The following is a 142,238-nucleotide window of genomic DNA, read 5'->3' on the forward strand; positions in this document are numbered from 1 at the left end:
TGAAAAACAATAAATTTGTTTATGTTAAAAACTAGAGCAAGACAAAAAGATCAGATGTTTTCTGTAGCTTCTGAAGGTGCCTTCTAACCTTTCTTGCCATCTAACCTTTCTGGCTTTCATGCTTTCTTGTCTAGAGGATTTTTCTGCTGAACAGCAAAGCAGAAACAGACCCCCCCAGGCCCATGCAGAAGGCAGCCTTCCCCTTGCTTCTCCCTTCCAGAGCAGGAGAGGCACACGCTTCTATTAGCAACACCATGGGAAAAAGGCAAGCGGTTGTTGAAATGGACACACTCCTCTAGGAATGATCTGGTCTCTCCTCACAGACTGCACCGGTGCCTCACCCAGCTCCTCGAGTGGGCAGCAGGAATAAAGGGGCTGGAGTGACCTGCAATGGGTTTGCCCTAAAAGTTTATTGTATTTTCACTTTTCATCTGATTTTTTAGATAAGCTAAACATCCAGGAAGTCATGATGCATCTCCTGTCCTCCCCTCCAAGTAAACAGCAAGTGGAGGAAGCAAGAGGTCTGCTTTTGTCAACCAACACTGACACATCTCCCTACCTCTTTCCTAGTCGCCCTTCCTCCAGCGCCCTTCCCATCCCAGTGCTGAGGACGCACCTCAGAGCCAGGGCCAGGACCGAGCCTCGGTGCAGCGGCACAGGGAGCCAGGCAGCTGCAGGGTAAGGCACCCAGCCAACGAGCTGCTGGACAGGGGAAGGCGGCAGAACTGGCCCCACACAGTCATGTGAGAGAAATTCATGCCCTGGCAAGCAAAATACAGGCACCAGTTCGGTTTTATATCTTGCTGTATTTGTAGGAGGGAATTTCAACTTCCTTCTCCTGTTACCAAACTGGTTGTGTTCAGGGAAACTAGAAACTACCTCCCTCTTGTCTCTTGCTGACAGCCCAGAACAGGGTTTTGCCCACAGCTCTCCTCCTCAATGCACCAAAGTGATATAAGTGATCTGGATGTTTTACAGCCCTGGGCCAGTATTTTTCATGATGCTGATTCCCCAGAAGTCTGGAGGCAAGTCCCTTCAAGTGACTTCTGGCTAGAAAGGAGCTGGAGATGTACAGTTCTTCCCCCATTGGCTCAGCAGCCGACAGTCCCCCACACAAAATGAGGGTAGAAACGAAGTCGTATGCTTAAAAGACAGACGAAGATTCCAGTAATGATATGCTTTGGATCTGCACTCCTGCCACCCAGAAATGTCGTAACAAACAAGAACATTTCAATGTATGCGTAGGAGAAGTGTTTTTAGACAGTGTTTGCCTGTGTGCTCACCAGTACATTGGGGAAAAAATAGATAAAAGCCACACAAATAAATGTATTTGCCCAGATTAATAAAACATGATCCATATATGATGAACACATAAAGCCACACGCTGCCCTCTCTGTCCTTGTGCAGCCATGGAAGAGGATACCGCTCTGCTCACGGGTGATAATGGGCTTTTTAAAAGTAGCTAATTTTCTCCGGCCTTTTCCCATGTCACAGCGTCTGTGCCAGTGCTGCAGTGGAAGGTGGTGGGGTGACCGTCCCTGGCAGTCTTGGCACCCAGCAGCCTGCTGGAGCAGGAGAGAGGTGAACCTCCCTCCCTCGCCCTCCTCTCTGCCTCACTGCAGAGGTGGCCAAAAAGGAGAATTTGTCCTCCTTTCCCAAGTGACCGGTAGAACACTGCAGGGGCGCAGGCTCAAATCGTCCCTAAGATTTTGCGTGTCTGTCTGCACCTTGGCACTGCAACTGGGTAGCTGTGGGTGACTGTCGTCCCCCTCCACAGGGAGAGGGACCATCCCAGGTGAGTGTGGGAGGATGCTCTGCACTGCTCAGGCACGGTGGTCTACCTGGCACAGTTTTACCAAGCGCATGCTGTGGCGTCTCCACAGCAGTATTGCACTTCGCCGGGGAATTGCTCTGAAGCTGTTGGCAGCCAGGCCCGATGCAGCCCCTCAGCAGCAGCCAGCCTTGCTCCATCTGGGCCTGCAGCAGCATGAGGTGTTAGCTGGGACTGCCAGATAGGATGACTAAGTCGTCTCATGGTGAGTGTGCCCAGGGAATGGCTAATAGAGGCAATCAAGGTGTTTACAAGACACGGTTTATGTCGCCAAATACAAAGGCAGGTGTTTTCCCTGTACCTAATACTGGGGACACCCAGCTGTTTTCTGCAACCCCCAGCAGATCCTCCCTGTTGGAGATGGACCTTCCAGAAAGCCGGTGCATTGGATCCCCCAGCTTCTCTCAACAAAGCACCGTAACTCACCGAGGCTTGGCAGAGCCACCACCATTCTGTGGGGCTGGAGGACATGACCCAACCCAGGCAAAGGGGGCTCAGTACAGAGTGGATTTCACATCTGGAGTGCATTGTAATTGTATCTTCTGCACTTCACAGACCAATACCTGAGGCCAGGATAAAGGAAGAAAGAGTGAGAGAAAAGAGAAGACAGGAGAGGGGAGGAGAGAGAAAAAGACAAAAGAGTGAAAAGACAGAAAGAGAAAAGGAAGGCAGGAGGGAGGCGGGAAGGAAGGCAAGAAGGAAGGAAGGAGGGAAAAGAGAGAAAGAAAAGAGACAAACCATACTTAGTGCATTTATTCATTTAAAATGAATGTTTTTACTTGATTGGCTGGAGACAAAGAGACAGAGAGACTTATAAACCTGTAGGAAGGTGCTACATCTATTCATTTGCAAATTTCATTCACAGGCTAGCTCTTGGAGAATGTACAAAGTCCTTCATTTTTATAGAATGTCTGAGCCCCTCAGGAGTAGCATCGTATACATCATCCTTGTGCAAGGGCTGTACAGGTCTTGTGTGGGTTATCATGCATGATAACTGCTATGGCTATGCAAGTGCAGAGACAGACTGATGCTCCCATCTGCCTCAACCACAGGACCCTGCTCCACAGGGCTGGTGGAGATGACCTCTGCTGGCCCCATCATTGCCTGTCCAGGCTGCTTAGGCCTCCTGGGCTGGCGGTCCTGGCAGCACTGCAGGCTGCTGCAAGTAGCCATCCCTCAACCGGCCAGCTGCTCTGTATGGGGCTGTGCTCCTCCAGCTGTTAGCCACCATCAGCTCTGCTTGTTGGGGAGTGGGAGGCAATCAGGCCAGCACCCACTTAGGTTTTCCCCAGAAAAAAACTCTGAATCACAGCAAAGAAAATCTTGCTTGGTCCTGAAACTAGACCCATTGAACCAGACCCTGCCTGTCCCACAGACTCAGTCAGATTTAGCACTAGTGAAACCCATGCTTTTTCTCAGGGTTTAGGTGCCCTGCCCTGGCATAATCTTCCAGGTGGGCCAGATTTATGTTTAGCCTTGTATGGAGGTAACTCCTAGAATAAATGTGGTGAGTGCCTTTTAGCCTATACAAGTTAGTTGCTGGTACTCCAAGCCCCAGAATTTGGCACACGTAGCAGCCAAGCAGAGGGCCACTGCTCTCACTTGACGTTTGAACTGCATTTGAAGATGGAGAGGCTGTGAAATTAAAGCAGCCTGGAGAAGTCTGCATTGCTGACTGACCATGGTTTGTTGATGCTACCAAGCCTTGGTTTCCTACAAGTCTCCAGTCAGTTCTATATATGACAACATTTTTGTCCCAAGCTGTAGAGTTATATGCTTCACTTTTTGCTTTTTGCTATATTTAATACAGAGATGGTCAAAACCTTTTTTTTTTTAAAGTTTTTGCAGAAAATGTCAACATTTGAATACTGGTTTTGTTTCAAAATGTTTGAAACAGACATGTTTTTATTAGAAATATATGTATTTATTTCTGAAAGCAGTATTAAATGAGTGGTTACCTATATGTTATGCATCAGAAGCACTATTTTGCTAAAAAATACACATTTAATAGCATTTTAATCACTTTGAGAAAATGGAAAAAGGCACATTTTTTCCCCAATATTTTTTTTACGCAGCCATTTTTTTTCCATGGGGAAAAATGTTATGTTAAAAAATGAGGATCAGTTCTAACTTTGCACTAAACAGTCACAGCACATAAATTTTGAGATCCCCCCCTTGGGGTTTTAAAGTCTCTCTCTCTCTCTCTCCCCCCTATATTTACATTTAATGCTATAGAGCTAAGTGCATTCCTCTGCCTGCCCTCACTCTACAGCCCCTGTGAGACAAGGCTGAATTCACAACCCTTGGATAGTGGTGTCTGTTCTACATCACAGAACATTTCTGCTCAGCTGCCTGTTTCATTTCGGTGAAGGTGGCTTGTGCCTTTTCTTTGATCGCATCCATGTCCATATTCTGGATGTTCTGCAGCTGTCCCAGGATAGAGTCCTTGTCTTCTTCCTCCACCTGATCTTCTGCCACCATCTTCTGAAGGTCTTCTGGCAAACCCACATCATCTCCAGCCATCTGTATTTGATTCTCATCCAATTCACTCTGATACAAAAAGCAGAAAATTAAAAACAGTGCATGAGAGTATTTCTGCTATCCCAGAATCTACTGATGAGTCTCTTTTTTGTTCATCTGTTAGTTTGTTCTAGGGAGAACTGAAACATATGCACAGGTTCTCCAGTAAAATTTTTTACATGTAACTTGTGAATTCAGGGGCTCATTCAGCCCCCATGTAAGTGCTAAGATTTTTCAGACAACGTCAGTTATACTTCTTTGAAGGGTTTCGGCAGTGTCAGAACTGAAGCCCTCAGTGTTACTTGCCATTTTAGAGATCTTTGCCATATGTCTTAACTGTGGTAACATGCTGATACTGCAGGAAATCCACTACAAGTTATTTGTATCCACCAAAGACATGCTGCAATATACTGCCCAGGCTGTCATCTGTTGTGCGATTTGGTCGATGAGGCAATAGCTTTAGATAAACTGTGTGGCTACCATTCCCCTATTCATTTGTTGGTGGGTATTTTTAGGTATCGGCACTAAACTGAAGCCTTCCTGAAGAAAGATGCATTAAACTCAGGAAAGAATTACTGCAAAAAAGGTCCCCATCTTCCCCAAACCATGTCCAAACTGTATCTAGGTCTTTGGTTGGCATCTCTGAGTTATGGTGAGGAGCAGGGGCTGCCTGGCACGTAACCAGAGCAGTGTTGCACTGTTGGTAAGTGGGGTAATAGGAGGACTGAGACAACAAAAGAGAGGATGGAGGTTGGGTGTAAGTCTGAGAAAGCAAAAGGAGACAGGAGAAGGAACTGGTTAAGCAATTAAAAGGGCTGAGATGCAGTGAGCACTACACATACTTGCTTCCTGCTTGCCCGCTGAAATGTTCTATCGGTGGGGCTATGTCAATTTTTCAAACAATGGTGATTTTGTTCACATTTTATGGTGGATTCTGATGGATCCAGAGCTCAGAAGAACAGGGTATTTTGACACAGTTCACACATCAAAGATAAGCATTAATGCCTCATTACATCTCCAAAATGAAGCATGACAGCAGCAAAGGCCTGATATGAATAAGCAGCAATGCTGTCAGCAGGAGGTGTTTTTGAGAGTGAGAGGGGTCTTGGGTTTGCATGAATGAATGAATGCAAGAATGAATGGAAGGACATATATGAGCAATGTCTGTGTAGTTCAGGCCCTAGCAAGGACAGGCACGGTGCTTGACTGTATAGCCACTGTTTACTGTTACATGTATTTGCAGAGCTTTATATTTGCAATAACTGTACTTCCCTTTAACCTGATTTCTCCCCATATCTCTTATGAAAATATGGAGAGGTGTATCATGATTGTTACTACTATGTGGCTAAAATGGGTGAGGACATCTCTTGACCCCTTTGGGCAAGGTTGCTGCTATCAGATCTGTGTGAGCTAGAAACAATATCGCAATTGGCACGAGTATTCTTTATTGATTGTGTAGCAGGAAAAAATATGTTAAGCTTTTAATCAGCAGGTGCTGGCTATCAGAGGAGTTAGCCCTTTTGAAATTCTCCCAAGTAGCACTAGACGATGATAAAAAAGGATACTGGGTTAATTACTGAAAAAGTTCCCCTAAGCAGACAATCAAACATGTTCTTTCTTTAGAACTATTTATAATTTAAGACATCATCACTGCACACTACTGTATGTTATGTGGAGAGATGCCCATACAGAGCACACAAAGGCCACTTTGGCAATGTGAGCAATTGTTTGGCACGTTCTTGCAACAAAGGCCCTGTCCTACTGAAGTCTGAGATGTGGTGCATAACACAGTTTGGGGGTTCAGAGTGTTCTCTGACCAAAGAAGAACATATTCAGATGTAGTCTAAAGCAGTACAATTCTGCACAAGTCACCTGCCTCTACCCACTTGGCATTTAGCCTGTCCTTGAATAGACCTAGTATGAGCTTCAGCAGGGTAGGGTTGCTCAACAATAAGCCAAGAAGAACAAGATGTGTATGGCCTCTTCGCTTTCTTCTAAAATTTGACAGACCTAGTTCTGTTACTTTGATTTTAAATGGAAATGTAGGATTAAGTTTCTGATTTTACCTGTTGGGTTATTTTAAGTCTGGTGGAAATAAGTTAAAGCTTGTTTTCTCACAAGGAGAGACCAGAAGATTTTCCCACAGTATGTTCTTAAAGTCAGGCTAGTGCTGCAAGTGTCCAAATACACAGTGAGCCTGCAGCTCCAAGTACTCAATTCTGAAAGTCAGGATCAGAAATGTGGTGCTGGAAATGCATCGTGTCTGTCAGTTTCAGACAGCAGCTTATAGAGTGTGAGCAGGGTGTGCAGATCCGTACTGTCCCAGCATGCATGCACATGGGGACTGTTACTTGCCCAAGGCCAGACATGGCTCTGACAGTGACAGAGACTGTACCCTGCATCAGAATACATTCAGCTTGGACTACAGAGAGCACCCAAAAGAAGCAGACCTCATGGACAGGACAGCTGAGGCTGTGGGCTCTAACAAATTCATACAGAAAGCCCCTCTGGACCCTGGCAAGCTTGCACTGGACTGGATGGCCTCTCTCCTGATGACTTTAATCTCCATAGTCTCCAGGTCTCTGCAAGTGTTCAGCCACCCTTTCAGGATCTCTGAGGACACAGAAGCAACGTCTATTCTAGTAAATTAAATATGCCTGGCACTGGTCTCTTGCCCCAAGGCCAGCTGGCCTGGAACAACCCACTGCGATGCTATTGAACTCCCTCGCCTTACCAAACAGGGTGGTCCTATCTAACTGCCTATTGGGAATGCCTGTCCTAACTCCCAAACTGGCCCTGGGAACTGCTTGGGAGAGTGCCAAGGCCAAAACTGGGTCAGACACTATTCCGACAATTCAACAGCATAGGCGATAGAGTCCTAGTGCCTGGTAATATTCTTTGAGCCTGATTATGCACCTGATGTAGTCAGACTCAGATCTATTTTGTTACAGGTGCAATATAATACAGAGTTCTTTATACATACATGATACACAGGTGTAAGCAGAAAACAGTCTAAACACCTGTTTATATGAAGTCTGATTGTAAATGAAAGAGATCAAAGCTCACAGACTAATCCACAGGGGGGCCAAACTGTTTTCCAGCATCACTCTGTGATGTACTGCTTTCCTTACGTCTAACTTATCCTGTCAGAAAATTCACCTATGCCTATGTGCAGAGATCCTTAGGTAGGTGAATCCAGACCTGATCCTGTGATTCACCACCTATAATGCACCAGTTACATACAAAATCAGAGTTCGTCTTGTCTTGACCTGCAAGTGGGATTTTTGGTACGCGATACAGCAGCCCCATATTGACCCATGCCATCCAAGGGCTGCAGGTACCTTACACGTGGGTACGCGGAGCCACAGGTTGGAACCAGCAGCCTTCTCCCCTACAAACACCCTCTTGTGCCATCCCTACACAGGGGTTACACTTTGGAGCACAGGGAAGGTGTGCGGAGGCTGCTTGACATCTCAGCTGTCAGGGCCTCGTAGGCACTGTCACGTCATTGCCCAAACTGGCTCCAGTGAGAACCCCCTTGCCCCCGGGGCCCAGCAGCCCCATTTCAGCTCATGCCAGGCCCCCAGTCCTGCCCTCAGCTACATCACAGCTGTGCCCGTGCCGAGGTGGTCCCCTGCTGAGCGTGGCTTATTGATTGGTTTTCCATGACGGACCATGCTTTGCCCTCCTTGACAATCCCTGGGCTGTCGCTGGACCCTGCTGCTAGCCCCGGCTCTTCCCGCTGTGTTCAGAGCCTGCAGGACTGTGCCTGTGGGTGAGGGCACTGCTTGTGCTGGGGTCCCCCACCGCCCCAGCCTGGACCTTCTCGGGGAGCAATCCTGGTCCCGCTGCCTCCTGACATCCACATGGTGACTCCATTTTAACCCAGTGGATCCACAGCTGTTTCACTCTGGCCTGTTAAAACATTTAGATCAGCAAAAGAATTCTTCAAGCTTAGCAAATACTTGTTTTCAGATACTTATCTAAAGCCTGTATGCACTGATGAGCTGCTGCTGAGACAAGTTTCTTTTTCTGCCTGGTCAATATGCATCCCCCCCCCCCCCCCCCCCCCCCCCCCGGCACAGCTAGAGGTTATGTAATGGCTGCATACAAGTAAAAAATCCTTTAATTCTGGAATGGCACTATTCATTAAATCAAGTCTTAACAATATTCCCATCACAGCACAATAGAGCAAGAGCTGTTTGAGGTTACATGACTACATGTCCCTTTCATGGCCAGAAGCTTTCCTTTTTAATGTCTTTAGCAGCACTTGTTATTGAAAAGACACCTGATTGCATCTGAATAGTCTTTCCCTCTAAATATCGGTGAAGAAAAAACATCCTGCTGTTCAGTGACTGAGAATCTTGTAGAGCAGTGCCCACAGAAGTGCTTTGACTAGGGAAAGAGATCCACCTGCATGGAGCAGATGACATAGTCCCTTCCTGAGGTGCCAGAAATTCATGTATCACAACACATAACCCCCAACACTCGGACAGAAGAACGGCACTGATGCGACAAGACTCTTGACAGAGTAGTGTTATTTGAGGTGACATGGTGGATATATGTGCAGATCAGTGATTTGAGAGGGGTGGTGGGGCCCATGGGGAGAGGTTGCCGCGCTGCAGATGAGGTCTTTGGACAGGTTGGACAAGCCTGTGGTTGGATGTTCCTCTCCTGCATCACAGGCACCATCATATCAAGGTCCTGTGTTTAGACCTTGCAGAAGTTAATTGATTACTGGATCCCAGCTCAGGAGAAAGGCAGTAAGTGAATAAAAGAGTTTGGTGTGGGTTTTTTTAATTAAAATATTCATTTATGTATTTATACAATTTAAAAAAAATGTTTCGTATGCAGGTGATACATTGAATACTCTGAAAATTAAAAAGTTGCCCATAGATCAAATGTCTCATGGCTAAAAACATCCTTCTGATGACAAACCTAAGTTGACAATTCTGTTAATAGGATTAGGTTCATTAAGGGACTGCTTTCTCCTATAAATCTGGCCCAGATAGCATGGAGCTTTAGATTTTGCACTGAAAAGGGGGCCCTGCTTAGTCCTGAATTTCATGCTTTCATTTACAATGTGTGCTAGTGATTGATACTGGTAATATTCAGGGGTTCTATCCCATACTAGGCTACCTGAAATGACTTTCATTTTTCAAAATAATTAATGCATTATCACAGGTCTGAGACCATTTTGCTGCCATAATGTTGTATCATAGAGTTGAATTTTTTTTCAGGGACGTATAGCGTGCACATAATAATTTCATTTTCTTCCTGATATAATATGTGTTTTCATAAGGGCTGACGAAAAGAAAGCAGACCTTCAACCAAGAAATGCTATATAGGTAGGCACAAACGCAGAAAAGCATATCCTGCAACATTTACTTGCAACTGCCACAAATCAGCAAAGCTAAGTACATCCTTAATATCTTCTTTGCTGGCTTAGAGCTCCTGTCCTACCTTGGAGGCAAGCCTTCTACTCTTATTACTGAAATGTGGCCCCAAAGAGCACTCAGCGTATACCAAAGTCAAGACCCTGCTGAAGATGGGGCAGATCACCATTGCATGCTCTTGGGTGCTATGCAGCGGCAGTGCACTCGTTGGAGGCCAGCCAAGGGTGACTGTGGAGACCTGAACACCATCTCAGAACTGAAAAAAGCACCACGGATGGGAGACTCAAAATCACAGACAGACACCCAGCTCCACTGACTTTTAGTTGACAGCTGGGCACATAAGTGTCCTGAAGCCTTTGAAACTAGCCCATCTTGGGATTTAAAGTTGGGGCCTCACAGAGTGTGGTGAGGCCGTGGGCTAATGCTGTTCAGTAGCTGGCTCAGCATATGCCTCCAAAAGGAAAACAAAGCCTAATGATATTTTACTACTCAGCTGCTAATTAAAATGCTGGTGTTTAGAGATTTAGGCCTACAATCCAATCAACCACTTAAAATCTTGTACTTCATTTTTTTGCATAATTAATCTTTCTGTAATTAAACTCGCCCACAGGATATGTTTTCCTCTTTCTTGTCACTGTGCTGAGCACCCACAGCCCAGAACAAATCGTATATTGCAACTGATGAATACAGAAGAGCATAGTGGATAATCTGCCCTTGCTGCTTCTTATATATGACACTGGTCATGCACTAATGTATATCTGTGTTTCTCCAGGCATATCCCTTTCTCTTCCAGATGGATGTTCTGTCTGGAGTGAATCTGAAGACGTGGTGCATTTCTCTAGTCTTTTTGATGCCAGGCTATAGCTGTGAGTGCCAACAATTTCCTAACACATCTGCTGCAGGAACAAATGTCAGCCTTACGCACACGGAGCAGATCCTGCGCTTACACCAGGCCCTGCAATGGCACGGGCCTCGTGCTGCGCGCAGGCAGGACACAGTCTGTCTGGTTCACAGGGGACTGCACTGGTGGACCGAAAGGGCTCAGCACCTTCGATTCATCCCAGACGAGCAGGATGCATTGCAGATGATCTGTGCAGTTTGCAGGTCTGATAATGCCTGGAAACGTTAGACTACACAGCGCAGACACACACATTTCTATAGAGGGACCTGCAGCCGTAATAGCAACACCTCTAGGGAGTGAAAAAGAGATCAAAGTTCAAGTGAGTGTGTGACCTTGATAACCATCTGCAAAAGACTCAGGAGCTAATGATAATTCCATTCAAAGGGGCCATTTGAATGAGAAGCTATAGGTGTAGCAACATGCCTTCACATCTGAAGATGACAAATTGTGCCTTCAGATAATTTTAAAAGTCAAACGTCCTTACAGAGAGTTTGTTGATCTGAAATGAGGTGTTACATAGAACTGTATTCACTTCAAATTTGCTTACGAAAGCTTTGTTCAACACTTACACATTGGGAGGGCAAGTAGAGGTAGCTTAACTGAGGTTTCTCCACAGCAATTTTTCCCTTGCTTCCCCCCCACCCAGTACCTGTCTCAAAACATTCTGCCGTACTTTTTTAAGACAGCACTTCTCTTTCTTGGAAAGTCAGTTAGCTAGGTTTTGGTTGCAAAAACCATGTTTTCAAAATTAGAGAAAAATACATTTTTCATCCCTGATTATGAATAAGGCCTGCCCAACTGGTTAAATACAGATGGTATAATTTTATCGAAGAAGTCATAAGGTTGATTCACTTTTCGTCCAAATTGTAATTTGCCTTTAGCGTTCAAGCAAACGATTGAGAGTGGTGCAATTTCATGAATATGGCACTAGAGGGCCTTTGACGGCTCAGTGTTAGAAACAGCATCAAACTAACACTGTAGAAAAAAAATACAGGATTTACAATATGTGTTTACATTATATAATCACTTTCTGAGCCTAGGTGACTTTGTTAATTTGTAATTGCTTGACTGCTTGGTCCTTTCCTTCTGGCATTTCTGATGTTTCAGTGGGAAATTCTTTAAACTGTTCAGCAGAGATGGTTGCAAATGTTTTGGTATTTAGTTGTGCTTGCCACAGAAAATGCATAAACATTCAATTCCATTGCTTGCAGGTCCTAATACAGGTTTTTAAATTCCTCAGTCATATTTGCCTTTGCTCCCAAGTCGCACCAGGTAATGGAATCTAAAGGGCTAGCTGGCTCAGACCAAAACTGTGTTGGGGGCTGTCGGTTAGTTTAACGATAGCACTAGATAGGCACTCCAGCACTAGAGAGTATGTCCCAGCACTGCCTCATTTAGGAGTTTAGATTTAGCACTAGATTCACAGAGCACCGAGGAAACTGTACAAAACCCCCTTCACTGGCAAATGGTAGACCTTCTTAAAAATGCATCCTCCACAAGGAACACTTCACATCTGGTTCCTCCTGTCAAGCTGGAGGGATTGTGCTAACCTAGGGCCAGAAGCACCACTGAAAGCCCCTGACAGGAAAGGGAACAAGTGGAACCATTAAGGTCACTGCTCACAGACAGCCAAACAACGTAAGTGTCCCCACAGATCTGGATGTGGAGAAAAGCAATTGAATGAACCCCCTATTAATTTATTAATTTACTTTGAGGAGAAGAAAAAGTGATAACTGGAGGAGCTATCTGAAAAGGTTCAGCGCTGTGGGAGAAGGTAGCAGAGATGACGTGTGTAGAGCTGGCTATAAAGTCGAAGATCAGTCCTTGAAGATAGTGGGAATATGTTTAAATAGTCTGCTGGGAAAGCCCCATTGGTTGGCAGACTCTTGAATTTGGTATCTGTGGGCGAGACTCTAGAGAGCTAGGACAGGAAACCTGATAAATCTCGTTTTCAGACCAAGGTTTGATGAATTTGAGCAGTGGTCTGCTCTTGGTCCCAGTCTCAAAACGCCACCTCAACAACATAATATATTTTGGTTCATCTAAAATGCAAATTAGGTACAAGAAAACAAGATAGATCATCTTAATGTGAAGGAAATACTTTTGAACTGAATGCCATTGACCTAAGTTCCACTAAAATACAGACAGAATTTAATGAGGTAAGTTTGGATAGCAAACACAAAGTCACAGAAACCAAATAGCTAAGAAATCTTGACCAACAGTTCCACTCATTTTCTCAAATTCCTTCCAGATCAAGGATAAGAAAGGATGCAAAGTATCTTTGGTATCTTTAATACCTTTGCCCAGGTTGAATCCTTCTCACTCAGTTCAAAAAGGCAAGAACAAATCATTTGTGTGAGGAGGTCTAGTATGGCTAGTTAGGTTTGATAGAAATTTTACATACAAAAACCTGTTTCAGTGTGAAATTTTACCACATCAAAATTTTGACAATATAAAAAAATCTCCAACTATTTTATAATAATATTGGGGGAGGAGTTATTTGTTTGTTTGGTGGGGTTTTTGTGGTGTGGGGTTTTTTTGTTTGTTTGTTTGTTGTTTTTTTTTTTTTTTTACAGTCACCATTGGAAATTTTTGTTTCCAGAAACGAACACCTTTACAAAGTGGTGGGGGTTTTTTTAACAGACCTGTTATAAACTTTTCATTAAAAATATTATGAATAACTTCCCCCAAAAATCCATGAGAAAAAGTGGCTCCTTTTAAACCCTGCAAAATAGTACAATAAAAAGAAATGTTTGCAAAGCTCTTTTCCTCATCTTCAACTACCCCATTGGTAACTTTGGGCCACGGAATTGCTTTTATAGCACAACTTATCTCATCCAATTAGAACCAGTATTCAGGTGAATGCTGAGCAGATAAAAACTGCAGAAAGTTTTCAGGTAATTGAAGGCCAGTGAAGGACATAGCCTGAATCAGGGTAACGGCAGCCTTCAGACGACAGGGCCTATCTGTGCAGCTGTGCAACCTTGCATTTTTCTTCCTCAGTTCAGGATAACACATTCCTCCTGTAGGTGCTGGAAGATGTGATAGGTGTTTCAGACTCGGACAATCCCTTCACGACGCTTGTGCTTTTACAAAGCTAAAATCACAAGACTTGACAGCTCCTGGGAGACTTTTCCCTCAACTTTTCTTTGAGTTGGGTCCTAACAAGGTAGGTGCCTGCAGGCCTCAGGTTGACTCTTGGTTCCCTGCTGTTAGGTAATCTCTGTGACAGTAACCCTAAGCAATTATGAATGAGGTACCCTGGGGCATTATTAATTTGTTAGCTGAGCATATTTTGAATGTGTTGAACTCCCTGTTGATAGTTAATTTCATTACTGCTGCTTAATTAATATAGACTAAAAAGTGGCATGGATAGTTCTCAACCTTGACTAGGGCCATCGTCCCAGGATAGAAGGGTCTGGGAAATGCGAGCCATATACTACTAGAATATTTTAATTGGACTGATATAATAATCAGACTTCTGCCTACCTGGGCTCACACTCACAGGGGCGTATAGGCTCTTAATTTCCTTGAAATCCCTTGGAATCCAGCACCTGAATACCTTTGCAGTTCTGCGCCACAGAACAGGGACCCAGGCCTTTAGTTAAGCGTATCTCAGTTCATCCTATTTGGAAGTTGGGTGATACGAAAAAGGCCACCAAAACACAAAGAAGTCCATATCTTCATGTGACCAATGAACCAGCAAGCCCCGAGCTCTGCTGACTGCAGGAGACAGAATGAAAATCACAGAGAGAGCACAGATCAGATGGTTATAACACTGTCTGCAAAGGGAAAAGCAACCGGAGAACTCCAGATAACAGCCATTGTTTTCAGGAGGCATTTGCTGAAATGATAAATTTTCAGCAAGTCACTGAAGTTGTATTTGACATAACTGTATGTGAAGGACATCTTAATGAAGCTGGAAAAATAAATCTCTTTAGAAATCTTTTATAAGCAATGAAGGAGTGACCAGGCTAAGAGCAGTTTAATAGCATATAAACCACCAGTGTTCTAAGATTAGTTATTCCTGGGAGAACTCACATGACCTTTTAACAATCTATGAATAAGGAGCCTATGCAAACCTGAGACTCCAAATACTTTCCAGAAATAAGCTTTGTTTCACTGCCTACGTACAGACTCAATTTCAGGGATGGATGCAACCCAGGCTTTAGCAGAGGGAAGGCTCTCATTGGTATCATGGGCTATGGGAACACATGGTCCACTTGTCTGTGTCAGGGTGGAAGGAAGCAGCTCTTAAAACTATCCCCCTTTCCTGGTAAATCTACCAAGTCAACAACAGTGACCGGAGAACCTGTGTCATGGTGCCGATGGTGCAGAGTAACATAGCGTATTAGGCTAAACCAAAGAAACCATGAGAGATCAGAACATGAAGTCAATAAATGTTACGCACATACATAGTAGAATAATTCAGTGAGTCCAAGAAACAAAGATGCTGCTCTCTTCTCAGAAGAGTCTGAACCATATTACACGATCTCTGGAAACTATGTATAACTCTGCTCAAGACAGCATTGATTCTAGCAAAGACAACCCTCCAACCTGCAGTTTCTTAATCTCCAGGAGACTTTAGTGCCTTCTGGTACATTCATTTCATTGGTGTAGGGCTCTACAGCAGCTGCTGAACCAGGTCAAACGTTGCAAGGCCACCAAAATCCCCGTCTGTTCACTCTCCCGTCGGTAAGACTGAGATCACACTCTGATCTCTCCTGTTCCTTTGTCCCTCACCAGCAGCTTCCTGTACATCTTTCCTACATTTCTCCAGTTGAGGGCATCCAGCTGGCAACGACTGGGGACCCTATCCAGAAATCCAGGGCCCTCCACGGCCACACTAAGTTCAGATTCAAGCTCGAGTTTGTGAGCACAGAATCAAAGATCAGGTTGTTCTGCTAATTCCAGCTACAGCATGGGAAGAACCAAGGTCTTAGGGGTGGAATACGTCTCACTTGATTTCAGCTGTCGGGTCTAAGGTAGCAACCTGGCCTCCCTCTGAGAGGGAGGCAAGTGCCACTGGAAGGTGACCCAGCTCCACCTTAAACACTTACTGGAAAGTTTGGATAGATGAGGCTAGAAGTGCTGGTCTCTTTCCATTGGTGACAGAGTCCCTAAATGACTTGCTTGGGTTAAGTACTAAGTTTTTTAGCAGCTAAATTTAGACGAGATGGATTCTTTACTTTCCTCCATTTTAATTAAGCAGAAAAGCACTGGAAAGTACTGATCAGAAAACAAATGGTAATGACTCAGAGCTGACAGGTGAGTACTCGTAATATAAACAAGCTCTCAAACTGCTAAGAACCACTAAATGCTTCCTTGTCAGATATAAACAAAATCTTCAAAAACGTTAACATCTTCACAGCAGTAGTAGTTCAAAGCAGATGCATGATCCAAACCCCTACACAGACTACGCTGTCCCATATTACCTCTCTCCTGCCGTGGAAGAAGCTTACAAAATAACACAATAACAACTTTTCCACACACAGAACCCCAAATTACTTTGTGCTGGAGCTAACAGTGCAACCCACTCTGGACAAAACTGAAAAGCACAAGTGGGCTGCAACCACCCACCACAACCAAGTGCCAGAAAGTCATGGACAGACACAAAGTCTTTCAATTCTGTGGCCCAGAGCTGAATCTCAAATTTTAGGGAGCCCCTAAATGCATAGTAGTAAAGGCCCCGACACTAATTTGCACAAACAAGTCTTCAGTCACTTCTTCAAAATGAATGGAAAATAATATTCAATACCTAATGGACCTTCCTTCACACCCTACCACAGTTTGTTTTCTTTAACGAGTCTTTGGGGAAAGAATTTGTCCAACTTTTTTTTTTTTTTTTAACTAGAACTTATCATTTACACCCTTACAATTAGTCATCCCTTCAGAGCATGCTAACAGATTTGAAAGGCTGGGCTGTCTGGCAAAAAAGTCTTGTTTCTCTTCTTCCCATTGTATAATTTTTGCCCATATATCTGCTAGCTATCTTAGGCAGTTTTCCTTCATTTCCATTACAGAAGTCAGTTACCCATTTGTTGTTCCCTGTATATATATCTCTTGGAGCCTTTTTTTGAAAATGTCTTCACTTTTCCCATCTTCTGAGGTTAAATGATAGACTACATGCCTCAGTAAGTTTGGCAATTCATAATTTGAAATCCTTCAGAATTCTTGGGTAAATACAGCAGAGCCAGCGGGTACTTTACACTAACAACCTCCTCCAAGAACACTTAGCTGAGAAAATTCATAAAAGAGACTGTCATAGGGAAACCTATCTAGGGACCTTCATAGCAGTCCTGCAGTTAAAATGAATGCAAAGAATTCACTTAATGTTTCTGCTATGGGCTAATCTTCCCTGATTCTTTTGCAGAATCCTTTTCTGGCTCTCGCTCCCTTAGCTCACTTCAACACCAGCCCACATTCCTGGAAGAGATACCACCTTTCTTCATTATAGAAGCATCACCATCTTGTGACAGGAAATAATATCCAGAATATACAAGTTTCAAAATTTTTTTAACTTTTTTTTTTTTTTTAAATAGGCAAGATCTGTGGATGTTTAGTATAGGCTTAGTGCTAAAGCCTGTACTTGATAAACCTTTGATAAACAAGACTTCTGCAGTTAAATCCCTGAAAATGTAGAAGACGATCAGAAAACAACAGAGGAGCAAGTCTTTCCTTTAAACCAGGAAAACACCTTAAATACAGTAGAGAGCTATCCTTGTTTGTATCCATGTGTTTTTAGATCAGGAAAATACTATCAACCTAAATGTGAACTTTGTTTTCTGTCATGATCCAGAAGCTATTGCAGCTGCTGCCTGCTTTTAACAAACATCCAGATTTCTCTGTTGCTTGAAGCTTCTGTTGTCTATATTTTATCTTTCCTGGGAATATTTGACAGTGTCAGGAGCATTAAAGAAAAAAGAGTGGACAGTTTGCTTGCACTTCTTGAAGAAGATAGTAAAAATGAGCCTTCAGAATTTTAGCAGAACTCAAACATGCAGCTTGTAGAGGAGTTTTCACGGACTTTGCTTATTTGCTTAGAGCTTTTTTTTTCCAACTGTTGCATGTTGCTAAGTTAAGAATGTGTACTAACTGTGAGACACAATCAGACCAGATGCTCAACTTGCCTAGTCACCTGTTTCAGATCTGACAGTATAGACAGGGATTACAAGAATCTTTCCATTAGATTCATCTACTGAGCAGAGAAAAAAGGGTTTAAAAGAAGCAGTCACTAGGGAAAACCATGGCTCTGCCCTCTTCCATTTCTGTACTGAGCTGCAGTGGGATCCCACTAATGAAGGCAATTTGCCATTTTCAGACCTCTGCGTTGGTAGTCAGTTTGTTTTAAAATTGGCCACTGAACTAGATGAGATCATGAATGACAGGCTTACCTTAGGGAGTCTATACTTTTCTCTCAGATGAACCCTCAGACAGGCTCGCTCTGCTTTTTTCTGTGCAAATGCTGCATCTCTTTCCATCCTGGAAATCAGAAAAAATGTTTCTTCAAGATACTAATAAAATACCGTCTTGTACACTGAACCAGTCACTTGGCTGCAAAAAGCTACACGCAGGAGGTACTCCCAAAGTTATCTAAGTTGTCCAAAGGCACAAAAGGAGTGGTATCAATAAAGTGATGCTAAGGGTCCAGACTTCCTGTACCCCAAGCTTGTTCTCAGGACAGTTCCCTAGAGTCCTGTGAAGAATGAAGGATAAGCCAATACTACTTGTCAGGAGTTTGTACCTGTACTAGCTGTTACTGCTCACTATAACAATGAACAATTACAATAAGCGGAACAGAAAAGTTATGCTCGTTCCTTGCTTATTCCACTGCGGCACTTACAGAGACGCAGCTGCCTGCCAACGCTCCTGTTCTACAAACATGACATTTTCATAGTATAACAACACACGCACACAATGGCAGAATGGTCCTTCTGGGTCAGACCAAAAGTTTGCCTATCCTAGAGTCCCATCTCCAGCAGTAGACAGTAGTGGATACTTAAAGAAAGAATTTAAGAAGAGGATAATCATCCTGTATCAAAACTGCCTAGCTTCCAAAAATCAGTGGTGTAGGGTACTGGAGCTGGAAGTTGGCTCTACATCGTTGTCTTTAATAGCCCTGGATGGCCTCTGTCATCTATTAATTTTCCTGGTCTTTTCTGCATCCATTTATTGTTTCAGAACATCCTACGGCAAGGAATTCCAAAGCTTCCCTGTGTGGAAAATTACTTCTTTTATCTGTGATTTTACAAAATACTTTCATTAGATTTAAGAACTCTTCAGCATGACTTTTGGTTAGATTACTTATGTATTTATTTGCAAAATGTGTCTCCTCAAAGATTTTTGGTGACATTTGATAGCATTCACCTTCCCCCGCCTCCCCCGCCCCCGCTCTAATTTTTTTTCCCAGAAGCATTGTCATGGAAGTTCTATGGCAAAATTGATTTTGTTCCAGTATAGGTACTTTGTCGCATAAAAGCTACTTGCAAGATGAAATATTTTTCCTCTGCTTCCACAAATGATTTTTTGGGTTTCTCTCTCTCTCTAAAAACCAACCAACCAACCAACCCCAAGAACAAAACCAAAAAGTTCATATTAACTGGAAGCCATCTTAAACTTCTTTCAGCCAGTCATTGATGGGAAGATTGGAAAGAGATTTTCTGAGCCCTTCTGGCATATTTTCCCTCTCTCTCAACCATCCTCTTCTGTTGCCCACTCCTCCAGAAGAGCTGTTAGCAGCCATAGCCGGTACTGGGATGTGTTCCCACAGGGCAGCGCACGCAGCATTACTACGCATCCCTTTAGGTGTCCTATGAAGCTGAGGGGCAGGAGGGGATTTCCTGCTCAGTCAGATTTGAGCTTTTCACTTGTCCTGGCATCATGGGAAGACCTGGCAAAACTCACTCAGCCAATCTCCCACCATTGCCTAGGCCATAGGGTCTGGCCTCATGTTACATCTTATTATTCTGGAGGATCTAATTATTCCCTGGAACATGAAGCTTTGTAGAAACAGGAGACAGGTATAGGAATAGTTGCATGACAGTCAAGACCCTGGGATGTACAGCAAAAACTGGTGGTCCCCTCTTGCTTAAACTCTTGTGATGCTGGAAGCAAATTCTATGTGACCATGCCAGAGACTGCCAGCACAAGCCACCTGTTTGTTCCTGCGTATTACACATTTTTCTGAGAAACAGCAATCTGTGCATTTTTGTGTGTTTAATCCCACACAACAAACAAACAAACCCAAAACCTGAGAAGAACCCATAGCCAGGATGGTCATGCATCAAAGGCCAAACTCTGCCGGAGTATGACTCCAGCAAGGCACTTCAGCTTCTCTGATCTCCACTCTTGTACAGCTGAAAACTGGGTAAAATCCAGAGAGCCCTGAAACAGATGCTCTGCCCGTGACAAAGATTTCTGACACACATTTACATAACCACACCAGTGTGCACTGTCCTGAGCTAATTTTTTCTCTTTGAAAGTACTTCAAATGTTCCTATTATAGTTCCAAACTGTACTTTCAGAAGTACTCCTGCACCAGTTCCTCAATACAGTTCAGCATGTAACAGACACATGCCACACTTGAAAACTTTATAGAAATAATTCTTTTTCCAAGCATTTTCCCTATCCCAGGAATCCCATTTTGCTTCTCAGTCTCAATAAAGCATCCTCCTGCCAGCAGGTGGTTATTTGTCTTTTAAATATCCCTTGACAAAGTGCATAGCAAAACATTCTGTATTTTATTCCAAACCAAATGATACCTATTTGAGGTTTTATGATAGAAATGGCTGCTGCTAAATACAGACCTGGATACCTCAAATTCCATCAGTCATTAACCTTTCACCTATAATCATCTTACATGAAGGATTTACACAACCATTATGTAATTGACCATTAGAGGAACAGATGCATTTGAGATTTAAAAGTCAATCGTTTTATTTATAATTATGCATGATTTGAACTCCTACATGTTAAGTCCTTTATTTTACTTCTGTTTTGATATTTAAACACAGAAAGTGGTAACGATTCTAATTACAGACAAAAAAATTGAGATTTAATCAGTCGAAAAGTTCTGATTTAGTGGATTTTAGAAGAAATAACTGAAAATGCAACTACAAAAATAACCATCTTAAACCTTTCCTCTAGGTAAATATCATCCATTGAACATAGCACTCATTACTTTTTCATGTCTGCCGTAATAAATGTGGACAAAAAAAAGATTATGTATTGAAAGTGTACTCCACATAGAGTTCTAGGAGAACAAACCATACACATTTTAGAATTAACTCCTGCACTACAAACAGCTTTGCACCTATGGAAAAATTTGATAGCTAAAGTAACATCAGCTAGGAATGAATCCAGCGTATCATGGTGTGGAGACAGCAGTAAAGTGTTAGGAGAGAGTTGCCGGATGAGAGAGGGAAAGGGAGAATGTAATATTTTATCATTTCCAGTTGGTGAACTTTTATTTTTGAAAGCCTCTTTAGCAAAGATTCGTCTGCTTTAAAAAAAAAAAAGGAAGAGAGCCGAATGCTTGGCTTTTCCTTGGGTTATTTTTAGCTGCACAAAGATACCAAGCATTAGCCCCATACTGATAATAAGGGAACAGGTACTCACTTCTCCTCAACCACTTGCTTTTGATATTCCTCATACTCCTCTCTGGTCATTCCTGCAGCTGCTGCTGGATCAGAAGGAGTGCTTTCTTCTTTGTTTTCTTCCCCTCCACCTCCAAGTCCCAAATTCTTTACCTGGTTGCTCAACATACTTTTCATTAGAAAGGCCATCTTCTCAAGAAAAAAGGAGCTATAAGCAAACAACTACAAGAAAGCCAAACCAAAAATGTTTTCAAAACCAACAATTGTAAGCAAGAGAGTTTCTACAGCCACATCAGCTCTTCAAGGGCACAATGCTAGTGAAACGTGAATGCCAAAACCAGTTTGTCAGCCATAATCTGGATTAAAGAGTGAACTCCTTAATATCTAGAGGCAGATGGTTCAGATTACTCCCAAAAAATCATTAGATGCAGCTACCTACTTTTTATATTAATACCTTAAGCTAATTGTATGCACACACACACACAAATCAATTATAGTGTGCAATAGCATTTTGATTTCTTCAGTCTTGAAACTCTCACTTTCGCAGAAATGAAAACATTCCCTGGAACACAACAGATCTGAATTAAAAGCCTGGTTGACTAAATGGCCATAGTAAAATTGTAAAATTTGGGCTACTGAGGAGAAAAGCTTTTTGGATTTACATGATCAAATGAGATTTGAAAACTGGAATTCTTCATTAAGCAAAAAACCCAATCCTTTTTATCCATTAATATTTTATCACATTGGACAGAAAGTACATTGAATGATTTTTCTTCATCCACTTTTCATATGGTTGGTTTGTCTTCTCACGGATGAATGGGGCATTACTGCTATCATTACTTTTTTTTCGAGAAAGTAATCACAAAAAAAGCAAATCACATCTTCCTACTTTTCATTCCTTAGGGTTTATTTCAGCTCTTCCCCAGGCTGTCTCCAACGAGATCACCACTTCGACCAGTGCTGCACAGAATACCTACTGGTTTTAATCTTGACTGTCAGCAGAGAGAAATGAATCTGACTGATTCTGTATGGTATAATACAGCCTTGATATCTCTTGTTTGTGGATTGCTTGTGTAGGCCCTCAACTTTCAAACTTTTATTCACATCATCAGCCTCACCAGGTCTATTCAGGTGAAGATTTGCAGGATCTGCTACCTAGATCATAGACTATTTTGGGAAAGAAAATAATCTGCTAGGTCTCAGAAGTTCATGATTTTGGGGTTTGAGCATTTATCCTACTCTGACTGACTGCGCATGCCTTAATGAAACATTCTGTAATTTTGATTATCTAAATGGTTCTCCCAGCACTCTCATAATTTCACTGAGAGATGGGAGGATTCCAGTTTGCCTAATGCCTTAATCTGTATTAGAGCCTTTCTAATTAAAGCAGACCTGTTACTATTAAAAAAAAAAAAAAAAAGCAGGATGTTCTGTAATCCTGGATTATTAGTGATTAAACAAGAAACTTTAAGTTTCTTTTTGAAATAGAGTATCACTCAGAAACACAAATTCCAAATCACAACAAAACTACTTTGATATACTACAAATACCTAGTAAGCTTTTTTCTTAAATCAAAATTGTTTTTTATAATCACTGTGCACTTTCAGAACTATGCGTAAGTTGCAAGAATTTGTGGGAAGAATCAACTTTTTACATCTGACCAACTCTGACCTTGATTACCAAAACTGTATTGTACTTGCCCAAATGGCTAAGAATTGAGATCATAGACGTTAGATAGCTAATCCCAATTTAAGCAGAGAATGCTAAACTTGAGCACGCATTAGTCTGAAGTTGAATGCATAAAATTAAATAAAATTTGTTATCTGGCAAAATTTAAAAACTAAAAATCCAGCATTAAGTTTATACATAAGGTATGACTGCTCCTACCTCAGACAGTTACTTCAAAATGGGCATGGCAAAACCAGTCTGACTTTGTTATGCTCGAAGACTTCCTTGGCTCAGTTTGCTGCCTCTGTGAGGCATTCAAAGGGTAGAGTGGCTGACAGCATCCCTTACTTCCCATCCTTCTGCATTTTAGAGAAGGCTGTGTTTGTTCAAAAGAGCTGACAACTAGCTAGTGCTGTGGGTCCACTGCAGGTCAGCTGTAGCTGTGCGGGCATGCTAGTTCCAGCAGAATGCGGCACGACCTATGCTATTGCCGTATCGTGTGACTGTATCCTCTGGTAAGTGCTGTCCGACTCTGCTCAATGGTACCTTTATCCCATTTTCCCAGGCTGGAGACAATATGGACAAGCAGGGATGGTTCTAACCTGCAACCCTTCTGCCTTCTGCTAAAACCAAGACCTTGCTCACTTTGCTGGTATTTGAAAAGTCCTGCAAACAGGCCTAATCTAGCATCTCTTTCAGAAGGACGACAGTCTTTGGATGAACACTCTGACTGCGGAGCAGTAGTGGCAACCCTATGACCCAGAACAAGACCACAAGTGCCCCTCTCTTTTATGCGGCCAACCTTAAAAGGAAGAAATTAAAAGAAAAGGTTATTTCTAGAAAACTATCTGAGTTAAATACTGCTCTGAGAGCAAGCCCCTGAAAAAAACCAATCCCTAGTTCCTGAACTACAGCCTGACTCACATTAGTGACTTGCCCCACACTGCTCAGAACACAGTGGAAGAGTCGGAGACAGAAAATCCTAAGTGAAGGGAGAAGACACTTGGTCAATTCAGGCATCTCTAGAAATAGATGGTGGCTAGAGAAAGAGGGCATCACAACTCCGGATAAAAGTTTTGGTCTTGCTGACCTTTGCATCCGCTGCTCACAACACAAAGCTAAGAACAGAATCTGGCAACGTGGACACCAGAAGCTGGAAGATCATCTTCTCAATCTGCTTCAGCTGCACAGCCAAGCTGTATCTTACACAAGTACGCAGCACAAAAGGGGCCAAGAAATACTGCATGAACCACATACAGATCACAAAGAGGTTTTCAGCAGCTTGTAAACACCATCGAACAGGTTAAAGTAATATATTGGCACTATTTATGCACTAATCCTAAAATGCATGAGTTCAGTAACAGCACAGTAGGCATCACAGAAAAGCATGCTACAAGAGAAGTTTAAGATCAGCTAAATATAACTTTTGATTGTTAGCATTTTCTCTGTGCTTTGACAGCCACTCAATTAAATGTTAGAATGCTGACCCACAACATCACTACTTAGTGCCAAATGCCTCTCAAGTCCACTTGCAGTGGTTGGCTCATCTTTATTTAAAATTCTCCTAACCAGAACAGGGAACACCAGTATGTCTGTACTGTGCACTTTGCAAATACGACATGCAGCACTGATTTTTCCAGTATTAGGTCCCATAGTCTTCTCTAAGTGTATGGGAAGTGTATCTGTTAGACTCTGTGCTATTGGTCTTTACCGAAGAGAAGCTTCCCTAACTTTGGGCATAAGTCTTGGCTGTAGACTTTGATCCCTATAGAAATGTTGCTAACACCACCTTTTGCCTAAAAAAGATGCTTTCACAGAATCGACTGAGAAGGCAAGAAAGCTGAAAACTGGCTTGGGAAGGGATTGCTGAGAACCAGAGATCTTGCCCTCCAGATCTTGAGAGAGGACTCATGAACCTACCTAACAGCAAAAGGCTTTCCAATGTTAGATTCAAAATCAAAGACAACAAAAAGTGCTTTAAAAGTTACCTGCCCTACTGGCACTGGAAACCACTGAGAAACACTAAAAGAGACTAGTGACAAAACTTTGGAAGACACTACATAGCTAGCAAATTGCTCACTTCATTGTGGGTTTAGATATTTATCACAAATCTGTGTATAAAAATAATGAATAAACACTCAGAGTGATAAGGAACCAATTGCTTACAGAATACCTAAAGCATCAAGTTTTAAGCACCTACCCTGGGTGTCAACAAGGACCAGTACCTCCAGAATAATTCCTGTTCCTGGCAGGGACTTTAACTACTGCCTATATTGAAGTTACAAAACCACTTACCACTTTTTGTTGATTACAGGGATCACAGGCTTTATGAAAACATATGGACAGCTGCTAATTAAGTACTCATGTTGCCACTTCCTTTGCTTTAAATCAACATCCTTTCCCTCTAGCTTAAGTACAATAAAAATTAAAGGCTCAGTTCCTGTTTTATCTGATGGAAGTGGGCAATATGAAAAAAGCCTGTGTTCCATACCCCAGGAACACAGGCATCTCCAACCCCAGAATAGAATTCAGAGTCTCAAAACAGGCACATCAAAGAGCAAAATCTAAAAGCCTCACAGGGAGGCCAGCACAAAAATGCTATAGGCAGCCATGCATCCAAACTCCCAGCCTTTTCTAGAGAGTATGTTCCCAAAACACAGTCCCAGCAGACAACTCCAACCACATAATTCAGAACTATCTAAATGTTCTTTCAAAGGCCCAAGACTTGCCCCCCCCCCCCCTTCATCCCCCTAGAAGAGGATGTTGCCTTTTATATAAGTTGGAACATTAGATCACTTGCACAGAAAGAGAAATAAATATTTTAGGGCTTTCTCAGCTTGAATAGATTCAATTAAAGATTCCTCTACTCCACCTGTTAAGAGAAATTGCTCCTGGCTGACGGAAAATGATGGTCAATGAGGGAATTCTTACTCCTCCTGTGGGAGGTTACCACAGACACACACAGTTTACTAGGTAGAACAGTAAAAAAACCAAAACAAAACAAAAACCCCAAGGAGACACAGACTGACTTGTTTTGGGTAGGCATGTTGTATTCCAACAAACAGGAGCAGAGCACCTAGGTGACAGCAGTTGGGGGATCTGAGGAAAGAACTTCAGATACAGGCAATCTTCAGCTCAGAAAAATGAGGTACTTTGTATACTCAAAGCAGCCAGCAAGCAACTCGTTTTGCAGTTAGACTTAGAAGTTGACATACGACACTACATTTGACCCCAAGTGTCTGATACTCAAGGGACGTCTGACACTCTTAACACAAGCTTTTGAGCACATCTCTTACTTTTAGGTTAGTCACTCTTGCATTAGACTGCAATACAGAGGATAAAATCCCTTAGCACAGAATGAACTGAGGCTGGATTCAGTGTGTCTTTCTAACCAATGGCAGTCATCTGTCTTTTCAATACAGGCGGAGCACTCAGCCTCTGAATGCCGTTAACTCTCCAGTATCAGGTAGGACTGAACCCAGATCTCAAAGCGTTCAAACTCTCTGAACAACAGAGGGTAAAGAATGCTTCAAATACACTTGCTTGGATTTCATGGACATGCACCAAATTAAAAGAAAAAAGCTTACTAAAAATATGCATCTTTATTCAAATAAGGTTATCTCCAAACTCCAAGTGTCAATTTACATTAGTCAGAAACAAACATGAAAATGTCAGCTGTTTGAATTTAAGAAAACCCCAGTAGACAGTGTTCGATGTTACAGTAATTGATGCATTGATAAATGACAAATTTTCTTCCAACAAGAAGTTAGGTAATTTACAAACCATATTGTGAATTTTACTTTTGAAAGGTTCAGGAGTGGCCATGTATTTAATATACCCTGACCAGTACAATGAGATTCTCTTGTCACTGCCAAATATATGCTACTTATCATCCACACTTCAAATACAAGTATTAGACTTGTTCTCCCCCATATTGTCAAACTGGATTCCAAGGTGTCTTCTCCTCCTAGTCCCAAAAGCTTACTTGGTAAAAATCAAACACACTATAAGTGCTGAAAGAAGCTTCTAGTAGCCAGCCATAACAGGAGGTTACATTGACTGACAAATATTCTTAAAGTCCAAATTTGTTGCTATCATTTCAAGAACACACACGACAAAATTTGAGCTGGGCAACTGGGAGCTTTCCTTTGATCCAGTGAGTGATGAGGCAATTATGGAAGTTCCAAGGAGAGATGACTGTGAAATGAAGCATGAAGCAGTTATCACTTTTTGGATGTTACACTTTAGACCTTCTGCTCCCTAATACAAAAGTTTCCTAGTTGCACGTGGGAGATATGTCAGATCTATTAGCAGCATAAAATACACAAACTGAGCCTCATACTGAAGATACAATTGTAGGTTCAAGTTTTCCCCTCAACACCATCCCCAGCCTTCTCTTTCTAACAAAAGACACAGAAGTATAGACTGCTCCAGCTTTAAAACAAAAGTTATGGTTGGATAAATTCACAGTAACAAAAAATACAGACTTCCTCCAATTGATACATTAGAGCTGTTCCTCATTATGCCAGATACATGCACCTACTTATCAAAATACAATTGCTAGCCTTTCTGTATAAAGGGTTTTGCAAAGCCTGCTGTGGGAGAGGGAGTTCTGTTTAGGTGTTGCAATGATGCAGGAAGGCTTGCAATTGAAAGGAACAACACTGTACAATTTCAGAACAATTTAAGAAAATGTATTAAGTTTAGTTAGAAGAGTCAGGGTTGTAGTAGCTTAGACTCAAGGCACCTGTAAATATTTGCTGGTGTCGACAGAAGAGAATGGATAAATTCCTGTGTTATTCTGGCTTATCTGAAAAGTTTTTTTCATTACTTTAACCTATTTATCCAGCAAGATTAGCTTGAGGCAGTAGTTTCACCAATCAGTACAGCAAAATCTCAAATTTAGAAATGAATCTATAAAGCTATACCACTTACAGTATACTACATACTGTAACTACATAAATAGGTGTGTAGGTAGTATCGTTCTATTGGTATAGCACAGACGTCCACTTTTTGGACACTGTAAATTAAGTAACAAAATATATTGCATAGATTTATCATTTCTCCAAACTGACAGGCACAATACTGAAGTGTTCTTCACTACAGCGAATTTGGCAGCATGTGTTGCACTCCAAGGGAGTAGATTGTAGGAATGCAGTAGTAGTATGCTAGATTCCAGATACTTTTTGCAGATTCAGACAAACAGATTAGTAATTAAAAGTGAAACATCCTGATGCATTTGTGTATTTTATAGAATTTAAAAAAACCCAACCCCCCCTATTCTAACTCTACACACAAACAACTCAAGGACAAAGTTACCACAGATATGTAAACAAGGCAAAATGAATTCATTTCACATTCCTAATTTGGGCTATCTGCTTCGTTTCTTTCCTGAAGCAAATGTTACCTGATAAGCAGTATCGAAAACACACGTTCAGTCTTACACTTGTGATATTAAAAGCAGGAATTGACACACAATACTGGTTCTACAATAGCTGCTGGATTAACAAACATGTCTGAAGCAACAGCTTGTGAAGAAATGGGTTAATGCTAAATACCTGCAGTTTAGAATACTTGCCATGTCAAGATTTAAATCAAAGCATCTGTATTTGATACATGAAAGACACAAGACAGCTTTATAAAAGTAAAGACATACTCATACACTAAACATATCCTTAATAAAATCAGATCTGAAGACGTATAAAGCAATGATATCTTTGCTGAAAAAGTCCACAAATCTCCAAACAAAATTACAGGCAGACTTGAAATTACAAAAAAAGAAATCAGTCCCACAATATACTTGAAGAAACTACTTTATCATGTTTTCTCTCGCTGCCTAAAACCAAAACCCAAAATAAGGAGATAAGCCTTTATTTGCTTGTTCTGTATAGCTTGTTTTCTATATCAGGTATCAACAGTAAGACTGTTAAAGGCCTGCCTTTGCATCCACATATTAAAAAGTGTTTAAACCTGTGTTTCACGAAGAGTTGAACTGTTGAATCCAAGTGGTAAACAAATTAAATGCTTATAACAAATTTTTACACCCAACACCCCCCCCCCCCCAATACAGAGAACAATGGTTGTTTGGGGTTTGTTTTGGGGGGGGGGGGGGGTTCTTTTGTTTGTTTGCCTTTGTGGTTTTTTTTAAACTGATATGTCAGGACACTTAGTGGTAAGCTTTCTGCACAAATCATCCATCTGCAATTCTCATTATGAACAACCACCAAACCTGGGTGTTTCATTTCCCTCCTCTGGAATCTTAACAAAAGAAGAGGAATACAGCATTTGCCTTCCAGTATTTATGAGAAAGTTGGCTGAAAACACAGACCTAGATAGGGTCAGCAGTCTTCCCCTATCTAGCATTTGCTCCACTGCTCCCCAGTCTGTTTTTAACTTTAGCATTAACAGCTTAAATGAGAACTCATTTTGTTTAACAAAATTCAATAATTTACAATATTGTAGTATATCAAACACTAAGATTTCCCTCATTTACAGAAGTGTATAATTTTCTGTGCATACATACTGCTGTTATGTACACACAAAAGGAACAGGTCATCAAAAGAACTTTTTGGCTGCTGCTTCTTGTTGACTCCTGAAAGAAAAAGCAGAAGAGAATTCATTAAGTACTTATAGTATAAAAATAGCTAACCAGTTTAAATGAATAAGTATTTCATTTATTTGGGGATTAAAAGATTCCATTTCTTGTCAAGAGAGACTTAGGGAAATCAAATGTAAGTCATATCACAGAAGTAGGATATTATTTTTTCTACTTACAAAGACATTAGTAGCATCACTATAGTTCCAATTTTGTGTCAGACACAGAAGGAAACAAAACATTCTGGACAGAAGCCAGAAACTGTGAAAGAACATATGAACTGATTTTTAAAATACTTTAACTAAAGTTTTCTAAAGCTTCTCAGTATCTGATTGGCCTAAAGATCATCACAGAAAAGGAAACACATGCAACTAAGCAGTGAAAGAATTTACTTGAAATGGGATTTCCTTCTCCCTCTGGCACAGAACATACTTATTTTCTTAGTGGATACAGATGCTGTGGATCAACCACACACACATACAGTAGAATTACAAGGGCATGAAGAGGAACATGACACTCCTCATTTGTCTTGTAAGCCATCTTTCCAGTTGAAGGCGTAACATGACATACATAAGAAATGCACACTCTCCGCTTTGTAGAGAAGTGGACACACAATAAAAGTTAGTGCTATCGGCAGCATTGGTCTTACATTAATAGTAGTTATCCTTCCGTAGCGGTAGCAAACAGCATTTTCTCTCTGAAGGGCAATGCAGCTATTTTGGTCCCTACTCCTTATCCTGATTAGTGTGTGTGAGAAGCAGTATGGAAGACTACCAAGCAAGTCAGTCCTTACTCTCAATAGGTTTTCCCTTCCATCAATGCAAATTCAATTTGCACATTATGACATTACAAGGAGGAGGAAGAGAACAGAGAAAACATCCCAATTAGTTTGGGGGGGGGGGGAAGTCCATACACTATCAGTATCATATGTAGGAGAGGGATGAAGGGATATGTAATGTAAAAAAAGTTCACTGAGGAATTTGTAAGATGGGATAAGTAGCTTCTAGGTACACATAGCAAAAAAGAAAAAAATCAAATCACGTCAGATTTTCTTAAGATATTAATAAACTTCGGTAAGTCTGGCAGAGGACCACAAGGATGGTGGTCAAGAGCTGAAGCACATGCCTCGAGAAGAGAGGGAGGGAACTGGGCTTGTTCATCCTGGACTGACAAAGGCTTCGAGGGGTCTAACAGCAGCTTTCTAATACCCACAAGATGTTATTGAGGAGACAGGGGCAGTTTCTTTACAGAGATGTACATTAGATGCACATTATAAGAAAGAGACACAACAGTCAAATTGAAACAGGGCAGGCTCCCACTAGATATACCATAGGTGTTGGGGGAGAATACAACAAACTTCATTATGATAATTAAACATTTCCAATGGGGTCTGTAACAGTGGTAAATTTTCCATTCCTGGAGGTTTTTAAAGACCTGACCAGTCTAAGCAACCTGGTCTGAATTCAGTGTTGACCCTGCTTTGAGCAGAAGGTTAAACTAGAGACCTCCCAAGGTCTCTTCCAATGTGAATGATTGCTTGTTTTAAAGAAGATTAACATAATCATACCATTGCAATTGCATTTCCAGTCAGAAGTTATAAAATCATTTGCCCTGCTGTCTTTAAACAAAAACATACTTACCTATACATGATATAACCAATGAATAACACTGTTTGCACCACTACAAATATGAAGAAGTGCATTGTAGATAAGCATGATGGAAACGGTGGCAAATCCGGACACTTTGATTTCTCACTAGATGGCTAAAAAACAAGAAAAATAATATTTGAGGAAAGAGCAAACAAGACATGCCATCAAAAGACCGTTATCTGTAAGAAACAAAACAAGGTCTTTGCAACACAACCTAAAAATCAGAACACAAGCAGAAAACAGACAGAAATGATGCTACTCTGAAAAATCATAACCTTACTCTCTGTCTCACTTTCCCCTTTCATGTTTATGTTTCTCAGATAAACCGACTGATGTTAATTTGAGGGTTATAGGGGAAAAAATAAGTCTTTGATAAATTAACCCAGAAATCAAGAACTTTCGAGAGGATCATAAACTAATTCAGCCTAATTGCTACCTAGGCTAGACTAAGGTGCTCCTGAATGCGAATGCAGTCATCTTTCACACTTGCAGACCTTAAGCAGAGCCTGCCTGAGTTTCCCCTGATTAAAGCTCTCCCTTCTGTCCAGAAGCAATAGAAAATCTCCTCTGTACAGAGCTGTTAAGTAGGGGGACAAACACAAAAAAAAGCACCCAGAAAACCTAATTGCTTGACCTTGTTTCCACAGGAAATTAGAGTAAAAATCATGCTCTTTGTGCAAAACTTCTCATCAAGACACAGATCATGCAGTTAGGTCAAGGCAGTGCAGTTTTAGTGAAGCAGCTTAATGAAGGATTAATTGCTCCGTAAATTGCATGCTGGCTCATCCTAGCTTTTCACTAACAGCCAAATAAAGAAGTATTACAGTCATGCTTTACTCTACCAGCACATAAATTACCATATTTCGTTGTACTAAATGCTCAATGTCCCTCTTTACTACATGAAGGTGTTCTTTGATGTCATTGAAGTGCTGAGTTGTTTCATAGACTCCTGCAGCAGAGCCAGGATGTTGGGCTCCACTGATCAGCCTCAGAGTATCAGCCATGGAATTTCTGAAACAAGACAAACAACAAAACATCTTTCAGCACAGAACAGCTTTCCTATAAACAGCAGTTGTTCTGGACACCTGTTAGTCCATTAAAATTAGTCTGAAATACATAGTTGCCACAAAAGGCAGAAAACACATTTTCTAGCTTCCAAGAATACCTATCAAGAAATAAATCCTTAATCAAACTATTATTTTTTTAAAAAAATATTTAATTCCACAGACAGTTGCAATTTGTACAGTGTACCATCTCCCAAAGCCACGCTGAAAACAAGATCTGGCAAATATTCTATTGTTGGACATCTGCTTTGCCTGACTGATGAAGTCTGAAACAAGTGTTTTATCTGAGGCTCTTGCCAAGGCTTTAGGATAAGCAGAGTTTAATGCAATCTTTGAAGAAAACCAAAAGCTGTTTGAAAAATAAATAAATAAAAGCAGTCATGTAAGAAATAAAAACAAAGAAGAGGCTTTAGGGATAAGAAAAGATTTAGATACATCCTTGTTTCATGATTATCATTTATACGAGAAACTCATTTCCCATATGCGTTGTCATAATACTTAATATTGTCTTCATGTGAACTCGTTTTGCTTCTACAACAAATCAAATTAAATCTGTAAAAAGTTGAGGTTCCATAACTAATTTTGCTTGAGTTAAACTAGTCAATGAGAGAAAAAAAACTTTAATCTCTAATCAATATGTTTATATAATTTTCCCCTACTGTGATTTTTCTTTTCAGTTGCAAAGAGGATTATTCTACAGCTAAAATATTTATCATGTGAATGTTAATCTCTTCATTATTAACAAAATAAACAATCAAAATGTATGTCTTTGGATTTCCTTTTAATTTACTTAAAACTTTACATTTTGTTCAGATGAGAGCTTACTTTGATGCCTTCAAGGTGCAGTCCTAACTCTTTGTACAGTGGTCAGCAATTTATCGTAGTATCATAGAATGGTTTCGGTTGGAAGGGACCTTTAAAGATCATCTGGTCCAACGCCCCTGCTGTGGGCAGGGATGTCTTTTACTAGATCAGGCTGCCCAAAGCCCCCTCCAACCTGGCCTTGAACACTTTCAATTTTAACTTTCACATAAAAGAAAAAAACCAACAAAAACCCAACCTGGCTTGAATACTATTCATTGAGTAAACTGGCAACAACAATGACATATAATCATATTTGTAAGTGTTATACAAAATTTTATTACTGATTTTTAAATGGCTCATATTCATTGTGAAACGGCAAGTTATGCATCAAAACTTAAATGTTTACAAATAATCTTCATAAAGAGGTTGTCCCTCTTTTAGCTTTGCATCAGTTGTTCTTCATGCCATTAAAATTCAAAAAACACAGAACTAAAAGACAGGAGAAAAGAGAAAACTAGTAAGGTACATATCTATTCAAAGGCACTATGACAACTTCCCAGAAGTAAAAATTGCAAGCATAGATAGGCTATATTAACATTATAGCAGCTTTCGCTCCATTATAAGAACAATGCAGCATGTTTAAACTACTTGAAGCAGCAGCATACTAAGTCAAACCCACACACTAAATTAATCTACACAATTATATCAAGTTGCAGAAGCACCACTTCAACAAAGAGGCATTTAGTAATGCTGGATTAACAATATACTTTTCTTCAAACTGAAGACAACCTGTTTTTCTTAAAAATATCACTTCAACACACAAATCAACCTAACATACTAAACTACCAGTATTCTGCATACTTCCCACATAACTGAAAAAAATTCTTTTCATTTTCAGTAACAAAAAGATCCAAGAACTCACCCTTTCCTGTCACCTTTGTAAAAGCTCAATCACACTTCCAGCACATATTAGAAGATCAATCACTTTCCACAGTTACATTTCCAGTTATTCCAGATAACGTTCTGCATTTTAGGCCAGATGGAGTTAGCCATGGATTTCTGCAAAACTCTCAACGTTTACCTCAATAAGATCATTTTTAATGTTGCAAAGGTATCAAAAGGAGTTACCAAAAACCAGCTGTTTGCTTCCGTAAGCCACTGCAAACAAAACTAATCAAAGCAGCTCTCGCCTTCTCTCATTCTACATTTCTGGTTTGGAACTTATACGCACAAAACGAATGCAAAAAAAATCCTCATCTGTCCTAACTTAAATTAGCATATACATTATCCAGAAATTATTTCATATTTTTGGATTGTCATTGTATAGATTATTTAAAGTAAATTCATTAATATTTACCTGTACTTTGAATTAGTGTTATAATAACCTATTTTAGAAGATTTTCACTGGAAGACTTTTTTTCTTAACCCACGCAAACCCATGCAACCACCATCATGACCACTGCACACCCACCTCCCCCCAGACTGATCCACTGTTCGTTAAAAGCAAAGTAACTTCCCTAAATAGACATGGTCTGTATCAAATTTAATTTACATTTACTTTTGCATGAACAATACCATGCTGACAGTTTCTATTGTATGAACATGCAAGATTCTTCTGTAATCAGATGATTAAGAAATCCACAAATCTTGACATGAAAATTACTTAGACAGTAAGTCCTTTTCCTCTGGGATGACCAGCAATGCAACAGCGGGCTGTTCATTTCTATCTATAAATAAAACATTCCTTTAATCTAAGAAAAATATTAAGATGATGTTACGCAAACTCATACCTAATAAGTAGTCACTAAAAGGGCAGGCTGCCAATGTTAACAAGAAAATCTAATTTGCTTGCAAGGTATAAAGATTTGTCAAGAATATTAACATAAAAGCTTTCGTGGAAGAACAAGTGCAAAAATGGAAGCACTCTAATCTTCATTCTACAAAAACTGACCTACTTAGATAAATCACAAGAGCTGCCCTTTAACTAATACAGGAAAAAAACCACAACTGTAGGAATTGTTTTTCTCCTTTTTTTTAAGCCCAAGGTAAGGAATGTTTTAACTACTATAAATGAAGGGTTAAACCAACTTAAAGCCATTCCTGCTAAAGACAGCAACTGTAAAACATCTTAGAAGCAGTACACAGACATCCCTATCAAACATAGGAATTTTCACAAATCCATTTTAGCAGTATAGCACCTTCAAGATAAGATTTTTACTTCATTTGGTAACACAGTTTGAAAAGGTACAGCATACCACTCAATTGATTTTAAAAACTGCATCTTAAAAAGCAAAATTATTAATCACTTGGGAACTTGCAAGTATCCCTACAGATACGTAAGTTTCCTGAAGAATTTCACTGGCAGAAAGCCCTCTGACAAAAGACCAAAGCAAGCAACCAACCAACCAACCAAAACACACCCCCCATTTTCCTCTAACCTACAAGAAATGGGGACAAGATTACTAAAACAGTCTACGCAATACATTGGCACACAAAAGAAACACAACACATTTGTGTCTTCACTGTGCAATGTAAGTGACAGTAATTTAATATTACACTGCTTTTTTTTTTCCTTTCTTTTTTTTTTTTCTCCCCTGAAGTACTGTATGACAATGCCTTAACACCTAACAAACCAAGGAATTTTTAGTCACAGTTGGGTTTCCAGTGTCTCCGAGGGTGAAGACTGCAAAACCTTCCCAGGCAACCAACCTATTCCAGTGTTCAACTACCCTCGCAAGTTTCTTATGTCTACATAAAATGTCCTGTATTTCAGTTTGTGCCCATTGCCTTTCATTCTGTCACTGGATACCAGCGAGAAGAGTCTGGCTCTCAATCGCCCTTATCACCTCCAAAATCAGGTATTTATACCAATTGATAAGATACCCCCAAGTCTTTTCTCCAGGCTACGCACTCCCAGCTCCCTCAGCCTCTCTTTATATCAACCCTTTAATAATTTTCATGATCCATCACTTGACTCCCTCCAGTATGTCCATGTCTTTTTCGTACTGGGGTGCCCAGGACTGGACATCGGAGTCCAGATGTGGTGTGACCAGTGCTGACTGGAGAGGAAGAATCATCTCCCTCGACCCACTGGCAACGCTCTGCATAACAGCCTAGGATGCTGGTGGTGGTCTTTCCCTTAGGTGGTGATCCTTCCTGTAAGGTGGTGCATTGCTTTCCAATGTCCAACTTGCTGTTCACCAGGATTCCCAAGTTCTTTTCTGCAAAACTGCTTTCCAGCTATCAGTCCCCTGGCTGTACGGATGGAGTTACTCCTTCATAGGTGCAGGACTGTAGAAACTGGACTTTTTGTCCCCTTATTTTTCAAAGTTCAGGCCAAGAGAGGACATTAATATTTTCCAGATCTGGCCCTTGTTTCAACTGCCATCAAGAAGCAATGGTCTCCCAAGGCCTAGCCCTACTCCTACTGATAAAAAGAGGTTAATCTACAATGGAAATGGGGAAAAAAAAGAAAAAAAAAAAAAAAAAAGAGGCCTCTCCAAGGCTTGTACACACTGAAATTCTGAGAGACTTGACATAAAACTATAAATACTTTTTATGATACACAAATCAGTAACACTAACAGACCACTATGGAGCAATAATCAACATATGAGCTTTAAGCTGTCATAGCAAAATTAGGGGAAAAAACCCCAAACCAAAATATATGTCTATATTGAAGACAGAAGTGAACTACTTAAAAAAAACCCCCGAAATAATAATCAGAATAACCAATACGTCTCAACAACTCCTATTACACGCACAGACATTTTCATTTGTACAGAACTACTTCTCAGAATTACTTACATACCTTTACAGGTTGTTTACACTAAACAAAACCTCAAATACATCTCATATAATATTATCTAAATATAATATTATAGATTTTATTAATAATAATAATATAGAATGATAAACTCATATAATCATTATATCAGGAGTAGACTAAGTGTATCGACAAGATACACCAATACACCTTTTTTTTTTAGGTTCACTAGCTATAAATTAAAGGCATTTATGCTCATGTTGTTATCATTACTCCAAAATCAGAGCAACAAATTTCCACGAGGTAGCAGGTTATCACATTAGCAGAAATCGATTGTTTTTGGAGGGACTGAACTTAGCTGTTGAAGTGGAATCTCGCAATAAAAAAAAGAGGCAAATTAGGGTGTTTAGCCACCCCAGGGACATGAACTTACTTTATTACAGAAACTAAATGTATGCAGAGAGTCATCACTAAGGAACTGACACAGAGAAATTTTTGTCAATATTCTCTTACTGAAATAATAAATAGGATTTAAGAGGTGGAAAATAATATAAAATTCAAAACACAGCCTTAATATTTAGAAAGCATTTACCTTATTTCATTTACTTGTCTAATGACCTCTTCTTGAGTTTTCACAACTGTCTCAATCTCTTGCTGGGAAACCTGGTGGGGGTAAGGGGGGAGAAAAAGATCAACATATCTTGGAAAAAGTAAATTGATCATGCTGCTCAAATTAGGCTGAGCCATCAATCACGGGGTAGGTTTTTGGGTTGTTTTTTTGTTTTTTTTTTTTTAATTCACCTGTCCTTGTTGACTTGGAAAACCAGCTCCTCTTTTAGCAATCTCATCTGTGACTGCAGAGACGTATCTCCTCTGCTCATCCAAAATCATGTCCAATTGCCTATTAAGCTGTTTGATTTCAAGATGAATTCGATTCTGCCCCTCAAAGATTTGCCTCAGTTCACGATCACTTACAGTTTCAAAAAGATCCTCCGCTGCTAAGAAAAAAGCACAGGTAGTTCTTACATTTATGCATTCCTCATAAGTTGCGTTGCATCATTTTTCTTGCACCCTTAAAGTTTCCACGTGGATATACTTTTTTCCCATAATTTGATATATTTGGTGTTGATTTATCACCATTGCCATGGCAAAGGATACCCAAATGGGATCAGAATGACCGAATAGAGATAACCACACATTCAAACCCAGACTCCATCTTAGAGTTCCTATTTCAATACTTGGGTAATGTGCAACATAAAATGGAAAGAGGATGATGTTCTTATTAGGAGGCAGCTATCTTTACATGAGCCAGCACTGTATTACCAACTATCCTTCACAAGAGATTTGCAGGTATTAAGTAACAGCTACATTTTAGAAAAAGTAAGCTCGAAAAAGTAGCTTGAAATAGAGAAGTGACTGCACATTTTGAGTGAGTTCCTCTACAGCTTCAACATCATCAGAAAGAAGAAAGTCCAAAAGACTCTGTGACAAAAAAGATTATTATTTCTTACCAATGGAAGGCTGGACAATATTTCAAAAACACAGATGAAGATAAAATGGTGTAGGACCTTGAGAACAGTCATAACTTATCACTATGCAAAAAAGGATGACAACCTGAAATTTCAGGTCTAGATGCCTAAAGCACATTCCCAATATGTGTGCAAATACAGTTAACTGAATCCACAAAAGTAAGAAATAGACTGGCTTCCACTGTATTTTCAAATAAGCAGATTCTTTTTTGCCCAGCTTTTTCAAAACAAAACAAAAAAAACCCCCAACCCACGCAAACAAACAAAATCCCCACCATGTTCCGTAGCAGAACAATCAAAGTCAAAGCACTTTGGCTAAACGCTCAAAAAAGTGGGCAACAGTCATTATTGTAATTTTCCTAAATTAAATATAATTCGAAACCAGTGGAAAAATGCTGCTCAGTCCAAAATATCTTTAAACCAATACTTGCTGAGAGCTACCGATGTGTGGTATCAAAAGTGGAAAGGGCAATTCTGCCTTACCCAGCCAAACTTAAATTTTTTATCAATAGCTTAAAATGTAAAAATAAAGGCCACGGTTTTTAAGAACATCAAGCTGGAAATCTGGTTATTAGCCAACCCGAATACCAGCACTGAATGCCAGCTAAGGCTGTGGTGCTGAAGTGTCCAATATTAGGCAAGCATTAAAAAACTTTTCCAAGTAAGCACATGTTCCAGCATATCCACTAGCCCATCTTTAATAACAACCCATAAAACAAGATGGGGTGGGGAAGTGGGGGGGAATAAAAATGTTTGTTATGAACGTGCAAGAACAGACCAAAAAGATGACCTTTCAAATAACCAAAAAGGGCATGCTTCCTTAATTATCACTTTACAGAAGGATGCATGACCTTCTCTCCCTTCTACTGTTCCATACAGATTCTCATCGTTCCCATCATGTTTCCGTTTCTTTATTTTGTTCTCAATCCAGGCATGACAAAAGGGACTTTATATTTCAGAAAACACTTTACAAACAAAAGACCAAAGATCCTTAAATGAAGTAAATAACATCAGTAGGAGCTTAGTAAGATCAATCAGAGTATCAGGCCCTAGTTCTGGACATCCCGGAAAGCAAATGTTTTCCCTGACAACTGAAAAATCACTCAAATAACTTGCCTGGCTGTCCTTGCACATCAGGATGTTCCTTTTGAAATTCTTCTTTCTTTTTATCCAATTCTTGTTGAAAGTGTTCAAACTCTTCTTGATACTTCTCTTTATCTTTTTGAGGAATTTCTGCCTCTGGTGTTGGCTTTAAAACATTATTGGGGCAGGGGGAGGGGTGGGGCGGGAGGGAAGAGTGGCAGGGAAGAGATTTTTTTCATATTCTCCACCACTCCAGCAAGGCTGTTCAGATTTCAGATTTGAGGACATAACACAATTAGTGGAGTACATTAATATATTAAGTTGAAGTGAGAAACTAGACATTCCTATGGAGACCCATAGCTTTTTCCCAACATATGCATACTTTCTGTGATTAAAAAGAAATCAAGTTTTATAAGGATAGATACTGTTTAGCAGTACAGAACTGTTCTAGAGGTACAGGAAGTTGAAAGCAAGAACAGATTATTTGTCCACTTTCCAAACAAAGCAGACTTTTTTGTTTGCTTTCTCTGCATGTTTTGATTTAACATCAGGATCTTTGTTGATTCAGCGTTCCTTCAAGAATTCTGGTCTTGAAAATGTTAATTAAACATTACAGTATTAGTCTCATTTTTCTTAAACAGATGACAGCACAGCTACATGCCAAAATCCTGAAACTGGGATGCCAAGTATGACTTCAGAGGAAATGCCATAACCTGGTGCTACATATAAAACATACAATAACATATTTTACTAATTATGCATAAAGATGCTTACTACTTCCTTCCCAGGCTCAGTCAACTGGAAGGTCAGAAAAGACAGGACATCATGATCATCTGTATTCAACAAACAAAACAAAAAACCACTGTTAATTGCTACTACTACACATTACAAATCCTGGTACTTCCCAAGTCAACCTTGCACTTGCAAAGGATCTTCAGGCAACAGCACCCTCTTGAAGCCCTTGCAAGAGTTTATGCATTGGAGAATGAGACTGCACAATGTCTCTGTCAGGGCAAACCAGAAGACTTTCTGCCCTAGCCAGGAAAAGGCCTAAGCATATCAGTAATTTGGGAATGGAAAGGATTAATTACATCATCATGGTCAAAAACTGGTATAATGGATCTACACTAGCAGTAAAAAAAACCAAACCCTCTCTTGCAAGCCCTGCAAGTCCCCACACCATTTGTCACAATTTTTAACATATGCTACCTGCAAGGCCCCCTGTTGCTGCAGATATTCCAAAATATCCTTGTGATGGCAACGCCATATCTTCCACTTTTGCACAAAATTCATAGTCGTCTTTATCCGGAGTAAAGCCATTGTTAATTAATACCTAAAAGGATAAACACTTAAAATTTTTACCACATAAATCTATTTGTGTTAATTGCTTTGTCAGTTTACAGTAATGGTCACAAATCCAACTTATCAGGTAATTCAGCAGCTGGTACTAGAAACCAAAAACTATTTCTTTTCTGAAAGTCACTTTTTACAAAGAAAATGCATAAGCTTTCTATTTTGAAAAGGAAAAAAAGGCCTGATTCAAGGTTCAGCATGAACAAAACTCAACATTTTCTATTCATCACCTACGAGGAAATACCGCATAGAATTCAGACACATATAAAATGTATTCATTTCAGTTTTAAGAAGCAGCAAGACAAATTAGTGCATGGAAATGAACACATGGGGGAAAGCGATACCATCAGGAGAGGTGAAGGTAAGCCAAGGGACAGCACAGCACTGCCTGAGGGTGCTAGTGGGAGCATTTATGCTGTTCCAGGGAGCGCTGAGGGTTTAGGAGCACATCTGAAATGCTTGTACACCAACACATGCAGTATAAGCAACAAACAGGACAAACTGGAAGGGTTGCTACGTTCCCAGAGCTACAACGTCGTTGGTATTAGTGAGACTTGGTGAAATGAGTCCCACAAATGGAGTGCTGGGATGGAAGGCTATGGGCTGTTCAGGATGGATAGGCAGGGCAGGCAAGGTGGAGGTGTTGCACTGTATGTAATGGAGAGGTTTGACTGTACAGCCCTTACCTACACTTAGAGGTGACGTGGTTGGGAGCCTCTGGGTGAGGATTAGGAGGATGGAAAACAAAGCAGATGTCGTTGTGGGCATCCACTATTGATCACCCAGCCAGGATGATAGCACTGATGAGTTATTTTATAGGCAATTAGGAGAAATCTCTGGATCAGTAGTCCTTGTCCTTATGGGAGATTTCAACTTCCCAGGCATCAGCTGGGAATACCATACTGCTGTGACAAGCAAGTCTGGGAAACTTCTGAAGAGGAAGATAACTTCTCATCACAAGTGCTCAGTGAGCCAACTAGGAAAGATGCCCTCCTAGATTTGTTTGTGAACAGAGGAGGACTCGTGGGAGGTGTGATGGTAGGTGGCTGTTTTGGCCACAGCGATCATGAATTTTTGGTATAATGAGAAAAAAGGTCACCAGAGTTGCTACCCTGGATTTCAACAGAGCAAACTTTAAGCTACCCCAGGAGCTAGTTAGCAGTGTCCCCTGAGAAACTGCTTTTGAGGGCTTAGGGGTCCATAAGTGTTGTCAGGTGGGGGTTTTTTGTTTGTTTGTTTTTGTTTGGGTTTTGTTTGTTTTTCTTTTAAGAACCTTCTACAGAAGCAGGCAATCCAATCATGTCAAAAGTGAAGTGAGCGGGGCAGACAACCAGCTTGGCTGAACAGTGAATCCTCTTGGAACTCAAGAGGAAAAAGAAATTGTATGATCTCTGGAAGCAAGGTCAGGCTTCACAGGAAGATTACAGAGCTGTGGTTTGCATATGCAGGGAGAAGACACAAAGGACCAAAGCTCAACAGGGTTGAAACTGGCCAGTGTTCCGTCAGACAACAAGAAAGGATTTTTAATTATGTTAATATCAAGAGGAGATCCGAGGAAAACATTGGACCAATACTTGTTGAAGATGGTCACCTGACAAATAGGGATGAAGAAAAGATGGAGGCATTAAACTCTTTTTGTGCCTCAGTCTGTACTAATTCTGATAAGACCTTGGGCTGCCTGGTCCTCTGAGTTGAGGACCATGGCTGCATGAGCAGTGCCTTTCCATTTGTGGACACTGAAATTATAAGGGACCAGTTTATCAGCTGAATGTTTTTAAGTCCATGGGGCCAGATGGGATTCATCCCAGAGTACTGAAGGAGCTAGCGGATGTTACAGCAGGACCCTCTCAATCATCTACCAAAGGTCTTGGGAGTCTGGGGAGGTCCCTGCTGACTGGTAACTAGCCAACATTATTCCAATGAACAGGAAGGGTGTGAGGGAAGACCCAGGAAACTACGGACCTGTTAGTCTAACCTCAGTGCCTGGAAAAATTATGGCAAAGATGATACTGAGTGCTATGGAAAGGCATCTAAAGAACAAAGCAATCATCAGGCACAGTCAACATGGGTTCACGAAGAGGAAGTCCTGTCTAATTAATTTGATATCCTATGATAAGGTCATCGAGCTAGTGGATGAAGGGAAGGTGGTAGATGTAGTTGTTCTGGATTTCAGTAAGGCTTTTGATACTGTCCCTCCCAGTATCCTTCTGGACAAGTTGTCCAGCTGTGAGATGAGCAGGTTCATGGTGCGCTGGGTGAAGAACTGGCTGAACAGCGGGGCTCAATTCTAGGGCCAGTACTGTCCAACATTGTTATCAATGATCTGGATGCGGGAGTTGAATGCACCCTTAGTAAGTTTGCTGACAATACTAAACTGGGAAGTGCTGTTGACTCAAGGGACAAGAGGCCTTGCAGAGGTATCTAGATAGATTGAAGCATTGGGCAATCATCAATGGCATGAAATTTACCAAGAACAAATGTTGGATTCTGCACCTCAGACAGAGTAACACCGGACACAATATAAATTGGCAGAGGAGTAGCTGGGGAGCAGCCCTGCAAAAAGGGATCTGGGGGTGCTCGTTGACAGTAGGCTCAACATGAGTCAGCAGTGTGCCCCAGCAGCCAAGAGGGCAAACCACATCCTGGGGTGCATTAAACATAGTATAACCAGCTGGTCAAGAGAGGGGCTTATCCCACCGTATTCAGCACTGGTGCAGCCTCACCTTGAGTACTGTGGGCCTCACAGTTTTAAAAAGGATGTTAAGGTACCTGAATGTGTACTTGAATGCAGAGAAGGTCAACAAAGCTGATGACAAGACTGGAAGGCATGACCTGTAAAGGAGTGGCTGAGGACTCTGGGTTTGTCTAGTTTGGAGAAAAGGAGGCGGAGGGGTGACCTCATTGCTCTCTACAGCCTCCTGAGGAGGGCATGTGGAGAGGGAGGTGCTGAGCTCTTCTCCCTGGGATCCAGTGATAGGACACATGGGAATGGTTCAAAGCTGTGCCAGGGGAGGTTTAGACTGGACATTAGGAAGCATTTCTTTACAGAAAGGGTGGTCAAACACTGAAACAGGCTTCCTAGAGAGGTGGTCGATGCCTCGTGCCTGTCAGCATTTAAGAGCCATTTGGACGATGCCCTTAATAGTACGTTTTAACTTTTGGTCAGCCTGGAAGTGGTCAGGCAGTTGGACTAGAAGATCGTTGTAGGTCCCTTCCAAATGGAATTATTCTGTTCTATTCTAAAACTGATCATAGCATAATAATAGCAACTCTGGTTCAAGAAATCCCTGACTCGGGAATCATTAAAGGCCAGTCTATCAAAAGTATACATCCCAAAAAGGTTCTGGGCAACACAAATTTTTGGTCTGATCTAGAAGAGTCATCCCTTACTGTTGTTAGGTTGATTCTAAGCTTCAGAGATTCTCTCTTCCTCTACGGATACATTTGCAGGACTGCTAAAGTTAGCAACAGCATCTGGGCCAGAGGAGTTCCTAGATAAGGCATCAGGAACCAGCTGCATTCAAAAACAGAGCAGCCTAGGAGTCTGTAATTTAATTTTCATTCGAGAGTAACAGATAGCTTTTACCATTACAACACAGTACAAGGTCCGCTCTCTTTTAGGTGCATTCATGTTTACTTTTAGAGAAACTTTTACTACAAAATGACAGCTGTGCGTTTTATGGCTAATACCTATCAATAGCACCTTTTCAGAAATCAGAAGCCAAGAAACACACACTTCATAGCTGTCATAACCCAGCACCACATTAGTATTTTTTTCTCCTTATCTAAAAGGAATTCACAATCATCTGAATATTAGAGAAATCTTAAAGACTCCGTTATACCAGTGGTTTTCTACCTTCTTTAATCTTCAAAGCCCTACTACTTCTTGGAGGTGGGAAGCCTCAAGTAACAAATTTAAATCTACTGCCAAAGAGTGAGCTTCAGTTTTTTAGTCACATTTCAAGAACCTTTTACAAATCAACTACAAAACCCTCTGCAGCTCTCAGATCAACCTGAGAAATACCATTCAAATTAAGGAGCTGCTCAACCACTTGGAAGCTGAGGAACAGATTCTGGCTTTGGGACACCTCTACAGGCAAGTCAACAGCAACAGAAGGGTCTGAGCACATAGGAGTATGTCAGCATGACTAACTCCTAAGTAACATCAGAAAAATCAGCAGTACCTGCTGAGTCAGCTGAGGAAACTACAGATGCACTAACACAGCTACAAGAACTTGTCTAGCATTTGAACATACTGTACCTCCTTCCAACTTCTGCTACTGAGCTCAACATTTTCAAGAATATTGGAATTAAAATATGGGGTCTTTGGGTTTTCACATAGTTGCAACAATCTCACGCTTAAAAAGCTGAGAAACATGAGTAATTACATTATTTCAGAGTACTTACAGTCAATGTTTTTTGGTAGTATGTTATCCTTACTCGAACAGGATAGGGCTTGTTACGGAAGTCCCTCTGACAGGATGCCAATGCTTGCGTTGAACCATCACTATGCAAGAAGACAACTTGCATAAAACTATATCTTATGATTTATCAGCTAAGACAAAAAAGCATCAATGTATCACTAAGCAACATCATGATAAGTTTTTCAATATGCAAGTTTTTCAAAAGCTGTCCCACAACTGCACTGAGCTTTTCTGAAGTCTGGGATCAACAGTACTAGATGCTTTACACAGGACACAATATAGACAGAATGCAGTAACGGGGAAATCTGTTTGCTTCTAAGATATATTCCCACACCTGTGAACTGAGATGGAAATAAGCTACAGTCTGGACTGCACCAACTAAGCTAGACATCTCTCTTCTCAGAGAATCCAAAGAGATGTCAGTTGTGCTGTTGACAATAAACAATCAGAAATCAAAATTAAGCCAATTAATTTTAGTAACAGGCAATTAGCTTTCAGTTAGTTAGTCACTTCTGTCAGTTATTAGCTGTGTGTGGAGGATACCCATAAGCAACAAAGAGGTAAAAAGTTTGTACCTCCATTTATCTGAGTTCACTCATCCCAAAGAGCATATGCCATTTAAATATCCATCAGTTGTCAATTTCTGTGCTGTTACTGCCAAAACAGTGTTTTAACAAATAGAAAAACTCAAATGTAAAGGCCACAATGAAGTTTCATATGAAAGAAACCTTCATAATGTTTCTCAAAGAGTTTCATGCAACATTTCATCATTCAAAAGCAAATGTTCATCATTAACACTGAAAATAAACTTACTTCTGATGGTCATACAGAAGTTTTCCATTGTTGCCTACAACAATCACTCCAGGATTGTTTTTCTAGAAAAAGAAATAGCAAACAAATGAAATAGTTTAATTTGAAGTGAAATATAAGTAACATCACTGACAGACTTTCTGCGATAAAGCACCTGAAGTCATTACACTACATATACATCACAGATGTTTTCATTCTTTCTGTACTTGAGGATTACATAAGCAAAATGACTGAGTAGCACTGTGCCATGCTGCATGTTTTTCAAGAGACTGCTACATTCTTTGCATAGTTAGGGGTGAAAAAAAACACAAATTAAGTCCCTGGATATACTACCAATTACTATACTTTGAAAAATACAGAAATATTAATTTCTCCTATTTGTGGCTTTTATATGCAGTGAAGATACAGATCTTGAAACTAATAGATGGCTTAACACATCCAACTTTGGCTACATAACACTGGGAAAAACATCCAGACAGACACTACGTTGACATCCTACTGACCTTGTCACAGTCATTAGAAAAACCTCAGGAGCTATCTGTCAGAGACTAAACAAAGTCTGTTGAACACATCCTCAGTTATTTAAATTGTTAGACGATGAGAACAAGCTAAAATGATAATGGCAGAACAGATTTACAGTGCTATTCCAGTTGCCTCCAGGAGTTTATGAAGCAAACTCCAGTTTTTACAAGAGCAGAAGATTTCAGAGTTCACCTCTCTTCCCCCTTCAACATTTCAATTCAACATCTCCTAAAGCATGCTGGTTTTGGCTGGGATTGAGTTACATTTCTTCACACTAGATTGTATGGGGCTATGTTTTGGATTTATGATGAAAACAGTGTTGATAACACAGCAATGTTTTAGTTATTGCTTACACAGCCTTAGGGCCTTTTCTGCTTCTCACAGTCCCCCACCAGCAAGGAGGCTGGGGGTGCACAAGAAGTTGTGAGGGGACACAGCTGGGACAGCTGACCCCAACTGACCAAGGGACATCCCAGATCATATGGCATCACGCTCAGCCATAAAAGCTGGGGGAAGAAGGAGGAAGCAGGGGACACTCAGAGTTATGGCATTTGTCTTCCCAACTTCCCCACTTGTTACACGTGATGGAGCCCTGCTGTCCTGGAGACGGCTGAACACCTGCCTGACAACTGGAAGTAGTGAATGAATTCCTTGTTTTGCTTTGCTTGAGTGCACAGCTTTTGCTTTACCTATTAAACTGTGTTTATCTCAACCCACAAGTTTTCTCACTTTTACCCTTCTGATTTTCTCCCTCATCCCATCAGGGGGTAGCGAGCAAGCAGCTGTGTGGTGCTTAGCTGCCTACTGGGGTTAAACCACGACATAAAGGAATATACTGTCCCACTAGACAGATCACCAGCTCTTAAGAAAAGAAAACAAGACTCAGACTTCAAGAATTCAAGAAATAACATCCTTCTCAATTCACAGCGGTGGGGTAGGGTGGTCCTTTGTCTTCAAAAAAACCAGCACAACCAAACTATCTGTTTCTTTTCCTTCATCACATGGATTGTGACAACAACAGAACAGTACACCAGTATAGAGAAATACACCAGTGTTTCTACTTCTCAGCAATGGAGTTTGGTTAGCTTAATTGCTTCGACATCAGTATTATCTGCTCAGTACCACTGGAATACTTTAATGGCATCTTCTTGCTGTTGATTTCAGTTTAACAACAATAATATTGAATTAGTTCAGAGCGTACTTGCATATATTCTCCACAAAGCATGTACAAATAGTTCCATTTCAAAGCATTCATGAAAGCAACCCAAGCCTAATCTAACTTAGAGCATAGTAGACAGCTGCTAACAAGAGTATTCAATGCTAATGGTCAATGGGCGGTCCAATTTCTGCTGGGGATCATGTCTGCATGCAAGCACATACAAGAACTTGAAAGATAGTAGAGAATCCAAAGTGGGGAATAACTTCTCATTTTTTGCCTCTAAAGGTCACAGGAAAGATGTGCTGTAAACTCTTGTGACATTTAGTGTGGTTTTTACTATTTCAGGTGTTCGAAGCTATGAAATTGTATTTCTCTTTTTAAAAAGCTCTTGTCACTACTTCTACAGAGAAATAAAAATTCAACTCTAGTATAACCTACAGCCTTAGAAGGAAGAGGAAAAAAGGCTTTGCAGTTTTTAGATCAGCATCATAAGCAGGGTGCTATGAGTTGGCAGTACTAGATGGATTCTACTTCTGGATGCTAGCATATTAGGCTAAGGACCAGTTACAGCACCAAACATCTTCCAGTGAACGCACTGAAACAGCAACAAGAAGAATTTCTCCATACTGGGACTGAAGAAAGTAACAGGTTGTCATTAAAAAAAAAGTCTTACAAACTCCAGTATTTAAGACACATCAGACCAATACAGGCACGACGAAGACTCTTGTTTTGACTAGAAGTGACACATCATCAATTTCTGTAAAAGGGTTTCATACCACACTGACTAAACTTGTCATGATCAGAGTCCCAGTGCTATCAAATTCTAGCAGTGTCGTCCACATGCAATTTTTGGTAGATGGCATCTTCAGCCAGCTAAACTACAACAGTGTCCATATTCATGCCAGAAGTCAGAAAAAAAAAAAAAAGGCGGGGGGGAGGATTTAAAAATTCTTAATAAGTTGAACAACACTAATTCTATGTCTTGTCTTTGAAGATCAGAAACATAAACATCACCTTCAGTCTTTTAACTTATATATGATGAAGTTTGCTGTATATCAAAAGCCATCTGTAGGAAAAAAGCTTGTACACCTACAAAAATATATCTAAAACATCTAAAAGCAAGCCAAAGTAGTGCAGGAAAAGCAAAAAAAGCAAAGCAAACCTACTATGTACTGTTAAAGTTTCCCAGGATCATTCTGGACTGAAAAACTAGAATTTCAAAACAGCAACTGTCACCCCCATCTGCTACAGAATTTTTGCTGCTGAAGTACTCAAGGCAGATTTGTTTCAAGAAAAAGAGCATCTGTGAAGACAGACATAGAAATTTGTGCTTTCACAGTGTCATATTTTGGTACAATATGCCTCCTCCAAAGCACAGGTCTTCAGATATATCAACATTTCAAATTGTGCATGGACATTCCAAATTTCAGCTTGTACATAAGTACATGGTATTTTCCCTCCAAACCTTACACATGAACCAATGTTCAGTGGAGGTTCATTATGCGTTCAACTTTCAAGCTTAAAAAAAAAAAAAAGTGTGAAAAAGTCCAGTAAAAATTCTATAAGGGAAACTTGACTATTTTAATTTATCCCTTCGAAGCGAAGGGGGGGGGGAGAGCAAGAAAATAACATCTTATTTTTTTCTACAAAGTTATGTGTACAAAACAGGCAGGAAATTAATTTATAATCTTTGCTAGAAGAGTTTGCTTCTGACTAACCTTTCCATCATTGTCAAAGGAATCAAAGAAAATTCCAACACCATTCCACTTATCAGCTGCCCCGAAAACAGGACCTTCCAAGCCTTGCTCTTCTGTAAACCAGACTGCCTATTACAGAAAGCAAGTAAGAGTCATAAGTCAAGATTCAGTTTTTAAAGCACATCTACTTCTTTTGAGTTAGATCAAGTTCTGAATACCAGTCCATCAGCTCCAATGCGGCCTCTTCCTGTAACTCGAAAGGTCACTTCGACTTCCCAGTATTCAAATATTGACTTGGTTTTTGTCCACACTGACCCTCTTTGGCTTTTCAAAGACGTTGTTATACGAATCTGATCTGCACTTGGTATGGCATCTAGAAAGGAAAGGAACCAACACCAAATATATGACAGTATGGCAAGCGCTTAACCAGCCAATTAACAAATCTTCTAAACTCACAACATTTTCTGGCCTCCTCAACTAGAGCACAGTTTTCAAAATAACTTTTTAGTGGAGTACTCAACCACTTGAGAGACAAAAAAAACCTCAAACCCCCACACCTTTACTTTCAACACCTTGATTATTACTGCTTTACAGAAGATTTAATCACCTTCCACTTGGGACCACAACGTACAACTTAAATAGAACATCGGTCTTGCTGTTAAGATATATATTAAATTAATTTTTAAAAAAATAGATTTAGCTTTCTGCTGTATCCCACATGAGACTTTTTACAAATCACAGTTTTCTGTTTTGCTTTTTAAAAACAGACGTTCTAATTTTCTGTTTAAAAGAATAATAGGCATACATCTAGAACTAGATTCATTCACTTGTATTAAATAACATTTATTTCTGTGATTATCTGCTTAAAAAAGCGGAAAAGAAGCTCATCTATAGACAGTTCCCTTCATGTCACTTGTAGCATAATGTCAAATAAGAGTCAAAAATTAACACTCATGCATTAACCAATATAAACTAAATTAAAGCCTGCCAAGCAATAAAAACACAGAAGAAGTTACTCCAGAGAAACTATGCTAAGGTAGAACCTTATGTACAGCAAATATCAATACATTTTACAAGGGGGGCAACTTACAGAAGACCAGATGCCTTTTGGAGTACTATCAAATTCTTAACCCATACTGCAAAGGAGATATAAACTGCATAAACTACGTTCGGTAAAGTCGTATTTGCCAAGGCACAATTTCCATTTCAAGCTTTTATATTACGAAATTCAACAGGATTTCTAGCCATACAGAAGTATCAGCGGCTTGTCTCAGGTACACCACTGAGGGCTGAGGCCGACTTTCATTTTGACCAAGTGACACATCATCACTTCACAAAGAAGAGCTTCACACCGTCTCGAGTCAACTCCTCACAGCAATGGAGCCACCCCATCGGAAGAAAGGTCACAGGTAACTTCGCGTGTCAAAGAAACAGGGGGAGGGCTGGCAGACATTTTACGGCTGTCACAGCATCTCTGTTCCTCCGGAGCTACGTGGAAACCCGCAGGACAAGGCCCGGGGGGGGGGGGGGGGGGGGGCGCGCGGGGGGCACGGCCGGCGCTCGAGCGTAACGGCGCGCTCGGTCCGCCCCCGCCCGCGGCACGGCTCTGCCGGGGGAGACAGAAGGCGCGGGGGGCGAGCGCGGCTCTCATCCCTTTCGGCAGCTGCAGGACACGAGGGCGCCCGCCGCTTTCACCCGATGCCTTGGCGGCCCCCGGAACCCAACCAAGGCTGACCGGCCCCGCCATCTTCGCCGTGCCCCTCAGCGCCACGGCTACGGCCTGTGGCGGCTCCTTCCCGCACCTTTTTCCTCAAGTAACGGGCATTACATGCCCCCCCGCGGGGCCGGCCACAGCTGCCCGCACGGCAGGAACACTGCGCGGCCCAGCCGGCCCCGCTCACACGCCGCCGCCCCCCGCCCGGCACTTACTGCCCGTGTGCACCCAGAACGGCACCGTCCCATCCGCCTGCACCAGGTGCGGCCCCTTGAAGCTGTACTTATACTCAAAGCGGCGGTGCGGCAGAGCAGCTGCTGCCGCCGCCGCCGCCGCCGCCGCCGAGCCTCCCGCCGCCGCCGCCTGCCCGAGGGCGAACGGCAGGCGGCCAAAGGCGAACAGGGCACCGGCGAGGAGGGCCGCCGCCAAGCCGCCCCACTGCGCGCGCGCCGCCATCTTGGCCCGTGCTGCGGGACGCCGGGCACAGCCAACAGGGCGCCGCCCGATTGGCCGAGCGCGGGGGCCGGGCAAAGGACAAGGCGGCGCGGCGGCCGGGGCGGGGCGGGGTGGGGCGGGCCGGGCCGGGCCGGGCTGGGCCGGGCCCGGCCCAGCCCAGCCCAGCCCCGCCCCCAGCCCGCCGCGCAAGGGAGCGCCAGCACTTCCCGCCTCCCGGCGGCGCCCGGGGAGGCGAGGGGAGGCGGGCAGTGGCGCTTCTGGGTGGAGCGGGCCGGGCCGGGCCGGGCCGGGCCTCCGCCTGCTGCCCCTCCAGCGCGCCGGGGAGGCCGCCGCTCTCCAGCCGGGGCGGGCCGCGCTGCGGAGGTCCGGCGGGAGGGCTCTCCCGTGGGAATGGCGGGGTCCCGGAAAGCCTGAGAGTCGGCGTCTGGGAGGGAGCGGGGCTGCTAGCGGTTCCGAGCAGTCCCGGGTGCGTGTAAGCCACCGGGGGAACGGCGCTGACGAGGCCGTTGCCCGTCCCCTCAGGGCTGCGGCGGTGTGGGAGGCTGTGGGAATGCCCTGCGGGCCGGCGGCATCTCCTCCACTGGCAGCTGGGCCTTCGCAGACCCTGCGGCGGTCGTGCCTTCTCTCTTGTACTGCGGCCTCTTGCACGGTTGCATGCGATTAACAGTCTGCAGAGTGTTTGAAGGGTAAATAATCTGTTCCTTTCCCTCAATATGACTTCCATAGCAAAGATCCCACTTGCACAGGCTCTTATCTGTTCATTTTTAGAATAGTTGGAAATCCTGCAGAAAAAATGATACCGTTTCTCACAACATATGAGACCAACCTTCTTCTGTGGAAGTGAGAAAAGCAAACCTTTGGTGACACTCGTGCCCTTGATTATCCAAGCTGACAGTGGTGAAAAAGAGAGTCATTTATAAAGGTGAGAAGTGTGGATGTTTGTCAGCGTGCAGCATCACAGAGCAGGGGCAGGTGTTAGCTTTGTTTCACTGGAGCGGCAGTCCAGCTGACCAAAGTGTGCCCCTGTTAAGTCGATGACTGAACCAACAGTTAGAACTTCCTTCTTCATTCCTTAATACCATCTATCGCTCTTGTCTTACAGCCTCATTCCAGAAGAAAATAATTATCAGGAGTGGGGGTTTTTTCAGTTTTTTTCCACTCTTGTGTTTGTTCTGTGTTTTCATATCCATTTGTTTCTGATATCCCTTCTTTTCCTCTTACCTAATCTGTGAGTATAAGCAATTTAAGAGTCAGTAAGTAGGTTCAGAGCCTGCTAAAGAAGAGGATGATCTTGGAGTCATTCAGGAGAGCTTTAAGTTCTTTTTTTTTTTAAATGGCACACATCTGCTTCAGCATGGATGAAAGTAAAACCTTGCATATTCACTGGGAAAGTGAATACATTCTCTTTCTCAGTTACACAAAGGATTAAGCAAATATATTGATTGGATGAGACATGCAAGCAAAATATTTCTGAGATAAATTTTAGAAGAACTTATATAAGTGTCTCAAGTATTCTTGATAAGTTAATACTTGTTAACACAGAGAAAGAAGTACTTGATGTTTTGTTTTGTATAGTGTCTTCAATCCAACTATATTCTAAAATATCTCTAAATATTTTAAGAATATCTTTTGGTTTTTTAGAGTACATGTGGGAGATGTTAAGGGAATTGGGAGTCTCTTCTTGGCAGCTAACTAAACACAGAAAACTCAGCTGTTTTTCTGTTCTTTAAAGATCTAGAAAGTAGTGTTTCAGGTAAAATTCTGGAAGACTGGAGCAATACAGTATACTGCAATTACTTCAGGAGCATAAAATGGTGTATGCGTCAGAGATCCAAACAGAGCAGCGTGAAGCCTTATCCTGTCTACTTCATATATTTGGCAGTAATCTTGGAACTTATCATGCCAATAAAATAATTGAACCACACTGAAAGAGACTAGAAAACCGAGAGCAGTAGCCTTGAAACAGATCTCTCTTGCCCACTCACCCACACACATAAGCAGGTCTGAAATTCTGCCACTTAGAGGTACTAGCATAGAAGCAATATATGAGTTAAGAGAACAGACGCTGTACTGCATAACTTTATGTTATATTAAATTGTCTCAACTTACTAGTAGGTAAAATAGAGCATTATGCAGCTACTTTTGCATATATCATACTTTCTATCAACTCTTCTGTCATTTGACTGATTGTGCCCCTTTGTTTTATAGAATGCTTCATAGTTGTTTCATAATTGTCACAGAGCATGCAAAACTCCAGAGTACTTGACAGCAGTCCATAGTCAAGGAACAGGATTTCCCAGATCACCATATGGTTATTTCTTAATTACCATACCATCAAAAAGGAAAACTCCACTTAGTTTGTATAATCACTCGGTACTGAATGGCTCCTCTACACTGTAATAACTCTCAGTTCAGCTACTCATTTCCCTCAGTTGAAGAAGAAGTCATCAAACTGTATGTGCATATGCACACATACAAACTTGCACATGCATAAATATATATTTTAAACGTACATTGGCTAAGTGGCAGGAAGTCTAGGGATATCAAATTTCAAAATATTTGATTTAAAAAGAAGACAGCGAATGACCAGTTTTCTTCATCTCTTCCCTTTGTGGCCCTTGCACTTACACTGTTAAACTCTCATCCCTCTTGGTGCCAAAGAAGTTTGACCCATACATGTGAACGTGTGTGTAACCATGTAGCTATTCTGGGAAGCTCCCCCAGCAGAGCAAACTGCATGAAAAGTCTTCATTAAAGCCCGTGCTGGTTGCAAGGCCTACTGTCAAGATCACTGTGGTCTCACTGAGATAACTTCTATCTCAGAAAATACAATCTCTGCCAGAGATGTCTCTCAGCAGGCTAGTTACACAGGTATACATGGCAGTTTGTATAATGTTCTCTTAACGTGGACCTATTTATCATTGTATCAAGTCTGCAAAGGTGTTGGCACTCCCAATTTTTCTATAGAATGCACAACAGTATGCACGATTTATAGCAGCACAAAGGACTCTTACAAATGCATGTTAGCCATCTTCTTCAACAGCATAAGCTATCAGCAAACTTAGCAAAAGAGGTTTTTGCAGGTTAAGATTGCACACACATGGGAAGGTGGGCCAGTATAACCGTTAGTTGAGGACACGACCCCATCACGTGTCACAGTTCTGGAGTATGGTCATAACCTAAGGTAGGTAGTAAGTGGTTTGTCTATGGTTATACAGTAGATTATTCTCACCTCACTTTTTAGACAGCTACATCTGCAGGGTAGGCATGTACCTTTGCTATGACCATCCTAGGCTCCTTGTATAGCTAGGACAGAGAAGTGAGTACTAAAAAGGGCAAGGGTCAGCTCATCTTCAGTGGATGCCTAAAAAACGTGGAATAAACTACCATAGAAGTACCGGTTTTCTCATACCAGTGGTAAAGCAAACGAGGTCTGAAGCAGGCATCTCTTATCATACGTACCTTCATTTAAGATGAATCTTGCATCAAATGGCTTGGTAGTTGATCGCCCTCCTCTCCTTTTCTCACCATCCTTCAGCAACATCCCCTGTTTCTCTCTGCAGAGTTTCCTGCTTCTTGCAGTCTAGACCCATGGTAAGGAAAGTACTTGTCAGCATTACCTGTATTTGTTCAAACACAAAAAGACTTCATTTTATCCATTAGATGAGCCTTCAGTTCACTTCCAGGCAGCGACGGACACTCCAACAGCCAGGCTTTAATGGTGTACCAGCTTTCTAAAAGGGAATTTTTAATTTGGAGGTGCAAGTACTTGAAGACTTTGCGAAGGAAACACACACGTGTTTCAGTTACTCTCTGTCAGTGGTTATGGTAATGCTTGAAAATAATAGACCAGCGGTCCTGATAAGCTTTTTCTGCATAGCTGTGCAAAGGCAGAACAGAATTCTTCAAAATATTTAGTTTTCTGGAAAAAGGAACATCACAGACTGCTTTTTTTCTATAAGCATTATTCTCATGGCTTTTTCAGACTTTTCTCCTGATTAAAAGTTTTTGTCTATCCAATCCAAGAACAGAAACAAACCTCTATGGATTACACAATCAAAAACGCAACACTCAGCACAGCTAAGGCTTTAAATGTTCAGGATATGGAGTATCACAAACAAGCAAAGTTTCGCTACTTACCCCATACACACTCCCGTTTCCATTCTTAGCCCTATTGCACCTAGAAGAAGAAAGTGGGCCTGTTTCCCGGGCCTGGGTTGCAACAGTCGGTCTGTTTCTAGAAGGACCTGGACAGGCTGGAGAAACGGACCAGCAGGAATCTCGTGAAGTTCAACAAAGAGAAACGCAAAGTCCTGCACCTGGTGAGGAATACTCACATGTAGCAGGAGAGTCTGGGGTGCAACCAGATGGAAAGCAGCTCTGCAGAAAAGGACCTTGGGGTCCTGGTGGACAACACATTGGACATGAAACAGCAATCGCACCCTTGTGGCAAAGGTGTCCAACAGCATCCTGGGCAGTATTAGGAGAGTGTCACTAGCAGGTCGAGGGAGGTGGTCTTTTCTCTCTACCATGTAAATAATTTACATTCTTTCTTCCTAGATTAAACAGGATAGTGCTCTTGCAATCTGTGGCTTGCAGATCCTTATGCTTTAGTTGGATCACTAGCAGACTCCTTAAAACTCAGAGGGAAAGAGTTCTTACGATTAACAACTGGCAAAATGTAGTTCTTAACATTAATTACAGGATTAACCTACTTACTTTTGGATGGAAAGCTCCCAACAACTTTCCAACGTCAATACTTAGCAGCAACATAAAAAATTACCATGGATCAGAGCACGCTTCCACTAAAATCTGTGGAATTTTTGCTATTGACTTGAAGCCAGCAGTGAACCATAGTTGCATGTTTTACAAAACTGAAATATTCCATCATAGAATCATCATAGAAGCATTTAGGTTGGAAAAGACCCTTAAGATCATTGAGTCCAACCGTAAACCTAACACTACCATGTCTACCACTAAACCATGTCCCTAAGCGCCACATCTACACATCTTTTAAACACCTCCAGGGATGGGGACTCAACCATTTCCCTGGGCAGCCTGTTCCAATGCCTGACAACACTTTTGGTGAAGAAATTTTTCCTAATATCCAATCTAGACCTCCCCAACACAACTTGAGGCCGTTTCCTCTCGTCCTATCACTTGTTACTTGGGAAAAGAGACCGACCCCCACCTCGCTACAACCTCCTTTCAGGTAGTTGTAGAGGGCAATAATGTCTCCCTTGAGCCTCCTTTTCTCCAGACTAAACAACCCCAGTTCCCTCAGCCGCTCATCAAAAGACTTGTTCTCTAGACCCTTCACCAGCTTCGTTGCTGTTTGTTGGACGTGCTCCAGCACCAAAATGTCTTTCCTGCAGTGAGGGGCCCGAAACTGAACACAGTACTTGAGGTGTGGCCTCACCAGTGCCGAGTACGGGGGGACAATCACTGCCCTAGTCCTGCTGGCCACACGATTTCTGATACAAGCCAGGATGCTGTTGATCTTCCTGGGCACACTGCTGACTCATATTCAGCCAGCTGACAACCAACACCCCCAGGTCCTTTTCCGCCGGGCAGCTTTCCAGCCCCTCTTCCCCAAGCCTGTAGCGCTGCATGGGGTTGTTGTGACCCAAATGCAGGACCCGTCACTTGGCCTTGTAGAACCTCATACAGCTGGCCTTGGCCCATTGATCCAGCCTGTCCAGATCCCTCTGTAGAGCCTTCTTACCCTCCAGCAGATCAATCCTCCCTCCCAACTCGGTGTTGTCTGCAAACTTACTGAGGGTGCACTTGATCCCCTCGTCCAGACCATTGATAAAGATATTAAACAGAACTGGCCCCGGTACTGAGTGCTGGGGAACACCACTTGTGACCGGCCGCCAACTGGTTTTAACTCCATTCACCACCACTCTTTGGGCCTGGCCATCCAGCCAGTTTTTTAGCCAGCGAAGAGTATGCCTGTCCAAACCATGAGCAGCCAGTTTCTCCAGGAGAATGCTTTGGGAAATGGTGTCAAAGGCTTTACTAAAGTCCAGGTAAACAACATCCACAGCCTTTCCCTCATCCACTAAGTGGGTCATCTTGTCATAGAAGAAGATTAGGTTAGTCAAGCAGGACCTTTACAGGCAGGATCATCACAGCTATGTGATCTGTTTCAGCCTTGAAACAAGGCAAATGCCTCAAACCTCTGGGCAAGCTTGCTCTGGTGTTTGAAGGCGTCATAATGGCTATAGTGGAGCTGACCAAAAGCTCAAGCTTCAGGTAAGTTTCTTAGTGGAAACTGCTGACAAAGACACATTCACAATTATGTGCTGGACTAAGAACTGGAACAGCTTCAGTGCCAGGACACAGCCCTTGCCATTCCCTGCTGGAGCAGCGGTGATCACAAAAGATCTAGAGAAACTCTGTGAAGTAGCTGTGGGTTGAAACACCACAACAAGATTCCCCAGAGCTTATCTGCCATACCCTACAGTCTAGGACACGACATTGGTAGAGAGTCTATTGGTCACTATAAAACCCCTAAAACTCTTTCTGTATGTGAGTTACATGGCTTACTGAGGTAGCTGAAGGATCTTGCTGACTGCCTACCTAGATCCCTCAAGCACTCTATGTTTGTTTTGTTATTCTTTCTTTTCTGAACTATTCTGTTCAGTTTTGCCACAGGAAACTGAGAAGTTTTTCCGTTGCAACCCAGAGTTGAAACTATTCCTATATATCTTCTTATTTACCTTTTGTTAGGATCCTGATGTGGAGCATGCTATAGACTATAAGGCATTATTGTACAACTATTTTTTTGTCTTGTTCCAAGATAGAGATCAAAAGGATATAAAACAAAGAAATAAACCAGGGACAAAGACTGAATAGCTCAAGAGCAGCTGGAGACAAATCTCAAGTGTTTGGGATCTCCAGAATTTGTTTTCAAACTGATTATTTTCCTTCTTCATTCCATGTAACAATGTCAATCTAATGGTACAACAAAGTCAGGTTTTTTGGAAGAGGTCTCTCATTCAGATACCTTCGTTCCCCTGTTGGTTTTGCTATGAGAGAAACTAATCACAGCTTGCTGCAACCTAGTAGCTTAGCATTCTTTTAGACAGTAGAATATTCTCTCTTTCTACTCCTCCTCTCCTCTTGCCTACACAAAGGAAGAGTAGAGGACACATCACTAGACTGATAAAGATAATTGTCTCTTTCCTTTGTCCCCAGGGGAATCTGTGTCAGGCCTCTCTCTGGCCACCAGACTCTGTGATCTCCATTTCTCTCTGTCTTTTCAGCAACCTTCTAATTTTTGCGGGGTCTGATTTCTTATGGTAGTTGTGAGGTTCCCACAATGAATATGAAGATCAGGCCCATGTTTCTGAACTGACCCTTCTCCAAAGTGTACGCTTTGGAAGAAGGAAGCTCATTTCCTTGTTCCTAGTGTTATAGGGGGCTGGAAGGGAGGGAGCACGTGACTGAACATCAGTAATCCTGTTTTCCATCCCTGTAATTCCCCATACCTTGAATGTAGAGACTGAAGTAAAGGAAGGGTGGATATCTGGAGTCGATATCTTAAAATGCTTTCTACATTCTTATGAAAATCAAAACTGTTGGAAAAAAAATTTGAAATGCTTGGAAAGAACCCTCCCACCCCCAAATGTCATAAGGCTCACCAGTCCTGATAATAAGGTGGTTTTTTCAGTGAAGATGAGATGTATGAAGTCTAATAGGGAGGGAGAACGGGTGTATGCATATTTGTGTGTGTATGCTCACATGAAAACCTAGGTGGCTTTCAAGAATTTGGATGGCATCCAAAGATTTTATCATGGTTACTTGGCTGTATTAGCAGTTGTGCATGGAGGATTTTTAAAACCTCGTTTGAAAATGGAAACTCACTCCTTTAAAAGTCTTCTTTCCAGGCATGGAAAGCTGCCCTACAATCCACTGTGACACACAGGAAAACATCGAGAGACTCCTGAATTAAGAAATTAGCGGTTGAGACAGGGAGCTGTCCCTTCAATTTGTTTTGACTACATGAGCTCGCTATAGGAAACAAAAAATGTTTCCTATTTGCAAGAACTTTGTTTAATTCTGTCCTGAAAATTATATTTTAATTCAATTACAGTAACAGGGAAATGATGGTTCAGCAAAGAGAGATCAGAAAATGGCCTATTGGCCTGAAACCTACTTGGATTAGTAGGGACTGACAGCTTTCTCTATTCAAGAAAATATTTGCCACCATCAGTCCAGTTACCAATGGATAGATGCTCACTCAGAAAAGCATAATCATATTTGCTGGAAGTTTCAGCAGAAACACCAAAGAACATGTGATATGTTCTTGCTTAGTGCTTGCTAACCTCTCACACATCTAGGATGCATCTTCACAAGATACTTCCTTGGGCAGGGATCCATTGGCAGGATGATAAATTCTGTATCATCATAATGAATTAAATACCTTAACTGTCTCAAATCCTGCCAAGCAATAGATGGTATTGTTTCTCTGTCATTGTTCTTAGAAAAATGCCATCATATTTTCCAGAGGTCTCAGCAGGGAAGTCAAAGACCGTGTGGGTATACAGTACCTATGAATCTATCCTTCAGCCTTCAACAGTGTGAGCATTTGGGCATGCTAAAGAGACCACATTGGAGGGGGGGCAGGAGAAAGAAAAGGGAGAAAACAAATGAGGCCACGGTGAAGTCTTTCTAAAAAGTGTTGGGAGAATCATGCTTATCATGCTAATAAGCTTCTGAGGTATCTTGTGTTGAACTTAGGAATTCTGAGCAGAAATGCAGGTGACTATATCTGTAACTAAAGTGTAAAATACAAATATGTCTTATACCAAGAGAAGTCTGCAGTACAACTGGTAGACTGCACTTACCTGTCTAGTCTCTTCCCATCTTAATGATTAGTCCGTGAGTTTTATGTATATCCATGAAAGCAAGCATTTGTACACAGACCCAAATTATTTTACGTTTCACAATAGATAGGGGCAAGCTGAAACAGACTGTGATTTTTGCATTGGCTGTGCTTAAATTTATGTGTTGTGAATGAAAGGCCGTGTGGAAAGAAACTGTGACTAGCTAGGAGAAACCCATAATTGCTAAATGAGGTATTAGACTCCTGGTGAAAGTGCAACATCAGTAATGATACAGATGTTGACATCTCCAGAACACAGGACCCAGGGATTCTTATCACTAACGATAATGTTCAGAAGCACGAACTTTTGGAAGGCCTAAAGAAGACGGCTGCTTGTTCCAGGACTGGTGTTTTTGCCAACCTCAAGCTGCCTTTCCTCCTTTTCTGTGACATCTATATGGGAAAATGGATCTGCAAGGCCCCAAGTGTTCTACTGCTCAGTAGAGAGGCAGTATGTATGTCAGATGGGAAAGGACCATTAAATCATGTTGTTCCAGTGAGCTTTGTGAAACTGAGGCATTCCGCTAGCTTACTGACACAGAGCGCTGTTCCCTGGAAACCTGCACAAGAAGGGGTATTTCCGCAAGGCAACTGTGGTAAACAGCTGACCTGGCACATTCACCCAAATACACAGGGTGAAGAGGAACCACAAAGATAGGCGCAGATAGACAGCACAGACTGCATTTGTCTGAAGGGCACATTTCTATTATCGTCACATGGTGATTAAGGATCTTTCTCTGCTGGGGTCTTGCCCGCAGGACCGATTGCAAGCTTAATACAGACTACCTTAAAAGCAGCAAAGTAGACAGTACTGTGTCTTCAGAGCAGACTGAGATTCAGAGCATTTCCCAGAGCACATTGAGAGGTGAGAGATAAAGTACCGACATATCTATAGACTATTTCCAGAAATATGACAGTGCCCCACATGTAAGGTATTAAAGAGAGCAATTATGGATTTAGATAACAGTATAAAACCAATTCAAAATTTACCTCATGTGCTATGTCAATGAAAGATGGTGGACATGTAAGCAACTTGTAAGTGCTGCTTTTGAATGACTCGGTGTTGGTCTGTCAAGATAGATGTATGCCCTGTCAACCGGGTATGTAACACCAGAGTGCCTCCTCTGTGAAAGTCACCCTCAGAGCACCTCTGCAAATAAGATCATGCGGTTAAGTCCAGCTTTGACTGAGGCAGAGGCATTGAGGGCTGGGCCAGCCACAGACAGTAAGGAGAGATAAATTGCAGCAGTCCCATTTTTGGCTCTACCGAGGAGATGCTTCAGCCTGGGCTATGTTCTCCAGCTGGGACACAAGGGGGTTTGGTTTTGTTTTTTTCTGAGACCATGTGATAGCATTTTTGCCTTAGCACAGTTTTATAAAGCCGCTCACGTAAGCAAAAGACTCTCTCTCCTTTAAGTAATGTTCCACTGGAAACAATGGAGAGGAGAACCACTGGGCGTCCTAGAGACCATCACCTTTTCTTACAATTTCCATTTATCAAGTCAGTGAAGGAAAGGTGTATTTTCAGAAATTGTAAGCAATATTTTCACAAACCAATGCCATTTCATCTCTACTCTCTAGACATCTGGAAGTAATAAAGTAATTTTTCGTTTTGACTGAAGAGTTCCTTAAAATGTACCACAATTTTGAAGAGACAATTAATATTTTGACCCCTGTTATTGTTTTCTTAATTTCCCTGTCGCAGCCTTGAGGATTCTCCCTTGTTCGTCCTCCTAGTCCAGAAATCTGTGTATGAAGTGTGTTACTTAATTTCAATTACAATGTTAATTACAGAAGACAAGTGGTTACTGAATCTTGCACCATAATTAATCAACCTGATATTTACTTACTACATTGTTCATACTGGATTAAGCTGTAGCTGGACAAGCAGGGCAAGGAAAGTGAGTGACAGGAGCATTATCATGGCACGCTGCCTCCCATTGGGAAAGTTCATCTTCCTTCTGAAAGAGACGCCTTCAGGGATCATGTAATTTGAATTCCCTGTGAATTTAGTGTCATCTTAGCTTGACCAGCTCTGGAAGAACATATTAACCTCCTCTTGTGATTTTCAGAAAACCATTCTAATTTAGCAAGTAATTAAGGGTCACATGTAGGATAAAGAGCTAGATAAGCTTGGATTACGCACAGGAAGCTTTGTTTCCAAGGCAACGCTAGCAGAGGGGGTGTTAATGCTGAGGTCAGTCAGTTAATGAACTGGGAATGGTTACTGGCTGCAAAAATGTATTAGAACTGGGGAAATAAAACTAACAATTGCATTACCATTTAATGATTTGATGATAGAAAACAAATGCCTACAAAGCTAGTTATCACTGAAAATACTGGAGACAAAGGTTACAGGCAGTGGGACCATTCTGCTATGTGAGGTCATGAGAAGTCCAAAACAATGACGCTTGACAAACCTCATTTTTTTTTTTTAAGCTAAAATTACTTCAGTCATCATTCATGGATTTCACAGCTTCTCAGTGTGAAGCTGTCAATGTTTGCGTAAGCTGCCGTTGCTAACACATGCAACTCTGTGCTGGACGTTCATTTCTTCCTGAGGTTAGTCCTGACGGAGGTTACTACCTGTGTAACACTGTCAGAATGAAATCAGCCTGATGGATTTAGCACACTGAAAAGCAAGACACTAGGCTTCCAAGAGCTCAGGATGTAACACACCCTTTCTCAGGGCTGTAGGCTCTGGGAACTAATCTCATGGAAGATTTGACAGGGCAAACACACAAACATTATGGACACAGCTAAAATGTCCAAGCAGCTCATACGTAGCAAACATAAGCTGATTTATTAAAACATGTTAATATTTTAAAAATGGAACCTTACATGGTTGGGGTTTTTTCTCTGCAAATCTCATAACCTTAATTTTGAGGCTTTACAAACAATGTGTAGGCTCAGTCTCCATGCACTCTTCCTGATAATCAGCAGGCTTTGACAAATAAAAGTTGTGCTCCCGTAACTCCATGACGACATATTGCTGGTGCCAGGAAGAACTTCTTTGTTTTTCTTCCTACTATGTTTAAAAACTCCCAGATGCACACCTCCAAACTGGAGGTCTACACTAACAAGTTTCAGAGCTAATCAAAGGAGGTGCAGCTCTGATTGACTTATCCAGAAGTCATACCTGATTTTTCAGGGGCTTGAATTTATCTCTAAGATGTCTGACTAACTGTAAGCCTGTGCAGCTTGCAGAGTTGGATGTAAATTTTTAATTTGTTTTCAATACTTTTGACTAATCCGTCTCTGAAGATAGCTAAGCCAAGGGAGCAATGACCTATGTACAAACACGGCAATAGACTTAGGGGAAGCAAAATGTTTTCAACTGGAGGTAATCAAAGCATTTCAAAACAGGATTTCTGCGGAAAAAAACGTTATATTGTCAAAATTGAGTATTTTTTTAAGGTGATTTAATTCAGCTGTAGTTTGGATGATGGGAAGAATATTCTGACTTATTTCATTAGATGGCAAAACATCTTTTATCGTAGCACTGGAACATTTCGAAATGGGATATTTTGACTTTTATATGTTTCATTTTGATACAATATTATCTATATGTGTAGGATTTTAATGTCATTTATTAACTAAAGGAACATTCAGTATTTTTAACCTCATGAAAACAAAGCAATTTTTTTCTTTTTAATTCCAGAGAAATTTTCCGATTTCTGTCTAACTTAAAATTAATCCCCCTTATGTCAGAAATTCCTTTTCTCACCAGCTTTTATTCCTATAAAAATATACAAAAATTCCAGTGACAGAGCCTTTTTAACAAGCAAGTAAGTTAAGATTTTCTGTTAATATGCAGGCATTGCATAATGTAAGAAACATTGGGAATCAGATTATTGTGCTATAAAGCAGCATTACAGAAGAGTACAAAGAGTAGGAATGAACCATTAGATATTACATTTTTTCTCAGTTCACTTGTACCATAGCTATCCCTTGTGATCTGAGAGAGAAAGAATTACACAGGTGTTTTTCAAAGCTTTCTTTAAAACAAACAAGCATTCTCTACTTTTTGCTACAATCAGATGACATTAATGTCATACAATATACTATAAGAGTTGGGTCATTCCTGCGTCTGGAATACAAGTACCTCTAACTTCGTGCCATGCTTTTTGGAAATGTATATCCATTGTGGATATATGAATTAGGACAATTTTTTATGCCACCTTATCTCTTTTTTTTTTTTATGTGCAGCTTTGGCATAAAAGCAGGCCATTTTGTGTTAGATCACCTCTCCTTGCGCTGGGGGAATTTAGACACTCTGGTCTCTCAAACATGCACTATAGAACTTTCAATAAAAATAAGACTGTGCTGAAGGTGAGCTGACAACCTGTGACGACAGCTGTTTGGAACAGTTTGAGGCAGCAGCTGGCCTAAATGAGTCTGTAGCACCTTTTGGAATGAGGAGACATCTGGAAAACACAACCTGTCAGGAAAAGCAGACTTCTTACATCAGCAGAGATTAGATGAAGGAAAGCACAGCACAGCCATTCAAAAGTAAAACTTACTGTTACCCACCCCTCTTCCCCCCCCCCCCCCCAAAAAACCCCCAGAAGGTAATTTACCTTCTGTGTCCAGAGGTAGCTGGAAAAAAATGTAATGACCTTAGGTAAGTAATGGGTTTAAACAGTGGTAAGGAGAATTTATGCAAAATATTAGTAGATATTTTGCATTTGTTCCAACTGCTAACTACCTGGAGAGACTGCTGACAAGGCCGTAGCATCTCTGCACAAACTTTTTTAGGAGCAGCTTCTGCGCTGCTGTGTCTGCCTCATGCTGGGCTGGACAGATCATCTCTCAGAATTTCTTCTTTCCTTCCCAGTTGCTTCCCGTGATAGCTGTTGCTCTGCTTTATTCTTCATATTTCACACTTCCAGGCTAAAGAAGTCACAATAGTATTTAATTCCTCAAGTGTTTTTACCACTACAGTTAAAGGACTTGAGCAGTGTTGGAAGTAATAATTTGTCTGCATGTGAAAATGTTGTACGGATAGGGACGGAGAACATCATTTTTCTGGTTATTTTGATTGCAAAGAATCAAAAGTAACTGTAAAAGTCTTAACTAAATCAACAAAAAGTTCATCCGGAGCTTGGAAAACCCAACGATCATGCTAGGTCTGTGGTTCCCCCCGTCTGGACTAACACCAAAGTTTCTAGAACTAAGTATCCTGATTCAAACAGTACAATGAGGCTGTTTTGTCGCAAAAAATATTCTGTGGCGTACCTCTTGGCTGTGAATTGTCTCCAGCACATTGTAGTGGTGTGTGATAATCTATTGCAGATCACTGCTGAGCAATCCCAAGTAAAGCTTTCAGCTGTCCCAGAAATTGCTTGGACGTTCTCTGGTATGAATTTATCTTGGTATGTAACAAATAAAAATAACCTGCCTGACTTAACAGAGCTCGGGCTGGATAGTAATTTTGGTACCTATCTTCTACAAGTCTAATCAGTGTATCTAGGCAGTCTCGGAGTCCTAATACCACTGGAAAATTTAGGTAGTCCTGTGAGGAGCAACAAGTTCGACTCAATGATCCTTATGGGTGCCTTCCAACTTGAGATATTCTATGATTCATCCTCTGTATCATACTTACCTCCTTTTATGCTTTACTCAGCTCTAGGGCTGCGGAGTGACAACATTTGGCCAGCTCTTCCCTGATTTTATTGAGCATTTTAAAAATTGAACATCCTCATTTTCCTTTTTAGTGAGAGACCCCCTCCTAACACGCCCTTCTGTGGCTCTGAATGGTTATTTTTGGGTTGAATTTTATCAAAATGAACAACTGACCTATTCATGTTTATCTCAAGCAGGGATGAGCTGAAGAGATTTAAAAACATCTGAACTTCTTTGAACACTAGAAGTTGTCAAATTTAGAATCTTTTCAATCAAATGACCTGGAAGTGAACCATGAAAAACATGGAAGCATCCCTGGCTTTGAACTTTGGCTTCTTGAGTGCAGCCTTTGGGTGAACTGCTCATGTGATCCTCAGCACAGCGCTGCTTGAACCACCCAATTTTCTCGCTGCTACCTCTCTTCTGTCTGTGTGACGAATCCCTTTCACTTGTCCAATGTCTACCCCAGACTTTGAGCCTCGCCTCTGCTACACTTCTGTTCTCTCATTTGTTTTATCTCACGTCCCTTCTTTTTCTTGTTTTCTTTCTCCGGTATATTTATCTGCCTCCTGACAATAGGCCTTCCCTCAGCAGCTGGACATGTTTTCAGATACTTCATTGTTTCTCTAATGCAATACAACTGCCAGTCTCAATGGGGAGGACAATATAAGGAGTGATCCCTAAAGCATCAGCTGATGGATGGAGAACCATCCAGATCATTTTCAACGCAAGCATGTGCACTGCACACTTTTCCCCTTTAATTTCTGTATGTAAGCAGGAAGGAGTTATCAGTGATTTTGGTACCCAAAGGAATAACTATTCAGCTAAAAGCCCCGTTTAATTTAGTTTTATTGAGAATAGCACTCTGAACTAGAAGGAAGAAATGTGCAGAATTCAGGGGAAAACAAACATTCACACACAGAGACACACTAATGCCATCCTGGTCAACCGACTGGCCAGGTCCAAGGACCTAGGATGTCAGGGCTCCCAACACCGGAAAACACACAGCACGGCCAACTGGGCTGCCCCGGCCTCCGCCGTTGCTACACTGGGTCACCACACGAATCCCCATGGGAGGATTCCAGAGCCCATCCCCAACTGTCCTTGGCCAGCCACACTTGTACACCCTACTCCTGCTCAGCTGAGGCCGCTTGGACTGAGGCTGTATTTTTCCTGATTGCATTCAAAACCCCTATCTTCCATTTGCAGCTGATTCCCACTGACCTTGGCTGTGTCTCCCTCATCTTTCGTCAGTCACACTGAAAGCTACAAAGCCTGTTTCAGCCTACATGGCTACTACTTCAGTGTGGGTCCAAACAGTTTGTATTTTTAGCATCCAGTATTACCTAAAGGGTGGAGAGATTTCTTAGTTCTTTCAGCATTAAAAAAAAGAGGTCATGTGCATTTCCCAACATTGCACTTTTATTCTGTTAGCTAGAATCATCTTAGTGAAGATAACTGATCTTGCATCACAGGAGCCCTTCTCGCCTTTCTCTGAGATACTGCTTGCTTTTTCTAGAGTACTAAGCTTGTGACTAGTGGTGCATGCAGTACCCCAGAGAATCAGATCCCTGAGCTGTCAAGTGTATTCCTCGTTACTAGTATGCCCATTAGTTTCCAGTCATCACAGACCAAAGGAGTAGGCTCTAACAGCAGCACCCTGCCTGATGCTATACTTTAACTCTGGAAAAGGTAGTAGCGCATATGTGAGCACTTCATCAGCTTGTGAGATACAGCCCCAGTGGGCATAGCCAACAAGTACAAACAGAAGATGGAGCCTGAAAAATCAGGTGTCTTTTGCTTTGTGCACTTTACTGACAGTACGCCATTTCTTTTGCTCTCATCAATTTCAGGCAACCCAATTCATATGCCTTCCTTTAAAGCCAGTGAATCCGGCTCACCGTATTACCATTGCCATCAGTCCTGTAGCTTTCCCAATTGCTCGCTGTGCCTGTGGTGTCTCAGGCCACAGCACGCTGCACGCAGCTTGTGGGCCTAACTCACCAACAGCCTCTGTCCTGGGCAACCTACACAGAGGAGGGGTTTGAAAGGACAGGAGTAAAAACCTGCCCACCCTTCCCTAGGAAGGATTGTTTCCAACCTTTGTGTATTTTTGGAGCCTTCTGTGATACTTTTAAGGTACTTCCTTTGGAAACAGCAGTTTTTCACTTTCAAAGATTGCCTGGTATATGTGAGAGTCCTTTGCTGTTACCCCTTGTGCCTTTTCTCTTCACATGAAGTTCGTAAACAGTTTTTACTTCTTTTTGAGAGGACTTAGCTATTAAACATTAGCCCAAGTGAATTTGTGCTGAACTAACATTTCCAGAGTGATCGATATCGAGGAAGAGCTGTTTTCAGACTCTGTGGGACAAAGCAGCAGGAAAGAGGACACGGAAAGGCAGGGAGGTTTCGCTTACCTGCCTCCCCTCTGCTGCTTGCTTTCTCTGGGGACGTTATTGATGGCAGCAGTGGTGGGCAAGTGGCTTCGAAGCTTCCCACTTTCCACACGAGGTGCTGTGCCACTGTACTGAGCGTACGCTGCCATCTGCTACCTCTCATGCGGGGATAGCTGCCAAATTCCCTCCAAGGTCAAAGATGAGCTTTATTGTCCATTGATGGTAGGAGCCACTGGCTCAGGCTCACAGGTGAGATGGCCTGAAAATGCATTCAGGAACGATTCCCAGAAGGAATCAAAAGATGCTTCTGCTCTAGCAGGTGCAACACTAATTACAAATGTGATTTTACCTTTGCCACATGACATCTACTCCATGCACTTTGCAACCAGTAAGCTATTCGCCACTTCTGCAGGAAAAGATAAAAGTTTCCAGATCCAAACCTACCAACAACAGGAGGTGGTTTAAGGCACTCATTAGCAGCAGCTGATGAGATATGCCATCCCATGGGCTCACGTAAGTGGTTCCTACCTTTCCCACCCCTTAGGTGTGGTAGGGCTGCATTCATCCTCTGCATGTGCCCCCAAGCCACAGTTGATGAAGCAGCAGCCAGAGCAATGAAGCTACCACTCAGCGGGACTGGGAACACTAGAAGCTGGGGAAGGACCCCATCCCTCTTGCCTCTTTGTTCCTTAAGAATAGGATCACCTTCACCTTCAGAAAATGAAGGTCATTCCTATTTAAATTGGTGCACAATTGGTCATGCTCATTAGGAAGGGAGGGGGCCTGGGAAGCATCCTTCCCAACAGCAGCAAGGCAAAAAGTAAACTGGAGGAGGAAGCGGAAAGAGGGTAGAACATGTTTAAGGATTACATCTTGGCATGCACAGCATGCAATTTCACAACTCATGTCACACTGGCTTGTGGTAAACCAGGAGCTATTAATCCCATGGGAAACAAAGGAAACCCGAGGGACTACCTCCTGCAAGCATTCTGTGAGAACACAGCAGGCAGCAGTGACGAGAGCGCAGATCTCTGTGGGCACAATCATACCTGCCTTGGAAAACACATGAAGATTTTCAAGTGCATGAATCGCAAAAGAAAAAAAAAAAGATATTTGCTCAATTAGCCTTAAGAGATCCAGGCTTTTTTTCAGCTCTGCATCTTTTGGGACTTCTTAAAGTAAGGAGCTCTGCTTTGTTGCCTATTTTATAGATGGATGGCTCCAGGAACACATGTTTAGAGGAATTAATTGTAACTTTGTTCACTAGGAAGTGTCTTTCTATCAGCCAGCAAGAAATCCCTCGTTTTCATGACAACCGAAAGAAAAGCGAGTGAGCCTGCATTAGAGTGAAAAGAATCCGGTTTAGAATGTGAATAGGGGTACAAATTACCAAGCATAAACACATACCCAAGTAACTGGCTGTTTGCAAACTAATTGGTTTTTCTAACTGCGGTTCTACGCAGGCAAAAAAGAAAAAAAAAAAGAAGTGAGGAAAGGGGAGACCCTGACTGTTTATTTCTCTTCAGCATAAATAGATCATCTGAGTTGTTTTAACAAAAGGTGCATTGTTTTCTTGAGCTGACTGTAGGTTTTATAGTTTCAACTCCACTTTCCTCTTTTTGTCCAGTAGGAAACTGCTCAGCAGAGGAGTTTTGAAGGATTTAGAGAATTGCCTGGTGGTACTGAGCCCATGACAGAGAGGACAAACTTGTCATCGTTGGGCAGCCTCTCCCTGGAGCCACAAAGGTATCACCTACTTGTAAAAAATGCAGCCTCGCAGCTACTGAAAAAGCATTCTATGCCCACATGTCTGTGTAAACTATATATAAACAAATTTGGAAATGGCAGGAGACTGTGTTTAACATAGGCATTTGCAGTGTCATTTTCAAAAAGCTTGCAGGATTGTTTTTGTGTATTGCCAGGCAACATCAGCAATAGACAGGTACTTCTTGTACTCTCCTTTAGGACTCAGAATACTTTCAGTAACGGGGAACTTCAGAATTGGTCTAGAAATGCAAGAGGCAGTATCAACCCACCTACAGAATACGTGTAAACTGCAGAGTACCTAATGTTACTCAAAACGTTTTTTAGGAAATGCATACGGGTATGGCAAAACTAGGACCTCTGGATCCATTTGTAGTAGCAACAGGTTTAACACTATATACTCTAATCACAATTAGAGTAGTATTAGTATATTGCACAATTAGTATATTGCCAGCACAATTTGCATAAAGCTGGCAAAAAAATTTAAAAAAGGTAAACCCCCTCAGAGCCTTTAAAAAAAAAAATCTTTTTTCTTTTCTTCGTGGGGTTCAAAATATTCAGGGTATTTCCGTATCCGAGTTGTTTTTGAAAACGTTGTCAAACTTATTAATTACATACCCAAATTAAGTAACTATATTAAGAATATTTTCAAACCACAAAATTACCAAAAGACTAAGCATTTAAACATTTTTAAAGGTAACACTTTACAGATTTATTTTTTAATACACGCCCATTTGTTGAAAATAAGGTCATTGAGAAGTGTCCCCCAATACCTGTTACTGCTTTCACGTAAATCATGGCAGTACGTTACAGTGAGCAAGGTGACAGGAATTCAGTGACAAAAGGCCTCGTTACTGGTTTCAGTGCTAATTGCAGACAGGGATAGAGGGGCCAGTGAAGCGCTCTGTGCCAGCCTCTCCTGTGGGCCGCAGGGCCAAGGGCCACAATCCAGCCAACAGCTCCTGTCAGAGTGAGGTATGCTGCTCCAGCCGCGGTGTTCAAACCAGCTCCCTTCCAAGGCCCATTTCCGTGCGGTTTGACAAGCTGCAAAGACAGAGCGAAGCCTGCCTGGCCGTGGTGGGAGGGCAGGGTAGACATCTGCTGCCACGGGCACGCTCGCCCCAAAGCAAGGGCGTTTCTCCCGCTAAAGGGGTGGCATTGGCTGCAGGTAACAGCTGTTAAACATGACATGGGTGCTTGGGCTATTGCTAACCTGCTTGTACCTCAATTTCAAAGCAAATATACTAAATTACTTTGAACTAGAAACCTTTCCAGCCTAGTCTGATCTGCAAGGCTGTGGTTTTGCGGGGTGCCGCCGGCAGGGGCAGAGCTGGCACACATTGCCGCCACCTCAGTGTCATCTGTCCCGTGGCTGCCATGCCACATCCACCGCAGCTTGTCAGGGCGTGTGGCGGGCGGCTTAGCGAGGCCCAGCTGTCACACCCAGAAAATGCCGGCATTTCCCTGGGCTGCAAAGGGGGCCATGGCAAGCAGCTCGCCTGTGAGCGGCAAAGTGGGGTGAGATGAATTCAACCCACTAGCCTGCGTTTTTCTGAGGCAGATGTAAACCTCGCCTCAGCAACCTCTATGAGAGGGTAAAAACCACCTCCAGGGCAGTCCTCACTGGATGGCCCTTTGCAGTCACAGGGGCCTGCATCTGGCCACGCCAGCTCTGCACCCCATGCTGGGCACCCGCCACCAGGCTCCACGCCTGCCACTGCCCAGGCGGTGACCAGGCGATTCCCCCACAGGCAGCGTCCCAGCGATGGAGGGTTGGGTTGGCAGCACGGTGTGCAGGCACCGTTTCCCTGCTCAGCTGGGGTGCTGGGGCAGCCAGGGGCAGGGGTCCTGGGGCGCAGGGTGGAGCATCACACTGCACGGTGTGGCACGGCATGGGGCTTGTAAGTAATCCTGCCAGGTACCGGTGTGCTCCGGCACACCTCTGAGGTGCCAGGGATGCCAGCCAAAGTGGTGGGCATTTATTTATTCCTGGTATTACCCCTTTTCTCACAAAACTCACATTCTCACAGCCATTTACCTAAATTCAGTCATTTCCCTTCACGTTTTTGTTTATACCAACAGGAAGGCATGCCTATATATGTGTTTGCGTACACATTCGTATGGGGGGGGGGGTTGGTTTACGTTTGATTTTTTTGGGGGGGTGTTGGTTTTTTGTGTGGGCGGTTTTTTTTTTGGTTTTTTTTTTTTTTTTTTGCTAAGCCCTCATTAACTCCACTCACGCTGTCTTACTCTGTTTGCCAGTGCTTAAGTAGTGCTTTTTTAAAAAAGCAACCAATTAGCACCTCATCAGCTCCAATTAGAGGAGACAAAAGCAGTGTAAAGATAACTCAATGAGAGGGGGTGGCACAACATCATGTAATCACTTAAGACAGCGGTGAGCATTCACTGTGCTGGCTGTGCCGGGCCTATTCACCTTTTTTCCTTCTCTCTGGATGCATTTAAGACTTTTTTTTTTTTTTTTTTTTTTTTTTTTTCTGGGAAGCCGGGCCTCCCAGGAGTCTCAGAGTCTCTCATTCAGGGCTACCTGTTTACAGCTCACAGAACAGAAGGACCTAAACAATCCTATATTGTACGCCTAGTGCTTCCTTAAACTTAGGCCTCCACAATGGCATGTTTTCAGAAGCTGGGCAGAATAAGTTAAAGGCTGGCTTTATACTCATTAAGTGTTCTGCTTGTACTGTCTTCTAATTACATGGCAGGGCAACAATGTATTTTTTTTTTTTCAATGGAGTTCTTTGGAGCAGTTAATTTGGTGCCTGTACTAAATGCCCCAAAACATTAATTAGTGTGGAAGGAACCCTAATTTCCTCAGCGGCTTTCCTCTCCATTTACTTCCCTTGTTTTCACATAGGCTTGGATGAGCCTCTATAATGAAATTACCTCATTAATGCCTTTATTCTTGCAGAGTAACTCATTCAAGATCTACCATTTAGTTTTAATTTAATGCTGTCAAAAGCAAAAGGTGCATTCATGTCTTTGATTAGTGCATTTTTTTCTCTCTAAAGAGTGGACAGATTTAAATTATTAAGATGGCAAGTAGTGAGTTATAATTGGATACAAGCAGCACTTCAGTGAATATTAAATGCTTTCAAAGCCTGGCCTATGTGGTCTGCTGACTATTAACTGTGTCCAGTGAGTTATTCTGTGGGTTTTGAATTAACGGCACCTTAGCTACTGTGAAGCAAATTAAGCTTAATTTTGTTTATAAAAACCGGTGAAGTTGCGTTTATCAACGTGACATTTAGTTGTAGCAGAGTCCAGTTTTCCCCATTATCCTATACCGATCTCATCGCTTGGTTAGTATTGCTGACAAGGTCTCATCCTGTACTTCACAGTCATGTGAAGTCTCGCTGGAGACTTGCCTATATATGGCCAGTAGGATAAGGCCTTTTATTAGCAAGAACTACTGAGTTCTAAATATCGTCAAACAGAAACCACCTTAGCCATGTTTGACCATGCTGATTATTTGCTTGCAGAGTACAGTGGCACAAAGTATGTCTACTGTTAACGGTGAACGCACAGTTACAAACTGTTTTGATACCAGCAACCAAGCAGGCAGGATTTAACATCTGATCCTTGATCTTTAATTCTGTCTCCTCCCTCCTTTAATTTACAACTCATGACACAAAATGTCTGAGATGCATCAGAGAAACATGTATGTCAGCAGACTTAAGCAACCTCTAGTCTGCTCGGCATGTGCATATTATAGTTTATTGTGTGGCTGCAGTGCTACCAGAGGTCAAAAATCAGAGTCACATACATGGGGACAGGACCTCTGGAGGGCTCTAGTGTGGCCACCTGCTCAAAGCAGGCACAGTCACATCAGCTTGCTCACAGACTTGTCCAGTTGTCCAGAGCCTTTAAGTTTTGAGCATCTCCAAGGAGGGAGATCCCACAACCTCTCTGGGCCTCTGTTCCAGTGTTTGCCCAACTCCATAGTGATGTTTTCCTTACATAATTATAAGGAAATTTATTATATTTTTAATGCAAGCATTAAATATGATACGATAACTTGATATGATAATGTTTTATAAATAATATAAAATATAACTTTATTAGAATGCATTACATACTATATTTATTACAAATATATATTTATTGTATGTTATATATGATACTTGTACAATATACTGTAAAATTATTATATTATTATTTTATTTTATTATTTAAATAATACAGTATATTTGTATTATATAAATTTATTATAAGAGCATGTAGGTTACCTTTCTCAGGTTACCTTTCCCTACAGAGTATGTATATTCAGGTCTCACCTTGCATGGAGTGAGGAGGTGGCTGGGATGGCTGTTGGTGGCTGAGGAAAGACCCTTTCAAGGAGAAAGGGGAAGAAATGGTTCTTGCTATCCACTTCTTTCCCTCTGAAACATGGCATTATGCAGAAAAAGAGCCAGAGAGAGCAGACAAGACCCTCAGGCTTGGAGCTAGAGCTGTGTTTGGTCTCTGCTCCAAGAACTGTCCCTGTATTTTATGCTTGTATGTTTATTTAATAAAATAATTTAGTACTAGGAACACAGACAAGGAACCAGGAGTCCTCTCTCCAAGGTGAGTGTCCTTGCCGCAGGGTACCATGATCATAGGAGTCACCTGAAGAGCTCAGCTTCTGCCCCTTCTACTCTGGGGAGTATCAGATACGGAAAGCAACTAGGGAGTATGTTCACCAAAAGAGCAAGTTGTATGTGGTGAACCCAGGGGTAAAACTGAGTAGCTACAGATAGTGGCTCAGTGAAAAACTGGCCTTAGTCTGAGTGCTGATCCCAAGCTTTATTTGCCACAGCCTGAAGACACTGTAGGATGCACGGACGTAACCTCTGATGGGTTCCTGCACCTATGCTCAGGCAGAAGGCTTAGGCAGATGAAAGGAACCACAATGTCTGAGCAACAAGAATCACAACCAAAAAAACACAAGGATCAACTGAAGTGACAGTTCAAAGACATTTTCATTCCTCAGTGAGTATGGAAAAAAAAGAAACAGCAGAATCCGGCTGGGTATATGGGGCGGACATAAGGAGAGAAATGAGGGAAAGGTGTACGTAAGGTTAAAGGCCTGCAGAGCTCTCAGGCAATGGGCTGGGCACAAGGGTCTCAGGGAAAGCTTGTGCTGCCCAAGACAGACCAAAACACAGGAGGGTCGGCCTGGCTCTGTCTTTGGTGGCCCACAGCAGACACACTTTGAGGGAAGAGTGCAGGCAGTGCTTCAGACGTGCTGTGTTTGGCAGCAGTGGCACACTCGTTGACAGTTGCCATTTGCTCCCACCTTTGTGGCATTAAACGGATTGTGGGATCAGGCAATGAGTTAGGTTAAAAATAGCGCCCCTCGCTCCCCGCTTCGTTGACAGGTTAATTTTAAGTTCCTTGTTGGAGTTCATGGCACTGTCCCCCACATCCATCTACTGGCACTGCTGGGCAGGAGGAAGCAGAAATAGCAGCAGAGAAGGATGAGACAGGCTGAACCTGTCTTAGCGATTGATGGAAATGCTAGTCTCTTCTCGAGTAAGAGACAGTTTAAAGCAAATTGTAAGGAAGGACACACACCTGAGGAGCATGTCTTTGCCACCCATTTATCAAAAAGGGTTCTTAACATAGGCAGTCAGTTGCAAATCGGAGAACTAACTACTCGCTGATGAACGATTACTGGTCGGAGCTCTTACCCTCCGGGGAGAGTACTTGTTAAACTAACATAGCCCGTACAGATGAGACCGCAGTGCGAGAGTGCCCCCTTTTGCTTTAATGAGACTTTCAGAGCTGTAAGGGAATCAAACACAGAAGAAAGGCTTCACAGCATTGAAAGGTGACTTTTACAGTGGGAAATGTGGCATGTAATAGGGGAGGCTGAAGAAGCCAGGAGGGTGAGTTACAAAGTACTGTTAGGGGAAGAATAGCACAAGGAAAATCAAGAGACACGTGCAACCGTAGGGCAGAAAAGTGAGCAGGCAGAATCTCTTTCTGCATTACTCTTTCTGGACAGAAAAATGGCCAAAGTGTAGTATCAGCAGGCTTAAGGGTAATGCATCGCTCAGGCATAGCAAAGAGTCTGAGAAAAGATGAAAGATCTCTGTCGCATAGCATAAGCACACAAGAAATACCACTGGGTCTGATGAAGCTAGGCACTGTGTCTGATGGGACTAACTGGCAGTTCTGCCTATGGGAGCACATAGGCCTAGCCTAGCTGCTCTCTACAGCCTGGTCCCCTGTCTTCCCCATCCTCCCCATCCTCTAGATTAAGGTGTCAGGGAGTGGAGAGGGCTGGCTGCTCCCTTTGGGAAGGGAGCAAGGAGCTGTGGGGACAGTGTAGGACAGTGGGGATCCTATCACTGAGATATCCCATCACTGAGGTGGGTACTGGGAGTTAAATACAAGACCAATTTCTCTACAGTCCTCAGGAAAGAGGACAAAAATCAAACATTCAGAATGAATGAATAATGTGTCTGTGTGCAGCCTGCACTTCACTCTCTGGATCACAAGAATCATCTTACTTGGATACACTTACCTACCTCTCTCTGCCTTCCACTTAGATGATGCCCTTAAAGGCTTCTAAAGTCAGCTCAAGTCCTGCCCTGGCAGAATCTTTCCTTCTGTCTGCTGGAACCCTGGATGTGATCTACGCTGCATACTTCATGTGGTCCCTGCACTGGTGAATTCCTTTGTATGACCTGGGGTTATATGCAGAATACCTGGTCAAGTCTTTTATTCAGTTTGATAAAAAGAGCCCTGACACAGCCAAGCATTTAGCTGAATGAGCATTTCATTATGAATAGCACAAATATTTGAATTCAAGTATATGTCAACAGCCATCGATTGAAACCTTCATAATGACTGCCTGTGGAAACTAAAGGTAGATGAAAGAAGAGGAGAAGATTCTTTGTAGGGCTAAGTTAGGGTACCAAGACAACCCTGCTTCCTGTGAGCAGATCAGCTATGTTCTGCAGGAAGCCAGCAATGTGCAGACACTAGTATTCTGCTTAGCCCCTGCATCACAGTAACAGTAAGGTGGTTATGGTGAAAGCAGGCTGAAAATTCACATCACCTACTAAAAGGTGGTCACGTAAAAGAACGTGGTCTAACTGCCCAGAACTGGTGGGCTGAGTGACTGCAGGAGAAGAAAGCTAGTGATTAATGCAATGCTTTGGTGAAAAGGGTTTATGTTCCACTCAGATCTGTGGTTTATGTATTTGCATGTGAAATACAAGGGGGTTAATAGAAGCAGCAAGTAAAATCAGTCATTTTCCTAACAGACAGCAGCAGTGAGACTTCAGGAAACTAGCAAGCTATAGGGTGATAATTCCTGTTTCGAAAATACTCAATGCATATTGGTTTTGAAAATCTTCATCAGGGAGCCAGAGCAACACCAATAAAGAAAAGAAAATGAGCAGAGGAAAGCTACCTGATTCAGCTGTCACATGGGGTTATCACTTTGTGGTAAAAGAACTAAGTGACTTAAAGGAACAGGGAATAAACAGTGTCAGTATCTTAACTGTAAAGTAAAAAAGGTGAATATATATGTAGGCAAAACACCTCTCCCTCACAGATGCATAAGTTAGGCTTCAGTGATGGAAGAAGGCACATTTTTAACAAATTGTCTGCATAAATGTATCTCTCACTTAAGATGCTATTAGCTGTCTGTTGGTGGTAGGAGATGAAGTGTCTGTTGCACTTTTGTTCCCGATACTGTTATTTTAAACACTGAGAAACACTGAAAAGAGCAAGATACAAGATCTAATTTACAGCAGTTGCAGCCACTGAAGTTGTATTCAGCACTTTAACATGAGGGTGGCCCTTGTGCCCCAGAGCAGTGTGTTAAAGCAAAGCACGGTCAGCTATCCCTAAGAGGGTAATGGAAGCCCTCAACCAAAACCTATGGACAAAGACCGTTCAGAAATAAAAAGTGCTTATCTGCATATTGGGAAACTTAACTGTGTTCACATATCTGTCCCTCAGGGACCAGGCCTACATTTCTGAGCAACCTGGTCTAGTGGAAGAAGGTGTCCCTGCCCATGGCATGGGGGTTGGAACTAGATGATCTTTAAGGTCCCTTCCAACCCAAGCCATTCCGTGATTCTATAATGATTCCGATTCCCAGCAATACTGACATCTTAGGACTGTAGCAAACACCCACAAGCATACATTTAAGTGGTTTAGCCCGCACGACCACCTCAAATTTCCTCTGCTCCTCTGCTCATTTAGCTTGGAAACACCACGCGTAAGTTTCCACTTGCCTGCTTTCACCAGCACAACATTGGGCAAAAAGTCTCTGAGCAAAATGATAATCCCAATGAGGTCAGTGCCTTTTGTGGCTCCAGGACTGTGGCCAGCAGCACAAATCTCTTTCCTGGTTAAAGGCCTGGCAGTCCTTTCTACCCCAAGCCATGGGGTGGGGTGCAAATGGCAAACCTTCTGGAGGGAGTCACAAACACCTAGGTTAATTCCCAGGTGTCAGGGAGTTGCTGAACTGTTGCAGCTCCATGACCCTGGGTCCAGCTAGTAGTGGGGCTGGGCATGTGTTCCCAGGCACATGCAAACATGCAAATACAACATATATATGCCAGCCACACAGATCAACACGGGCAGCAACATTGAGCACTCACAAAAACACAAAGAGAACTAATGGCCTCATCCTGTTCCCCTCTGGCTGATCAGGATGCGGGCCCGTTAGCAGGAAATATATAGCATATGTAGAAGGTGAGTCCCTCCAGTGGCTGGGCTTAGACACTCAGTCTGTCCTGTATTTGGACCCTGGGTCTCCAGTCCCCCCCTCACTTGCACACATGCACACGCACTGTCAATCTGCCAGCAGCTGGCCTTAGACACACAGTCTATCCAGTAGCTGGCACTGGATTCTTGCTCTCCCCACTTTCTTCCTGCACAGAGATGCAAACTCATGCAAACAAGTGTCCCGGTCCCTGTGATAGCCAGCTCCTCCAGGTGCCTCACCCTTTTAGACATACACATGTACCTGGCTCCCAAGCCACTCAACCTACACACTGGCTAATCTGGCTTTGTAACATACACACCTTCACTTCCTCCAGTTGTTGGCACCAGCTGGCAAAGGGCCTTATGACCTGTGCTCTGACTATAGTTGCTGGCACTTAATTTTCCTTGTTTGGGTCTCTCCAGTCGCTGGCACCACAGACACATGGGCCCCTATGACCTGTAATATGACTTCAGTTGCGGGCACTCAAACCTACACACACACACGCACACAAAAACAGAGAACCTTTCACTCACGAAAATACCTAGAAATGGAGTTTAATGAGAAGACAGGACAGCCTATGCTGATCCAGCACAGGGCATGACCAGACAATCCTACTGACCAGCAACCTATTTGCATGCCACCAGCCCTTTTTTTATCTCCTTGTCCCTCCATTTTCCCATGCTTGTTCCTCCCCAAACTACTCTGGTACCTCCCCTTCCCCACCTTTTCTTCCTCCAGTAAACATACCATAGCACATCCTGCGCAGTCCCCAAATACTCTTCCCTTGCATCCCATAAGGGGTTGCATATCCTTAGGCAGTAACCTTCCTCAGTCTGTATGGTGCTCCGGAAAGCCTCTCCCAGCTACTCATCGTAATGAGTGTCACCCATACCATGGGGCTGATGGCTCTGCAGGGACAGCTCTGGGAGGAGCCAGGGCAGGGGCTCTGTTTCTCTAACTGGGTCACTGAGGTGCCTTACCTGGCCTAGTGCCTCTGTGCAACTTTGAGTTTACAGAGACAAGCTTTTTATCACATAACCTAGCAGGGAACCACAGTTAAAGATTTGGAAAAATGCTCTAAAACTAGAATTGTCCAATGACCTTAGTAGTTCGATTCGTTTGTAGGATAATCCTCCCAGAGACATCAACTTGAAGAGCAGCTGCTTGACCCATTTTGTTGATTTCAGTCATGTTGTTTTAAGGAAGAATGTACAGAAAGTGCCAAGGAGGTGTAACAACAAGCAAGGAAAGAGCAATTAAGTTTTGAGGGGAAAAACCTAAGTGCTATGAGTGACTGAAGTTGCTAAGGGCTAAGAGATTTTTGGGTTAGGTATGCACATATGAAGGTCTGAGTGGCAATAGAGCACACCAGTAGTAAAATACAACGGAACCCAAGACTGCTTCCCATTCTAGGCCTGCGCATGCACCCTTGCTCTTGCAGATGCAGACATTCTGGAGCTGCAGGGAGGCAGGCACACAAGCCTGCCTGGAAGCAGGCCTTGGCCACAGGGTCCTTAGGCTGAGTCGGTGCAAGTTGGCGGGGGAGAACCCTGTGTGTTGGGCAGGTGAGGGCCAAGTGAGGCCGGAGCATGGCAAGGGCTGTTCTGGGCTGTGTGGTCTGGGGCAAGCATGGACAGGGGATAGCAAGGAGGATCTGAAGGAATACAGGTTGTGAGCTCTTCATTCCCAGCAAGGTCACTGATGCCTTCTCTTCCAGGGTCCCTGAAGGGGGGGAACCACATACAGCATGCAAAATACTGTGAAAGGCTGGGGCCAGCGCAAGCAGTGCTGAGAGAGGGAGTTTCCATAGGGTCTGGTGGTGGCTGCAGGCCACTTCCCATCAGCCACACTAAGCCCCGTGGCATGTGGCACGACCTTTTTGGTGTGCACCAATTTGTATTTGGCTGTGCCCTGGAGCCCTCTGAACTCCTGAATTCGTACTTTAGGTTGCCCCTAAGTCCTTCTGTGTGCCCCAAGGCCCTGTGTTTGTCATACAGTATGCCACGATGCCTCCTGTTTAGCTTTCCTCCCATCCCAGAGTTTTGCCAGTCCTTTTTTGGTGTGCTCTAGGGTCAGCTCTTTTCCTTCCTGTGAGGCCCAGGACTCTCCCCTTCGTCTTTCTGTGCCCCCAGAGTCCTATGTTTTCCTTGTCACCTGCTGATGTTCCCCCCCCCGCCCCGCCATTGCACTCCAGAGCTCGCTCCCTTTGTTCTCATCCCCTTTTCCCTTCCTGTGCATCCCAGGACTCTCCCTTTTAGCTTTTGGCAAGCTGCCCTCAGGAGCTGGGGTACACCTCTGCTGTCCCCTCTGCTGTCCCAGTAGCCACAGCTGCTCCCAATGGGGCTGCTGGCAGTAGCCCATGTTCTCTGTGGGATGCAGCTGTGGGCCAAGGGCCTGGGGATGACCAGCCTCTGGTGTGGCCAGCAGGGCCGACGGCGATGACGCCCGCGTCCCGCGAGGCTGCTAAGCTGTGCTACTGCCACGAGTGTGGTGTTCCCATCACCGCACCAGGCAGGTCCAGGACAACAAAGCCAGTGCTGAGCGTTACATGCTGGGACCAGGACTGAGGCTGCAACCGCAGAACAGGTGAATGGGGCCGGGGGGTCCCTGCGACCGGGAACATCTCAGGGAAGGTGGCACAAAGGGGGAGGGCGGGCTGGGGCGCGCAGCGACAGAATCCAGGAAGACCCATACTGGGGCCGAGGAGGGCAGCGTGTGGCGCCAGGGCCGCGGGTGGCCCAGAACCCGAGGGGCTGGGGGAAAGCTGGCGTGCCGGGACAGTGGGGAGGCCGCACGTAGACACGCGGGGCTGCTTGAGCGCTGGGGCTCGCTGTGGGGCAGGAGCAGTGCTGGGGAAGCACCTGGGCGAGATGGGGGCCCTGCAAAAGCGCTGTCCCGGGGAAAGTCCCGACGAGGGTCGGGTGGGTGGGTGGGGAGGCTGGAGTGCTTGCAGGTCGTGCGGAGGTGTGGGGCAGCTGGGGAAGCGTCGGGCCCGAAGGGGAGCCGGTGGTGGTGCTGGCAGTCCCAGCCCTGTGAGCCGGCCTCCGCAGGAACGGCTGGGTCCCGCGGGTACTGGTAAGGGAAGGAGGGCGTACGAGACGGCGTCCCCGTAGGGTTAAACGCCACAGAAGGCAGCCGCCCGCAGCACGCTGGGCGCGATAGTCTTCAGGGAACCAGCTGCTGGTTGCACTCGGTGATCTTGAAGGTCTTTTCCAACCTATATGATTCTAGGAGTCTATGCTGGTCGGCCACGCCGGTCCGCAGGGCATGCCGGGAGATGTAGTCTTTCGGCACGGAGCTGCCAGTCGCCCGTGTCGGTCTGTGCAGCGAACCGGGATGATGCGTAGTCTCTTCATATCGGCCGTCGCGGACGTGCTGGGAGCTGTAGTCATCAGCCAGCGGGGAATCGGCTCGGCCACATCGCTCGGGGGGCCTCTCGCCCGTGCTCACTGCCGCCGTCTGGCGAACGAAGCGCGGTACTGCAAGCGGGCGCCGCGGGTGTGCGGAGGCATCCCCGCGCTCCACGCTGCCGTCCGCCGGTAACGACAATGCGATGCCGCGGTGCCTGCGGGCTGGTGCCGCCGCGCTCGCTGCTGCCTCCCGGTGAGGAAACGCCGCTGCCGCCCCACGCGCGCAGTGTCGGCCGGCGCTCGGCGCGCAAAGCGCGGAACTGCAGCGCCGGCACCGCACAGGTGCGCAGCAGCGCCGCCGCCTCCGCTGCTGCCGCCTTGTGGCCAAAGTGCAGTACTGCAGCCCGGCGTTCGCGCGCCGCCTCTGGCCCCTCCTGCGCGCCGTCGGCGGCCGGCGCATGCGCGGTCCCCGGGAGCAGCGTGGCGGCGCGCGGGTCTCGGCGGCAGCGGGCGAGCGCCGGGACCGCGGGTGAGGCGAGCGATCCCCTCCGGCGGGGGCGGGGGGTGCCTCCTGCCCGCTGGCCGCCCGGGGCTGGCGGGACGGGAAGCTGCGAAGCGGCCGCCGCGGCAGGCTGCCGGTCCGCCGGAGGCGAGCCGGGCCAGGGCAGCGCCGGGGAGTTCCCCGAGAGCCGGTAGAAGGGAAGAGGGGACGGAGGCGGGCACCCCCCAAGGCGCGGCCAGCGGGCGCCTGCCCGAGTCGCCAGAGCTCCCCCGGCCCCGCTCGGCCCGTGCGGCTGCCCGCAGCTCCAGCCCCTCCCCTGAAGCCTGCGCTGTAGCCGCAGGCAGCCCCCGAGCCCTGTCGCGAGGGCAGCAAGCTGGCCCTGCGGTGGTCTCGAGTCTCCCTTAACGGGGGTGCCGTTAGCAGCGGCGCGGGGAACGAGCGGCGTCTGCGGAAGCCCCTGCGGAAGGAGGGGCTCCGGCCAGGGTCGAGCTGCGGTAATAACGGTCACTGCTGCCTCTTTCCCTCTCCCAGAGGCTACGCTGTGGGTGCGGTTGTCCGTTCATCTGCTGGGGATGCCGTTGACTGCAGCAGCCTCAGGCTTGCGTGGGCTGTCTCTGCCTGGCCTCCCTCTCCTCGCGGCGCGGGAGCGCAGAGGGACAGACGGAGCGCTTACTGGCTGTGGGCGGGAGCTGCGGAAGCTGGAGAGGTCACAGAAAGGTAAAGAAGAAGAAGCGGAAGGCCGTCTGGCTGGCAGCTGCCTCCCGCTGCAGGCAAGAGAGAGCCTGCCTCTCCGGGTGTGGGAGCATCCCTCCTCGTAGTCCACAGCAGGTCAGACCGCCAGGGTCTGTATGCACACGACCAGCAGCGGGGTACGGCCACGTAGCGAGCGAGCGAGGCTACGTGTCTAGGAGGCCTCATCTCGTAAGAGCTGTGAGACGCTCGCGTGTTCCGTTACGTGGAGGACAGCCAAGCAACGGGAGTTCCAGAAGAGGAAGGGAGGAGACAAGGAGAAAGAAGCATCTGAGCTGGCAAGGTCTCCTGGCAGCTCCAAGAGCGAGAGCTGTGGTGAGTCCTGGGCCCTCGAGGCCCTGTCGCTCCTCTTGTGCATCCCGGTCCCTCCCTCCCCCTCTCCTGGCCCCCTCGCTTTCCCATGCTGCTGTGACGTTTGGGGTTTTTTGGGTGGTGTTTGTTTTGGTTTTTTTTTTTTCTTCCCTGTACCTCTCCTCTTCTTCTGTCTATTCTCTTGTCCTGCTCCCTCTTCCTCTCCCCCTTTCTCTCTCTCGTTCGACTGCCCCCCTTCCTTTTTCTCTCTGCGTTCTTGTTCTGCTCCCTCTCCCTCTTCCCCCCCCCGCCGCCCCCCATCTTTGTCCTGCAGCCAGTTGCTGTTTCTTCCTTTTGCATCTCCTTGTCCTGATCTGCATCCGCCTCTTTCCCCGCCTCCCGATTTCTCTGGCCTGTTCCCTGGCGTTCTTTTCCTCTCTGCGCCTGTACGTGCTGCTCTGTGTCCCTGCCTTCCTATCTCTCTTCCTCCTACTTTCTCTTTCTCTCTCTATCCCTTTGTCTTGCTCGCTGTTGCTGTTTATTTTTGTCATTCTGGATCTCACTGTCCCCGTCCTCCTTCCTGTTCATCTCTTCCTCTCTCTGACCCTTTGTGCTGCTTCCTGCCCCTTTTTTATTCACCCTCCCTCTCTGTGCAGGGCTCCTGATACTTCTCTTTCTAAATTCCCCAACGCCCTGTGCTTCTCACGGTCTCTGCCTGTCTTTCTCTCTCTCATTGTCATTGTTCTTGTCTGTAGCTCTGTCTTGCTTCCTGTCCCGTCGTTTCTCGCTGTATCCCTTTGTCCCGCTCCCTGCTCGTGTTCGTATTCCTCTCTGTCCTGAGGACCGTCCCAGTTTATCTCCGTCCTGATTTGTCCTTCTCTGCCATGTTCCCTGTCCCTCTTTCTGTCTCTTTTCCTCTGTCCCTGCTGCTTATTTCTCCATCTCTGTCCAGACCCCTGTCCCTTCCCCCCCGCCCCGCCCTGCTGTCCCTCTGCCTTGCTTTCTTTCGCTACCTTTTCTGTCTGTCTCTCTCTGCCCCGTTCCCTCTCCCATCCTTTCTAACTCTGTCCCCCTGTCCAGCTAGCTGTCTCTTCTTTCTTTTTTCTGTTCCTCAGTATTTTTTTCTTTTTCCGTATCTCTCTCCCACTGCCCATCGCAGTTGGTTTTTTCCCCTCCGATGCTGGCCTGCTCTTTGTCCCTTTTGTCTCTCTCTGTCCTTCTGTCGTGCTCCCTGTGTCTATTTAATCCCTTCATCTCTGTCCTGCAGCCCGTCGCTGTTTTTTTTTTCTCTTCCGTCCCTTTGTCCTGCTCCCCGTCCTTGTCTCTCTTTCCCTTGGTTCTGCCTCCTGTCCTTTTTTACTTGCTTGCTCCATCTCTCTGTCCTGCTCCCTATCCCTCTCGCGCTCTCTCTGTTTCTGTGTCCGTCTCCTTGCCTTTCCCCACGTTCTCTGTCTTGTTCCCTCTTTGGTTTTCTTGTTTTCCGGGTGGCTGGGCCCGGCTACCCGCGGGGGTGCTTCGGCTCGGGGGTTTGGGGTGGGGGCCTGGCCGTGCCGGCCATGGCGGGGAAATAAAGCCTGAAACGGCAATCGTGAAGCGACGCCCTGCCTGTGCTGGGGCTGCCCCGCAGAGGCGTGGGGCCGGGCCCTCCGCCGGTCCCGAGCACTCCCCAAAACTGCGCGTGGGGCCCCGGGGGTGCAGGGCTGTGGGGTGGCTACGCTCGGCGTCGCCCGTGGGCGCTGCAGGGTCAGAAATGGAGAACAAGTTTTCTGTTCCTGGGGCTTGACAACAGGCTCGCCTGGCTGATTTTGGGGCTCGGAAACAGACCGAGCTGCTGCGTGGCTTTGGGCCCAGAAACAGAGGTCCGGCCCTGCGTTTTTGGGCCTTGAGAACAGGCTCGGCAGCCGGGTTTTTTGGCTCCCAAATGGGCCCCGAGTCAGCCGGCGTGGGGGCCAAAAGCGGGAGCCGGCTTGGCTGGTTTGGCAGGCGGGTGGGAGGGTGTGGGGAGCTGCGGGGGGAAGCAGGGGGTGGGCAGGGTGCGTGGACCCTCCCCGGAGATGGGTGTCTGGTTGTGTCGGACGCTGAAGTTCGGGAGGCCGGCACGCAGCCAGCCGAACTCAACATCTGCGATGGTCTGTTGGGGGGAAAGGCACTTTTCAGACCCCACATGCCCTCTTTGAGTGCAGCTCTTCTTTCTGCGCTGCTCAGAATAGTTGTTCAGTAATTAATCGCCCAAACTAACGCATATTTATACGGCGTGTAACTCTGATGTTTAATCCTAATGCTCTGGTTTTGACAGCAGTTGATATACAACCTTATGGAAAGCCCAGGCCGTTGCACATAGCTGGAGCTTGTAAGGAGAAGCAGCTGAAATCAGCCGGAGCTTCAGTGCGGAGCTGGGGCTTCAGTGAGCCAGAACTGTAGCAAGCGGGAGCTGGAACGAGGCGGGGTGTCCGCTGTCTGGAGCGTGCGTTAGCCAGAGGCAAAATTACCTGCGGCTGTGACGAGCAGGAGCCGCGATGAGCTGGAGCGTCTTTTCGCTGGAGCGTCCGTCGGCCGGACCGCGCTCCCAGCACGGCCGAAGAGCGGCCGGGCGCAGGCAGGGCTGTCCGCAGCGAGCGGCTCCGAGCAGCAGGGAGGTGAGTTGTCCTTCTGCCAGCGGGGAGCCCGGCCTCTTCCCTCGGGGATGCGATCCACGCCACGCTCCTCTCTCTGCGTGGAGGGTCTCGCCCGGTCCGTTCCCGCGGGCGGAAGCGAGGTGGGGGTCCCCTGGTTCTCCTGGGGCAGCCCCCCCCCGCGAGGGGGCGCGGGCGAGGTGTCGTCGTCCCCTCGGTACTGGGCAAAGGGGAGAGAAACCGGCTGGTGGGAGCTCCTGGGGTGCAGAGCCCTTCCGGCAGAATCCTCCCCTGTCTTTTCACCGTTGGCTGGGTGTGACAAGCAGGTTCATTTCTTTGTCTCCTCTTTTCCCAGTGTCACCTTCCGCGTCACACGAAGAAAATCCTGCGTGGTTAATTCCGCTTGCTGCTCAGGTAATCGCACGTGTCGGGCTGGGGGAGCGGAGAGAAACACTTGCGAGTTCGAGGGCACTACAGATGCTCCACGTTAAACCCACAGAAAAGGCAAATTTGCTGCTAGTGCAGAAGAGCTGATGGAAAAATTGCTGTTAACAGATCGTGCCCTGTTCCTGAACTGGTCCCTTGATATGTTTGTGTTTCAGGTGAAAGAACGAAAATTCATGTCTGGTAAATTCAGAGCTGCCTGTTAGCTTCTTTAGGGTCGAGTGTTTCTCTTTTCTCTGTTCATACTGATTTTATGGGCAAGTTGGAAAAAATCATTCCTTTTTTGCAACGAGGCAATTCACAAGGACAGATGTGTTGCTGTGCTCTTTAGCAAAAATACTCGACTTGGGACATATAGGGTGATGAAGTCTTGGCTATACTAAGGCTTGAGAAAATGTATGTAGGTCTCTATGTCTGTCACCTGCGTGTATCTAGGAAAGTGAGTTCTAGTGAAACTAAAGTTACCTATGAGTCAAAAAAAAAAAAAAAAAAAAAAAGGCACAGTTGTCTGAAAAATGCAAAAGCTTTAGTGGCCTGTGTCAACAGCTGTACTGAAGATGATGCAAAAATACTTTTTGCTCTGCTCAGTCGTACTGTCTTCACAAACCTTCACAAAAAAAGGCAGCTTTGGATTCCTACCCAGTTTTATGCTAAAGTTTTGTTTTGTTTTGTTTTTTTGTTTGTTGGGGTTTTTTTTCCCCCTCTCTCAGGTGGATGTCAGCTGCCACCATTTCACCGTGGTTGCCCTTTCTTCTGCCGTGAAAGTACAAGACAGATGGAAAGATTCCGTAGTGGTCTGCAAGTACAAGGTACGCCTGCGATGTGTGTCTGCATTTTTCCAAAGGTACTTGTAGTATGGACTTTAAAGTTAACATTAAGAATGTGCCAACTCTCCTTCCACATTTTTTCTGTGAAATATTTTAATACGAATACTAAAACTAAGGTCTGTTCTGGAGCACGTTACGCCTACGCCAAGTTGACTTCCCTCTGTCTATTTCCTCTTCCTGAAAGCATGTAATCTTCTGTTTCCGTGCGCTTACTAGTAAATGATACCGTGAAAATAATTTTGTACTAAAAGAGGGGAGAAACTGTTCGTAAGAGTTCAGCTGTTCAGAAGAAACGGGCTTTGTTTTCACGATAAAAGCTTTATGCTTCTGCAGTCAATGAGTTTTTTTAAATATCTTATAGGAGTACTCGACAACCTTACTGAGATAACTAGCACCTGTACTAAAAGCAATCAAGGTCAAAGAAGAGACGCGGACAAAACAGGACAAACTGGCGTCGCTTCCGTGTGTTTTCCAGGTTTTCCCAGGAAGCATCAGCAGCCTTGTAACTAGTGACAGTGAATTCTGAGGTGGTTTTGGTGAGTTACTGCTTCAATACTGTATTTTTATTGGATGTATATAAACATGGGCACACCCTTTTAGTGTAAAGTGAATTATTGAGATTTATTCTTTATTTTTCATTTTGCTTTTTGAAGTTTTCCACTTCACTTTCAGCTTTATTCACCAAACGAGCAAGATGCAAAGCAGCAGCAGCAGCGCAAGGGCTGTAGCTGTTGCGGTGGATCCGTAAGCGTAGATTCTGATTGCGTACGACCTCGTCCCGCAGCCTCCCAGGGTTATCTCCCTGCAGCAGTGCTGTAAGGAAGGGAGGAGACGTTTTCCAACACCGGCAAGAGTGTTTACTTGTATGCTAAGAAGGTGTTCAAAGTGGTATCGATTAGCCTAAATGCTGATTTTAAGCGTTCAAATCGCTCTTAACTTTTAAAGGAGGTGGTGTATTTCGAGCTGACCTGTTTACCTGGAATCCTCCTTTAGCTCAGCGACTCTTCTTGTGCACCCCCAGCCTCCGCTGGCAGGGCGGTATGAGAAGCTGGAAGGTCCTTGACTTAATATAAACACTGCTTAGCAACAACTAAAGCGTCGGTGTGTTGTCAACATTGTTCTCATCCTAAATCCAAAATGGCCCTGTACCAGCTACTCAGAAGAAAATAAACTTTATTCCAGCCGAAACCAGGACAACCCCAAACCCCCTGATTCTGGGTCTGCAACGGAAAAAACCGAACGAATTTGGGACTCCTGGGAAAGCCAAATCCGCCTGGATTTGTGCAGCTGGAAAGCAAAAAACCCCACCCCATTTTCATGCACAAAACCACAACCAAAAGATCTCCCCTTTTTATGTTGTGGAAAAGCACTGAAACACACCCCAAACTGAGTATTTTGAGAAAGCAGAAAACTCCCCAGTTTGGGGAAGATTGGGGGTGAAGCACAGGCAGTTTGAGGGGCATTGCTGGGGGTCCTCCCGGTGTGGATTCTCTGTTGCGGGTTATCCCAGGTGAGTTACCTGCTGTGGATCATCCCGGGTGGACTCCCTGGGGTAGGTCATCCCCACCCGTGTCCCCCCGTGCACCTTTGTAACCTCCCCTACCCTCCCGCCGTGTGTGTTTCTCCCCCATATGCCCCCCTGTTGCTCCGGCCCGCCCCCTTCACCCACGCGAGTTGTTTCCCCCCGCATCCCCTGCTCTCCTATCTCCTGCCCCCCCCCCTTTCCCTCCTCCGTATTCCACCCCCCCCCCCCCCCATCATCCGTCAGGCTTCACCCCATTCTCTGTCATTTTTTTTCTTCTTTTCCTTACAAGTTGTTGTTTCTTTTTAATGATTCAACTGTTTTTGTTTCAAGCCACGAGTTTTCCCACTTCTGCCCTTCCGATTGTCTCCCCGTCCCACTGGGGGCGGGGGAGCGAGTGAGCGGTCGCGTGGGGCTTCGTTGCCGGCTGGCATTAAACCACGACACGAGGTGAGTTGGAAGCCCTGCCTGGCTAATGCTGGAGGCTCTCTGTGTTCCTCCTGCCGTCTTGACGGGCCGTCCTTGTTCTTCATTGCTGCTTTATAGCGAGCGCCTCTTGCTCCGTAAGCAGCAGTACTCGGGCCGTGCAGGTACTGCGCGTTGCAGGCAGCAAAGGGCAATTGTGACGCTTGCTGGCGGGAGCGGCAAGGAGTGCGGAGCCACGCTCCTGTAGGGAGCAAAGGTGGAACCTCGAGGGCTCTACGGTCATCTGCTGAGGACATCTAATATCCCGACACGCCTCTTTTGCTTTCCCTGCTTCCCGTCTAATTACTTTGCACGCCGGAGGGCAGGGCGGTAAGTAACACCGTGCAGCATCTCTTCGATAAGAGACAAGCCCCGCACAAGAAGCCTTGCGTGCGTGCAGGATTAGGAGAGCAGAGTTGTGATAGCACAGAGGTGAGGAAAGGTGCGCCCACCCCAACAGAGCCCCAGGATCGCCAGGGTATCGCTCACTTGCAGGTCAGCCGCTCGCATCTGGTCCGCTGGGACGCGCCGTTTCCTGCTGAACAGAGCTGCCCCTCTGGCACGAAGCAGCTTTGGGTCTCTCGTGGCCTGCCTTCAGGCTGTCACCTGAACCAGGCGTTATTTTTTTTTTTTTTTTTTAAATCTCTCGCCAGCATCTGTTGAGTGGCTGCTGTCCCTCCCACAACCCTGAAGCCACGTGCAGACGAATACAGCAGTCCCTGGGGCTTGGTCCAGGGCAACCCCCCCTGCTGTTTGCAGGTTCCCTGTGCTGCTTCTCCTCTCTAGAGAATGGGGTGGGGGGGCAGGGACAGAAGCGACCGCCTGCATTGTCTGTTGTTTGTGCTTGACTGCTGTAAAGGCTCCAGCCACTCGGGTGCTTTTTGGAACGGAGGCAATGAAGAGGACTGCCCGGGCTGCGAGTGGGGAAAGGGCAGGGCAATGTAAGCCCTGTGCCCCCAGTAAGTAGTTGCCACCTGTGGCTGGTCTCTACTGGGCTGAGCTGTCAGTGGTGTCTCATCCAGCTGATGCTCAGAAGAGGATCGTTGCGGGGGTGCTGCTGCCCGGCGAGCGCAGGTGGGAACTGGCGTTGGGGAGGCGCGCATGCGCGGTGGTGCGTGTGGCTGGGACCCCGCTGTTGCCTGGTAAAGGAGAGGCTGTACGGCAGCTGAGGAGGCGCGCATGCGCGGTGCGCCTTTTACGGCGCTCGCCGCTGTTGCCTAGCAACCGTAGCGCGACACGACGCCTCGGCAAACGCGCATGCGCGGTGGCGCGGTTTACGGCGCTCGTGCTGTTGCCTAGCAACCGAGATGCTGTACGGCAGCTCGGAGGCGCGCATGCGCGGTGCGCCTTTTACGGCGCTCGCCGCTGTTGCCTAGCAACCGTAGCGCGACACGACGCCTCGGCAACCGCGCATGAGCGATGGCGCGGTTTACGGCGCTCGTGCTGTTGCCTAGCAACGAGGATGCTGTAAGGCAGGTCGGAGGCGCGCATGCGCGGTGCGCCTTTTACGGCGCTCGCCGCTGTTGCCTAGCAACCGTAGCGCGACACGACGCCTCGGCAACCGCGCATGCGCGGTGGCGCGGTTTACGGCGCTCGTGCTGTTGCCTAGCAACGAGGATGCTGTAAGGCAGGTCGGAAACCGCGCATGCGCGGTGCGCCTTTTACGGCGCTCGCCGCTGTTGCCTAGCAACCGTAGCGCGACACGACGCCTCGGCAAACGCGCATGCGCGGTGGTGCGGTTTACGGCGCTCCTGCTGTTGCCTAGCAACCAGAAGGCGGTCCTGGCGTTCGGGAGCCGCGCATGCGCGGTGGCGCGTTTTGCCGCCCTCCTGCTGTTGCCTGGCAACCAGAACGCGGCACAGGAGCTCGGGATCCGCGCATGCGCGCTGGCGGCGCCTTTCGCCGCCGCTCTCTTCCGCCACCTCGTGACCAATGTTCGGTACTGCCGCTGGGGAGCCGCGCTGGCGCCTCGTGCCAAGCGCTCGCCGCTGCCACCCTGCGACCAATGTTCGGTACTGCAGCTCGGAGGCTGCGAGTGCGCGGGGCTGCCCCCGTCCCGCACGTGCCGTCCGACGGTACCGGCAATGCGGTGCCGGCGGGAGGTGCCGCCGCGCCCGTTGCTTCCTCCCGGTAAGGAAACGCCGCTGGAAAGGAAAGCTTGCATGGGCTGCCTCTGCCTGGCCTCCCTTTCCGCGCGGCGTGGCGTGGGAGCACAAAGGGACAGGCGGGGCACTTACCGGCTGTGGGCAGGAGCTGCTGCGGCTGAAGCTGGAGAGGCCAGAGAAAGGTAGAGAAGAAGAAATGGAAGGCCGGCCGGCCGCCCGGCCAGCAGCTGCCTCCCGCTGCAGGCAAGAGAGAGCCTGCCTCTCCGCGTGTGGAAGGATCCCTCTTCGTAGTCCACAGCAGGTCACACCGCCAGGGTGCACCGCAGGGTCCGTGTGCAGCACCGTCGGTGCGGTACGGCCGCTTGGCGTGCGGGCGAGCGAGGCTCCGTGCCCAGGAAGCCTCGTCTTGCAAGACCTGTGAGACGCGTGTTCTCCTAGGGGGAGGACGGCCGTGCAGCCGGAGTTACGGAAGAGGAGGGGAGCGGGAGAGGAGCCGAAAGAAGCGTCTGAACTGGCAAAGTCTGCTGGCAGCGCCAAGAAAGAGAGCTGTGGTGAGCCCCGGGCCCTCGGGGCCCTGTCTCTCTCTCCCCTCTTCTGCGTTCTGGTCCCTCCCTGACCCTCCCCTGGCCCCCTCTCTTTCCCACACCGCTGCTTTTTTTTTTTTCCTTTCCTCCCTTGTACCTCTGATACTGAAAAGCCGGTCCAAGAAACTCTCGAAGGCTCGTTTTGGAGTTTTAGAAAGCAGGCATTCTTCATTGCAGCGCTGGATGCACGGGGGATAGTTCCACCTAGCGTGCGTGCCACAGCTTTAGCACAAATAGGTCATATAGACTAACTAATTGCATATGAATCAGATTAGTATACGTATACATAAAAATGATGGCAACTGATTATCATAGCACTGCCTACATCCGATCACGCGCAATGAAGGATCCATTTGAGACGAAGGGCTGCTTTTGCGACCACCGGCCCATTTGAAGGTCTTGCTGGCTGTCCTTGAAGTCTTTATTCTTGTCCTTGGTTCTTTGATCTTGAAGCTTAACGCAGTTTCAATCGCATGCGGTCAGTTTCAGCATTGTTCTCATCTAGTCATAAGAGCAAAGAACTGCAAAACTTAGGAGTACCTACCTCTGCTAGTTAATTGCTTGGCTATACTTTTGTCTATTGTTTCAATCATCGTGTTAGTGTAAGATTTCTAATAATTATTTACTAAATCTCACTTTTACAGTCACCTAGCAGCAAACCAGTTTCCACGGCTGGTACAAAATATTAAAACCATCCAAAACTATTTAGACGTGCCATACAGAATGTATGGAAATATGCTATCAGAGGTGTCCCAGGGGCAGGGGGAGCGTCGGGGGGGGCCCCGAGCCCCGGAGCGGACTCGCTGGCAGGACTCGTTAGGCGCGCGACTGACCGAACGGACACCGGCCGGGCTGCGTTTGCGCTCCCTTTGCACGGGGCGAGGGGCCGTGAGGGAGCCCAGGGGAGGAGGAGGTGAGGCGCTGGGGGGCGTCGGGCCATGCCCCCCCTGTTCCTGCTGGGCTCCAGCTGTTGCAAATATTCTGGTAAAGAAATCAAAATTTAATCACATAGAAGAGTTAGGTTTGATTAAGAAGTAAAATTGTGAAGCGTAATGTATAGGATTGTTACGTTTGAAACGTAGCCATAGAAACTTTAGGAACTGCGTTACGTGTGACTATCGGAGCCTTAATATTGTTAAAGTTGGAAATAGCTAACCCTAGAAACCTCACCAGGAAGTTACAGGTTTTTCTATGTTCCGTTTCAAGAAACGAAGGAAACCGTCGTGGACGCCAGTTTGCTGCTTGGAAACCCCCTTACCCTTCCCATCTTGATTTGAGTATCGAAGATTCCAGGCAGTAGAGCTAAGTGTAACTGACCAATGATTGTTTTTAAATAAGAATATTGATAAGGTTATATAATCAAAGGACCAATCCTTAGAAAGGTTAAATTTAAGAACGAGCATAGTATGCCTTTTTATGGAAAGAGCTTACGTAACAATGACCTGACAGAAAAAGTCTGTAAAAACTGACGGATTTTGATACTAAGTGGGACACGCCTTTGGAGGAGCGATCCCCCGTGTCCCCAGCGCTGCGATAAACGAAGTGCCCGCTTCTTAACTTCACGTTGGTGTTAAGGAGTTCTATTCCGGATTTCGGTAACGGTTTTGGCGACCCAGACGGGACCTTGCGAGTGAGACTGGACGAGATCGAGTGTCGATCAAACTCCGGCCGGCGCCGAGGTATTCTCGGGGAGAACCATCGCCCTCAACTCACAAAGCTCCTCGCACCGTTCCCTGGAAAAAAGGTAAGGCGCTGCTTCTTTGGAATTTGTTTGGAAAGCCTGCCCGTGAGGCGCGGCGAAAGCTTCGCAGGGTTGGGGCTTGGAGGGTACCCGTTTGCAGTGGAAGCCTAGGCGTCTGCCCCCAAGTCGTAAGTGAAAGCTATTGCTGGGTTGGACTTTGTGTATTATTTGGGACAACTGTCATTTGCATTTGTTTGGTATTTGGGATTTGAATGTATATAAGTATAATGGCATTAGCAAAATTGTTTAAGAATAAGAGTGCAGGAAATAGAACTGCTGATGAAAAGACACCAAAAACATCACCGTTGGGATGTTTATTGGCACACTGGGGTGAATTGCAGGAAAAATGGGAAACAAACAGAACTTTGAGTTATAATACTATATTGCAATTACTGTTGTTTTGTAGGAGAGAGAGTAAATGGAATGAAGTGCCATAGGTAGAGTTGTTCTTTTTAAGTGAACGCAGCTGACGGGGACCGGAGGGGACTCTCCCAGCAGAAGCTCTGGTTACAGCTAAACTGGGAGAACAGAAAATTGAATATGAATTGACGCTAGAGTCACCTTTTCAGTTTTAAATACCTTAGAGGGAGAGTTAAGTTTTGAAGAAATTGGTGGTGTTGGCGCAACAAGTGAACGAGAAACTAGACCCTTCTTTAAATCTTTAACAATGAAATTAGGAAAGCAATGGGTCACTCAGCAGTTTTTGTATGTGCCAAATTCTCCTAAACTCCTGTTAAGGGGAGATCTACTGGAGAACTTAGAGGCAGAAATTAAATTAAAAAATGGAGAGATTAAAATTTTAATTCCAGAAACTAAACGTATCGAAGCAGTGGCTTTGTTGTTACAGGATGGTTACCGAAAGCAGAAGATCATACCAGTCAAAGTATAATGCTGTAATTCCAATCGTCTGGACTGGGAAGTTCCCGGTAAATCCAAAAAGCAGAACCTGTGAGACTGGATTTAAAGCCAGGATCGAATCCGCTAAGAATTAAGCCATAGCCCCTAAAACTGGAAAGCCGGAAAGGGTTAGTATTGATAATACAAAAATTTTTAAGATATAAATTGTTAACAGAATGTGAATCCAAATATAACACCCCGACCTTGCCTGTTAAAAGGCTAATGAAAAAGATTATAGATTAGTTCAACACCTCAGAGCAATAAATCAAATAGTACAAGATATTCATCCGGTAGTAGCAAATCCTTATACTTTGTTAACAACCCTAACAGAGAAACGAGAATGGTTCACAGTGTTAGACTGAAAAGATGCCTTTTTCTGTATTCCCTTGGATCCCAACAGTCAAGAGCTTTTTGCTTTTGAATGGGAAAATCCTGAGACTGGGAGAAAAAGACAATATACACGGACAGTCTTGCCTCAAGGCTTTAAGAATAGTCTTACCATCTTTGGAAATCCATTGGCACGAGAATTAGAGCTTTGGAAGAAAGAAAATAATCAAGAAATCTTGTTGAAATGTATGGATGATCTGTTAATTGTAGCTGAGATGGAAGAACAATGCACAAAGTTAACTATTAACTTTTTGAACTCTTTGGGAATCAGTGGATAGCGAGTGTCAAAAGAAAACACCCAAATAACCCAGAAAGAAGAAACTTATTTGAGTTTTAAAATCCTAAAAGGACAGAGACAATTAGGAACTGAGAGCAAAGAGGCAATTTGTCGTCTCCCCGAACCTAAGACTAACAAATTAATGAAGAGCATTTCCGGGAACGGTTGCGTGGTGTCACCTGTCGATTATCAGTTGTGGCTTGCGGGTCCGACCTTTATAGGAGCAGCTCAAAACCTCAAACAATGGATTGGACTGATGCCGAGAAAGCTACTTTCAAGGAATTGAAACAGGCTGTAATAGGGGTGCCAGCCCTAGGCCTGCCGGATCTCACAAAGACATTTGAACTTTTCACTCGCGAAAGAAGAGGTATAGCCCTGGGCATCCCGGCCCAATATTTAGGGCCAAGTGGGCGAGCTGTGGCCTGCTTCTCGAAGCGATTAGATCACGTGAGTCTGGGATGCTCTGGTCGTCTGAGAGCCGTCGCTGCAACTGCGCTACTGATCCAGGAAGCTCCTAAGTTCACCTGAGGACAAAGGATCGCTGTACGTTTCCCATACGATAACTGTTGCGCTAAAACAGAAAGGGGGGCATTGGTTATCCCCTAGCAGAATGCTGAAATACCGAGTGGTGTTGCTGGAACAAGATGATGTTTACTTAAAAACTACTACCACCGTTAACCCTGTTGCGTTTTCAACAACTGATCAAGTTAAAGGAGAACTGGAACGTGACTGCTTGCAGACAATCGAAAGAGTTTACCCCAGCTGACTGGATCTCTGAGATGTGCCGCTAGAAGCAGCAGACTGGGAACTGTATACCGACGGAAGCGGTTTCATCTGTGAAGGAAAACGTTTATCCAGATAGACAATAACAACCGAGGAGGTAATTGCGTTGCGAACTTTGCCTTCGATGACATCTGCCCAAAAGGCTGAATTGATAGCTCTTATTCGAGCTCTGGAACTAAGTCAAGGAAAGCGAGTCAACATTTGGACAGACTCAAAGTACGCTTTTGGAGTAGTACGTGCGCATGGAGCAATATGGAGAGAGAGAGAGGACTGTTATCTGCACAAGGAACCACCATTCAGCATGCAGAACAAATACCGAAATTGTTAGAAACCGTTCAAAAACCAACAGCAGTCACGATAACGCGCTGTAAAGCGCACCAGTTAGGTAAGACTGTTCCTAACGCAGGTAACCGACTGGCTGATAAAGCTGCTAAAGAGGCTGCAGAAAAAGGCATCCTAGCGCTAGTTCCAGAGAAAAGTATAAAATTGCCTAAAGAAACTCCAAATTATAATGAAAAAGATGGAAGAATTAATTGTTAGATTGCAGGCTAACAAAATGAAACAGGACAGGCTGTAACACCGACAGGTCAAATAATAGTCCCGCCCACAATAATAAGAGAAATTGCCCGAGCTGAACATAACAAAGTATATCGGGGAACAGAAAGTAAAATATGACAAAGATTGTTTAAACAATTATAAGCGGATGTGAAATTTATATATAAAATGATCCCCAAATCAGTAATAAGATTATCTTTGGAATTATTAAATAAGGAAATTTTTTAGGGGGATACTAGCAAATTGATTTTATAGAATTGCCTTGAAAAGAAGGATCTACCCTAGTTTTAGTGGATATCTTTACTGGGTGGCCCGAGGCTTTCCCTTGTCACACCGACAAAGCAAGAGAAGTAGTTAAAGTCTTGCTCAGAGAGATAATACCAAACTATGGGGTGCCTGTAAGAATGTCATCTGACAATGGCCCTCATTTCATAGCAAAGATGATGAGACAAGTCGAGCAAAGTATTATCTATAGATTGAGACTATCACACCCCATATAGACCACAAGCAAGGGGGCGGGGGGGGGGGGGGGGGGAGAAAGAATGAACTATACCCTCAAGCAACGGTTGAGTAAAATTTGTCAGGAAACCTCACTCACATGGGTTAAAGCCTTACCCATGGCTCTATTAAGAATCAGAGTATAGCCAGAAGAGAAAGAAAATTTAAGTCATTATGCAATGTTATATGAAAGACCGTATCAAGAGTCCTATGTTCTGAGTATCTGGAGTGGCTTTGGAGATATGTTTTTAAAAGGTGTTATGAATTCTTTGAGAAATTCTTTTCAAGAACTTCGTCAGTATGTCTCCGCAGCTGGACCCTTAGAATTGGACGTAGCAGCGCATCCCTTCCGACCAGGAGATTGAATATATATAAAATCACTGAGAAGTGGAAAGGACCGTATCGAGTCATTTTAACAACACTTAGAGCAGTAAAGGTCTGGGCGAAGAACCTTGGCTTCATTATTCAAGACTAAAGAAAGCACCAACAGGAAATTGGAAGTCTAAAGAAACTGGCCCTTTGAAACTGAAAACCTATAAGTAAGTTTCACGTTATCTATTTGGGAAAACAATTGTGTAAAGTTTATAATATTGGGGTTGCTATTAGGAATATTGTCAAGGGCAGTAATCTTTTTGTGTGTTATAGGGTTTAAGTATTTTTTTTGAGGGGTTCTAAACATAAGATAAACAAAATGAAACAATTATTGTTTGAGCTATTAATCTTGATATTAACCGTTTCTGTAATTTTGATTAAAAAAAAAAATTCTAGTTTTGGAATTGATTCGAAGTTTTGTAAAGACACAAAATTTAACCTCGATAACAGCCTGCCTTCCGATTCCAAAGTCAGATGAAAATCTAGTTCCGTGGAGAATACTGACACTGAATTTAACCAAAACTTGAGAAAAGACGTAGAACAATGAGAATCATTTTAGCAAATTAAATTGGATGGATTTAAAAGGCAATTATTTTTTTAAATTTGAAAGAAGGAATTATAGCATTTTGAATTATAACATTACCAAACCATCCACCTCACGGACAAAAGAATAAATTTATCGCCCTTCGGGAGAAACTTGTACAAAGACCCCTTGGGGCTGTCAGTTGCCAAAACCGTAGAGACAAGTGCAGAAAGGAACTTGGGACCATATTTAAAATATAAAACGATGTTTAGAATTTACTGGAGTTCCAGGATCCTTGTTAGATCCACCCAGAGTCAGGACCATCTAGGGAAATTTAGATTGGTTTAGACATACAGAGAAAAATCGCACATCCTAAAGAGAAGGGTATGAAAGTTTAGACTTGCAACTCCTCTGACCCCAAAATCCAAAGACTTTCTCTAGTAGCTAAAGCTCTAAGATGGGGCATGTATTTGTAGAAAGTAGAATAATATTTTAAATGATCCTGGGTCCCCTCTTAATAATGGAAAAAAATTAGCTTGGAAGTGACTGTATTAAAGGACAGGTGAAAAGTTTAGGGTTAACTGTGTGGGTGAATAGTGATGATAGATGCTCCACTCACCTCTTCCTGAAGGACAAAAGCAAATAATGGACTTTAGACTTAATAACTCTATCCTCTCTCTGGAAGAAATCTCCCTTGTGGCCTCGACGGTGGACCTGGGTAAATCGAAAAGATGATACCTGGCAATTGCCAAGTCTTAGAACTAAAATAAGACGGGTATTAAAATCTGTATTTTTACCCCAGTGAACAGCTCGTCAAGAGTCATCTTACTTTGACATCTTTCATTCCATAAACGAAGCGCCTGCTTCTGAACTTCCCATGGGTGTTGTGGAGTTTTATTCGGGATTTCGGTACCGCAGCTGCGGGCCGGGGCTGGAGGAGCCCCAGGTGCGGGCAGTGAGGCTGATGGCGACGGCCCCTCCCTGGGAAGGGGGGGCTGCCGGGGGAGGGGCCGCGGCGGGGCCGGTGGGAGCCCAGGCAGGAGCGGAGCAGAGCAGAGCGGTGGCCGGGCTGCGGCTGCCCCTCGGGAGAAGGTGAGCGGGGCCGGGCGCCCCTCGGACCGCGACCGTCCCAGGCGGGGGTGGCCCGGGGGAGGTGGGGGCCGCCTGTGCCGAGGCCGGGGGGGGGGCCGGGGCCCTGGGGGCTCGCGGGGGGCCGGGAGCACGTGGGCCGGGGGGGGCCCGGGCCCCGTGGCGGGGCTTGCGCGATCGCCCGGCGGGTCCCGGGGAAAGCCCCGAGGAGGACGGCGGGGTCCGTGCCGGACGCGCGGAGCGGCAGCGGGGCGGGGCCGCGCCGTGCCGGAGCGGCGGCGACGGGCGCTGCCCGGAGCCGGGCGCTGCCCGGAGCCGGGCGGGGGGTGCCGCGCCGTGCCGGAGCGGCGGCGACGGGGACTGACCGGAGCCGGGCGGGGGGTGCCGCGCCGTGCCGGAGCCGGCGGCGGGAGCGCGCCGGAGCTGCCCGGAGCGGCGCTGGGGGCTCGGCGGGGACTGCGGCTGCGCCGGCGTGGGGGTGGGCGGAAACGGAAGCGGCGTCCCCTCGGAGCATGCCGGGAGCTGTAGTTTCCGCGGACTCGGCGGCCGGGCAGCCGCGTGGCTCTCGGGCGCGGCGTAGTCCTCGCTGCTGCCGCCGCCGCGGCCCCCGGAGTGCGACCAGGTCAGACTCAGGAGCGTTGCCGGTTTCGCGTGGTTTTCCGCGGGCTTCCCGCTGCGCCCGCTCCCCGACCAGCCCTCCCGGGCGCATGCGCCGTCCTGCGCGTGGGGCAGCCCGGCGTTGGCGCGCCGGCTCCGGCCCCTCCGGCGCATGCGCGGTCCCCGGGAGCAGCGTGGCGGCGCGCGGGTCTCGGCGGCAGCGGGCGAGCGCCGGGACCGCGGGTGAGGCGAGCGATCCCCTCGGGCGGGGGCGAGGGCGAGGGGTGCCTCCTGCCCGCTGGCCGCCCGGGGCTGGCGGGACGGGAAGCTGCGAAGCGGCCGCCGCGGCAGGCTGCCGGTCCGCCGGAGGCGAGCCGGGCCAGGGCAGCGCCGGGGAGTTCCCCGAGAGAGAGCCGGTAGAAGGGAAGAGGGGACGGAGGCGGGCACCCCCCAGGCGCGGCCAGCGGGCGCCTGCCCGAGTCGCCAGAGCTCCCCCGGCCCCGCTCGGCCCGTGCGGCTGCCCCCAGCTCCAGCCCCTCCCCTGAAGCCTGCGCTGTAGCCGCAGGCAGCCCCCGAGCCCTGTCGCGAGGGCAGCAAGCTGGCCCTGCGGTGGTCTGGAGTCTCCCTTAACAGGGGTGCCGTTAGCAGCGGCGCGGGGAACGAGCGGCGTCTGCGGAAGCCCCTGCGGAAGGAGGGGCTCCGGCCAGGGTCGAGCTGCGGTAATAATGGTCACTGCTGCCTCTTTCCTTCTCCCAGAGGCCACGCTGTGGGTGCGGTTGTCTGTTCGTCCCCTGGGGATGCCGTTGACTGCAGCAGCCTCAGGCTTGCGTGGGCTGTCTCTGCCTGGCCTCCCTCTCCTCGCGGCGCGGGAGCGCAGAGGGACAGGTGGAGCGCTTACTGGCTGTGGACAGGAGCTGCTGAAGCTGACGCTGAAGCTGGAGAGGCCACAGAATGGTAAAGCTGCTGAAGAATAAAATAAAGAGGATCCAGCCACCAGCTGCAGACAGGAGATAGCCTGCCTCTCCAGGTGAGGATGGATCCTTCCTAGTGTAGTCCTCAGCAGGTCCGATCACCAGTGTGCACGGCAGGGTCTGTATGCATAACCAAAACCACAGTACAGCCATGTAGTGTGTGTGCATGTGAGGCTGTGTTTCTAGGAAGCCTCATATTGTAAGAGCTGGAAGACACCAATCTATTCTCTTAGGTGGATGACAGTCAAGTGAGTGCAGCTACAGAGGAGGAAGGGAGAGGGAGAGAGAGACAGACATGTCTGAACTGTCAAATTCTCCCAGCAGCTCCAACAGCAGGAGGTACAGCGAGTCCTGGACCCCTGGGGCTGTGTCACCCCTCTTCTGCATCTCAGTCCCTCCCTGCCCCCACCTTCTCTTTCTCTCACTGCTTTAATTTTTTTGTGTTTTTTTTTTTTCTGTACCTCTCCCTTTCTTGTTCTCTAAGTCCCCCTCTTTCTCTGTTGTTCTGCCTCTCTGTTTTCTTTTTCTCTCTGCACTTCTGACCTGTCCCATCCCTCTTTTTTTTATTCTCTGTCTCTGCCTTGCAGCCCATCACTCCTTTGTCTTTCTCCATCTATCCGTCTGTCTTCTTATCCCAATCTTGTTAATTCCTCCCTGTCTGCCCTTTAGCCCTTCACAATTCCCACCGCTCTCACCTGTCTGATGCTGTGTCTCTATTTTTAAATTCCTTTCTCTGCCCTGTATTCTGGATACACTTTTACTTTCTTAGATTCTCTTGTTCCAGGTCCCTGTCCCTATGTTTTAACTTCTTCCCTCACTGTCCCATAGCCCATTTTTGTCTTTATTATTCTCTCTCTGTCTGGTTCCCTGTCCCTATTCTTTATTTCCCCTCTCTCTCCCCTTTAGATCATCAGTGTTTTTGATATTTCTCAGTCTCTCTCATCTACCTCACTGTCCCGTTTTTTAATTCTTCCGTTTGCCCTGTGGCTCATCACTAATATTTGTTTTTATCCATCTCTCTGTCTGGTACCCTCTCCTTTTTTATTAGTTCCTCCTCTCTGTCCTGTAGCCCATTGCTATTTCCCCACCCTGTCTCTCTCTGTCTCCCTTTCCTTACTTTTCAATCCCGCCTCTCTGCCCTGTAGCCGATCACTGTTGTAGTGAGTTTGTGTGGCAAGCTGGGGCAGGGGAGTGGATAGGGGCTGCAGGGGTGGGTTCTGTGAGAAGACACCAGGACTTGCCCCCATGTTGGGCACAGCCAGTTCCAGCTCCAAGATGGAGCTGCTACTGGTCAAAGCTGAGCCAACCAGCAACGCTGGTAGCACCTCTGTGATATTTAAGAAGGGCTAAAAAAAAGCTGTGCAGAAGCTGTCAGTCCTGCAGACACCAAGGTCAGTGAAGAAGAAAAAGGAGGTGGTGATCCAGGTCCTAAAGCAGAGATTCCCCTGCAGCCTGCAGTGAAGACCATGGTGACACAGGCTGTCCCCCTGCAGCCCACGGAGGTCCATGGCGGAGCAGATATGCACCCTGCAGCCGATGGAGGACCCCTCGCCAGAGCAGGCGGATTCACCCGAAGGAGGCTGTGACGCTGTGGAGAGGAGCCCACACTGGAGCAGGTTTTCTGGCAGGACCTGCGGCCCCATGGGAGTGACACCACACTGGAACAGAAGAAGAGCACAAAGAAGGAAGGAGCAGCAGAGACAACTTGTGATGAACTGACTGCAACCCCCCCCTCCTTCTCCCCCTGTGCTGCTCGGTAGGAGGAGGTAGAGAAGTCAGGAGTGAAGATGAGCCCAGGAAAAAAAGAGAGGGGTGGGGGGAAGGTGTTTTTCAGATTTGTTCGTATTGTACTCTGATTTTGACTGACAATAAATTAATTTCCCCAAGTCGAGTCTGTTTTGCCTGTGACAGTAATTGGTGAGTGATTGCTCTGTCCTTATCTTGACCCACAAGCTTTTTTGTTGTATTTTCTACCCTCCGGTCTTGTTGAGGAGGGGGAATGGTAGAGTGGCTTGGTGGACGCTCGTCAGCCAGCCAAGGTCAACCCACCACAGTTTCCTTCTCTCAGGCTCCCTGTCCCTATTTTTAAAATCTGGCCTATGTTTCTTGTATGTCGTCACTTTTGAAACTTTCTACTTCTCCATCCTTATTTAAATTCTTGCATGTTTCTTAAACCCAGTTGCTTTTTAAATTTTCTTGCTACTTTTCCTTCTTTTTGTCTCCCTGACCTTATTTTAATTTCTCACCCTGTTGCTTTTCAAATTTCGTTCTTATGTCTCCCTCTATGCAGCTCCATGTACCTACTTTTTGATTCTTGTACCCTGTTGCTTTCAAAATTTTCTGTTTCCTTCTATCCATCTCCCTGTCTCTAGTTCTTAACTCTTCCCTCTCTGTCCTGTACCCTGTCACTTCTTAGATTTTCTTTCTACCTCTCCCTCTTTCTGTCTCCCTGTGCCTATTTGTTAGTTCTTGCCTATGTTTCTCATATGCTGTTGCTTTTTGAAAATTTTCTCTCTACCTGGCTCCCTGTTTCTGTTTTCTAGTTCTTGCTGTTTCTTCTCCCATATCACTTGAGAATGTTTCCCTGTCCCTTGTCCTGTCTTTATCTTGTTGTCCTGCCAGTCCCTTCACCTTCTCTCCCCCACTTCCTATTATTTATTCCTCCATCTCCATCCCTGTTGTTTTGCTCAGTCTCTCTGCGCTTCTCTCTCTACACTGTTTTCCTGCTTCTTGTCCCTCTCTTGTTCCCAGCATCCCATTTTCTGGCTCCCTGTCTTGCACCTCTGTGTCCCTCTGTCCTTCCTCCTGCTTTACTCTTCCCTTTTATCACCCCATCCTGCTGCCTTTGGGCACTGAGCCTTGTAGCCAACTCATTGCCAGGATTTCTTATATGCATTAATGAATAAATTTTTCCTGCCTCCTCTGTGTCCCTGGATGTGGGTAGGTGCAGGGGCAGGGATAATATGCTGTGGGGCTTTGGCAATGGCCCCTGTTCCTGATGGGCTCCAGCTGGGGCTGGGATGGCCCCAGGTGTGGCCAGTGAGGTTGAGGATGGGGCTGGCCCTGCTGTGTGAAGGGGCTCCAGCTGTAAAGGGGGCTGCCTGGGCAGGGGAACTGGCCGAGGAGGGAGTGCAAGGGGGTCTGGCTGGTAGGTGCCTGCAGCAAGGAATGGCCAGTCCCCGTGGCAAGGAAGGATCCCTCTGAGCTGTTCCTGGCCTCTGTTGGCTACACGCGTGAGCTGCCATGTATCAAGGAAGCCTTGTGGATGAGGAGCATTGAGGCGTCCGCTGCGTGCTGCCGAGTGGGTGAGGGTCAGGCAGCCGGCACTGGGGAGGAGGAAGGGGCAGAGGCAGAGAGAGAAACGTCGGGGCGGTGAAGGTCTCCTGCCGGCACCAGGAGCTGTGGTGAGTCGCACATCCTCTCCTCTACATCCTGGCCCACCTCCGCCTCCCTTCCTCCGTCTCCCTCTCTGCCTGCCCACCTATGTGTATGGCTCCTCAAAACTTGTTATTCTTCTGTCAACTCTGCCCAGTACCCTGTTGCCTTTTAAATGTTTAATATGCCTCTCTCTAACCAGCTGCTTCTCCCTGTTTTTTATTTTTTCTGCACCGCCTTGTACCCCATTACTTTTAAAATTTAATTTCTATGTTTTCCCCTCTCTGTCTCCCTGACCCTATATTTTAATTCTTCCCTCTTTGTCCTGTACCCAGTTGCTTGAGACTGGCTGGGCATCGGTCAGTTGGTGGTAAGCAAATGTTTTCATTTGCTGGGTTTTTTTTTTCTGTTACAACTTTTAAAAAAAAGTCTTTTTAATTATTAAACTTTTTATATCAACCCATGAGTTTCTCACATTTACCCTCCTGATTCTCCCCCTATCCCACTGTAGGAGGGAGTAAGTGAGCAGCTGTATGGTACTTAGTTGCCAGCCAGGGTTAAACCACGATGCTACATCTACATTTATGAAGCTGCCTGTTGCTATTTTTTCATTATTTCCTGTCTGTTGTGTACCCTGTTGCTTTGAAAATTTGCTTTCTATGTCTACTTTTATCCAGTTTACTGTCTTTATTTTTTATCTCTCTGTCCTGTGCCCCTGTGATACTTTTAAATTTCCTTTATATTTCTCAGTTTTAGTTCACTGTGGCTATTTTTAAAATTTTTTCTGTCCTGTACCCAATCACTTCTTAAATTTTCCTTCTATGTCTACTTCTATCGAGCTGTGTATCACTGTTTTTTAATTCTTTCCTCACTATTGTGTACCCCGTTGCTTTTTACTTTTTCTTTCTATGTCTACTTTAACCTATTCACTGTCTTTAAGTTATTCCTGTCTGTCATGTAGCCCATCACCTTTTAAATTTTCTTCCTATGTCTGTTTGTTTAGTTAGCTGTCCCTATTTTTTAATTCTTTTGTCTCTGTCATGTACCCTGTTGTGCTGGTTTGGGCTGGGATAGAGTTGATTTTCCTCCCAGTAGCTAGTATGGGGCTACGTTTTGGAGTTGTGCTGAAAACAGTGTTGATAACACAGGGATGTTTTTGTTATTGCTGAGCAGTGCTTGCTCAGAGTCAAGGGCTGTTCTGCTTCCCACCCTGCCCCACCAGTGAGCAGGCTGGGGCTGAACAAGGAGCTGGGAGGGGACACAGCTGGGACAGCTGACCCCAACTGACCCGAGGGCTGTTCCAGACCATACGATGTCATGCTCAGCATATAAAGCTGGGGGAAGGAGAAGGAAGGGGGGACATTCAGAGCGATGGCATTTGTCTTCCCACGTAACCGTTACGCATGATGGAGCCCTGCTTTCCTGGAGATGGCTGAACACCCGCCTGCTGACGGGACGCTTCAAGGAATGAATTCCTTGTCTTGCTTTGCTCGTGCGCGTGGCTTCTGCTTTACCTATTAAACTGGCTTTATCTCAACCTGTGAGTTTTACTTTTTTTCTGGTTTTTCTCCCCCATCCCACTGCAGGGGGGCAGCGAGCAAGCGGCTGGGTGGTGCTTAGTTGCCAGCTGGGGTTAAACCATGACACCTGTCACTTTTTTCCAATTTGCTTTCTATGCCTACTTTAACCTATTCACTGTCTTTGTTTTTTAATTTTATCCTCTGTCCTGTACCATCTCACTTTTAACATTTTCTTTCTGTGTCTGTTTGTTTGCTGTCCCTATTTTTTAATTCTTTCCTGTATGTCCTGTAAGCAGTTGCTTTTTAAATTTTCTTTCTATGGCTAGTTTTATACAGTTCAACTGTCTATATATTTTTAGTTTTTTCATCTCTGTCTTGCACCTCATTGTTTTAAAAATTTTCTTTCCATCTCTCTATTTATCTATTTTTCTCTCCCTATTTTTAAATATCTTTCCTGTCCTGTATGCCATAATTTTTTAAATTTTCCTTCTATGTCTACTTTTATCAAGCAGTGTATCACAGCTTTTTGATTCTTTCCTGGCTGTCGTGTACCCTGTCACTTCTTACATTTTCTTTCTCTGTGTCTCTCTATTATTCACCCTATCCTTATTTTTTATTTTTTTTCCTAGCCTTTCTTTAATGCTGTCACTGTTAAAATTTTCTTTCTGTGTCACCTTTTATCCAGTTCACTTTGTTTTTTAATTTTTCCGCTGTCTCGCACTCCATCACTTTTACATTTCCTTTCTATTTCTCTATTTAGTGTGCTGTCACTATTGTTTAATACTTTCTTGTCTGTCCTGTAGCCTGTTGCTTTTTAGATTTTGGTTCTACATCTTTATTTCTTTAGTTCGCTGTCCCTATTTTTCATTCTTTTCCATTTTTCCTTATTCCCATCACTTTTTAAAATTTTCTATCTCTGTTAACCAGTTCTGTCCCTATTTTTTAATTCTTTCCTGTCCTGTACCCCATCACTTTTTAAATTTTCCTTCTATGTCTACTTTTATGATGCTGCATATTACTGGTTTTTAATTCTTTCCTGTCTGTCCTATACCGCATCACTTTTAAAATTTACTTTCTATGTATCTCTCTCTTTTTCAGCCTATCAATATTTTTAAATTTTTTCCTTTGTCTTAGACTCCATTGCTTTTAAAATTTCCTGTCTGTTTTAGTTTGCTGTCCCTATTTTTTTCCCTTTAATTCCTTAATGCTGTGCTTTTAAAATGGTCTTTCTATGTCTTCTTTTATCCAGTAACTGTTTCTATTTTTTAATTCTTTCCTGTGTCATGAACTGCATTGCTTTTAAAATTTTCTATGTCTACTTTTATGTAGTTCACTGTCCCTATTTTTCAATTTTTTCTCTCGTAATTCTTTTACTTTTCAAATCTTTTTTTCTAGGTGTACTTTTATCTTGTTTTCTGTCCCTATTTTTAATTTTTTCCTGTTTACTGTATCTTGTCACTTTTAAAATTTCCGTTCTATGTCTACTTTTATCAAGATGTCACTCCCTTTTTTTAAATTTTCCTGTCTGTCCTGTACCCCATCTCTTTTAAATTTTCTTTCCTCGTCTATTTTTAGCCAGTTTGCTGTCTTTATTTTTTAATCCATTCTAGTATGTCACATACTCAGTTGCTTTTAAAATTTTCTTTCTATGCCTTCGTCTGTCACATCTCACTTTCTCAGGATGACAACTCAGGTTTGCCGGTTCCCAGGTCAGGATTAAAGTGAAACGACACTAGGGATCCTTTAACTCACAAAACTCAACTTTATTCGCTCACCACAAAAATTGGCATGAAACTACATCAGTAAACTGTGTAACCTGTGCTAACCCTACATCACCAAACATATACTACAGGCCTTGCTTATTTTGGGATCACTTCAGGGAAGACAAGAAGGAGAGCCCTCCGGTCGAGTCACGAGGTTCAGAGCAGACCCCTTTGCTTTCTAGACTCCTTCTCACAGAGGAGCCTGGGGGCAGCTGGATTCACTCCTAGTCCCAGACTTGGTCAACGGTTTATGTTTACAGGGATAAAATGTAGGGATTATAGAAAAGGAAAAAGAAAGAGAGAAACAAGACAGAGAGAAGAGAAAGATTTCACCAGTCCTGGGTGCAGCATTGGTTCAGTCAACTGAGGGGTCCAGTCCTGCTGGACTTGCACACCTGGGGCTTCAGTTTGTGTCCTTTTATCGTCCTTGCCCCTCCTTCGGGCAGGCACTCAAACTTGTTAGGTTAATTAGGTGTCATGAGTGAGTGGTGTGTGAGCCTTTGGGACTTGGGGGTCGTTTGGGGGGTAACTTCCCCTTCCCTGCAGATGTGATCTTTTGTCATGCATGGTGAGCTGTCCTGCTCAGCATATCAGAACAGCATTATCAGAACAGGGAGCTGTGCACCCTCTGGCATGCCCTTCCCCTCCTGTTGCTGATGGGTGCTGATCCGCTTCTTTTCACCTGTGGTTCCTTGCTATGCAGGGTTCCTTGTTATGCAGAGTTTGTTGTTAAGCAGAACTTGCCCCACCATGATGTTTGAGACATTAACTCTTTCAGCCTCTCACACCGTCTATTTAGGGGTTTTTGCTATTTTAAAATTTTTTCCTCTCTTAATGCCTTCACTTTTGAATTTTGTTTCTTTGTTCACTTTTATGTATTTTTCTGTCTCTATTGTTTCCTTTTTTCCTATCTGTTCTCTATGTTATGACTTTTAAAATTTTCTATGTCTACTTTTATCAAGATGTCTAACCCTATTTTTTTATTTCCTGTGTCCTGTTGCTTTTATTTTTTTATCTACTTTTATCCAGTTCACTGTCTTTATATTTTATTCTAGTCTGTGCTGTGTAATTTAAAAATGCTGTCACTTTTAAAATTTTGTTTTAGTTTGATGTTCCCATTTTTTTTTCCTTTATTTTCTTAATCTTGTTGCGCTTTAATTTTTTTTTTTTCTCTACATCTGCTTTTATCTACCTCCTGTCCCTACTTTTTAATTCTTTCTTGTCTGTTGGTGTCCTGATTTTGGCTGGGACAGAGTTAATTTTCTTTCTAGTAGCTGGTATAGTGTTATGGTTTGGATTTATTTTGAGAAGAATGTTGATAACTGTCCTGGGTTCAGCTGGGATAGAGTTAATTTTTACAGGAACCTGGGAGGTGGGGGGGCATAGCCGGGGCAGCTGACCTGAACTAGCCAAGGAGCTATTCCATACCATGTGACATCATGCTTGGTATATAAATGGGGAGCGGGCCGGGGGGAGCGCTCTGGACTTTCTGTGGGGGAAGTGGTGGAGCGTCGTGTTCCGGGTGGTGAGCAGCTGCACTGTGCATCACACTTTTTGTATATTCTTTCATTAGTACCGTTGTTGTTTGTCCCAGTAAACTGCCCTTATCTCAACCCTCGAGGTTCCAGTTTTTTTTTCTTTTCTCTCCTCCGTCTCCTCCCTATCCCACCGGAGGGGGTGGGAGGAGTGAGTGAGCGGCTGCGTGGTCCTTTGTTACCGGCTGGGCCGAAACCATGACAATAACACACTGGTGTTTTCAGTTGTTGCTAAGTAGTATTTAAAACAAGTCAAGTATTTTTCAGCTTCTCATGCCCAGCCAGCAAGAAGGCTGGAGGGGCACAAGAAGTTGGGAGGGGACACAGCCAGGACAGCTGACCTAAACTGGCCAAAGGGATATTCCGTACCTTATGATGTCATGCACAGTATATAAACTGGGGGGAGTTGGCTGGGGGTGGGGAGCAGGGGCCCCAGATCGCTGCTTGGGAACTAACTGGGCATCGGTAGGTGAGCGGTGAGCAATTGCATTGCACATCGCTTGTTTTGTATATTATCTCCAAGTATTATGTTTTGTATATTATTATCTCCAATTATTTTATTATTATCTTCATTTCTGTCCTATTAAACTGTCTTTATATCAACCCACAAGTTTTACTTTTTTTTTTTTTCCCCTCGATTCTCTCCCCTAACCCACTGGGTGGTGGTGGGAGTGAGCGAGCGGCTGCTTAGTTGCTGGCTGGGGTTAAACCACAACAGTTGGGTAGGTTGTCAATTTTAGAATTTTCTTTATGTCTCCATTTACTTAGTTTGTTGTCCCTATTTTTAAATTTTTTTCCTCCTTTAATGCCTTCCTTCTTGAATTTCTTTTCTATGTCTACTTTTATGTAGTTTTCTGTCCCTATTTTTAAATTTTTCTCCTGTGCCTTGTACCCGTTTATTTTTTTTAAATTTTCTTTCTATGTCTACTTTTATTTTTTGGGGGGCTCTTTTCTTGGTTCATCCTCAGGCTTTAGAGGGTCTCCTCGGCATGCTTTTATCTCTGGGTGTAATTTGCACCCCCCTTGGTTTGTCAGAACGTTGCCTCTTCCTCAGAGCAGTCTTTTTGTCCTCTCTTCCATCTCGCTTGCCTCCAGTGGGTCAGTCTCCCTCATGATACCTGTACCGTGTTCAGATCTCCTCCCGAGTATCTTTGTGCCCTCGAGCCTTCTTCTGTGTCTCTGTCTACCTCAGCACCCCTCTATTTCTGTCACAATGCTTCCTGCGAGCATCCTTCTGTTCCATCGCTATCCTTGTTTCTTTCGTATTCAGAGACAATTCTTCCTGAGGCTTTCATTGTGCCCCAGAGCACTCTTACCTTATTCACTGCCATCTTGGATGTCTCCATTCTGTCGCTCATCCCCTGAGGACATCTGTACATTGCTGGGACACCTTCTTGAGTTTTGCATTGTGTCCCAGAGCTGCCTTCTGTCTTTCACTCTCAGCACCCTTCTTCTCCCATCATCATGCCTCCCGAGGCCATCCTTGTGCCCCACAGCCCTCTTTTGGCTCTGTTGTGCACTTTGCACCCTTCTCCCTCCCTGAGAACCTTTCCTGATGCCATCTTTCATCTCCAGAATGCTCACGTTGTCCTCTATGCTAGCTAGCATACCTCTGTTCAGTCCCTAGTCCCCTGAGGACACCTGTAGTCTATTCAAATCCCTTCTGGACTTCTTCATCATGGCCTCGAGCCTTCTTTTGCCTGTCCCTCTCAGAAGCCCTCTGCTACTGTCACAATGTCTCCCGAGGTCTTAGATTTTCCCTGCAGCACACTTTTAGCTCTGTAAGCCCCCTTTGGACTCATTTTGTTGCAATTGCACCTCTCTGATACTGAAAAGCCGGTCAAAGAAACTCTCTAAGACTTGTTTTGGAGTTTTAGAAAGCAGGCATTCTTTATTGCAGCGCTGGATGCACGGGGGATATTTCCACCTAGTGTGCATACCACAGCTTTAGCACAAACAGGTTATATAGAATAACTAATTGCATATTAATCAGATTAGTATACATATACATAACAATGATTGCAACTGATTATCTTAGTACTGCCTACATCCTATCATACGCAATGAAGGATCCATTTGAGGCAAAGGGCTGCTTTTACGACCACCGACCCATTTGAAGTTCCTGTTGGCTGTCCTTGAAGTCTTTATTCTTGTCCTTGTTCTTTGATCTTGAAGCTTAAGGCAGTTTCAATCACATGTGGTCAGTTTCAGCATTGTTCTCATCTAGTGTACAGGACCATCTAGTCATAAGAGCAAAGAACTGCAAAACTTATGAATAATTACTAGTTAATCACTTGACTACACTTTTGTAACTATGTCCCCAGCTACCCGTTGTCTACTGTTTCAACCATAATGTTAATATATGATCATTTATCAAATCTCACTTATACAGTTATCTAGCAGCAAACCAGTTTTCATCAGTCTACCTTCTAAAGGATGTGTCGTATTGTGAGCTGACCTGTTTAGCTCGAGTCCTAATTAGGGCACCTGCTAGCCTCTCCCTTTGCTGGAATTCTTCTACTCATTTGGTGTTACTTTTTTAATATGCTGAAATACAATTTGTGATTTTAATTTTTCAGATGTGTTGTCGTAAGGGTGTGGTGATGCTCAGCAGATGCCCCATCCTGTGGGAAGCACCCCCTCCATGGGGCAGGCAGTGTGGATTATCTGGCGTTGGGTCAAGAACCCAGAGTGGAATTGCTGTTGGAGATTATCCCAGACGAGTTTACCTACTGTGGATTACGTGGGTGGAGCCCCTGGTGAAGGTAAACCTCATGCATGCCCCCCCCAGCCTGTGCATGTTCTTGCGCACGTATCTTTCCACCCCAAACTATCCATCTAACCCACCTTCCATGCGAGTTTTTTCCCATGTCGATTGGTGGGGGCGTCACCCCCTTCCCCCCACCCACCGGGTATCCCTGAAGTTCCATGTTTTCTTGGTGTCATTTGTGGCTGCTGTCCCCACGTAAACTGCGGGGGGCGTGGCTGCTGCCGACCCTTTGCTGCATGACTGCAGGGGGCGTTGTTGCCCCACCCCCCCAGCCTGTCCCTGTGGGGCATGGCTGCTGCCTGGTCCCCCCTGTGTATTTCCATGTTTTTTTGGTGTCTTTTGCGCTTTGGGACTCTTGTACCTCTGTTAAGGGAGTCAGTTGGAGACACGCTCAGGGGGACTCTGAATCATTGGCTATTCACAGTAAATAATTTATTTTGCAACCAGAGATATTTTGGAGATGGAATTCTTAAGGGATCTAATTCTGCTTTTTGATTCATTCCTGTCCAGAAGGTAGTTCTGGTAGAAGTTAGGTGGTATGCACAGTCTTGCTAGAAATGAAGCATAACCCCAGAGTGTTTTGGCTTTTTTATAGGAAACTAAAGCACATCAATTTTGATAACAACATTGTCATTGCATTTAATGAGCTAGTTTCTTACATAGTTTAGAAGGACATATATTGTTTTCTATCTACACCCCAGAAAAATTAAGTTTAATTCTCTACCCGGTCACATTGCCGATGCAATAGGTGTAGCTGTAGTACAGGAGCAAGTAGTGTCATTTCCTGCAGGGGTTACTTTCTCTGTTCAGGGCTTTGCTTGCTGTAAATTTAAGGCAGGTGAGAACAGTGCTGCTGCTCCTCCAGCTGACTTCATACCTTCTGGTGGTTTGCCCTTCCCCTTTCCCAAGGGATTGTGCTAAGGGTGGTGGGTGGAGGGTTAGGGTATTTGAGCCACAGCCTCTGCTGAGGGAGCTCATTGTGCTCCTGGGTTTCTCTGGTGTTGGTGCTCAGCTCTTCCTTGGGTCCTTTGCAGCTTTTGAGCTGGCTCAGCCCTTTGGGAAGAGGTGTCTGCCTGAGGTAAGAGCTTCAGGACCAGTCAAGGTTCAGCAGCATGTGTAGTAAAAAGTAACACTTGTATGCAGCTTTTTTTTTTCCTCTCTTTTTTTCAGGTCAGTAATTTTGTTTTGAGTGTTCAGGGGTAGAAAGAGGGTTTAATAGTATGCTTTTTTTTTTTTTTTTAATTCTTCATGCATTGTGTTTTCCTGGAATTCCCAACTTTATTGAAAACGGAACCTTGTTTTTTTCACCAGTTCTGCTGTATGCTGTGTAAGTTGCTGATATCTCTCTTAACGGGACCGATGATGACGTTGTTTAGCAGGGGTTAGAGTGAACATCTTATATGCATCTGTATATGGAGTTTTAGTATTTCTGAAGAAAGCAGAAGGGCCAGGAGGCACAGTGCCTTTCAGGCCCTGGGATGCCTCGTCACCTTTCCTCATTGCCCACAGAATGCCATGTTGTCCCTAGAACCTTTGCAGCTTGTGGCAAGCCCCTCGTGGATTATAAGCCTTAGGACTTAACTTTATTTTGTGGACGTGTGGCAGAGCTCAGAGTCTCTGGGAAGTTGTAGGTTAGGAGGTGCCCCCAGAATTTGGGATGTGGCTCAGAAGAGCGGCTCCTGAGGAGTAGCCACTGAAGGGGGTTCAGGGGTGCAAATGGAGGGCAGGAGGTGTCAGGAAGCAGTGGGGTTGCTTTCCTGACAGTTGAGAAGAAGAAAAGGGGTTTCTAAAGTTTTGGGACTGATGGGGAAAGGGAGGAGGGTTCACCAGCCTTTCTCAGATGAGTTTTGCAGTTGAATTTGGATGTCATAGAATGGTTTGGGTTGGAAGGGACCATAAAGATCCTCTGGTTCCAACCCCCCCAGCAATGGGTAGGGACACCTTCCGCAAGACCAGGTTGCTCAAAGCCCCATCTGACCTGGTCTCGAATGCTTCCAGGGAGGGTGCATCCGCAGGTTCTCTGGGCAACCCGTTCCAGTGCCTCGCCACCCATAGTGAGAAACTTCTTCCTAACACCTAAACTAAATGTACCCTCTTTAGGACTAAAGTTGTTACCACCTTGTCCTATTGCTGTACACCCTTGTAAAAAGAGCCTCTCCAGGTTTCTTATAGGCACCCTTTACATACCATGAAGTCTGCTATAAGGTCTCCTGCAAAGCTGCATGCCAGTGAGCGGTCCGAGAAGGTGAGGCGGTTGTCGGTCGGGTCAGTGTTGAACAGCAAAGTATTATGCGGCTGCTCGGTTAAGCATTTACCTTCTGTTTTGGAGGCGCTGTGTGGGCTATCTTTGAATTGGATGAGCGTTTGAGGAGAGCTGTGGATTAGCGAGGAGGAGCGTGGGGCCGATGACTTCTCATGAGCGCCATGCTAATTTGGTGTGTCTTGGTACCTTAGGTACCACGAGTGACGATGGCTGCAGGGTCTGATTCTGGAATGAGCGGGGAAGTGAACACGGTGGCGCTTGTGAGGAGGGGGGAGTTGGGGAAGTAGTTGGCGTTGGCTGGCGGGATGCTTACTCCCTTTTCTGGTTTATTTTTTTTCTGTGCTTGTTCTATTGCAGATGTTGAAGACCAATGTGTCACCTTGAGGAACATCCCAGTTAGCCTGTGTGGTTTTTGTGGAGGATGGACTCAGCCCCTCGGCCCTCTGAAAGCTACGTTGACGGACCAGGGCTGGGGAGAGGCTGGGAGGAAGGGACGAAGCTGGGAATTGCAGGGAGGGAGGGGTTTTAAAGTTAGCGCAGGAGAGAGGGCTGTCCCAAAGCAGTCCCCTTTAGGCAGGCAAAGGGAGCGGGTTGCTTTTCAGCGCGAGACCTGCGTGTGCCGGGCAGGGCAGTTCCGACCTGTGTCCGCAGTGGTGTGTAGTTTGCGTAGTCTGTCTTCTGTGCCTTCGACCTTCCTCGGGTCTCGATGTCCTCGTCGCGCTTTGCGCCGGAGGAGCGTGGCATGCGCTTTGGGCGCCGTCCCTAGGGTCTCGAATGCCCGTACTCATCGGCCCGGTGCTAATCGGGTGCTTCTTTTCTTGCGCTCGGAGCTCTAAAGCGTGGATCGGTCTCGGCGGGTTCCGGTCGGTCCTCTTCTGCGTCGGCAGCCCCGCTCTCTAGCCATCCGTTTTCTCGGACTGGGACTTCTTCCCCGCATCCTGACGTCCTTAGGTCTTGACGCCAGGCTTCTGGCACATCCGTCATCTGGGTTTTGACAGTGCCGTCTTGTAATGGGGTGTTACGTTCGACTCCTCTCCTCGGGGTCTGCCGTAGAGCCTCCTGGCCTCACGGTGGCGGCCCCGTAGGTCATCTTGCCCGACGGCGCCTCCCGTCCGGGGGTCATTCTTTTTGCTGAGAGTTTTCTCTCTCTTTGAATCGCCTCGTTGGTAGCGTTCCACGTGGCGAGGTTCTGCGCATGGGTGTGTTTGGCTTGGAGCTGCTCTGCCCGGGGATGTAGAGTCAGGGGTAGGTGGAACAGCGATAAGAGTCTATAGGTGAAACGATGTGCCTAGACTGTTTAGGTGAGGGTCGTACAGTCATCTCAGCTCAAGTAGGCGTTGGTGGGCTGTGTGGACAGCCGTGCCGATAGTGTTTTACGGAGACGATTGGAGCCGTGTGGCAGGGGCTGTTGAGGGGTAGTGAAGTGGATTTGAATCTCTAAGGTGTTAAGTCTTGCACGTGATGGGCTTAAAGTTTTGCCCTGGTTTTTTTTTGGTTGGCGTGGTTTTTTTTTTTGTTTTGTTTTCATTTTAAGATGGCAGGCTGTAGTTGGACTCCAGATGGTCTTTGTAGATGGAATCAAGACCTCTTTGTTGTTAAGCTCTTGCTCTGCATCCAGGTGGCTTGTTCAATATGGTTTTTTTTTTAGGTGCGAAGGGACAAGATGCGTGCCAGAGAGCGACGGGGAAAGGCAGCGGAGCGCCGTAAGGAGGTGGGTCTGTGAGTGGAGTCGGAGGGAAGATGCGGCCGGTGGCTCTATGATTAGGTGATAGGGTTTTTACTTTTTTTATATTTTGAAGGTGCGAAGGAATGAGCGGAGCGGGCTGTCAGCACCGGAGGTGACTTGGCAAGTTGAGCCATGACTACTGGGTTGAAGCAACGGTTCCTTTGGAGGTGGTGTATTGTTGGTGAAGTTGGCAGCATCCCTTGTTATTTGTTTTTTGCAGGTGGTATGGAGGCTTCAACGTGGCAAGCTGTCGATGGCAGAGGTGGGGTGGTTGAGCGGCCAAGGTAAAGGAGAGGGAGTTGGGAATCGGTGCGGGCGGGCTGAGGTTTCGGGTGGTGTCTCGGCATGCGTCTTCTGCTTTGCTTTTTGCAGGTGGCGCACGCAGCCTTGGAGGGGCGAAGCCGCAGGCCGATGAGCAGTCTGAGAAGGTGAGGTGGTTGTGGGCTGGGTTGGTGTTGTATATCGAAGTATGATGGGGCAGTTTGGTTCAAGCTTTTCCCTTTTGTTTTGGATGCGCTGTGCGGGCCACCTTTGGAATTGGATGAGCGTTTGAGGTGAGCTGTGGATTAGGGAGGAAGAGTATGGGGCTGGTGACTTCTCACGAGTGCTATGCTAATTTTGTGTGTCTTGCTATCTCAGGTACCATGAGTGATGATGATCGTAGGTTCTGACTCTGGAATGAGCGGGTAAGCATAACACTGTGGTATGTGTCATTAAGTGGGGGGTTGGGAAAGTAGTTCGTGTTGTAGAGGAACGTGTGTGTTGTAGAGGAACGTGTTGTGAAGCTTTAGGGTTGCTACTGTAAAGCTGAGTTGTTGTTGTGTAAAGCTATTGTAAAACTTCAGGGTTGCTACTCTAAAACCCGTGTTGCGAAAACCATTATAAAACTTTGAAGTTGCTGTTGTAAAACCGTGTTGTAAAAAACCGTGTGGTGAAGGTTTAGGGGTGCTACTGTAAAACTGAATTGTAAAACTATTGTAAAACTTTGAAGTTGCTGTTGTAAAAACAATGTGTTGGAAATAACTGCGTTGTAAAAAGAACCGCGCGTTGTAAAAAGAACCGCGCGTTGTAAAAAGAAGCGCGCGTTGTAAAAACGACGTGCTGGAAATAACTGCGTTGTAAAAAGAAGCGCGCGTTGTAAAAACGACGTGCTGGAAATAACTGCGTTGTAAAAAGAAGCGCGCGCGTTGTAAAAACGACGTGCTGGAAATAACTGCGTTGTAAAAAGAAGCGCGCGCGTTGTAAAAACGACGTGCTGGAAATAACTGCGTTGTAAAAAGAAGCGCGCGCGTTGTAAAAACGACGTGCTGGAAATAACTGCGTTGTAAAAAGAAGCGCGCGCGTTGTAAAAACGACGTGCTGGAAATAACTGCGTTGTAAAAAGAAGCGCGCGCGTTGTAAAAACGACGTGCTGGAAATAACTGCGTTGTAAAAAGAAGCGCGCGCGTTGTAAAAACGACGTGCTGGAAATAACTGCGTTGTAAAAAGAAGCGCGCGCGTTGTAAAAACGACGTGCTGGAAATAACTGCGTTGTAAAAAGAAGCGCGCGCGTTGTAAAAACGACGTGCTGGAAATAACTGCGTTGTAAAAAGAAGCGCGCGCGTTGTAAAAACGACGTGCTGGAAATAACTGCGTTGTAAAAAGAAGCGCGCGCGTTGTAAAAACGACGTGCTGGAAATAACTGCGTTGTAAAAAGAAGCGCGCGCGTTGTAAAAACGACGTGCTGGAAATAACTGCGTTGTAAAAAGAAGCGCGCGCGTTGTAAAAACGACGTGCTGGAAATAACTGCGTTGTAAAAAGAAGCGCGCGCGTTGTAAAAACGACGTGCTGGAAATAACTGCGTTGTAAAAAGAAGCGCGCGCGTTGTAAAAACGACGTGCTGGAAATAACTGCGTTGTAAAAAGAAGCGCGCGCGTTGTAAAAACGACGTGCTGGAAATAACTGCGTTGTAAAAAGAAGCGCGCGCGTTGTAAAAACGACGTGCTGGAAATAACTGCGTTGTAAAAAGAAGCGCGCGCGTTGTAAAAACGACGTGCTGGAAATAACTGCGTTGTAAAAAGAAGCGCGCGCGTTGTAAAAACGACGTGCTGGAAATAACTGCGTTGTAAAAAGAAGCGCGCGCGTTGTAAAAACGACGTGCTGGAAATAACTGCGTTGTAAAAAGAAGCGCGCGCGTTGTAAAAACGACGTGCTGGAAATAACTGCGTTGTAAAAAGAAGCGCGCGCGTTGTAAAAACGACGTGCTGGAAATAACTGCGTTGTAAAAAGAAGCGCGCGCGTTGTAAAAACGACGTGCTGGAAATAACTGCGTTGTAAAAAGAAGCGCGCGCGTTGTAAAAACGACGTGCTGGAAATAACTGCGTTGTAAAAAGAAGCGCGCGCGTTGTAAAAACGACGTGCTGGAAATAACTGCGTTGTAAAAAGAAGCGCGCGCGTTGTAAAAACGACGTGCTGGAAATAACTGCGTTGTAAAAAGAAGCGCGCGCGTTGTAAAAACGACGTGCTGGAAATAACTGCGTTGTAAAAAGAAGCGCGCGCGTTGTAAAAACGACGTGCTGGAAATAACTGCGTTGTAAAAAGAAGCGCGCGCGTTGTAAAAACAAGTGTTGTGAAGCTTTATGGTAGCTACCGTAAAACTGTATTGAAACACGGTATTGTAAAACTTTAGTTGCTACTCTAAAACTGTGTTGTAGAAAAACGCGTTGTAGAAAAACGCGTTGTAGAAAAACGCGTTGTAGAAAAACGCGTTGTAGAAAAACGCGTTGGAAACAACAACCAACTGCGTTGTGAAGCTTTAGGGTAGCTACTGTAAAACAGTATTGTAAAACCGTGTTGCAAACCTATTGTAAAACCTTGAAGTTGCTGGTGCAAAACCGCGTTGTGCAAAACCGCGTTGTGCAAAACCGCGTTGGAAACAACAACCAACTGTGTTGTGAAGCTTTAGGGTAGCTACTGTAAAACAGTATTGTAAAACCGTGTTGCAAACCTATTGTAAAACCTTGAAGTTGCTGTTGCAAAACTGTGTTGTAAAAACCGTGTTGTAAAAAAACTGCGTTGCAAAAAAACGTGTTGTAAAAAAACGTGAAACTTTAGGGTTGCTACTCTAAAACTGTATTGAGAAATGGTATTGTAAAACTTTGAAGTTGCTCTTGTAAAACTGTGTTGACAAAAAACTGCGTTGTGGAAAACGTGTTGACAAAAAACTGCGTTGTGGAAAACGTGTTGACAAAATGGTGTTGTAAATAACTGTGTTTTAAAAACACGTGGTGTAAAAACAAGTGTTGTGAAGCTTTATGGTAGCTACTCTAAAACTGTATTGAAACACGGTATTGTAAAACTTTAGGGTTGCTACTGTAAAACTGTATTGTAAAACCGAGTTGTAAAACTGTATTGTAAAAGTATTGTAAAACATTGGAGTTGCTGTTGTAAAACTGAGTCGTAAATAATTGTGTTGTGAAGAAACGGCGTGGTGAAGAAACGGCGTGGTGAAGAAACGGCGTGGTGAAGCTTTAGGGTTGCTACCTTAAAACGGTATTGTAAAGCTGAGTTGTAAAACCGTGTTGTAAAACTGCATTGTAAAACTTTGTAGTTGCTGGTGTAAAACCGTGTGGTGTAAAACTGCGTTGTGAAGCTTTGTAGTTGCTGGTGTAAAACCGCGTGGTGTAAAACTGCGTTGTGAAGCTTTGTAGTTGCTGGTGTAAAACCGCGTGGTGTAAAACTGCGTTGTGAAGCTTTGTAGTTGCTGGTGTAAAACCGCGTGGTGTAAAACTGCGTTGTGAAGCTTTGTAGTTGCTGGTGTAAAACCGCGTGGTGTAAAACTGCGTTGTGAAGCTTTGTAGTTGCTGGTGTAAAACCGCGTGGTGTAAAACTGCGTTGTGACGCTTTAGGGTTGCTACCTTAAAACGGTATTGTAAAACCGCGTTGTGAAGCTTTAGGGTTGCTACCTTAAAACGGTATTGTAAAACCGCGTTGTGAAGCTTTAGGGTTGCTACCTTAAAACGGTATTGTAAAACCGCGTTGTGAAGCTTTAGGGTTGCTACCTTAAAACGGTATTGTAAAACCGCGTTGTGAAGCTTTAGGGTTGCTACCTTAAAACGGTATTGTAAAACCGCGTTGTGAAGCTGTATTGTAAAACTATTGTAAAACATTGAAGTTGCTGTTGTAAAACCGTGTTGTAAAAAACGTGTTGTAAAAAAACGTGTTGTGAAGGTTTAGGGTTGCTACTCTAAAACTGTACTGTAAGACTATTGTAAAGCTTTGAAGTTGCTGTTGTAAACCTGTGGTGTAAAAACACGTGTTGAAAAACCTGTGGTGTAAAAACACGTGTTGTGAAGCTTTAGGGTTGCTACTGTAAAACTGTATTGTAAAAGTATTGTAAAACTTTAAAGTTGCTGTTTGAAAAGTGTGTCGTGTAAAAGACGTGTCGTGTAAAAGACGTGTCGTGTAAAAGACGTGTCGTGTAAAAGACGTGTCGTGTAAAAGACGTGTCGTGTAAAAGACGTGTCGTGTAAAAGACGTGTCGTGTAAAAGACGTGTCGTGTAAAAGACGTGTCGTGAAATATTGAAGTTGCTGCTGTAAAACTGTGTTGTAAAAAATGGTTGAAAAATCTGTCTTGGGAAAAAACTGTGTTGGAAAAACTGTGTGGTAAAAAACTGTGTTTTTAAAACACGTGGTATAAAACTACATGTTGTGAAGCTTTAGGGTTGCTACTGTAAAACTGTATTGTAAAAGTACTGTAAAACTTTAAAGTTGCTGTTTGAAAGCTGTGTTGTGTAAAACTGTGTTGTAAAAAAAAGTGTTGTGAAGCTTTAGGGTTGCTACCTTAAAACTGTATTGTAAAACGGTATTGTAAAACTTTAGGGTTGCTACTGTAAAACCGAGTTGTAAAACTGTATTGTAAAACTATTGTAAAACTTTGGAGTTGCTGTTGTAAAACTGTGTTGTGTAAAACTGTGTTGTGTAAAACTGTGTTGTGTAAAACTGTGTTGTGAAGCTTTAGGGTTGCTACTGTAAAACCATGTTGTAAAACCATGTTGTAAAACTGTATTGTAAAACAATTGTAAAACATTGAAGTTGCTGTTGTAAAACTGTGTTGTAAAAAACTGTGTTGTAAAAAACGTGTTGTAAAAAAACGTGTCGTGAAGGTTTAGGGTTGCTACTCTAAAACTGTATTGTGAGACTGTTGTAAAGCTTTGAAGTTGCTGTTGTAAAGCTGTGTGGTAAAAAACGTGTTGAAAAAACTGTGGGGTAAAACACGTGTTGTGAAGCTTTAGGGTTGCTACTGTAAAAATGTATTGTAAATTATTGTAAAACTTTAAATTTGCTGTTTGAAAACTGTGTTGTGTAAAACTGTGTTGTAAAAAACTTGTAAAAAACGTGAAACTTTAGGGCTGCTACTCTAAAACTATATTGTAAACCTATTGTAAAACTTTGAAGTTGCTGTTGTAAAACTGTGGTGTAAAAAAAGTGTTGGAAAAACTGTGTGGTAAAAAACTGTGTTGGAAAAATATGTGGTGTAAATACACGTGTTGTGAAGCTTTAGGGTTGCTACTGTAAAACTCTATTGTAAAACCGAGTTGTAAAACTGTATTGTAAAAGTATTGTAAAACTTTAAAGTTGCTGTTTCAAAACTGTGTTGTGTAAAAGTTTGTTGTGTAAAACTGTGTTGTAAAAAGACGTGTTGTGAAGCTTTAGGGTTGCTGTTGTAAAACCGTGTTGTAAAACCGTGTTGTAAAACCGTGTTGTAAAACCGTGTTGTAAAACTGTGTTGTGTAACACTGAGTTGTAAATAATTATCTTGTAAAAAACTGTGTTGTAAATAATAGGTTGTAAAGAAACGTGTTGTGGAAAAAGAGTGTTGGAAAAACCGTGTTGGAAAAACGGCGTTGGAGAAAACGGCGGGGTGGAAAAACGGCGTTGGAGAAAACGGCGGGGTGGAAAAACGGCGTTGGAGAAAACGGCGGGGTGGAAAAACGGCGTTGGAGAAAACGGCGGGGTGGAAAAACGGCGTTGGAGAAAACGGCGGGGTGGAAAAACGGCGTTGGAGAAAACGGCGGGGTGGAAAAACGGCGTTGGAGAAAACGGCGGGGTGGAAAAACGGCGTTGGAGAAAACGGCGGGGTGGAAAAATACGTGCTGTGAAGCTTTAGGGTAGCTACTGTAAAACAGTATTGTAAATCCGAGTTGTAAAACTGTTTTGTAAAACGTTAAAGTTGCTGTTTTAAAACTGTGTTTTGTAAAACTGTGTTGTAAAAAAGAGCCGTTGTGAAGCTTTAGGGTTGCTACCTTAAAACGGTATTGTAAACTTTAGTTGCTACTGTAAAACTGTATTGAAACGCTGTATTGTAAAATGTTAGGGTGGCTACTGTAAAACTGTATTGTAAAACCGCGTTTTAAAACTATTGTAAAACCTTGAAGTTGCTGTTGTAAAAGTGTGTTGCGAAAAAGTGTGTTGCGAAAAAGTGTGTTGCGAAAAAGTGTGTTGCGAAAAAGTGTGTTGCGAAAAAACTGTCACAAAAAACTGTTGTAAATAATGTGTTGTAAAAAATCGTATTGTAAAAAACGTGTTGTGGAAAAACGTGTTGCGAAACTTTAGGGTTGCTACTCTAAAACTGTATTGGAAAATGTTATTGTAAAATTTTAGAGTTGCTACTGTAAAACTGTATTGTAAAACCGTGTTTTAAAACTGTATTGTAAAACTACTGTAAAACTTTGAAGTTGCTGTTGTAAAACTGTGTTGTGTAAAACTTGTGTAAAAACGTCTTGTGAAAAAACTGTTGTAAAACAACTGTGTTGTAAAAAACCGTGGTGTAAAACCGCGTTGTAAAAAACCGTGTTGGAAAAACCGTGTTGGAAAACTGTGTTGGAAAAAATGTGTTGGAAAAAACGTGTTGAAATAACTGTGTGGGGAAAAACTGTGGGGTAAAAAACTGTGTTTTTAAAACACGTGGTATAAAAACACGTGTTGTGAAGCTTTAGGGTTGCTACTATAAAACTGTATTGTAAAAGTACTGTAAAACTTTAAAGTTGCTGTTTGAAAACTGTGTTGTGTAAAACTGTGTTGTAAAAAAACGTGTTGTGAAGCTTTAGGGTTGCTACCTTAAAAACGTATTGTAAAACTTCAGTTGCTACTCTAAAACTGTATTGAAACACGGTATTGTAAAACTTTAGGGTTGCTACTGTAAAACTGTGTTGTAAAACCGTGTTGTAAAACTATATTGTAAAACTATTGTAAAACTTTGAAGTTGCTGTTGTAAAACTGTGTTGTGTAACACTGTGGTGTGAAAAAACGTGTTGTGAAAAACGTGTTGCAAAAAACGTGTTGTGAAAAAACCGTGTTGCGAAAAACCCCTGTTGCTAAAAAGTCTTGTTGCAAAAATAGTGTTGTAAATAACTGTGTTGTAAAAAAGTATGGTAAAAAAACGTGTTGTGAAAAAACATGTTGTGAAACTTTAGGGTTGCTACTCTAAAAGCGTATTGTGAAACTGTATTGAAAAACTTCAGAGTTGCTACTGTAAAACTGTATTGTAAAACCGTTTTGTAAAACTATTGTAAAACTTTGAAGTTGCTGTTGTAAAACCGTGTTGTAAAAAACCGTGTTGTAAAAAACGTGTTCTGAAGGTTTAGGGTTGCTACTGTAAAAGTGAATTGTAAAACTATTGTAAAACTTTGAAGTTGCTGTTGTAAAACTGTGTTGTAAAAACCAGTGTTGTAAAAAACGTGTTGAAAAAACATTGTTGGAAATAACTGTTTTGTAAAAACAGTGTTGGAAATAACTGTGTTGTAAAATAAATGTGTTTTAAAAACACGTGGTGTAAAAACGCGTGTTGTGAAGCTTTAGGGTAGCTACTGTAAAACTGAATTGTAAAACTGTATTGTAAACCTATTGTAAACCTGGAAGTTGCTGTTGTAAAACTGTGTTGTAAAAAACGTGTTGTAGAAAAATGTGTTGTAAAAAACTGTACTGTAAAAAAACTGTACTGTAAAAAAACGGTGTTGCCAAAAAATGGTGTTGCCAAATAATGTGTTGCAAAAAAACGTGTTGTAAAAAAAGTGTGAAACTTTAGGGTTGCTACTGTAAAACTGTATTGTAAAACTATTGTAAAACTTTGAAGTTGCTGTTGTGAAAAAACATGTTGTGAAAAAACATGTTGTGAAAAAACATGTTGTGAAAAACTGTTGTGAAAAAACGTGTTGTGAAAAACCCTTGCTGAGTCCATATCTGGTACCCCGGTGGGTCTTTCTGTCCTGTCATCCGTTTGGTGCACCTCCATTTGGTCCCCGATCCCCTGAGGACACCTGTTCTTTGTTCAATTCCCTTTTGAGCTCCTTGCACCCTTCCAGATCTCTCTAATCCCTGCGACGATGCCTCTTGCTCTACTGGAGCCTTTTCCAAAGCCATCTTTGTGGTCCAAAGCAGTCTTTTTTTTTTTTTTTCCCACCTTACAGTATGTTTCTGTTTGGTGTCTGGTACCCCAAAGATGTCTATCGTCAGCTTAGATCTTCTCTTGAGTTTTTCAGAGGCGGCAATAGCCTTCATCTATTTTTATCGACACATCTCCCGTGGTGGTGTTTATTGTGTTTTGCAATTTAGTTTTGCTTTAGCTAGTAAGGTATTAATTAGGCTGCTTCATACAGTTCCTGGTACGTATCTTGAATTTCCCTGTTTTTTTGGTGGTTTCTGTCCTTTGGGAATCATCTAGTTCTCTTAAGGGAGTCAGTCAGAGAGACAATCATAGCGACCCTGAAATGTCAGCGATTTACCGTAAATAACTTACTTTGCAACCAGAGATATTTTTGAGAAGGGATTCTTAAGGAATGTAATTCTGGTTTGTGATTCAGTCCTATCCACAAGGTAGTTCTGGTAGAAGTTAGGCGGTACGTGCAGCCTTGCTAGAAATTGGTATGCACAGCCTTGCTAGAAATGAAGCGTAACCCTACAGCATTTTGGCTTTTTTTATAGGAAACTCAAGCACTTCAATTTTGATAACAGCTTTGTTATTGCATTTAATGAGCTAGTTTCTTACATTGTTTAGAGGGACATCTATCTTTTTCTATCTACGCCCCAGAAAAATTAAGTTTAATTCCCTACCCGGTCACGTTGCCGATGCCATAGTTGTAGCTGTAGTACAAAAGCAGGTATCGTTTTTGCTAGTAAGGATTGCTTTCTCTGTTCAGGGCTTTGCTTGCTCTAAATTTAAGGCAGGTGAGAACACTCCTGCTGCTCCTCCAGCTGACATTGTAAGTTCTGGTGGTTTGCCCTTCCCCTTTCCCAGGTGAATGTGGGAAGGGTGGTGGGCAGGGCCACAGGGTATATGAACCACAGCCTCTGCTGAGGGAGTTCATTGTGCTCCTGGGTTTTTGTGGTGTTGGTGCTCAGCTCTTGAGTCCTTTACAGCTTTTGAGCTGGCTCAGCTCTTTGGGAAGAGGTGTCTGCCTGAGGTAAGAGCTTCAGGACCAGTCAAGGTTCAGCAGCATGTGTGGTAGAAAGTAACACTTGTATGTAGCTTTTATTTCTTTTTTTTTCAGGTCAGTAATTTTGTTTTGAGTGTTCAGGGGTGGTGAGATGGTTTAATAGTATGCATTGTTTTGGTTTTTTTTTTAGTTCTCGATGCATTGTGTTTTCCTGGAATTCCTGACTTTATTGAAAATGGAACCTTGTTTTTTTCACCAGCTTTGCTGTATTCTGTGTAAGTTGCTGATACTATCTCTCTTAATAGTACCGACGGTGACATTATTTAGTAGGGGTTAGGGTGAGCGTCTTGTATGCATGTGTCTATGGAGCTTTAGTAGTTCTTAAGAAGGCAGCAGGGCCTTAAGGCATAGTGTCTTTTAGGGTCTGGGATGCATCGTCGCCTTTCCTCATTGCCCACAGAATGCCATGTTGTCCCTAGAAACTTTGCAGCTTGTGGCAGGCCCCTCGTAGGTTATAAGCCTTGGGACTTGACTTTGTGGGCACGTAGCAGAGCTCAGAGTCTCTGGGAAGTTGTGAGTTAGGAGTGTCCCCAGAATTTGGCATGTGGCTCAGAAGAGCAGCTCCTGAGGAGCAGCCACTGAAGGGGGTTCCGGGGTGCAAATGGAGGGCAGGAGGTGTCAGGAAGCACCCCAATTTATGTGGACAGTCTTGCCTCAAGGCTTTAAGAACAGCCCTACCATTTTTGGAAGTTAATTGGCTTGAGAATTAGAGATTTGGAAGAAAGACAATAATCAAGGAATCTTGTTGCAATATGTGGGTGATCTATTACTTGCAGCCGAGACAGAAGAACCATGCACCAAGTTAACTCTTAGCCTTTTGAAGTTTTTGGGAATCGGTGGCTATCGAGTGTCAAAAGAAAAAGCCCAAATAACCCAGAGAGAAGTAACTTATTTGGGTTTGGAAATCCTGAAAGGACAGAGACAATTAGGAACCGAGAGAAAGAAGACAATTTATCATGTCCCCGAGGCCAAGACTCTGAAAGAATTGCGAGCGTTTCTGGGAACGGTCGGGTGGTGTCGCCTGTGGATTGCAAATTACAGCTTGCTGGTCCGACCTTTATAGGAGCAGCTCAAAACCTCAAACAACGGATTTATAGATTGGACTGGTGCCAGGAAAGCTGCTTTCAAACAACTAAAACGGGCTTTAATGGAGGCGCCAGCCCAAGGCCTGCCAGATCTCACAAAGACATTTGAACTTTTTACTCATGAAAGAAAAGGTATAGCTCTGGGTGTGCCGGCCCAATATCTGGGACCAAGTCGGCGAGCTGTGGCCTACTTCTCAAAGCAATTAGACAATGTGAGTCTGGGATGGCCCGGTCGTCCGAGTGCCGTCGCTACAACTGCGCTATTGATCCAAGAAGCTCGTAAGTTCACCCTAGGACAGAATTGCAGCGTATGTTCCCCACATGCTGATCGCTGTGCTCGAACAGAAAGGGGGGCGTTGGTTATCCCCTAGTAGAATGCCGAAATACCAAGTGGTGTTGCTGGAGCAAGATGATGTTTCCTTAAAAAGTACTCCTATCGTTGACCCTGCTGTGTTTTTAACAACCGATCAGGTTGAAGGAGAACCGGAACATGACTGCCTGCAGACAATTGAAGAAGTCTACTCCGGCCGACCGGATCTCCGAGATGCGCCACCTGAAGAAACGAATTGGGAAGTATATACCGACGGAAGCGGTTTCATCCGTGAAGGAAAACGTTTATCAGGATACGCGGTAACCGCTACCGAGAAGGTAATTGAATCGCGAGCTTTGCCTTCAAATGCATCTGCCCAAAAGGCTGAATTGATAGCTCTTACTCGAGCACTGGAACTAAGTCAAGGAAAGCAAGTCAACATTTGGACAGACTCAAAGTATGCTTTTGGAGTAGTACATGCGCGTGGAGCAATATGGAAAGAAAGAGGACTGTTATCTCCACAAGGAATCACCATTCAGCATGCAGAACAAATGCTGAAATTGTTTGAAGCCATTCCAAAGCCAACAGCAGTCGTGATAATGCACCGTAAAGCACATCAGTCAGGTAGGACCGTCCCTGAAACAGGTAACCAGTTGACTGCTAGAGCTGCTAAAGAAGCTGCAGAAAAAGGCATCCTAGCACTAGTTCCAGAGCAAGTGTAAATTTACCTAAAGGTGTTCCAAGTTATAATGAAAAAGGTGAAGAACTAATTATTAAATTGCAGGCTAACAAAAATGAAACAGGATGGGCCGTTAACACCAACAGGTTAAATAAGCGTCCCACCCGCAACAATGAGAGAAATTGCCCGGGCTGAACATAGCAAAGTACATTGGGGAACAGAAAACCTTGTTAAACATTTACAAACGTGTATTTTGAATAGAGATATGATAAAAAGTATCCAAATAATTACAAGTAGGTTTGTATATGTAATAATCCCCAAACCAATAATAAAATCCTTTTTGGAATGACTAAGCGAGGAAAGTCTCCAGGAAAATATTGGCAAATTGATTTTACAGAATTCCTTCAAAAAGAGGGATACTGATATATCCCATTTCTAGTCGATACCTTTACCGGGTAGCCTGAAGCTTTCCCTTGTCGCCCCAACGAAGCAAGAGAAGTAGTTATCATCATTGTTATAATCTGTGTCGCTTTTAGCTGTCTTAAACGAGCTGCGGCACGATCTCTGTTCAAGCGAGACTACTAAAAGAATTAGTATTCTCAAGCGGGAAGGGGGGGGGAATTGGTAGCATATTTCCATACGTTCTGTATGGTATGTCTAAATATTTTGATGGTTTTAATATTTTGTACCAGCCGTGGAGACTGGTTTGCTGCTAGGTGACTGTAAAAGTGAGATTTGGTAAATAATGATTGGAAATCTTATACTAACACTATGATTGAAACAATAGACAAAAGTATAGCTGAGCAATTAACTAGTAGAAGTAGTTACTCCTAAGTTTCGCCGTTCTTTGCACTTAGGAGTAGATGTTCCTGTGCGCTAGATGAGAACAATGTTGAAACAGACCGCATGCGATTGAAACTGCGTTAAGCTTCAAGATGAAAGAACAAGGACAAGAATAAAGACTTGGAGGACAGCCAACGAGAACTTCAAATGGGTCGGTGGTTGTAAAAGCAGCCCTTCGACTCAAATGGATCCTTCGTTACGTGTGATCGGATGTAGGCAGTGCTATGATAATCACTTACAATCATTTCTATGAATATGTATACTAATCTGGTTAATATGCAATTAGTTATTCCATATAACCTGTTTGTGCTAAAGCTGTGGTATGCACGCTAGGTGGAATTATCCCCCGTGTATCCAGCGCTGCAATAAAGAATGCCTGCTTTCTAGCAGTCCCAAACGAGTCTTGGAGAGTTTCTTTGACCGGCTTTTCGGTATCACTTGTCCGTGGGTTGTTGTCTTTCCTCCCCTATGCGTCTGTGGGTGAGTGTCTTTCCTCTCCCCCGGTGTTTCTGTCAGTGGTTTTCTCTCGATCCCCGCTCCGTGTGTCCGTCAGTCAGTGTCTCACCCCACCTCGCGTGTCCATCGGTGAGCATTTTGCCCTGCCTTGCTTGTCCATCGGTCAGTGTCTCGCCCCGTCCCGCCTGTCTGTCGGTCTGTGTCTCCCCATTTCTTGTGTTTCCATCAGTCAGTGTCTCTCCTCTGTCTTTTTGTGTCCGTCAGTTGTTAACTCCCCCCCCCCCTTGCTTGTCCGTCAGTCGGTGTCTCCCCCTGCCTCGCCTGTCCCTTGGTCCATATGTCCCCCCACCGTGCTCCGGCGTGTCCGTCGGTCGGTGTCTGATCCCCGCTCCGGCGTGTCTGTCGGTCGGTGTCTCCTCTCTTCTGCTCCTCCTGCCTGTCTGCAGTGGTTTATATTCACCCATACCCCCCCCAAGTCGGTGGGTGTGGGCATTTCCTCCCTGAACCCCTGTTTGGCGAGCGCTGGCCATTCTTCCCTGCCCCCTGCGTGTGAGTAGGCATGTGTGTTTGGCTTGGAGTTGCTCCGCCTGGGGATGTAGAGTCATGTAGGTGGAATAGAAATAAGTGTCTACGGGTGAAATGTTGATGTGCCTAGACCGTCCAGGTGAGGGTTGCATAGTCATCTCGGCTCGAGTAGCCGTCGGCGGGCTGTGTGGGCAGCCGTGCCGATAGTGTTTTACAGAGATGATTGGAACCGTGTGGCAGGGGCTGTTGAGGGGCAGTGAAGCGGATTTGAATCTCTAAGGTGTTAAGTCTTGCACGTGATGAGCGTAAAGTTTGGCGCTGGTCTTCTTTTGGTTGGGTTTCTTTTTCTTTTCTTTTTTTTTTTTTTTGGTTTTTTTTTAAATGGCAGGCTGTAGTTGGACTCCACATGGTCTTCGTAGATGGAATCAAGACCTCTGGAGTGGTGAAGCTCTTGCTCTGCATCCAGGTGACTTGTTCAATATGGGGTTTTTTTTCAGATGCGGAGGGACAAGATGTGTGCCACAGAGCAACGGGGGAAGGCAGCGGAGCACCGTAAGGAGGTGGGTCCGGGAGTGGAGTTGGAGGGAAGATGCAGCCGGTGGCTTTATGAGATTGCTTTGCTTTGCTGTGCTTTGTGGGTTTTTTTGCTTTGTATTGATCTGTATTTGCCTTTGTCTTGCGTTGTTTTGCTCTGTATTTGTATTGACTGTCACGTGAGACTTGTCTCGCATTGTATGACCTTTATTGTGTTTTTTTCTGACATTGTAGTGCTCTGTGCTTGTATTGACTGTCATCTGAGACTATCTTGCATTGTATTGCTCGATATTGGTTTGCGTTGTAGTGTTCTGTACTTGCATTGTTTCCCATCTGAGACTGTCTCGCTTTCATGGCCCTGCATTGTGTTTTGTATTGCAGTGCTCTGTACTTGTATTGAGCGCCATCTGAGACTGCCTTGCATTCTATGGGTCTGTATTGGTTTTGTATTGTTTTGGTCTGCACTCGTATTGACTGTCATCTGAGAGTCTCTTGCATTGGCCCTGTCCTGTTTTGTCTGGTATGGCAGTGCTCTGAGTTTTTTTGTCTTGACTGAGATAAGAGTACTGCCTTGTATGGCATTATATTTGCACGCGAATTGCATGGCTCTATGTTTGTGTGTGTATCGTATGTCATTGCAGAGTCAGCATAGAAAGCTTAATGACTTTGGGTTCTTTGCAAGCAAGGAGTTGAGTGGATCGCAATTGGACTGTGAACTAGCATAGAGTAAGGCAGTAACTGGGCAATGGTTCATATTGTTTATGCGGATGCTTTGTGGCAAGCCTCTAGAAACGGTCAAGGCCTCGAGGTCCGAGTAGCAGCGTGACGGGCCTCGGAGCGATCGGTAACTTTGGGACAGCTCTGTGTTTGTGATGCTCTGTTTTTTCAAGTGCCATGGAGGACACTGACTGTGAGAATGTGTTATTTTTGGAATAGGTGGGAAGCAGGGGAGGGGAGCGGTGGAGGACTTCTCTCTCAAGGATGAAGTGTCTTAATAAAAAGCTTTGTGTGTTGTTTTTGCAGGCGATGACAGGGCACGAGGTGCTTGAAGGAACCTTGTGTTTAGGTGACATGGCTGCTATGGAGGTTGGACTGTGACATGTGGCACTGTGAAAGCTAAGTATCGGGTTGAAAATGCACGGATGGTGGAGATGATGGTGTGTGTTGAAACATTGGTGTAACAGAAGGGTAGTTTGGAAGGGGAGTGGGCTCAGGCCAGGGTTTTTGCAGGTAGGGCGATTTTTGAGTCCCCCGGTGCCGCAGGCACGGGGTGATGGCCCTTTGATGGTGGTGGGCAGTTGCATGGATGATTTGAGAGTGAGGGCTGGCATGTATGCGATCTGAATGAGTGGTGTGTTGCAAACATGTGTAACCTTGTAGGGTTATGTGGTTTAGCCTTTTTATGTTTTTTCTTTTCAGGTTGGACGTAGAGTTGAGATGTTTTTCAGGGAATTAGAGAGAAAAAAAAATTAGAATAAAAAAACCCCAGCTGCGATATAGGTTGGTTTTTGGTGTCGTCCCATCCCGTTCCGTGCCCCCCCCCCCCTTTTTTTTTTTTTATCCCCTGGTCCTAGCCGCTCCATGAGGCGATGCTGATCGCCAATGTTCGGACCGGGGTCCGGCTCGGGCCAGGGTTTTCACAGGCAGGGCGATTTTTTTCAAGGCTCCCGGGAATAGTGTTCCCATGGAGCGCTGCCCTGGAATGTGGTAATTGCCACTTAGCACAGGGAATTATTTTGTTCAGCGGATGGTCTTTGGAAGACAGTTGAGGATTTTGCGGGGGGGGTGGGGTGGGGGGTGTGGAGTTGGAGTAGATAGCCAGCATTGAGTATGCCAGGGTTGTGAAGTGGGTGAGTGTAACTGTATTTTTCCGTGGTGGGTTTCTCAAATCTTTGGGTGGTCTTTGTAGTTTGTGATGTAATGATATTTTTCAATTTTTATTTTTGTGCCTAGGTGTGGAAGTGGACAGTCTGTCAAGATGAGCAGAGCTCACTCGTTTTCAGCTTGGGAACAGGGATCGTGGAAGTAACGTCACCTCGGGGAGGAAAACCTCTGGACGTGAAGCGACAGACGTAACGGGAGCGAGGAATGTGGAAAAGACCACTCCGTAGAGAATTGCAGGCACTATATAGTGGCAATTCTTGTTAAGGTAATGCTAAAGTTTTGGAGTTTAAATGTATTTGTAGAAATAATGATTAAAAGAGGAATGAAACTAATAGTGGCAAATATTTGACCAATGCGGCCATAACTCTTTTCTATACATTGTAGTAAAAGTACATTGTAGAATTGGACTGTAAATACTGACACAGCTGAATGTACGTGGAGTCAGTAATGGACCAAATGAAACAAAAATAAAATGAAAAAAAGGCAGGTAATTAGGTCTCCTTGTGAGAGTCACAGTACTAATGGCAATCCCAAAAGCAAGTGCAGAGCGAAGCATGTGTGTTTAGTGCCCATAGGTCAACTTAGCTGTTTAAGTAAGTGAAAGTTCATTAGAATTAGGCATCCAAGGGAGAGTTGTAGATACCTCGAGGTAAATGTAGCTGCTGATGGGTTAATAGAAAGGGTGCACGTTACTGGCTCTAGTAATTGCACAACTTTGAAGGGGGTGCTGTAGCTATGTAACTGTGACATGGGCTCGGGTACTGTGTAACTTTGAAATTTGCTCGGGCACGGTGCCCTGCCGAAATGGGCTCGGCTACAGTGTAACTTTGAAATGGGCTCGGGTAGTGTGCGTCGCCGAAATGGGCTCGGGCGCGGTGCGTTGCCGAAATGGGCTCGGCTACAGTGTAACTTTGAAATGAGCTCGGGTAGTGTGCGGCGCCGAAATGGGCTCGGGTGCGGTGCGCTGCCGAAATGGGCTCGGCTACAGTGTAACTTTGACATGGGCTCGGGTAGTGTGCGGCGCCGAAATGGGCTCGGGCGCGGTGCGGCGCCGAAATGGGCTCGGGCACGGTGCGGTGCCGAAATGGGCTCGGCTACAGTGTAACTTTGAAATGGGCTCGGGTGCGGTGCGGCGCCGAAATGGGCTCGGGTGCGGTGCGGCGCCGAAATGGGCTCGGGTGCGGTGCGGCGCCGAAATGGGCTCGGGTGCGGTGCGGCGCCGAAATGGGCTCGGGCGCGGTGCGGTGCGGCGCCGAAATGGGCTCGGGTGCGGTGCGCTGCCGAAATAGGCTCGGCTACAGTGTAACTTTGAAATGGGCTCGGGCTCGGGCGCGGTGCGGCGCCGAAATGGGCTCGGGTGCGGTGCGGCGCCGAAATGGGCTCGGGTGCGGTGCGGCGCCGAAATGGGCTCGGGCGCGGTGCGGTGCGGCGCCGAAATGGGCTCGGGTGCGGTGCGCTGCCGAAATGGGCTCGGCTACAGTGTAACTTTGAAATGGGCTCGGGTAGTGTGCGTCGCCGAAATTGGCTCGGGCTCGGGCGCGGTGCGGCGCCGAAATGGGCTCGGGTGCGGTGCGGCGCCGAAATGGGCTCGGGCGCAGTGCGGCGCCGAAATGGGCTCGGGCACGGTGCGGTGCCGAAATGGGCTCGGCTACAGTGTAACTTTGAAATGGGCTCGGGCACGGTGCGGCGCCGAAATGGGCTCGGGTGCGGTGCGGCGCCGAAATGGGCTCGGGCGCGGTGCGGTGCGGCGCCGAAATGGGCTCGGGCGCGGTGCGGTGCGTCGCCGAAATGGGCTCGGGTGCGGTGTGGCGCCGAAATGGGCTCGGCTACAGTGTAACTTTGAAATGGGCTCGGGTAGTGTGCGGCGCCGAAATGGGCTCGGGTGCGGTGCGCTGCCGAAATGGGCTCGGCTACAGTGTAACTTTGAAATGGGCTCGGGTAGTGTGCGGTGCTGAAATGGGCTCGGGCGCGGTGCGCTGCCGAAATGGGCTCGGCTACAGTGTAACTTTGAAATGGGCTCGGGTAGTGTGTGGCGCCAAAATGGGCTTGGGCACGGTGCGGCGCCAAAATGGGCTCGGGCAGTGTGTAACTTTGAAATGGGCTCGGGCGCGGCACTGAAATGGGCTCAGATAGCGTGTAACTCTGAAATGGGCTTGGTTACTGGATAATATGTGTATAATATCTGGGGTTTTTTTTCATTCTGTATCTCCCTGTCCCCGTTCTTCTTCCTGCTCTTCTCTTTCTCTGACCCTTTGTGGTGCTCCCTACTCTTTCTATTTACGTCTTCTATTTCTCTGCAGGGGTCCTAATACCTCTCTTTCTCCGACCTCCTGTGTTTCTCAGTCTCTCTCTATCTCTTGTCATTATTCTCATCTGTCACTCTGTCTTACTTCCTGTCCCATCATATCATGTTGTATCTGTTCCTCCTGCTTTTTTCTCTCCATCTGTCCAGATCCCTGTCCCTTTTTTCTTCTACTGCTGTCCCTCTGCCCTGCTTCCTCTTGCTATCTTTTCTGTATTTCTCTGTTCTATTCCCTCTTACATCCTTGCTAGCTGTCCCTTCTCTTTTCTCTCTTCCTCTATATCTCTCTCTCACTGCCTATCAAACACAGTTGTTTTTTCCTCCAGTGCTGTCCTGCTCTCTGTCCCTTTTTTCTCACTCTCGTTCTGTCATGTTCCCTGTGTCTTTTTTTTAACTTCTCCATCTCTGTCCTGCTGCCTATCACTATTTTTTTCCTCTTCCATCCCTTTGTCCTTCTTCCAGTCCTTGTCTCTCTCTCCCTTTGTTCTCCTTCCCTTCCTTTTTTCCTTTCTTGCTACATCTCTGTTCTGCTCCCTAGAATAGAATCAAATCGAATCAAATCACGAAATTTGGAAAAGACCTCTAAGATCATTAAGTCCAACCATCAACCCAACATGACCACGCCCACTAAATCATGTCCCAAAATGCCACGTCTACCTGTTTTTTGAACACCTCCAGGGATAGTGACTCCATCACTACCCTAGGCAGCCTGTTCTAATGCCTGACAACCATCTCAGTAAAGAAATTTTTTCTGATATCCAATCTAAACCTCCCCAGCGCAACTTCAGCCCATTTTCTCTCGTCCTATCTCTAGTTACTTGATAGAAAAGACCAGCACCGCCTCACTTCAACCCCCCTTTAGGTAGTTGTAGAGAGCAATAAGGTTTCCCTTCAGCCTCTTTCTCCAGACTAAACTGCCCCAGTTCCCTCAGCCGCTCCTCATAAGACTTATGCTCCAGGCCCCTCACCAACTCAGTTGCCCTTCTCTGGACACGTTCCAGCACCTCAATGTCTTTCCCATAGCGAGGGCCCCAAAACCGAACGCAGTACTCGAGGTGCGGCCTCACCAGTGCCGAACACAGGGGAACAATCGCTTTTCTGCTCCTGCTGGCCACACTGTTTCTGGCTCATATTCTGCCAGCTATTAACCAGCACCCCCAGGTCTTTTTCCGCCGGGCAGCTTTCCAGCCGCTCTTCCCCAAGCCCGTAGCGCTGCACGGGGTCGTTGCGACTGAAGCATGGGAACGGGTACTTGGCCTCGCTGAACGTCATGCGATTAGCCTTGGCCCATCGATCCAGCCTGTCCAGATCCCTCTGTAGAGCCTTCCTACCCTCAAGTAGAGCAGCCCTCCCTCCCAACTTGGTGTCATCTGCAAACTTACTGAGGGTACACTCAAGCCCCTTATCTAGATCATTGATGATAAAGATACTAAAGAGAACTGGCCCAACACCGAGCCCTGGGGAACACCACTTGTGACCGTTAGTCAACCAGATTTAACCCTGTTCACCACAACTGTCTAGGCTCAGTCATCCAGCTAGTTTTTTTTACCCAGCGAAGAGTACACCTGTCTAAGCCATGAGCTGCCAGCCTCTCAAGGAGTATGCCATGAGAGACAGCGTCAAAGGCCTTGCCGAAGTCAAGGTAGGTAACATCCACAACCTTTCCCTCATCCACTAGGCGTGTCGCCTGGTCATAGAAGGAGATCAGGTTGGTCAAGCAGGACCCGCTTTTCATGAACCCACGCCGGCTGGGCCCGATCCCCTGGTTGTCCCGCACGTGCCATGTGAGCGCACTCAAGACGAACCACTCCATAATCTTCCCCGGTACTGAGGTCAGGCTGACAGGCCTGTAGTTCCCTGGATCCTACCCACCCTGGCCCTTTTCTGTGTCCTCCTTGCCTCCCTTCTCCATTTCTCTATCTTATTCCCTCTGCAGTTTTTCTTATTCTTTGATGCTCTGTCCTGTTCCTTGTCGCTATCTTTTCTCACTCTGTCTCTGTCCTGCTCCATGTCTTTTAATTTTGCCTGTCTTTCACTTTGTCCTGTTTCCCTGGCCCTTTTTTTCCTCTCTGTATCACCTTGTCTCGCTCACTGTTCCTGTCTGATGCTGTGTCCTGCTCCTTGTCCTTCTTTCCCCCTCACCCCATCCCGCATTCTGCTTTCTGTCTTTCTTTTTTCTCTTTCTAGCCTTCTGCCCCAATGCTGCTTTCTCCACCGCTGTCCTGCTGCCTGCCCCTTGTTTCCTCTCACTGTTCCTCTGTCCCGCTTCCTGTCCCCATCTTTTTCCATCTTTATTTCTCTATCCTGCTGCCTGCCCAGTTGTTTCTTGCTATATCTCCCTGTCCACCTGGTTCTCCCTTTTCTCCTTTCTCTCCTCCTCTGTCCCGCTCCCTGGCCTTTTTTTCTCCTCCTCACCTCTCTCTGCTCTAGCCCGTTGCTTTCCCCCCCCCCACTTCTTAATCTCTTTGTACAGATCTGAACCTTTCTTTCTTTCTCATTCCCTGTCCTTTTTCTGTCTCTGTCTGTATGCCCTGTGCTCTGTCATAGTTGTCACTCCTCCTTTGTTTGTTCTCTCTTTCTACCCCCATCTCTGTCCTGTTTACCGACCCTACATCTTCTTGTTCCATCTCTCTCTTTCTTGATTTCCCTACCTATCTGACCTTTTCTTTTGACCTTTCCTCTCTCTTTGCTCCTCGGTCTTCTCCCTTGTCTTATTTTTCTCTTTCTACTCCTCTGTCTCACTCCCCATCACTGTATTTTCTTTCTCCATTTCTCTGCCCCACTCCCCCTGCCTCTCTTTCTCCATCCCACCGTGCTGCTGCCCGTCCCTCCTTCCCTCTCTCCCTCCCTCTTTCTCTGTTGTTATCCTCGAGTCCTTTGCTGTCTCTCCACCCCTCTGTCCCGCTCCCCAACCCTAATTTTCCTCATTTTCTGTTTCCATTTCTCTGTCCTGATTTTGGTCCCTGTTTTTCCTCTGGCTCCATCTCCCTATCATTCTTCCTGTCGTTCTTTCTCTATCCCAGTGTCCTTCTCCCCATCCCTCTCTTTTTCTCTGTATCCATTTTCTTGCACCCTGTCCCTCGCTTGTCTGTCCCTCGCTTGTTTTCGGTATCCCTATCTCCTTCCTCTTGTCCTTCCTTCCCTGTGCCACCTCTGCCTCTGGCCTGCTGCTCGTCACTGGTTTTTCTTTCTCCCACTCTTTGTCCAAGTTCTGTCGTTCTCTTTTGCTCTCTGTCCTTCCTCCAACCTGCCTTTTCCTCCCTCTGCCCCTAATGCTTCCTTCTCCAATTCTTAGTGCTGCTTCATGCCCCTTTTTTTGTCTCACTGTCCGTCCTGCTTCCTCTCACAGTTTTTTCTGCCTTTATCCCTCTGTCCCGCTGCCTGTCTCCTTGTTTCTAGTTATAGCTGCCTGTCCAGCTAGGTGTCCCTTTTTTCTTTTCTCTTTTCCCTACTCTGCCCCTACTTTTTCTTCCTCCATCTCTGTCCATTTTTTTTCCCCCTCCACCTCTTTGTCTTAATCTGCATCTGGTTCCCTCCACTGCCGCCAGTCCCATTCCTTGTCCTGCTTTTTTTGTCTCTCCGTGTCTCACGCTTTCTATCCCTATTACTTTCTCTCTTCCCCCTTCCTTTTTTCCTCCTTTTTCTCTATATCTTTTGTCCTGTTGCTCGTTAGTATTTTTTCTTTCCATTCCTCTATCCTGTTCCCTGTCCCTCATTTCTCTGTCAATTTCTCTGTCCTGTTGCCTATTGTTATTTTTGCTGTCTGTATCCCACTGCCCTGTTTCCCATTCATCTCTTTTGGCTCCATTCTCCCATCCTGCTCCCCATTAGCATTTTGTCTTTCTCCAGCTCTCTGACCTGGTCCCCATCCCCCTTGTTTCTTCTCTGTCATTCTTTCTGCTTCCTTGTACCTCTCGCTCTGCTATCTTGCGTACCACATACCGTTCCTCTCTGTTTACACCCCGCTGTCTCCGTCCCCTCCCTCTCTTTGCCTCTCCATCCCTCTGTCCTTGTCTCTGTTTTTTCTTTCTCCATGTCTCTGTCCTGCTGCCCAAGTCTGTCCAGTTCCCTTTTTCCCCCCTTCTCTGTTGATTACTCAGCTTTTCTTCCTCTCCCTATTTTTTCTTTCTTCATCCCTGTGTCCTGCTGCGTGTTCCCTCGCTCTCACTCCCCCAGTATCTTGCTGTGTTACTCATCCTTCTCCCCATTGATTTTTCCTCTTGCTTTGTCCTTTTGTCCTGCTCCCTATAAGCATTTTTTAATTTTTTATATTTCTGTTCTTCTGCACGTTGCCATTTTTTCGTTCTCCATCTCTCCTGCTCCCTATCCCCCGCTTTCTCTCGTGTCATTCTTTCTTCTTCCCCGTGCCTGTGTCGTGCCGTATCCTCGCATCCCTCTCCCTCCCTATCACGCTGTCTTGCTCCCCATCCCTCTTTTTTTCTTTCTACCCTTATGACGTGCCCTGGTCTTTCTCTCTACATCTTTCTGTCATAGTCCTTATTTTGCTCTTCTTGCTCTTTTCCTCTCTCTTCCTCTATCCTGCTGCCCATCGCTATTTCTTCATTTTCCATCCCTTTATCCCGCTCCCTGTCCTTGTCAATCTTTCCCTTTGTTCTGCCTCCAGTCTTTGTTTTCTCTGTCTCCGTCCTTTTTCTCTCTGCTGCTCAGTCCTTCTCCCTCATCTTATTTTTTCCTTTTTGCTCTCCCTCTCTTTTTCTCTGTGACCCTCTGTGCTGTTCCTTTCATTTTCTTTAATGATCTGTTGTCTTACCTGTCCCCCCTTCACTGTCTCTCGCCCTCTATCCTGCTCCCCGGCCCTATTATTTGTTGCTTCACTTTCCATCCCACTCTCCATCCCCATTTTCTCTGTTGCTCTCGTTGCCTCCCTATGCCAGCGTCCCAATCCCCATCCCGCTCTCTTTTGCAGTATCCCACTTTCTGGCTCTCTGTCTCTTACCTGTTTTCTATATCCAGCTGTCCTTCCTCCTGTCTTTCCTTGTCCCTCTGGCCTGCTGCCCATCACCAATTTTTTTCTTTCTCCATCTCTCTGCCTCGGTCCTGTCCCTCTCCGCCTCTCTCTGTCTCTAATATTCCTCTCTCCATCTATGCCCCGTCCCTTTTCTCTTATTCTCTCTGTCTTCCATCCTCCCCCTAACTTTTTGTCTGTACATGCCCATACTGCCTGTTCCATTGTTTCTCGCTATATGCCCCTGCCCAGCTCGCTGTTGCATTATACCCCTCTGTCCCGCTCCCTGGCTTTTTTTCTCATCCCGGAACTGGTTTTTATCTCTCCATCCCTTTGTCATGATTGCCGTCTCGTTTTTCCTCAGTCTTTCTGGCTTGTTTCCTGCCTTCTTTCTCTCTCTCCCTCCGTCCTACTCCTGCGTGTACCGCACGAGGGAGCGAGACTACGCGTCTAGGAAGCTTTGTCTCGTAACAGCTGTGAGACACCCGTATATTCTCTTAGGTGGAGGATAGCCAAGCGACCGGAGTTAACAGAAGAGGAAGGGAGGAGAGGAGGAGAAAGAAGCAGCTGAACTGGCAAATTCTCCCGGCAGCGTCAAGAGCGAAAGCTGCGGTGAGCCCTGGGCCCTCAGGGCCCTGTCACTCCTCTTGGGCGTCCCGGGCCCTCCCTTACCCCATTTTTTCCTCCCCTGTACCTCCTTTTTCCATTTTTCTCTGAGCAGTTCCCTGTCCATATCTTTTAGGTCTTCGCTGTCTCTGACCTGTAGCCCATAGCTAACTCTTTCCTTCTCTGTCTTGCTCCTAGCCACTATTTTTGCATTCTTCCCTCTCTGTCCTGCAGCTCATCGGTATTTTTGCTGTGTCTGGCTCCCTGTCGTTCAAGGTCTCCCTTCTTGGCTCTGCAGCACATCACGCATCTTTTTCTTTCTCCATCTGTCTTTATCCTGCTCCCAGCCCCTCATTTTGAATTCCCTCCTCTTTGTCTTGTTACCCATCAGTATTTTTTCCTTTCTCCATGTCACTCTCTCTTGCTTCCTGTTCCTGTTTTTCTAAGTCTTCTCTTTCTGCCTCCTAGACCGTCACTATATTTTTCTATCCCCATCTCTGTTTGTCTGGCTCCCCATTCCTCTTTCTTCATTCTGCCCTATCTGCCACATCGCCCGTTGCTTCTTTCCTTTCTGTCCATCTTACTGTCCCCATTTCTAAACTTTCCTCCTCTGCCTGATACATGCCTGATAGCTCGTTGTAGCCTTTTTTCTTTCTCTGTCCAACTCTCCTCTTTCTAATTTTTATTTCACCCCCCTCTCTCTCTCTAGAAGCCTGTCAGGACTTTTGCCCCTTTCAGTCTCTCCATCTGCCTCCCTGCCCCTGTTTTTTGTTTCCTCCACCTCTGCCCTGGTACCCATCAACATTTTAATTTTCTCTGTCTCTCTCGGTCCAGCTCAAGATCCTGATTTCTTTTTTAAAATCCCCCCCCCTCTGCCCTGCAGAGCACCGCTTTCCAAGTTGTCTTTCTTTGTCTCTCTCTCTCTCTCTCTGGCTCCCTGCCCCTGTTTTTTCATTCCTCCCTCTCTGCCCTAGAGCAGCTCCCCCCCCCCCCCCGGCTCTCTCTTTCCAGTTCCCAGGCCCTGTTTTTCAATTTTCTCTTTCTTTGCCTTGTGCCACATTGCAATTTCATTTCTTTTGCGTGCTCTCTCTCTCTCTCTGGCTCACTACCAGGATTTTTTAATTCCTCCCTGTCTGTCTTGTAGCCCATTGCTGTTTTTTCTTTCTCGGTGTCTCTCTGTCCAGCTCCCTGTCCTTACTTAAAAAAACAAAATTTCTTCCTTCTTTGCCCTGTACACATCGCTCTTTAAAGTTCTCCTTCTCTGCCCTGTGGCCTACTGTGATTTGTTCTTTCTCTGCCTCTCCTTTTTCTGGCTCTCGGTCCCTATTTTTCAGTTTCTCCCTCTTGGCTTGTAGCACAATGTTGTTATTGATCTTTCCTCATTTCTCTCTTGTGCAGCTCCCCGCCCCTGTTTTGTAATTCCTCCCTCTCTGCCCTGCGGCCCGTTGCTATTTTTGCATTCTCTATCCTGCTCCCTGGCTTGAGTCTTTAATCGCTCCCTCTCTGCCCTGTAGCCTGTTGCAGGGTGGTTTGGGGTTTTTTTCTTTCTTTCTCCGTTGCTCTCTGTCCAGCTCCCTGTACCTACTTTTTAATTCTTCCCTCGCTGCCCTGCAGCCTGCCGCTATCTTCCCTTTGTCTCTCTCTGCATGGCTCCCGGTCCCTTCCGTTTTGAAATCCCTCCCTCTCTGTCTTGGTGCTCATCGCGTTTTTGTCCTTTCTCTGTATCTCTAGCTGGCTCCCTCTTACTATTTTTCAATTTTTTTCTTTCTCTGTCTCTCTGTCCAGCCTTGGATACCAATTTTTTTAATTCCTCCTTCTCTTCCCCGCAGCCTGTCTTTCTTCCCCCTGCCCCTTATTTGTCCCACCACCACCACCTCTGCTTCCCTGTCGCCATTTTAATTCCTCCCTCTCCACCCTCTGGCTGTTGCTATACATCCCGTGTGTGTTGCCCTGCATCTGGCCCCCTGTCCCTATCTTTTCATTCCTCTCTCCTCCCTGTAGCCCGTCGCTATAACTTTCTTGTTCTGTCTCTCTCTGTGTTTGGCTCTGGATCCCTGTTTTTTCCTTCCTCCCTCCCCTCTCTCTGCCCTGTTGCCCCTGGCTATTTTCTCTTTCTCCATCTCTCTCTGTCCAACCCCCGATCTCTATTTTTTCATTCCTCCCTCTCTGTCCTGTAGCCCATCGCTATTCTTTCTTTCTCTGGCTCCCCGTCCCCGTTGTTCAGTTTCTTCCTTCTCGGTTCTGCAGCACGTTGTGATTCTGTTTCTTTCGTTGACTCTCCTTTCCCAGTCCCTCACTTTTAATTCCTCCCACTCTGTCCTGTTGACCCTCGGGTTCCCCCTCGCCTTTCTCCACCTTGCTCTCCACCTTGCTCTTTCTTGCTTCCCGGCCCTGTTTTTTAATTCCTCCCTCTCTTCCGCATAGCTCGTCGCTTTTTTCTTTTCTCCATCTCTCTACGTCAGTCTCACTGCCCCCATTTTTAAAATCTTCCTTTCTGCCCTGTACCATGCCGATATTTTTGCCTTTCTCCAACCCTCTC

At 45.0% G+C, this 142,238-nt stretch overlaps 2 protein-coding genes and 2 long non-coding RNA genes across 9 annotated transcripts; 2 read left to right on the forward strand and 2 right to left on the reverse strand.

Annotated features, from left to right (window-relative positions):
* Positions 1-4,042: 4,042 nt before the first annotated feature.
* Positions 4,043-21,585, reverse strand: CPLX4 (complexin 4). Its single transcript, XM_052778929.1, has 3 exons — positions 21,266-21,585; positions 18,043-18,130; positions 4,043-4,381 (listed from the first exon to the last, which is right to left on the reverse strand). The coding sequence occupies exons 1-3, from the start codon at positions 21,430-21,432 to the stop codon at positions 4,154-4,156; spliced, it is 483 nt and encodes a 160-aa protein (XP_052634889.1). The 5' UTR covers positions 21,433-21,585; the 3' UTR covers positions 4,043-4,153.
* Positions 21,586-26,494: 4,909 nt separating this feature from the next.
* On the reverse strand, positions 26,495-51,574 carry LMAN1 (lectin, mannose binding 1). 4 transcript variants are annotated; one of them, XM_052778921.1, is made up of 14 exons: positions 51,295-51,572; positions 49,584-49,738; positions 49,387-49,494; positions 45,991-46,052; positions 45,161-45,260; positions 40,610-40,733; positions 40,175-40,233; positions 39,434-39,566; positions 37,590-37,786; positions 37,381-37,451; positions 32,013-32,166; positions 31,147-31,268; positions 29,435-29,503; positions 26,495-27,108 (listed from the first exon to the last, which is right to left on the reverse strand). In XM_052778921.1, exons 1-13 carry the CDS (start codon positions 51,533-51,535, stop codon positions 29,467-29,469), a joined length of 1,563 nt encoding a protein of 520 aa, XP_052634881.1. In that variant the 5' UTR covers positions 51,536-51,572; the 3' UTR covers positions 26,495-27,108; positions 29,435-29,466. The 4 variants fall into 4 exon arrangements, with proteins under 4 accessions (XP_052634881.1, XP_052634882.1, XP_052634880.1 ...); XM_052778922.1 differs by lacking the exon at positions 26,495-27,108 and having other exon boundaries at positions 29,018-29,503; positions 37,590-37,783; XM_052778920.1 differs by lacking the exon at positions 26,495-27,108 and having other exon boundaries at positions 29,018-29,503.
* Positions 51,575-51,821: 247 nt separating this feature from the next.
* On the forward strand, positions 51,822-77,628 carry LOC128137757 (uncharacterized). Of its 2 annotated transcripts, none has more exons than XR_008233823.1 (4): positions 51,822-52,221; positions 52,304-52,457; positions 70,080-70,195; positions 76,765-77,628. It is a non-coding gene; the product is annotated as an uncharacterized LOC128137757 (long non-coding RNA). The 2 variants fall into 2 exon arrangements; XR_008233824.1 differs by lacking the exon at positions 76,765-77,628 and adding an exon at positions 74,484-74,732.
* Positions 77,629-89,514: 11,886 nt separating this feature from the next.
* LOC128137755 (uncharacterized) lies at positions 89,515-102,901 on the forward strand. Of its 2 annotated transcripts, none has more exons than XR_008233820.1 (4): positions 89,515-89,689; positions 100,869-101,139; positions 101,317-101,422; positions 102,535-102,901. It is a non-coding gene; the product is annotated as an uncharacterized LOC128137755 (long non-coding RNA). The 2 variants fall into 2 exon arrangements; XR_008233819.1 differs by lacking the exon at positions 89,515-89,689 and adding an exon at positions 100,250-100,355.
* Positions 102,902-142,238: the final 39,337 nt, after the last annotated feature.

The sequence above is a fragment of the Harpia harpyja genome, chromosome Z (genome assembly GCF_026419915.1).
Source record: "Harpia harpyja isolate bHarHar1 chromosome Z, bHarHar1 primary haplotype, whole genome shotgun sequence".
In the NCBI taxonomy this organism is placed as follows: Eukaryota; Metazoa; Chordata; class Aves; order Accipitriformes; family Accipitridae; genus Harpia; species Harpia harpyja.

What these genes read in the sequence shown, in the direction of transcription:
- CPLX4 (XM_052778929.1), bottom strand. Translation starts at nt 21,432, where the DNA reads ATGGCCTTTCTAATGAAAAGTATGTTGAGCAACCAGGTAAAGAATTTG. An exon ending in AAGCAAGTGGTTGAGGAGAA is followed by an intron (nt 18,131 to 21,265) that starts GTGAGTACCTGT and finishes TCTGATTTCCAG; the next exon opens with GATGGAAAGAGATGCAGCAT. An exon ending in AAAAGTATAGACTCCCTAAG is followed by an intron (nt 4,382 to 18,042) that starts GTAAGCCTGTCA and finishes TTTTTGTATCAG; the next exon opens with AGTGAATTGGATGAGAATCA.
- LMAN1 (XM_052778921.1), bottom strand. Translation starts at nt 51,535, where the DNA reads ATGGCGGCGCGCGCGCAGTGGGGCGGCTTGGCGGCGGCCCTCCTCGCC. An exon ending in ACTACCAAAAAACATTGACT is followed by an intron (nt 40,734 to 45,160) that starts GTAAGTACTCTG and finishes TTATCCTTTTAG; the next exon opens with GTATTAATTAACAATGGCTT. An exon ending in AGACAAGTAAATGAAATAAG is followed by an intron (nt 32,167 to 37,380) that starts GTAAATGCTTTC and finishes GTCTTGTTTCAG; the next exon opens with AAATTCCATGGCTGATACTC.